The sequence below is a fragment of the Amphiura filiformis genome, chromosome 10, assembly GCF_039555335.1.
Source record: "Amphiura filiformis chromosome 10, Afil_fr2py, whole genome shotgun sequence".
Lineage (NCBI taxonomy): Eukaryota > Metazoa > Echinodermata > Ophiuroidea > Amphilepidida > Amphiuridae > Amphiura > Amphiura filiformis.
In genome coordinates, this window is record NC_092637.1 from 48,396,192 (window position 1) to 48,540,370 (window position 144,179).

At 36.7% G+C, this 144,179-nt stretch overlaps 1 protein-coding gene across 2 annotated transcripts; it reads right to left on the reverse strand.

Annotated features, from left to right (window-relative positions):
• Positions 1 to 27,950: 27,950 nt before the first annotated feature.
• Positions 27,951 to 99,689, reverse strand: LOC140162977 (RNA-binding protein 24-A-like). 2 transcript variants are annotated; one of them, XM_072186300.1, is made up of 5 exons: positions 99,006 to 99,689; positions 95,352 to 95,493; positions 92,269 to 92,353; positions 67,042 to 67,095; positions 27,951 to 30,805 (listed from the first exon to the last, which is right to left on the reverse strand). In XM_072186300.1, exons 1-5 carry the CDS (start codon positions 99,183 to 99,185, stop codon positions 30,463 to 30,465), a joined length of 804 nt encoding a protein of 267 aa, XP_072042401.1. In that variant the 5' UTR covers positions 99,186 to 99,689; the 3' UTR covers positions 27,951 to 30,462. The 2 variants fall into 2 exon arrangements, with proteins under 2 accessions (XP_072042401.1, XP_072042402.1); XM_072186301.1 differs by having other exon boundaries at positions 92,269 to 92,341; positions 95,355 to 95,493; positions 99,006 to 99,688.
• Between the last annotated feature and the right edge of the window lie 44,490 nt (positions 99,690 to 144,179).

The following is a 144,179-nucleotide window of genomic DNA, read 5'->3' on the forward strand; positions in this document are numbered from 1 at the left end:
ATTGCTGAAAACAATATAAAACAAAAGAATTTTAGCACTTTTTTTGCCAATATCTCAAAATCAATATTAGCGACATCCGACTCATTTCCCTTGATCGTGTCACATATATTTTCAAAGAGGACATTTAGAGCTGTCAGAAACTGAAAACCCCAAGTCGATACAACTTTTCTTTACGAAGTTACATCACTTTATCAATCGCTGAAAACAATAGAAAACAAAAGAATTTTAACACTTTCTTTGCCAATATCTCAAAATCAATGTTAGCGACATCTGACTCATTCCTCTTGATCGTGTCACATATACCTAATCAAAAGGAACAGTATATCTCATCAAAATGAATGGAGTAAATCTCATCAAAATGAATAGTTACAGGATCAAAAATAAATGAGTAGGGATTCTATTGAAAAAAAAATGAATAGTACGTAGAGAAAGAGACAATTTGGTGAGGGGCAACACCAGAGGATGGTTTAAGGAAGCCCCATCATGCACTGTAAAAGTGTTATCACTAGAGTTTCAACTGCCACTTTACTTATCAAATACCATTGAACTCTGTGCAAAAGATGTTGTTTTAGAATTGCCCGTGTGTCATTATTACTTGGTCGATTTCAGATCTTAAGTGATGTATGCATGAAGGATAATTCACACCTTCTGTAGATAACATAAAATGTGAAATCGACCAACTGTTTGAAGGTGTTTTTATTGTAAATATATCTGTCCAAATTCAAATTTAACCATGCATGTGTGTATGCAGTGGGCGGGCAGTAGTGTCATGTTCACTCACACAGCTGTGCTAACCGCAAGACTTGCTGGGAAGTGCTTAAATCATCCTCTGGGGCAACACTGGCAAGAATAGAGGTTATCCATTTTACTCATGCGTGACTCTAACAAAAGGCGCGGATTCCCGTAGTATTCCTCATTCAAACTAATTCAATGCACGACCTCGGAGTTACCTGCATGACTTTGGCGGGCTATTTTGAAGCAGTCATGGTTGCACATGCAGGTACTTCTTTTGAAAGTCCTAAACAAGGTATAACAGTCGCTGATAGGATATGCAACTTATAGAACACGGATAACCTCTATAGGCTATAATAACAAAAATCATGCTGCCCAAAATTGTATCTACAATGATCAAAAAATTGATGATGGCTGATAATTATTGGTGATATTGATTTGTTGGAGAACCATTAGCTGGTTTCGCTTCAACTGTTTTGAAGAGGTTTAACAAGCTGAAATAATAGAAAATAACATTGTAATTCCTTTGAAGGTGGAAGATAGAACTGAAGATGTCCTTCACAAGACATCAATTGATGGCTATTTTTGTATGCATGTGCCTCAATCCTGGGGGGATTGGGCGCTGCCCCTCCCCCAATCACTTTGTGGAAAAATTAACCATGTTGTGTTCTTTTCTGCCACATTTTGACAATTTATAGGCCAAATGCTCCTCCCCACACACACACACCCTACACATTTTCACCAACAATCGTGAACCCGTATTGTGTGTGTGGTTGTTAATGTTCAGTGAAACCGTGGACCCACAGACACATACATATATCATAATCCAAACATGGACTTCTATGATATTTTACCGCTAACCGTGGACCTGGCATTATGATATTATGCAAAGTTATGCTGTCTTACGACCATCGTCGCTGTCGTAGTCTTACAACTGTGGACATCCACATTTCGCAGTGTGTGGTTTTTCAAGTGTGGACTCAAAGTCCCCGTTTGTAAGTGAAAACAAACGCACACTTTTCAAGACGGATTGATGCCACTAGTTCTTTGTCATATTCCTACATGTACTTGCATCATCACTCAGGCCTAAATTAATGTTCAAGATTGCCAAATTTGAAATTTGCGAAGTTGTACTGCTATAACCACCCCAAAAATAAGTCAACAAGGCTTTTGCAATTTTTACGCTTTTTGGCCCAGAATAATTAATAAAGTTGAATGCTGGTCTTCAACTAGCTAAGATACACAGAACAAATTTAGTCCATTTTTTAGTTGCTTAACTCATTGACTGGTCATGCTTGTTTGACATGTTTGAGGGAAGCTTTAATATTGCTCATGCATGAATTACCATCTTTTAAGAAAGCCTTGTATCATATCCAGTTGAAATCATTACATGCCTAAAATCAATTAGTAATAACACCAATATTGACAATGCCTTACAGATCAATAATAATACAAATCCCATAAGAAACAAAATTCACTATTTTGTATAATTTGACAATTTGTGCTATAAAAATTCCCCGGATAAATTCTCAAGCTGAATCAACTTTTCATCGATTTTCAGATAATTTAAACAGTCTTCAAATAGACGAGTCAATTCAAGTAAAATAATGGGTGCAGCTAGACAAAATTGGAACATATGCCAATGTTTTTGCTTGCTAGTGCCTCTAAACAAACACTTGAACAACATATCCAAAAAGGACAAAAAAGGACATAGGGGGAAATGGCAATTTTATATCCAAAATGGTCACTAATGCAGCTAGGGCTCAAATTTCAAAATTGGGCGAATATGGATAAAAACCATCTAATTGTATTCCTCTCATCACTTCCATCAAAATCGGAGCATTTTTAATATTTTTTACCCCTGTGGAGAATGGTGGAGATCAAAACTGGACATTTGACCTTTATGTCCATAACTCAAGAACTGTACATCGGAGATAGATCAAACTATACTTTTTCTGAATCCTAAACCCAATTTAGAAATTTGAGCCCTGCATTAGAGGCCATTTTAAATATATGCAAATTACCATTTTTCTCCTTTGTCCTTTTTTTGTCCTTTTTGGATATGTTGTTCAGGAGGGTGTTAAGGGGGTACGTCTACACCCCTGGCCAAATTTGTGCCTAGTTTTGCATTTTTCTCAAAAATGATAGCGCATTGGTGACAAGTAAGATATGTATATTATAGGGGCAAGTCCTACAACTACTGCACTGAAAATTCAGCAACTCAAGGTAAATAGTTATTGATTTATTGATCAAATATTGGTTTTCCATCATTTTTGACTGTAACCCCACAACTGTTGTCTGTGCTGAAATAAAAAAAAAATACAGTGCAGTAGTTGTAGTCCTTGCCCCTATAATATACATATCTTACTTGTCACCAATGTACTATAATTTTTGAGAAAAATGCAAAAATAGGTACACATTGGCCAGGGGTGTAGTACCCCCTTAAATTAAGAGTCATTCTTAGTCAGTGGGAGTGGTCTAGTTCGTAGACACATTTCTGATTGGACAATCGCATGATTTCGGTGCCGTCTATCAGGCCGTAGACGCACCCCACGCCATCATGAGTCTTGATAATGCGTAACACGCTTGTAGAGGTGCTTGCGACGTATCGCGCTGTATGCGTGAGACTAGTGCGGAATACGCGAACGCCGCTTAGCAGTACGCGCAACAGAATACGTGAAGTTGTAAACAAGTTTCGTTCATTTTATAATGAGGGAGTTTTATGACGGTAACTTAGTTTTTGCTTTAAAAAATTGTTTACAGTTATTAAAATAATATTTAACTGATTAAGAATGAGAATAAGCGATAGGAATTTTTATTTTGCCTATCCTCTACCTATGATAGACGACAGGCAGGTCCAATATTTTTATCGTAGTGGATACCGCCGCGCCGGCATCCACTACTCAAAATATTGGACCTGCCTGTCAAATCTATCACACGGTAGAGGATAGGCAAAATAAAAATTCCTATCGCTTATTCTCTAACTAACAAGCAAAAAATGAAGAGATGATCCATGCCTCTCTAACTTATAATCAGATTAAGTTGAAATTATAGGCCTAGAAATCAATTTGTAATTACATCAATATTGACAACTTGTAAACCACCCAAATACAAAGCTTATTATTCCTTAACAAAATATTGTATTCAAAACTGCATGCAGTAGAAGTGCTATTTACAATTTCTCAAGTTGAAATAATTTATGGTTTATAGATTTTGGATAATCTACTTACAACTTGTTCTCATAGAAAAGAACAGTTTTGTGGATCATCCTATAACTATAAGTTGCTCCTTAACAAAACAATCCACAACCCTTGAAAATCGCAGGAGCTTTATGTAGTCTCATACCTTTAATAATGCCCTTACTCCCCCATCCATAAACCTGCTGTGTCATTGGTACATCTCAGTATGTTTATGACATTTCTGAAGTCCTAAACCCTTGCAAAACCCAAAACCATCAAGTAACTCAACATGTATGCCTAAATCCTATAATAAGGACTAACGATTATCATGATTATGCGTCATAAACGATGGTGAAATGCATCCTTGGCTTTTTAAACACAAAAATTCTAGCCCAATAAAACAGCACTTTACTATGGGCAGTAAAGAAGATAATCAAATACATGAGATTGTATTGCCCCTCATCTCTGTTCATGGTGGTGCCTTGCTGCTTGATTTTCAATGCTTCTTTGATCCAATGTTTAAATTTGTCTATTTCTTTGCCTAAAATCTTAGCCGCCTCAGTTTATGATGTGGTCTTTTTCAAGAACACGTCTGTGATCACCAATTTGTTAATTGCAGATTGAGAAGCTTTTCTGTTCGCTCTTGTACAATAGCTTACAATATAATCTCACTCACATATTTGACGATCTTATGAAGAAACCAACAGTCGTTCCTGAGTAATGAACAGAAGGTTGTCACAATCAGTGTTGAAAAATACTGGCTAGATTTCAGAATGTCCACAGTTAGAAGTGCTGTTTTATTTGACTTGAACTATGAATTTATAGTCCTGATGAACATGTTCAGTAATCATGGAATGCACCCCTTTCTATTTGAGATACTGGTGGAGGCTTCATCTGTTTATAGAGGTTCAACTTGAAATAACTGAAATGATTTTTAGTACCTGGTCATCTTTTTTACTATTTCATGCCTCAAGTTAGCCTACTTCATAGCCCCTTTTTCAGAACCAGAATTGCCGTCATCCGAAAAACGCCGCATGCCCCACTTTTCTCTGGGCAGAGCTGTCACCAGGGGCGAGGCGTCATAGGGGCACAGGGCACGTGCCCCCATTGATCTGAAATTTTTTAAATCCCATAGGAAAATGGCGAAAAACGGCTTGTGCCCCCCCAATCAGACCCGGTGCCCCCCAATCGGATGACCCACGCTACGCCACTGGCTGTCACTGGAGATGTGTTGTGTTTTATTGAATGGCATAGCTGGTGTGAATTGTTTATGAAAAAGGGAATGCAAAGCAATCTAGCCTCTTGTTTGAATCCATTGGAGATCTAAGGATGGCCTCCTCCTCCTCCTTCAAACAGTTTTTTTTATATAATTTAATTTCACTTCCAATCAATAGTTTGCATGCATACAAGCCTTTTTACGACATGCACTCCCGGCATGCACTCAACTCTCAACATAAATGTGCTTTATATTTTAACACACTTACACATTTATTACACACCTCTTCAGTTATGCTAATTTAATACAGAAAACTTCATCATACTCCTATCCTGTAGGGCCATAAATTTTATTGCAATTTTTCTATTCCCTCGTAGCTCCTCTGTGTGGGGAGAGATCAATTTCTTCTCAAGCCTCTTTTTGACCACTATTGATCTGTGTTTTAAGATTAAGAGTATTACGCTCTTGCTATAGAGTATTATCTTCTCTCCTTCCTGTATTATTGTCCCTGGCATCCCTTAAGTTCCCAAGGTTCTTAACTGGGGGGACCCACTCCTCTATATTAAATGGGCATCTAAAAACATAGTTCTTATTATTTTGATGTGTCACTAATTTTCAAATGTTGCATTAACTGTTTTCATAGGCGTAGATCCCGGGGGGATGGGGGGTTTTATCCCCCCCCAATATTTTGCCAGGGGGGGATGGTCCATACAATCATCCCCTAATGTTGACACCTGAATATGGGTTTCTGACCAAATTAACCTCATATTTGCCCACTTTAGCCCCAAAAGTGCCATTTTTTGTGAGCTTAGCGCATTTATTCCACTTTGGTACCATATTCATCAATTTAGCTACAAAATAGCAATTTTTTGTGCGCGCTTTGCGCGCATTTGTACCATAAACTACTGTCGCCAAAAGATGCTGGATTCACTATACTTTTCCAACCCCATCCCCCCCAATGTCAAAAAGAAATCTACGCCACTGACTGTTTTCATGCCCATCAGCATGATCAGGGCAGGGTACAAAGCCTGACAGTATCCTCTGCATCTGCCCAACATTGGCCAACAGATTAATGTGATTTTTGTGCTACATGTAGGCCTACCGCGCGCTTTCAACCTCTTGCAACAGAGTCAATGTTAACCACTATGCCACGCTACTCTATACCTGATCTGATCCACTCAGGCCACTCAAGTCGGAAATGTTGAAAATTGAGTAACTATTAAAACTAGCTTGCTCAGTACCTACACTTACTGATGTTGAATCCCCAGGTCTCTTGAATACTTGGTTGCAAACCATTTATGTCCCTTTTCTTATGTTTTTATTGTATTTTCGCCTCATTTTTTCCCTATATCTCAGTTTCATTATTGCCGACTTTAGCCTGATTGGATCAGATCTGGTCACAAATTGTGTATTATTGACTGTTACCAATGGGTAACAGTGTATTAGGTGTGCAAACCCCTGCCTTAAAGTTTTCACAGATGGAACTGCCCACTTGGTTCAATCCCACTTAGTCTAATACGCATTTACTCCAAAAACTTGTTCCAATCCTACTTTGTCCAACTCCTATTTAGTCAAATTCTCACATTAGTCCAGTTCCCACTTGGTCCAATAGGCACTTGGTCCAATTCCCATTTGGTCCATTTCCCTTTTTATCCAATGCCCATTTGGTCCCATTCCCACTTGGACAAAGAGGGATTTATAGGCCAACTGCCTACTGGACCAAGTGGGAATTGGGCCAATTGGGAATTAAATTATGTTTTAGAATTAATGAAGTACACATGTACCCAACATTTTGGAATGTAGCACCCCCTGATAAGTGTTCTTCTATTTACCTACCTTTTACTCACAGACTCAACTGAAGCACTAAGCTGACTTGATCAGGGGGGTGGATCATTACTATTTAATTGAGAGCATGTCATCTCAAGAACTCTTTGATCTCATATTGATCTGTGTCTTAAGATTATGTTCTTAGGGTTGCTTTCATCCTCTCCTCAAACATACCAAAGGTGATGGTCCAAAGAAGCAAACCACAAAATTTAGTAGAGCCTGGATTAAGGACAAAAGAAGATGAGTGTAAACAGAGCTTAGGAATAGCTGTGCTGTCATCAGCAGCTGGTGGGCTTAAAAAAGTAAAATTTGCCATTCTTCGTTTCAAGTTTTTATGCACACTCATTATCATGATCATGCTCATAGAGACTTTTTATAATGGAAGAATGAAATAACTGCATAATATTTGATCAAAACACAATTCAAAACTTTTTTGCTTTATAATATTATGAGAAGGCAATTTGCTCAAAGTACCACAGCAAGTTGGACAAAATTAACAAAAATTAACAAAAAATTTAATGTACATCTCTTTTTTTGCCTGTGTCAAACCAAAATTTACCTAATTGTGGTACATATGATATAGAATTAAAATTGCACATTTTTGTGAGCATTTGTCCTGGTAAAGTAATTCTGGGAACTGGTCAGGGGGACTTTGCAGGGACTTGTTGGAATTTTTTTTTGTTTTTTTGCTGGAGAGCATGAAATAGCTCTTCTGGAACCTTCAATGACAGCCGTTTAGAGCATTACAATAGAATATAAGGAGAGAATGGTCAAATAAGGAGAGCTAAAAATCACTCTTCTATTTTAAGGAGAGCAGTATAGAGTGATTGCTCTCGGTCTCGTCAAAAGGCAGTCCATGCTTTGCAAGTTGCAACCTTTGAAATTTTGGGTAGTATGCCACCACAGATGATGCCACCCGGGGGGGGGGGTTCTCAGTACAAATGACCATACGGGACGTGCCGCAAATATGGGTAGCATTTTCAGCCTTCTGGTATATCAATGACCCCTTTTTCAAAGCCTATTTTGGTATATAAATGGGTCCTTTTTTCAAAATTTTCTCAATTTTTTCGGAAAACAGCCCAATTTTGCCTTAATCTAGCCAAAATTTTCAAAATTTTCCCAAAATTTTGGGAAAATTTGTAAAAACTAAGACAATTTGGATTAAATTTGGCCGAAAATTCTGACTTTTGGTATATAAATGGGTCCAAATTTCTTGAAAAATTGGTATATTTATGGGTCCACTTTCAAATTCTCAGCAGCACGTCCCTACTAAAACCAAACTTGAGTACCCCCGGGATGCCACTGATCAAAATGATCAATATTAATATCATTTTGCTTTGATGGGGATGACTCCCAGGGTCCACTTTTTGTTGGCTATGCATCAGGCTCAGCAGCAGTCCCTCATAATGTGAAAATCTATAGGTTTACCTTGAAGGTGTTTTGATGACGAGTCTTCATTGTAATATATTGATCTGTTTCTTGAGATTATGTTCTTACATATCCATTGCACTTCTGAATGATGACAAGCCTGGAATGGAGAAAGAAGAAAACCATTTGTAAATAGATTTGAGGGTGAGAAAGAAAGATGGGGCAATATAGACTCTTCAATGACATATGACTTACAACATGTACATGTGCCACACCCAGGTGCCACACTATTCTTTCCTAAGGGTCCTTTGACCTTTGTAGGGAGGAGGGTAGCTTGGGTGAGTGTTTTTTAGGGTAGGGGAGGGTCTTATTCTTAGTGGCTAAGAACAGCATATAATCTTTCAGGGTAGGGGAGAGTCTTGTGTGTTTAATTGGCATGATTGGACTTGAGTAGGCTTTTTAGAGGTTAATAACTGCGCATCGGTTATTTGGAGGGCATTATGAAAAATCTAAACAAGGAATATTCCGAGGTCCAAAGCAAAATGTTTAGATTTTTCACAATGCCCGACATATTAGCGATGCAAAGTTATTAACCTCATTCATAACCGTCACTTTGATCTTTTAACTTTAAAAAAATAACACAAAAGTTTCCTCAAAAGTTTGTAAAAATAAACAATTTTTACATCTTCCCTTTCCCAAAATCAATCAGGCTAAAACAACACGACCAAAAACAAAAGTGTGTATCAGAATCTGTGCAAATATGGTAGCGCCATAATCCAAATCGGGCAGCCAGCGCCACAAGAGTTTGTTGGACGCTTAACACGGCGCGGAGGTCAATTGTGTGTACATTGGGACAATTATGCATTTTGTGGTCAATTGTGAGATATTAATGACCTGATTTGCGTTCGCGTTTTCGCAAATTATAAAATATGATTGGATCGCACGCATCGCATTTATTAATGAGGTTATGAATTGCCCTTAGTAAAAGAGGTTTTAAGTTGCTGATGATAGTGGTGAATTTGTCAACTTGTCTGGTTCTTTGCATTAATGCTGTTAAGTTTCAAAACAAAGAAAAGGAATTAGATGCTTCAGGTTTTATTTTAATTCCAATAAACTTATGTTGGCCCTTGTGAATATGCCGGGGAATATGCATGGCAAATAGCAAAAAAAAGGAAAAAAGGAAAAAAAAAAGGAAAAGGACAAAATACTAGTCATCGTGGTCGTAATGTAATTGTGACCCAGTCAAATGAAATAAGCTTTTCATATCTTTATATACAACTTCTGTGCACGATTTCACATGAAATTGATTAAAACCACAACTCTAGAAACATAGGATGCCTATATTTGTTCAAATGATGGAAAACAAACCACACACAATCCCGAACTAAAAGCAAACACGTCTTTGAATGATATTTACTCCATATTTACAAGACTGATGTAACATGTGAAAAGGAAGTAACCAAACACAATTTACTCTAAAATTGTTTTTTTGAACCTATATATTACACAGAAAGTTCATGATTTGGGTATAAATTTGTGACATTTTGGCCCAATTTTAAGACGAAACAGACCTTTTACCAATTTTTTGAAGGTGCTCCTGTCCGAAATTTTGGTAGGGGTGTGCAGCGGGGGGTGGGGGTGATTCAACTGAAATTTTAGTAGGGATGTTAGGCGTGAAGCACCAAACTTTGGGAACTACAAACTAAAGTACCAAACTTTGGGAACTAAGAACTACTTTTGGGCAAAATAGGGGCTAGATGAACTGAAATTTCAACATTTTTGATAGGTCTTGTTCCCGGTCTTGTTAACTAAAATTGAGCCAAATTATAGGCTATGGATCTAAAAAATCCCAAAATTTTCCAAATTTCAGCTATTCAAGTCAAGAGCTACAATTGTCAATTGAGTTTGAGGCTCAAAGAACTGGAGCATGATCCAAATGGGTCTTGAGGTACAGCAGGAGAGTCTTAAAAAGGGAACCTTGACTGCCGCACATACACATACCATATGCGAGTATCCCTTCCGGGGCCCCTGTACCACTAGCTACAGGCCTGAACAGGAACAAAATTATCAAGTTAGTAAAATTAACCTCTCAACCAGGGGTCGCATTTAAGGAGTTTGCGCGTCCAGGGACTCCTTATTTTTTATTTTGGCCATTTTGGACTCCTTAAATTGAAAGTGATCAAAGGGTCCCATAAAAACTGTATGGACTCCTTAGTTTTACGATGCACGGAAGCGTAAATCAGTATAAGAATCGTTGATCAAAAGTAAAAAAATAAAAAGATCAGTAAATCTTCCAAATCACCATAGGCCAACGACACTTCACTGGAATATTTAACAAGTTCCAAAGTTTAGAATTTCGGACAGGTCGACTCCTTAAATTCTCATTGGACCCCTTAAATGTTGGTTTTGCAGGTCCAAAGGGTCCAGAAAAATTAAATTGGACCAGCTGATTTTGTGTGCTCGTGCTACCCCTGCTCTCACCTCTATCATGGCTTACTTTCTTTTGCCTTGTTTGAGCACAAGTGGTCCAGCAACCTTGGTACAAAACCAACACTTCATTCAGGTTGGAATATGAACAGAGATGTTGAACAAACAACATTCTCTGTGAATTGATATAAGACTACTATTTTCTCACTGGGATCTCTCAGCATATGATAGGTGCTAAGGGTACCTAAATTGAAAGTAAACACTTGGAATTAGGTAACACTTAGGGTATAAATTAGCATATCAAATAATTGTTGTAGAATCAGTAGAAAAAGTGACTGCATTGTCTAAAATTAGTTTTGAAGAATATTTGAGCTCCAATGGGTAGGTCCTGTGCAGTGATGGCACTGCAGTTTGACTTCTATGTTCACCTTCAAACCAGAAATTTACATTTCAAAAGCTCTCATATCAAGAGGTTTGACACCAATCTAGTTTTATAGTTATAGGCCTACTAGAGTAACAATTTAGTCGGGGAAACCAAGACATTTCCATACTGCCATTAACACCTCCCCCTAGTATAAGAACCAATTCCCATTCTCTTTTTTCTTTAATACGGACATCAGTGGTGGAATGGGTATGGGGTAATCTGGCACTACAGCCTCCAGTTGAGCTGAGCATGTGCATGTATAATAGACTGCCAGTCGTAATTTACCATGATATTGCCAGCTCCATCGCAGTATATTGTACGTGTATACTGGATTAAACCATAACCGTTTTCCGAAGGATGTCCGTATTAAAAAGAAAGAGAACAGATATGGGTTCACATACTACTTCCTCCTCTCCCTCCCCTATCCAGCGGGCACAGGAATTTTTTGGGTTTTGGGGGATTGTTGGTACGGTGGTGGTGAATTTCGTGGAGGGTAAAATCAACCAATTTTGCGTAAAATTGCAGCAAGTTTAACTGGAGAGGCAAGAAAAAATATTTTTTTGGGAGGGAGCAAATCCCCCCCTTAATTAGTGCCGCCACTGCCTCGCTCTGCCACTACTTTTTACAGCGGGAGAGGGGCAATTTGTGTAAATCAGCTGTATACTATGTCACATGGCACTTTATTTCAATTACATTAGCAAACATTGATATTAAATGTGATGATGATGACAGTGTTATCACAATCAGACAATGGAGAGTTCTGGTCATGTTGGTAAGCTTAAATCCATTTCCACTACGGGTTCAATTTGAAAATAATGTACTGTACACAATGCACTAAAACTATGACAATGACCAGCATGACTAGTGGACAGGTCAGTACCTTTCTTTGGTTTCTTATTCTCTGCTCCTTCATAATTCATGAATAATGAATGGTATGCAGGATGATGCTGCCTGAAGCTCGCAACAATGACATCAATGCCACAACGTCACCCGAGAAAAAAAGATAACGTCACCGGCACCATGCACCAATCCCTGCTCAGCCAAATCCCTGCATCCTCCGATTCGGGGTCATGAACTGGCAACCTGCTGTCCAGCAGAGATGCAATTTAAGTGCTATCTACGGAAGATAGCAAGTTTTGGAATAAACAACAAATAGCTATTTACTAAGTTTTTGCAAGCTTATGTCATCAATTTGGGAATAAAAAACCTTTTTTTCATTAAAATTGAGATTACCAAACTATAATGTATATGAACAAATCGTGTACAAAAAAAATTGCCTTCATTTTTTACTTGAAAAGGACATTTTTTTCTCAAATCAAAAATCAAAATTGCTTCCAAAAATGGAAGGTTCGCGGCCTACCCTAACTGTTAAATATAAACAGTGATTTTCGAAATTTATTGAGCGTCAAAATTGTTATTAGGTCTGGTATTTGGTATTTAATGTCGTTTTTGGTATAACACTTAGCTCCACTCAACAAGCTAAGTATTACAAAGTTCCCAAGTTCAATATTTGAAGACAAGTTCATCAATTTCTAGTTCAAGATTTGTGACCAAAACTGTCAACACGACGCTGCCATAATTATGTCACCCCATGCATGGTGTTAGGAAAACAATTTGCCCAACATTTCATCAATTATTATTTGACTCAGTTTGATGATGATATTGCAAACGTACGTAAAACAGACACACTTTGCATGCCCCAGACACATAAACATATTGAAAACAATCCATAAAAGTTCATCTGTATTGTATCTGCATGTGGACTTTTACTTCTCGTTTCAAACAATACATTTCATTAACCACCAATTAAAAAGTTTTAAGCAGTGGCGGCACCAGAATATTTTTCTGGGAGGGGGAATGGGGGGAAAGGGAACTTCAGAGGACATGGAGGAGGCAACATTTTACTGGGAGTATCTGGGGAAAGAGTAGCCTACTGACTCCGAGGGCAAGTGTCCCACATGCCCCCCCCGCCGCCACTGGTGTTCAAAGTTTTTAAGCTCTAATTTTTACCTTCAAAAGATCATATATCATAAGGGTCCATTTTCAATACTTAAAATTTCGCAAACCAGTAAGATCAATAATTGTATAAGATCGCAGATGTGTGAAAGTACACGATTTTGTTCAGGTATAAAATTATCCATATTTTAATGAATTTAAAAATGTGTTAACAGAGAAAAGCGGGAATTCTTGGATCATCACCTTTCTTTGCTAAAGTCTCCGAAAAGGCTATCACCTTTAAAGAAGACATTTAATGCATAAGCCTATTTAGGATATCAAAATCATGGCAAAAGGCACGGAATTAAAACATGTAAGAGTAAAATGTATTTTTGAAAGTCCTGGAAAAATGGAGAAGGGTAGGCACATCAAATTGGGTTCTGTCCGTCATTATCAGGGAATTTAGTGTGGCCACTGTGGCGGTACATGTACCAGAATATTTTTTCTGGGGAGGGGGCATGGGGGAAAGTGAACTTCAGAGGACATGGAGGAGGCAACATTTTACTGGGGGTATCTGGGGAAAGAGTACTGACTCCGGGGGCAAGTGTCCCACATGCCCCCCCCCACCGCATGGTGTTAAAAAAATTTAAGCTCTAATTTTTACCTTCAAAAGATCATATATCATAAGGGTCCATTTTCAATACTTAATTTCACAAACCAGCAAGATCAATTGTAAGACCGCAGATGTTTTGAAAGTACACGATTTTGTTCAGGTATATGAAATATACATTTCTTCGCTAAAGTCTCCAAAAAGGCTATCAACTTTAAAGAAGACATGTTTAGCATATTTAGGGTATCAAAATCATGGCAAAAGGCTCGGAATTATAATGTATTTTTGAAAGTTCTGGAAAAATGGAGAAGGGTATCAAATTGGGTTCTGTCCGTCATATCAGGGAATCATCATAAGGTCCCGGATATAGTTTCACTGACAATTTTCACTATCCTGTTTACTCTCGGCACCCCTGGCACAAGCATGGGATTCGAACCTGCATCCGTCTCCCCTCCCTTGCCTTCTGCCCATATATATTATCAAATCATGGATTCGTTTGCGGGTAAAAGTTCGAATTTGAAAACACCATTGTTTATTGCTTTAATCATTACAACTATTGAGTATTTCTGGTTGTAAACATGTTTTTAAAACGTGAACATTTAAACTTTGAAAAGGTTGAGGAGGTTCTCATGGTCTCCCGGAGAGGCCTAAACGTGCCAGAAAGCCCGACAGTATAAGCCTATTCGTCTTTGCTTAAGTGAAGGTCTCTGGCCCTACATTGTCAAGTTCAGTATTTTCACAACGCGATTGGGACATAGATTGATATCATATAATTGCGTCTGTCAAAACAAAAGGTCCCGTCCATCATGTTAATCATGTTAATCAATATTTTTGAAAGACATTTATTATGTTTATCTAATTCTAAATCACTAAATCAAGAGAATCATATATAATATAGGACCACCCATGGACATGTTCAAAATGTAGTGCAAGTTCACGCGGTGCACGGTGAAGTTCGTAGCCGGTCTCGTACCCCAGAGCTCGTATAGATCCATGAAGCTTGCTCGAAAAGTCAGGTTTGGAAGCCAATAAAGTTTCCCATTACATGATCAATTTTGTTTTTCAGTGATGAGGGAAAAGGTGACTTCTTCGTCATTCGTGAATTTTTATAATCGCAGAAAAAAATATATGTCTTGAAAGCTGTGTAAATCTCAGGTGTAAATACTTTTAATGTTCACACCTTGGTCTGGGGCGGACATTTTAAAAATGAATTTAGGAGAGCAGCAACGGCATCACTTGCATTACATTCCAGATGTTAAATCTACATCATATGCAAAATTTGAGGAAATTCGCACGAGTCCGTTTTATTTTAGGGCCATTTGTCTATAACTGGTCTTTACATGTAGCCCTATGGAGAGAGTGCCCGTTGAGGGCGCTATAACCCCCATTTTAGGATTTCACCCTGTTTGGGTCTGCCCGAACCATGTCCTGCATGGATTTCTTGTACATATTCTTTATGCAAAAAACATTAATATCGAACTTTAACAAAAATGGTGTTCACTCCCATATTAACTAAATAGTACATAAAAAGGTAAGCAGGGTATAAATAAGCAGGTGTAAAAAAATTAAGATTGTTTATAAATTGGCTAAGAGTGAAGGATTCGTCAAAATTATAAATTACAGATTCATGTAAAAAGAAATGTTTCATTTTGCCTTTATACAAAATGGCTTTCGGCTTAGCCACCATTTGCAACAGGTTATGTTAGCACATCTATACGACACTAGACTATGCCATAGTCGAATTTTATTAAAAATATGTTATTATTAATTATGATGAACCCATTTCGTTGAACTCAAAATTATACTGATGTTTATTAAAATTAAAGTATTCAATAGTAAAATGGTCATAAAGAGTTAAAAATATCAGATGATTAGTGACAATAAAAGTAATTAATTGAATGCAACATTATCTTGCATAATTATAATGGCTCACTTTAATACTGAACAATTCTGATTTTGGAATCTATCAGTTTATTGATAGCGAACCCCGAAAACACTTGGGAAGCTAACAAACAGAGGGAGTGCGGTGACTGAAAAGATCAGATACAGATACAGATGAAAATCTATCAGTTGCACACAAAACAAATCAATATAAATCAGTTTTATGCTTAAATGTAATAGCTTATATGCAAAATGGGCAAGTGGACTACGGAGAAGTCTAATACGACACTAAACAAAAGTGCCAAAATCTGAATTTTTATGATTTTTACGATCCTCCGGATGAGCAAATAGTGTACTAGCTCTGTTTCGGTACCGGTAGAGAACTATACATGAGAAAAACCCTGCTTGTCCGGATATATCTTTAATGTTTTCAGTGGGGTCGTACTTTTCTCTCTCTCTCTCTCTTCGTTGAACAAAACTTTTAAATATGCTTAGATATCAAAATAGTTCATATTTGAGTGTATTTTGGTTAGATTTTAGATAGACGCCTGAAACAGCGAGTAATACTGCACAAACTCTCAGTTCAACAACATTGCAAAGACATGCTAAACTTTCGACCTTATGAGAAGAATACTAAGGCTTACACCTGCTACTAAATAAGAACATTCATCTGTTTGATTATTTGCTATTAATTCGACTGTAATTTGTAATTTAAATAGTTAATGGACGCTAGGGAACGTTAACCTTAGTGTCATGTCTGTAAATTCATGTTGCTCACAGCGTGTCATTTGTCTCACCCTGTACAAATTGGTGATGTAGTGGAGTCGTCAAGTTATAAGATTTGGCATAAAAAAAGGGTATGAAAGAAGCTTAAAAGGCCCTTTCAGTGATCCCAAAGAAAACAAAAAACAATAACAATAATTGCCTAAAAGTGAAGGATTGTCATTAGGTATTTTTGAAATGAAATTTGTTAAAAATGAGGAAAGCAGCAGTATTGACAAAGTTGAGGATCCATTCGACATGTTCGAATACATAGCTAATTTATATACTGTCAGTATACAGTATAGGCCTATATTATAAATTACAGTTTCACGTACACAGCTTTCGGTTGAACCACTATAGCAGGCTATGTTATCACATCTATAACAATTACAAAGGTACCAAAATCTGAATTTTGATGATTTTTTACGATCTACCGGATGAGCAAATCACTGAATGACCGCCGCTCCGTACCGTGCGGATACACGCTTGGGCCAGTCTGGTGGAACCAGGTCCAAAATGCCAGGCTACGTACGCTGGACTACATGAAAAGAAAGGCATTATTTGAAGATGAAGATCCAGGCAATAAAGGCCAATCCCAACAAATCAAATGAATAATAATTAGTAATTATTTTACAGCCAACCTTTAGGCTGAAAGAAATCCCGGAGTGAAATAAACTTGATCCAAACTCAAATACTTGCACGAGTTTTTTTTTTGCGACTGAGGTATATTATGCATCGGTATTCCAGCTGACCTAAATATTAATTAGATTGGCTGTGTTAATTAGAATGGTAATGCAATAAATGAGTTGATCTGTTTGTTTCATTTGATCGCTTGATATACTAACTATATCTTCAGACAAAACTGATGAGCATCGAGATTCAACTCGATGGGTGAGCACACGCAAATGAGGCAGCTCTGACGTCGGTAGAGCTAATTATATATTTAAAAGAAATTAAAAATAACTTCTAAGTTTCTTCGCCTATAGTCTGTATACCTTCCTCGAGTCAGTAATTTACAGATATTGTTTTTCATTGTATCTATAAATGTATAATGATGAGAAGTATAATAAAGGTATAGGCCTACATTTTCAGAAAGAAAATGATGCAAGGAATCCAACTGGCATAATCAGATTTCTGCAATTAATATTAACAGTTTTGATAAAATCTTAAAATTAAATTTTACTTTACTGACACGATGAAGGTATACGGACTATCGCTCTCGCATAAACAGTGCCTGTACAAAAGTACGACATAAATCAATTAAAAAATTGAGGATTACTTTTTAGATTTCTTCTGAAAAATCACAACATTTTTTTTTGTATGAAAAGCAGTATAAAAAGTAGCGTACACAACTGACTAGAAATACCCCGATATATTCAAAATATATTTATTGGGTCTAATAGTTCTTGAGTTGAATTTTGACTTGTCACTAAACTCAAGAAATTAGAGACCTGTCGAAAAACAATGCAAAACTTCTCGGATAATTTCCTTGAAGTTACATGATGTTTTACAAAGCCATGCAACGTCAAATGATGATGTTTCACAAAAGGCCATGCAACTATCGATGCTATCTTCAGTAGATAGCACGCACGAGTTATATAGTGCAATTAATCAATGTCATTAATCTCTGTAGTAACATGCATCTTATAATATCATCCGATTACATATACATGATCAGAACACAATGTTTTATTGACATATTCGACAAAACAATCAATGATTAAAACATATAATTCTGATCGCTTCGTTAATTATAAAAGAAAGATATTCGGACTGGAAGGATATCAGGATTATGTTTGATGCACTTATCGATTGCCGTAAACATTGGTATTTTGTTCTTCCAACAGTTCATTCACCTACTGGTTTTTAAACTTTTGAGACAAAATATTTTTTAAACTGCATAACCAAAACTGTGAAAATTTTGATTTTGTTTCTACTCCACGGATCCGAGGGGATACCTTCTCGGGCTTCTCGGGCTACGCCACTGCCTTGATCCACTTTTGAGCCAAAAATTTGAGCCACTTTTATGACGATATGATTTTGTATTGGTACGTGTACATGTTTCTCATTTTCAATTTTGATTTTCTGAGCAATAAACCCATAATTGATCAAACTGCCAGCCGAATTCTTCATTAACTTGTGGAATACATCTCTTTTGATGTTATACTTCATTGTATTAAGAAACACATCCAAGGTGAACAATTTATTGGTTTATTACTCAATAGGGTCAAAATTGCAAACAAGTAACATGGAAAAATGACTTAGGCAATTTTGTTATGAGGCTGACCATGCTGACGGTATAGTAATTCAATATTTTAAGCAATCCCACCATTTTTTTTCTACCAAAGCAATGCTCCCCTAAATCGTGCATGATGATAATATCAATACTTGTCTCGAAACTTTCGAATCTTATCGTACCACTAAATAAAAGCTCACAAATCGATCACGCAATACCGGTAATGCATTATTACTTCAGACGGGTAACCTTTGAATTAAATATTGCTCAAAGTTTGGTGCCCTTGTCATATCTTTCCAAGGTTTTCATAAACATTTTGTTAGAATTCGACCACACAGAACAACATAAAGTATAGGCTATGCGATATAGCCCAAGTTTGGGCCCGACTTCTCGACTTTCGCTCCTGGTCAGGTCCTACTATACTTTTCCTCGAAAAACGATCTTAAGGGACCTGTAGAGTCTAAATTTGAACACTCCTTAACCATGCATATCATTTGTTTGAAATTCAAAACAATAGGACTTCTTTTGTAGGTCATACATAGCATTAACATAACAAATTTACATGATTCAAACAATTAGGTCATTTCTGAGCAAGCATAATCCACAAATTAAGAGTGACGCGCCGAGCGAACGATGTATGGCAAACGCGTCGCGTGGGCCTTTCGTTGTCACGGTTGAGTAAAATCACTTTGAATCGGGTCCAAACGTGTCCCTTTGCTCGCTTTTACCGCAAAATGACTTTTAAAAGGTGAATTGGTATCAATGCCCCTAAGGAGCACGGATTGGGTGCATAATAAACCATTTTGGGTAAAATTTTAATGCTAAATTTACACCTTTAATTAAACTTAGGTGCACCTGTTCTAGTTCGTAACTTTTTGTAGATTTTAGCCATTTCGATTTCTTGCATGATACCGGTTTGTTTGTTTTTTATTGTGCTTTTTTTTTGTACAAAAAAGGTAAATGATACAAGTTGCGTTTGATTTTAATATAAAAGTAAGTATTAAATTTTGCTACTTGACAAATTATGACTATTTGACGTCCATATCGACGGCAAATATTTGCCGTAGTGCTGTAAACGCAACGGGAAAATACCGCTGCGCGCTGCGTTATCAACTGCAAAATGCACGCAAAACGTAAAACGACTCGCTGAGAATAATATCAATTCCCGCCCTCAAAATGTTGAGTGCATGCTTGATGCTCGGAAACATTTGGCATGTTTGGGCAACGTTGTGAAGATCAGCCGCTGTATAGACGAATCCAACGAGCCAAGTCATGGTCAGGATTGGTCGGCCATTATTGGGTCCCCGCATGCAGCACCTAACGGGTGTTGTGACTGCCCAATTGGGTGGATTAAAGCCGCTTAAAATTCAATTTTAGATTCTTTTGTATTGTAAACTATCATCATTCTTTTGTCTACGTGTAGCACGGGTGATAGAATGCAGTTTAAAATACCCTCCAAGACCGCATCATTTCACATTTTAGGTGAGATGGAGCCGACGGGGACCCAGCTAATGGCTGCCATTGAGGTGCAGGGGGTATATAGCCTCAATATAGAGTAATCACGCGGTAATACAGAGTAACACTTTCTTAACACATCAATTATATACTTAACTCGTAAAAGAACAGGCGTTGTACACGATTAAAACTATAACACGTTTTTTATAGATATGTTTTATAGTGTTGATAGTGCCTCATACAACAGTGTACAAGTACAAGTAGCTTTTACAAGTAAAGTATATAGAAAAAAACCGCTTTATAGGCCTACAAAGCGTTACTCTGCTGTGTTAAAATGGAGAAGTAACATAATACAGAAAGTCTATAACACATTTTATTAGATCTTAGAGGATAAATCTAATATTTGCTTTAAAATTGATGAACAATTCTTATGATGTTTATATCAAGTTACCTTCTGGTGATGATCTTCATTCATGAAAGTACTTCTACAGTTCAATGATGACGATGGCGATGGCCGGGTCCCGCGACGGAGCACGCGCCTCACCTGCTCTACCCTCCTCATGGGGCAATTAAATTTCACTCGATACCCTTGGTTGGAATCACACCAAGTCTATATCGTCAAGTCGACTAATTATCGTTTTACTCATTAAAACTGATTAAGATACACTTCTGACATTTTAACTTGGTTGATTTGATATCAACACATTTTTATATTAGATCTTGTTGGTATAATAGTGTACACTTGGCATGGAGTCGATTGGTGTTTTACGTCCATTCGTTTTGGGTCCATTTACATTATTTAGGTCCGTCCGAGATGGAATTTTGCATTTGGCTCCAAAATGACAAATATTTGTGGGAAAATTACAACAATTGGATTTACATTTAAGAGGTCTTTAAAATTAAAAATTGGCTATTGAGTTATTGATGAAAATGTAGAAACCTTATATGTCAGTCAGACACGATACGTGGACCAAAAACTATAACTAAATGTCAGATGTTAAGCCAAACCAAAAGTCAGACAGATCAGCACGGCACAGATCAGCGCGCATAAGCCAAAAATCGGCACGGATCAAAACGCAGATTTTAGCCAAAATTCGGCACAGATCAGCACGCAGAGGTTTAGCTAAAAATCGGCACAGATCAGCACACATAAGCTTAGCCAAAAATCGGCACGGATCAAACCGCAGATGTTTAGCCCAAAATCGGCACAGATCAGCACGCAGAGGTTCAGTTGCCAAAATTCGGCACAGATCAGCACACATAAGGTTAGCCAAAAATCGGCACGGATCAGCATGCAGAAATTTAGCCAAAAGTCGGCACAGATCAACACACTGATCGATTTAGGCAAACATCGGCACGGATCAAAACACAGATGTTTGGCCAAAAATCGGCACAGATCAGCACACAGAAATTTAGCCAAAAATCGGCATGCGGCAAGGATCAGTACGCAGATGTTAGCCAGAACTCAGCATGGATCAGCACACTGACCAACTTTCGGCATGCGGCACGGATCAGAACGCAGATGTTTAGCCCAAAATCGACACGGCACAGATCAGCACACATAAGGTTAGCCAAAATTCGGCATGGATCAAAACTCAGATGTTTAGCCAAAAATCGACACAGATCAGAACGCAGATGTTTAACCAAAAGATCGGCACAAATCAGCAAGCAGAAGTTTAGCCAAAAAAAGTTGGCACAGATTAACACACTGATCGATTTAGCCAAAAATCGGCACGGACCAGAACGCAGATGCGTAGCCAAAAATTGGCATGAGTCAGCACGCAGATATTTAGCCAAAAATCGGATAAGTACGCAGATGTTAGACAGAACTCAGCACGGATCAGCACACTGCACTGACCGATTTTAGCCCCAAATAGACACGGATCAGAACGCATATATGTTTAGCCCAAAATCGACACGGATCAGAACGCAGATCAATTTAGCCAAAAATCAGCACGGATCAGCACGCCGACGTTAAACATTGGCACGGAGCATGCAGCATGTTCTATGCATCATGATTCTTTAATAATAGTTCACAGACAAAGGCTATAAAACTTCAATTTATGAAGGGAAAATTGCCCAACGACCGACACGACTTGGTATAATCACTTGAGGGCACCAAAATGCTTCTAAACCTGACGGATATATAAACGGACATACTGTCTACTGAAGATAGCAACTAATATTATACTAAGCTATTTCTTGTATTTATTATTACACCTTTTTTAATCATTTCATGAATACGTACAAGTTTACAGATCAGACGCTGCTTCCATGATGCCCTGAGCAGGGCATGGCTTCCGAACTGTCACGTATAAGCCCAAAAGGGTGCACCTTTAATAGAGTTTTTGGAACTGGCTAGTAGCCAATACAACTTTAATACTAGCCGAAAGAAACTTATACTCCTACCCGAAATACGGGTCCAATCTTCTAGTACCAAACAAGTCAGGCATGTCGTTATGCAATTTTACCAGCCTGACACAAAGTTACCGGTTGGCTATCGGGCTGGTAAAAACCATCACTATAAAAACGTGATTGGAACTGACTGCAAGGTCTTTGTCATCCACTGAATCTGCCGAATACTGTAGGCTAATGGTGAGAGTGGAATAATGGGCGATTTTTTCCGTAACTTCTTCCAACATTGTGATACATAGGCCTAAATTGGCTTCCTGGGTCATTCAGAAATGGAAATGTTCATGGCATGATGGCATGATGGCCATGTATCTTCCCGCACAGATGTAACCTCTCCTCTCGCCCTCTTCTTTGGCGGCGTTGATGTCACCAAGCAGGGGTTGGTTTTACCTTTTTGGGGCCCTGGGCCAGACTCACCGTAAGGAAGGTATAATATGCACTCAAGTGGCCAAGTTTTACGTATACTACTATAAGATGGACAGTGGCGGCAGAAGCATAAAATTGATAGAGAGACGAGCATATTTTAGCTCAAAATGAAGGTGAAATCTGCAATTTTACCATATTTTAGCCCAATAAACATCATGTGTTTTTTCGGCCCCTAATAACCATATTTTATAGTCGTAATGTAGGGGGCAAAATGAGAAATACAGTAACCCTTGCTCAAAATAGTATAGCATTTTCAGGCAGTTTTGTTCTGGCTGGGGGACAACCAAAGTTTTAGGAGGGATGTAAATACCCCCCAATGCCTTCCCCTAGCCCCCCCCCATGCCTTCCCCTAGTGCTGCCCCTATGGTTCTCAATCATATTAGCTCGCTAGACTTGAGTCCAGTCCTCGTTTACGGAGTTTAGGGTTGGGGTAGGGCAGTCTTGTACTAAGACTAGTAGAGTTGCACCCTATTTGGTAATCGTTCCCTCTATGTACATTTCAGAACTGATCATGAGCCAACCACAATCAGTCGGCGGGCCAATCACAGGCATTTGAGAAGTCTTAATTGCCCCCCTCCCTTCATTTTGTCCTGGTATACCATATTGTTTTGTACATGTAACATCTTGAGCTTCCAAAAAGGGCTTTATTGTGGTCCATAATCGGAGTGAAAACGGGTTCCTTGCCCCTTTTCTTTTACTTTCCTCATTATCTTTCATTTCTTGTCAGCGGGAGGGGGGCACTTTTCTCTGTCATCTTTTGGCCAGGGGCACTCTGCCCCCTCTGCTTAAACTACCGTATTTCCCCTCATTTCCTTCATCTGAAAAAATCCTGGCTACACCACTGTATTGACACCAAAGAAAACACACAAACTCTTATTTCATGTTTCATTTTTATGTAGGTTCATTTTATTGGCACTGTATCGTTGTGGGCCATTATTATTATATATTATAACTACTTTTTTTAAATATCTACATTTGCTAGGTTACTTTGTATTTGTTGTAACAATCATCAATGGCAGTTAAATTTTGTATATAAGGGTACACTTAATTGGGTTTGTTCTGCCTAATTTCAACACTTGTTGCTCAAGGTTTTTGACAATTTTGTACAATTGTTTAAATTTAAATGTTATTTAAAAATATCATGCAACTACTCCAAAATAAGGATGTTGGCATGTTAACCCTTACTATACTTTGTATCACCCTGAATTTGGTAGTGACTGTGTACATATTTCAATTGGCTATTCCAGTTGAAGTCCATACGCCCTATGGGAGACTTAATCTCCCACACAGGGGGTGTGGATTTCTAATGGAATCACCCATTCAGTTAACCCCATTTGAAATTCACACTCCCTGTGTGAAAGATTAAGATCATGTCTTTCATAGGGGTGTACAGATCCATTGTGTGTGCTTACCTAATCCCTCTGTGTGTATCATCCACACACATACAAGGGCTGTGGGTTGGCATACATGCGGTTCTACCATGTAAAAGCATGGTTATGGACCACAATAGCCTCATCCCAATTGCATCGTTCAAAAACCTCAATTAAACAATCATAGCGCAAAATTTGACCTCAAGTTGCAGAGTATGAGTTTTTGTACCCAAATCTTCAAAGGTCATTCAATGAATGTACAAATTTATTGGGGTTAAAGAACTTTGTCCTGATAGATGAGCATGTTGTGGATCCTAAAGATTACTACCAAACTTAAGGTGAAACAAAATATATTGCCCTTGAAGATGGTCACAACAAATACAAAGAATATTTGACATCGCTAGTTTGCATTTACTCAAGTTCACATATGTAAATTATACACCAAGGGCACAGTTCACATGCATTTGGGATCAAATGTCATGAAGTGCATCCTGAGGACTATAACATACCCAAATACTTTTAAGTGTTAGGCTTTATATTAAATGGATTACCTATACTGAACTGTGCCTTGGAATATTGTGATAGTGAACTTGTATAGATAGTATACAACTGAACATGGTGACGTGAGCATATATAACATTAATGATAATATACAATAGATTATCTACATAGTTAAACAATAGGTTTACACAGAGCTGCCCGTTTCACCTTTTTTTTTTTCATCGTCCGTATCCAAAGTCCTAACACATGCAAATTAGCTTCCTAATGCAGCAACTATAGCAATTTAATGAAATTCCAACAATATTTTGGTATAAACTTGCAACAACACAGGGGCATTGTCCATCAGGGGCATTGTCCATCAGACATTGCATGAATCAAAACTGATTCTCACAAAATATATCTACATGGTGAGACTCATGTGAGATTCATGCAACTACAATTTTAGAAGAATCAATTTTGATTCTCACAAACCAAGATTATGAAAATCATTGAGAGAATATTCAAAATAGATTATCAGATTCTCTCTGAATTTGCAGCCCTGCAGCAGTTGTAAAAAAGCACACTTTTGCACTAACCTGACAACTTTAAAAGGTACCTCAGATTACTTCGAAAGAGCAATATAATTTTCTTTAACACTTTTGTGAGTGTAGCAAGTTTTTAGAGTAGGAATTTCTGCAAAGGGTCGTCTACACCTAAGCACCGAATAATTGAATTTATATCATAGCTACTCATATTTCTACTGAAACTATATAAACATTTATGAAGCGTTTAATGTCAACCTGATGCAATTATCACCCTTGTGCAATTGCAAATGGCTGACATTCTATTAATGCATTTCCTTGCATCATAAAATTGCCTGGAAGACTGTCCAATATTTCATTCCAATTTCATTCAGCCACATACAGAATGTCAGCCTTGAAGAGTACCATATACAGATACAAAATAATAAATGACATTCACTTTGTTTATCACCATGTAACTTGTGGCTTATCTTCGAATCATACTTTAATTGATAAAATATCAAAACAAGCTTCAAAGGTAGAGTTTCAATAGAAAAGTAATTTTGTGATAGGCACAATTCCCTTATCATCCTGAAGTCATAAATAAGTTTGTTTTGCATGTCCTGCCATAGTAATCATCAATTTATATAAATATGACTATTTTCATATCTTTAATTAACAAAAGCACATTAACATTAAGACTTTTTTTGATCACCCTGTAACTGATATTTATGGAATGGTGAATATTTTCTGGAATTCATATAAAATATCATCTCAAGAACTAGACTCCAACAGTCTTTATTTTTTAAACTGAAGACATCATCAAATAAAGCAACTTTTTAGACTTGTGCGAAGACTATACTGCGATTGCTAGACTCCGACACATACTTTTCTCCATCATTGTCACGAGGTATTAAAGGTACCATTATTAGACTTGTTTGGAGACTAGTTCTTGGTATGTTATTCCATACTTTAACCGAATAGATTTTTTACAAGAACTTTCTGATTGCATAGTACAATATTTGACTTGAAGACACTGAGCAGAGACATGAAGTAGCAAATCACCCCTTTATGAGAAAGTTGTGACCTTTGACCTTGTAGTATTGCTTTATTAAAATGCAGAGACTGTCTTTTGGAATTTGCAGGAGAGCATTAAATACCTCTTCTGGAGCCTTAGGAGAGCTGTTTAGAACATTTACAATAGAATGCAATGAGAGAATGCTCAACTAAGGAGAGCTAAAATCACTCTCCTATATCAGATTTAAGCAGAGCAGTAGAGAGCGATTGTTCTCACTCTCCTCAAAAGGCAGTCCCTGAAAATGTACAATTTTATAATAACTTGACTTGCATAGTAAGGATTATTATTATTATTATCATTATTAAGAATATATTTTCATGAATTAACTATTAATGCTTAAATTACTTAAGTGAGTGTTATATACACATGCATAGTATCTTTTGAATTTTTAAATATTGCAACTACATTCTGATTGGACAAGACACTATTGGTTTCCGTGGTTACATAATAAATTGTTTGAATACTTATTGCGGTAATATGAAGCAACTCTCAACAAAACAATATCATTTCAAAGTACAATTTTGAATTATATTGTAATTCCTGATAATACTGTAAAATTGATTTTTCAAAAATTCAGAAATAAATTTTTTTCAAAATTCAGAAACAAATTGTAAAATTTTGAAATTTTTTGTTACTTTATTGAGAATAAATTCATTGCATGATTGTTACAACAATTATCTACACACGCTATGGACGGACAGACCTCAAGGCTCAATATCTCACTACCCATATGACAAATTCTCATCCTCCCAGTCAAAGTTCACTAATTTACATAGGTTTACATGGATCAAAGAGTTTTGACTGAGGAGATGAGAATATGTCGGCTGGGCGAATGACAGTACCATTGTATATTCACAGACGACATAACATTAAACATGAATGAACATTAATAAGTTTTACTTCATGTACTGTACACATATTATTATTTATTATGTCTCAATAATTATTAAGTAACATGTACAAGTTTGTGTTACATGTTTTCAGCACCAGAGATAAACTAGAAATACTGATATAACTTAGAAACACTTTAAATAGCACAGAAATAGAATAGAAACACCAATATTATCAAATCTGGAAAATCAACATTTGTGATTTTTTTTTCCTGTTTAAAAAAGTTTTATGACACATGTAAAATGTATAAAAAAACACAAATGAGTGCATAATAGGACCATGTACATAGTTATCTCTGATAGCATAAAAACAAGCATACACATCTTATAAGTTAAGTACTATAATAACATAAATTTTCCTTCTTTTTTCTGACAAAAATTATTACATAATATGACATATAAATGATATACAGATGCATTTTATAGTGACTTTAATTATTATTGCTTATCTACATTACTATGTACGATATAACTACACCAAGAGTGGAAGATGGGTCATTTGAGGTTACTGCCCTTTGACCTTCTATTGGTGACCTTGTGACCTCAAATAATACTTATTTCCACCCTTGCATCTACACATATCTACACCAGACCTAGAAATTCATGATTCTTCTTGCAGGTGAATTTTTGCGAGAATCCTTGATTCGTGCAAATTTTGGATTGCTGCGATTTACGTATATCCACCTCCCGTGGATGTGGATTCACCGTTGATTTTTTAACGAGAATCTTTGCGCAAATGGAATTGCGTCAATTTCTAGGCCTGTACATTAGCAAGATTAGGTGGCTAATCGCTACACTAATATTAACTACTAAGTGATGTTTTTGCTATAGTTTCATCTAAATTGTATAGTATTATGTAATCATTATTATTTACAACCATTTTACTTTGGGCTTATCAACATTGTGTCTTTGGATGGAGATCGAGATCAACAATAAATGTAATAATAATGCTGAATTGCATTTTGCAAATCCCTGCATCGATTCATTTTATTGGCCGAGATGAAGGAGCAGCACCAGGGGTCATAGGATGATGTCCCCATCACAGGATTTGGCCCCCACTTCCAACTACATGAAATTAATGGAATATTCACTTTTTTTGGCCAAAAATTCAAAAATTTAGACAAAATTTCAATTCTTCCCCTTCTCCCATATTCTGGCACAAAATGGAACATGGATCAGAAACCAAAGTCCCAATGTAGATAGCCCTTACATTGTATAAATATGTTCACTTAATAATAGATATGTATCAACGAATTTTGTGCACTTGCACACAGAACAGGAACATAAATAATTTTCTTCAACAAATTTAAACATTTTTTAACTGTAGGGTTAGGACGACAATAACATGAAAATTGTGTGCTCCATAGGGTGTGGAAGTTTAGAGATTAAATAATTGGATTATTTATAATATTTTGGGTATAATCATTCATGCAATTGCAAAAAATATATAATATAATTAAGGCACTTTGTCTGCATAGTAAACTGTTGGCTCCATGAGGTTATCTTTTAAATATTCCTAAAAATAAAGCGACATATTTTAAAACATCCATGGGGCATATCAAGAGTTAGAAAGCAAGGCACATGTCAGTGTAATGATATATTGGGCATTCCATCAAAAGTTCACACCCCTTGTGGAACTTGAGATTTTGGAAATATCTACACAGGGGGAGTATGAGTTTCAAATGGAATTTGCACATTAACCAACTCTATTTGAAATGCATTCTCCCTCTGTGGAAGGTTCAGGTTGAATCTTTCTCAGAGGGTGAATGAATTCAAATGGATCAGCCTAATGTGTTCATTCCATTTGAAATTCATACTCCCCCTGTGGTAGATATTTTCAAAATCTTCCACAGGGGCAGTGTGGATTTTAAATCGATTAGTCCATTCAGTGTTTTGAAGTAACATCAACTTTAGTATAAAATTTAAATTAAGGTAGAAAATTTAAATATGTGTGTCCTTTATTAAAAGGCTATATATACAATTAACATGAATTCAGAGGTAAATTGGCAAACCTTAAAATATTATCGCTAGCACGCTTGTCACGGGACTGCCTACTTTTAGGCTTTTTAAGCCTGACATCAGTAGTTCCTTATACCATGTAGTCCCAGACTCATAGCCAGGAATTTGTTGCAAGGAGTGCAGAGAAATTTCAAAAAAGCGGACCTTTGTTGAAACAAATTGCATGTAAAAACATGGATTTTATGGTCTTTTTCTGAAAAGTTCCACAAAAGAATGTAAGCACTCATTTATATTTTCTTCAAATTATCATCAATATTGTCAGTCATATTTTCGATTGCACCCTTGTCTGTGAGGGTAGGCTAGCTGGTCCCATCAGTGTGTTTTAACACAAAAACCTTCACAAAGTCTAAGACACTATTTAAGATTTGCAAATTTGCTCTCTAGTCTGAATAATAAAAATCTGTGCAGCAATAATTATGACACTTTAACAATTTTTTACGTTGCAGTATACACATTACATTAACCCCATGAGAACTACCTGCCGATTGGCCGAAAAGGAAGTTTTCATTATCGATTGGACCAATCAGCAACATTGTTAGAATGATTTCACCACCCAAAAAAATTGGGGAGAATTATTTGCAAAGCTCCATTCTGATTGGTGATTAAAGTGAAGATATCACATTATTGACCAATCGGAGACAATGTTAGATCGGCAGGTAGTGCTCAGGGGGTTAACCAAGTTTGAAGAGAGTGAGACACACAAATTTTGATCAGGTAGTCTTTTATAGGTGGTCTTCTTCGAACTGAGAAATAATTGTGCGCGGCAACAGCCATGACCACCCCCGTCTGCATGGTGCCGAAAGTCATGACTGATATCCTCTGGCTTGTCATTGGTTAAAACTTGTTGAAGACATTAACCCCATGAGAACTACCTGCTGATTAGCCAAAAAGAAGTTTTCATTATCAATTGGACCAATCAGCAACATTGTTAGAATAATTTCACCACACAAAAAAATTGGGGTGAATTATTTGCAAAGCTGTATTCTGATTGGTGAATAAAATGAAGATATCACGTAATTGACCAATCAGAGGCAATGTTAGATCGGCAGGTAGTGCTCAGGGGGTTAAAAGGAGGCAAAATAATATATAAACGTCTTCTTTATATGTGGATATTTGGGTTGCCATGCCAACAACGCAAAACTATACCACTGATTGCAATTAGTCCATTATTATATAATGTCCATTGGTACATAATACAAAACACCAACATAATCTTATTGCATCCTTTCAGCCACCGGTTGTCCCGTTGGATAAGCTGCAGTCGTTGACTGTGTGTATGGCGGCGATGCCGGCGCAAGACCCGCTGCCGTTTGCTGAACCGGGTACCCGTAACCTGTAGCTGGTGCAAATCCGGCGGTAGGGTAGCCGGCGGCGTAATGCTCGTAACCCAGAGACGCTGCGTTGATTTGTTGTTGAGCGTATAAGGAGGAAAGGTCGTATCCGTATGGAGATTGTTGGTGTGATGCGGGGTGGAGTGCTGCAGCTAGGGTTGGTTGAGTGGCTGGAATTACGTAGGTGGCGTGGGGATACATACTGTATGGCGATGCAGCGGATACCCTGTAGCAAAAAAACAAGAAATAGGGGGAGTTTGGTTAGAAATCTGTGGATTTATATAACATCGGTAGATAGGAAATACCGCCTATGTACTTGTGGCCCTTGAACATGTTTAAAACAAAACTGCCAAGAGATTACATAGGAGGATTTGCTTTAAACTTCTTTAAACTACTGTTTGCTTTTTATTGTTTGTTATACATGTATTATAAACTATTGTTACAGTGAAGAGAGATTAAATTGACATTCGGGGACAAATGGTTTGTGTGAAATTTGTTTTTGCAGATTTGAAGATTATGCAGATGTGTTGAACTTTTAATATTTTCTACCCCTTCCTATAAGTTGATGAAACTTGCTTTTATGAATACAATGCTTGCCACCAATTTGTGTAGTTGCAGCCCTATGACATTTGTCATTGTAGTGCAGGATATCTACAAAACTATAAGTACCCTAGTACTTTATCCATGAACAAACACATAGTATTTAACCTGTTTAATAGAGGTACAATAGGTGATGTTGTAATAGTGTTTTTATAGTAAAATAGGCCCCACCCTCTGTCCTACTCTCTTTCCATTCCTATTGTCTTTATGTCAATATGAGGTAAAACCATGTGGTGAAAATCAAATTTGAAGTCTTGTTTACTCCTGCAGAAACTGGTAGCAACTTAAGATTGAGAGGTCTGTACACATTTGTATTTGGAAGTACCTCGTAAAAAGCTCAGAATTATTTCAATTTTCGCTTCAATAGATGACCTAACAATCTGTATGATATGACCTCAATGGCAAAACCAATGATCCCAGTGAATGCTCAAAAATATCTTTAAATCTTTAGGAACAGCTTCAAAGTGAAGGATAAGATCATGGCATCTTTATTCAGAGTGAAGGATCAATTGTGTAAATGTCCATGGACAAAAACTGCCAGCATTGACTAACAAGAAATGTCTTTAAAAAAGACAATGCCACAGCTCAAGATCAAGTTTCATAATTTAACATTGATAAGTGCCTGATATGCTGGTAATTTGTTGTGTGTAAATTAATTAAATAGATGGGACATATGGGTATTTATTGGTAAATACCACCAAGGATATACTAAGAAATACAAATACAAATTTACTCTTAAAATGTGTGCTAAATATATTTAAATCAGAATCTTACTATAAATAGCTATGAGTTAGATCTTTGGGCATTCAAGTTTATCACTAATTTTTGCAGTGTATGTTGACATTATTTGTTCATGTGCTCTGGCCTATAAAAGATATAGATTACATGCATGCACTATTCACCCCTCCCTTCATTATGCTCAGAGCTGTAGCTATTATGACCTTGCCCCCTCCCCATCTGGTAGCCCTTTACATTACAGATGTAATAGCCTCATTTGTTTGACAAAGTTCAGTGCCTCCCATGTACCAGTGAACTATCTTACATCATGACCACGCCTCATAGAGTATGAGTTTTGAAACAAACTTTTCCCAATGTTATCATCATCATTCTATGACTATGCAAGAAAAATGTGAACATTTAATGATAAAAATGTGAAAATTTAATGATAAAAATGGTCTTGAACATGTTGAAGTTATGAAGTTAATCTTGCATGGTCTGCAACAGGCTTAGGGAATGTCATATTGGAGCTCTTTGAGCTTCTTCATCATTTCATCCCAGTATATCAAGACAGAGACATTGCCCACATTCACATCCCACCACCATCCCACAAAGGTCGGTAGGCTCCCGACACCACTGCAGCCAGTCCGGGCTTCAGGAACCAGACTCTGTTACTGGAGATACAAGTAGGTAGTGTGGATGCTCCTGTCACATTTAAGTTTTGTTAATGATGCATATATCATCGCACCCATATAAGGTATCCAATAATGATTTCACATCTTACATATGACAGGTTCACATGTAAAATATGATACAGCTAAAGGCTGCCTTATGTATTTTTTACTTCACATTGTCAGTGTATGTAGAGAGATACCTATCCTATAGCCCTCTCCCACACGGATGTCAAATGCAGACGACAGGTTTCAAATTTTCTATAAAAATTCAAAAATTTCAGAATTGTACATTTTCATGACCATATTTGGAATCAGCATGAAAAATGCATTCAAATGAGTACAAACAAGCCTAGTATTGGTTCAGTGGTTCTTGAGATAGCTCTTGATATTTTGAGAAATTATCTCAAACTTTTTATATTGAAGCCTATAGCCGGCCCGCAGAGTATTAATACTGCCAATGTACATGTAGACAGATGTACATACATTTGTAATGGCTAATTATGAGAGCCACTAGTTACAGTTCAAGCTCATGTTCATACACACACAAAATATGTACACTAACCTAAAACACTAATACTATAAAGAACTTACACTGCTCAAATTTAACATACGGCAGTACATGGTGAACTTTACCCGATATCCAATATCCAAATTGTCCGCCATGATTTGACTAATTTAATATGATGAGAACATGAGCGTGTTTCCTGAATGTGAAGCCTCGATGGAAACAGACTACATCATCAACTCATCCAAGAAATAAAACCAAACTTACATCAAAGATGTTTACACAGAGTTAAGAAATTATGCGATAAACAAAATGTCACGTTTGCCGGCTTCTTAGCGACACCTCGTTGTTTATAAAGCCGGTCTTGCATCTGTACTAACGCTCAATCACGGACATTTCGTTTCTAAGTTCATTAAAACAAATGTTATGTTGGTCAAATTGAATCTGAGTGACAAATGATGATGGGTTTCATATCATGTATAATTCCAATGTAATTGAATTGACTGATACACATATGGCAAATAGGGTGCAAATAAATATCTATGGCATGTTTAGAAATTCTGTATTGGTTAATAAAATGCAAGGCTGCAGCAAGCAGGGCAGCCATGGCTGCCCCAGTTTTTGAGAAATTTTAATGTTTTTCTTTATATCTGTATTTCAATTTGGCAATGTTTGCATTTTGGTCGCCACATTTGTGATGTCCGCCCCACATTTTTCAACCTTGTTACGGCCCTGATAAAATGTACAATGTAAGATGGTAAACTGGATCAGAAGTACTTCTTCAAAAGTTTTGAAAGAAAATTGTCAGTGGCACAGCTGTAGGGATCAGGCTGAGAATATGGGTCAATTTTTATACTAGGATCCACAACATGCTCATCTATCAAGGCACAGTTCTTTAATCCCAATACAGTTGTACATTCATTGAATGACCTTTGAAAATTTGGGTACACAAATTCATACTCTGGAAAACTTGAGGTTAAATTTTGCACTTTGATTGTTGAATTGAGGTTATTGAACTATGCCATTGGGAGGAGGCCACTGTGGTCAATGTTTAGTGTGCCTTTTGCTACAGCAAAAAAAAGTGTCAAGATGCTGACCAAAGCTGCACTGCAGATCCAAAATTGCAGTGAAGGACGCTGCGGCATTCATCACAGAAATGACTATAAAGCCTGCAGAAATTTGTATTTTCTTAATATAAATCTGACTCTGCTCTAACGAAAATCAATATTATGCTTCTCATAAGAAATTATCAATGCTTTGGAAACTAAAATTACTGACACTATAAAATACAAACAGTCACTTTGTCTCTTTTTTGTTCTTTCAAAAAAAATCATCCCAACTTCACTCAAAAACGAAAAGGACCTGTTCCAAACTTCACAATAAACATGTATCCAGCTTGAAAAGGAAAAGTGATACAGTATGGATCACTATTATTTTAAGAGTACAAATGAGAACAAATAAATAGCTCCAAGGACCCGGGTTACGTTACCGAACCTGTTATTGTTGTCCGCTAGAATAGCGGTCGCCTGGCCTTCTACCATGACAAGTTGATTGCGAGTTCATGTTTAAAGCGCAGCTCAAATTTTCTACCGTTGGGAGCCTATGTGGGTAAATATTAACACGAAGATACTCAAAGATCTTATACAACACAATCTTTGTGACGCAGTTCTATGACCTCCACATACACACACAGTCATGGAATGACCTTATATTTTAGGTATGAATACTCATACTTTGCAACGGAAGGTAAATTCTGCAATGTCACTGGTCAGTACAAGTTTTTGGACTTTGTCATTGGGTATGAGGATGTATAAAGGTCTAACGATACCTGTATTTTGGTTTAGGGTAAATATAGGTACAAACTATAGAGATTAGGTTCACAATAGGGTGGACAATAGGGATGAAGAGTGTTTAGAGTGACATTTAATCAAACAACCATCCTACTTTTTACACAAAGTTGACCATATGGACCAAGTCCATCACCATTTTATCACAATTGACACTTTCATTTACGAAATCCAAGTTGTGCAGCCATTTAAAAGAACAAATTTACAGACACAAGAGGACATGTTGTTGTCTTTTTCAGTGGTGTGTCCAGGGCTAGGGGGGACTTTGGGTGCTGAAGCCCCCCGCACTTTGTTAAAAATCATGTAAAATCAGCCGTTTTTTGGCGATTTTAGCCATTAATCCCCCGCATAACTCTGAAAGCCCCCCGCTGGAAAGGATCCTGGACACGCCGGTGTTTTTGCCACATAACATTTGCAGAAAAATATTATAGTAAGCTGTCTTTGTACCCTACCTATATACATTATATGATCAAGAAATTAATACAAATTGGTTGCAAATGAACTGGAAAGTAATTTTTGAAAGAAAAAGTTTTCTTTTCTGTAGGAAAAGCCCTTTGATACAATATAAGTGAAACATGTTTGAAGGCATTCAATGTTTTTACGAGACTTTATTCATCATTTCATGCATCGTAAGCATGGTAAGAGATAAATTGTTTGTCAGATTCATATTCCAAAAAGTGACACGACTCTTGTAAATAAAAGATTTTTTCTATAATTTATTGAGATTTCAAAACAACAGGCTTAATTAATCAATAATGACAAAGTCACAATTAAATTTAGGCCATTGTTGTCTACCTAGGGGGCATGTGGAAGTTCCGTCCATGTAAGAAGCAACGTGCACAGAAGCTTGATTTGATGTTCTTCGTGTGTCATGGCGTGTTCACAAGATTTACCTTTGAGTAAACAGCATTGGGCTATTCCAGTTGGCATCCATACACCCCCTGTGGAAGACATGACCTTAATTTTCCACAAAGGGAGTGTGAATTTCAAATGTGATTACCTGCATGGGTGACTTCATTTGTAATCTACACTCCCTGTGTGGGAGATTAAGGTCATGTCTTCCAGGGGGTGGATGTATTTCAACTGGAATTGCCAAATTTGCTGTGGGAGGCTGGGAAAAGATTCATCAATTGTATTCATTCATAATGAAGTTAATTTATTATTTCCTTTGGATTTAAATTCCCATTGATCAATTACAACCACCACAGTTATTACTGGTATAGATATTTAAATTAACACTGATATCACTGACATGTACTACCATTAAATAGTTCGTAGTAAAATCATTGGTTCACCTGGTAATATTGCTTTCATTCATAAATTTTGTGTATGTTTTGTTTCATAGCTCCTGTTTGAGGTTTTTTTTGGACCATGGTTGTTTAAATTCTAGCATCTAGTGGTGTAAATAGGTACCATTATATGTATTATTGAAAACCCTTTAAACCCAGCCTTTAAACCCAGCCTATACCCCTAACTCTAAACCCTTAATTTCTCAATCATAATGTACAAAAGAAATTCTACCATTATGCCAAATTATCAATCAATGATTTGCCTGTAGAATTTATAAGCCCCAAACTCTTTGACATTCTCTTGTTTTTACTTTTTACTGATAAATCTTAGAATTATAATTTTCAGTAAATATTATCAAGCCACATTCTATCATGATCCAAGTGTGTTTCCACATGGAAAGAACAGTTAGACAGCATCATCTGAAGAAGCATACACTCTTAGAAAAGGAGTTCTAGGGGTTCTACATGTAGGACAGCTAAAGAAAAAAAAGAGCTCTAGTGCTATAAATAGCAAGAACCCCAAAATGGATCTTTCTGGCCTGAACCATGTCTAAAATGGTTCTTTCTGCCACTTATAGTTCTCCACAAATCTACTAAGGGTCAACATAAAAGACAGCTTTAAGAACTATTTTAAGACCTATATTTTGCTTGGAGTCCAGTACTTAAAATGTAGCCTATAGTAAATAGGAAATTTATTCGAAATGGAAAATATTCGACTATAAAGGTCATGTACCCCAGACACGCACCTGCGTCCTCAACCTAAACTCATTGATCTACAATCAATTAAAGCTATAAACATGAAATAATTAAAGTAATTGATTGGAACAACCAAATAGGCCTATTGTCACTTAGTAAATATTATGTCGTATTCATGATCATTTAGATATCATTGAAAGTTTATGATGCATGAAAAACTAGGCTATCACCGGTCGTCTATATAGTTTAACACAAGCTGGCCACAGGTTTCAACATAAAAAGTTTTCAGATAATCTAAAATATCAAGAGCTATCTTATCAGCCACTGCACTCTCAGAACATTGGTTAAAAATTTTAACCAACTTGGTTAAAATTTTAACCAACCATGTATTTACAGGTGAACAGCCCAACAGTTGGTTATATTGTTAACCAACCTGGGTTGGTTAACAATATAACCACAGGTTGGTTAAAAACATTGACCAACTACTGGTTAACATTACGGTAACCAACCAGTTGGGCAAAGCATGTTGGGCAAAATGGGCAAAATATAACCAATAGTTGGTTAAACACTATGAATGGGAAGTTCATTTCTTTGTTCATATTTTAACCAATTGGAGACATTTGAAGGCAGGAAATTATATTAGAAACATTTTATCGGGTATAACACTTAGTTTAAGTGTGTGCGAGGCCAGACTGTGAGCAAGACTTACGATGCTTTATCGACGACAACTAATTAACTGGTAAGCTTAAGCTTACCGGTTGTGGTGGTAGTTGTCGTCGATAAAGCATCGTAAGTCTTGCTCACAGTCTCGGGCCTCGCACACACTTAAACTAAGTTATATACCCTATAAAATGATATACTTTATAATATAATTTCCTACCTTCAAATGTCTCCAACAGATCTTGAAGACCCCAATCCACAGCTTTGCAGCAAGCCACTCATATCCGCCATCTTGTTTTCTGAAATGCATTTTTGCCCAACACAATGACCAATCACAGTTCACAAAGGAACACCATGTGACCATGGTTGGGCAAAACCATACTTTGCCCAACGTTATTGGCGGGAAAAGGATGTTTTTTACCAAGGTTGGTTAACTTTTAACAAACATTGTGTAAATACCATATTGACAGGTTTGACCAACCATGTATTAAACTGTATTTTGCCCAACTTCAAGAATCTTAACCATTGTTGGGCATTTTTTAACCAACTGTTTTCTGCCCATTCATTTTTTATCCAATGTTCTGAGAGTGTGGAACTGGGCTTGTTTGTACTCATTTTAATGCATTTTTCATGCTGATTCTAAATATGGTTACAGAAATGTTCAATTCTGAAATTTTTGAATTTTTAGAAGAAAATTTGAACTTGCCATCTGCAGCCAATCCCCTGTTTGGAGAGAGTCAACTTGGGAGCATATTGGTTAAAAAGCATTCAAAAATACTTGCATCTCATGTAAAAGGCAGTATTAAAAGTGCAGTGTTCTTTAGGTACAGATACTGCCTTTGTAGGGATGGCAGCAGGCTATTCCAGTTGAATCCATTCCCCCTATGGAAGACATGACCTTAATCTCCCACACAGAGAGTCTGAATTTCAAATAGGGTTCAACCTGAATGGGTGACTCCATTCGAAAGCTACACCCCCTGTTTGAGAGATTAAGGTCATGTCTTCCATAGGGGGTGTATGGATTTCAACTGGAATAACCAAATAGACAATCATCAAGTCACACTTCACTGGCAGTGATTAAACAAAACACATCCATAAAAATTAGATTAATTTTTCAATATTAACTGGGCACAATCTCAACTGCATGCCTATTGTTGCGGAGTGTGACTGAATGCTACTGAATGCTCATTTAAAAAGTTCTGAGCGTGGAAAAGTAGGCCACTAAATAACCTGGCGTGTTGTTGTTGTACTATTGGGTAATACTTTGAGGGGGTTGTATGATCATCAAGCAAGTTGTTGGTCTACCTTTGATGTTATTCAACTTTTTTGAATGGTTACGACTTCCAGTTGGTCACTGAAACACGCATAGATTTTGATAAGGCCGGGTAAAAACAAATTTTTTTCAAACTGACACGCGAATTGGTGTAACGGGTCGTGCAAGTTTCCCCAACCAACAGCCTTTTTTTGTATTAAAAAATATCCACAAATTTTACTGACACACGCCTGAACAACTGCTTATATTAAAGCAATGTACTTTTAAAAATTAGTTTAAATAAATATTTTAATATTTATTAAAAGTATCAATATTTTAAAAGTATCAATCTACATAAATCATGGCTATTTTTAGAGCCTGAAATTGGGGTTAATTTAACAACAACAAAATTATTTTTTAAAACCCATTAAATTATCAATTTGTCATCAGCTTTGTAACAAACTATTTTGTTTAGTCTAAAAAGAATTTTTCAATTACAGGTTAATAAATGGTATAATTTGTTGAGAGAGAAATTATGCTGAATGTTGATACATCCAATGCACATCCCCCCTGTGGGGCTCGTGCATTGGCCGCATCAACATCGCAATGTGCTTGCATTCTCATGTCCTATCTCTCAAGCAACAAGGGATCTGCATAATTTATCAACCTATTTTATGTACACGACAAAGTATTTCTGCAATTTCTGCTATTTTTTGTAACAAACAAAATACTAAAAATGTCAGAAACTTTTACCAATATTATGTATGCACCTACTGTGAAGAAAAATGAATCACTCTGCAAATGCACGTAGTACGTAAAACTGTGCGCAAGTGCAAAAAATATTATACAATATGCACTCCGCACATTTTTCTAACAGCTTTTCTGATTGGCTATGTGGCTCTAAGAGTGAAAAGAATCACAAGCTTTTTTACAGGACCAGTGAGATGCTGCGAACCAGTGTTGTTTACAGATTGTTTTGCTTCAAACACTTAATCACTATTTTTAATTACCAAAAGAAACAAATGCAACAATTTCCCTGGACCATTTCATTGTGAAAATTAAAATACATCCTTGCACTTCTAGTAATTCCAGGAATTCAACTAAAACCCAGACTAATGAATTCATAAAATCAAGTCACTTGAAAACAATATCATCGTAAATTCTAATGACCATCAATCAAAAATATGAAATACATCAATTTAAAAATCCAAAAATGGTTTCCTTATATATCTACAACATCAGAAAGTAACAACATAAATAATACCTGACGTTCATGATCACCTATTTACAAAATTCTAAGGCCCCTCTGGTTTACAACATTATGTCCAAAACATTTTACTAAATCAATTCATAACTCCCAATTGTGCCATATTTTTTTTATTAATAATCACATTTCATATGGCTTACAACATATTTCCCATGTACAATGTCCATGCATATTGACTCGTGGCATAAACCAATGTCAGGAGAGCTTTGGGTGGTCGGACAATGGTTGCACTTTTTTTATCGTAAATTTCAAAAATTAGCATTAATAATGTTATTTTCTTGTAATTTTTCATATCTGAAATTAATGTTTAGTGAATTATGTATGGCATGTTTGCATCTGAACTGCATGGATTGCAAAATATCACAAAAATTAATGCAATTATAGTTATGAAAATATTTCATGTTTTTGATCATATTCAATAGCTTGCTTAATTTATGGGTAATTTTTAATACCATAAGTTCAAACTCCCTTGGAAATATAAAATTATATAAAAAAAGAAAAAAAAAAAAAGAAAAGAGGTACTGGTATATCTCCTTTTTTGTGGGTTATAAGAGTCCAAAATAGTCATCTCCAGAAATGCAGTTTACTACTTTCTATTAAAAATATTTCTTCATTTGTCGATACTGTTGTATGCTCTGTGTGCTAGCCATAGGCTTCAACATAAAAAGTCCCAAGTTTTGAGATATTTTCTCAAAATATCAAGAGCTATCTCAAGAACCAATGAACCAATACTAGGCTTGTTTGTACTAATTTTAATGCATTTTTCACTCTGATTCCAAATATGGTCATGAAAATGTACAATTCTGAAATGTTTGTATTTTTAAAGAAAATTTGAAACTTGTCATCTACACCCGCATTGAGAGAGTTGATGCCAAAACCTCCTTTTCTCTATTTGACATTAATACTGCTGTATCTTAAGTTTTAAGAAAGAACTGAACAATTGATAATATTTGTTTATTTTGAAACCACTTTGATATTTTTGTACTACACAGGTCATACATTAATTCAAAAATATCTGGAAAGGAGAAATGATTGAACAAGGAAAAATAAATACAAATAAACATAGCTATTGAAAACTTATTAATGAATATTCATGAGCTATAATGTGAAACTCAGCAGGGGACAGTCACATGAAATAATCCCAGCGTCTTTTCACATCTTGCCCAGCCACTTTTAATGTAAAACAACATTAAAATCAATTGGTAATAACAATAATAACAATATAATGATTTCATTTAAAACTAGACTTGGCTTGGCTGGGGTTGGTTGGCTGAATTTTATGTTCCACCTCTCTGGGGTCATTTTACAACATTTAGAATTTTTACAATTAATGTAACCGATTGGTACTGCCACCTCAGTCATGTCTTGGGATTCATGTAACGATTTCCCTCAGACGGCAGGGTTGCCAAAAGATTTCAGCCCGAATCGCGGGTCAAATAATCGAAAAGTCGCCCAATTTTTCTCTTTACCATTGGTTTCTATGGGACAGGAAACTATCGGAAGTCGCGGGAGCCAATGTTGAAAAGTCACCCAATTTTTTTCTTAACCATTGGTTTCTATGGGACAGGAAATTGTCACAAGTCGCGGGGAAAATCTTCAAAAGTCGCCCAATTGGGCTACCAAATCGCGGGTTTGGCAACCCTGTAAGACGGCTGAAATCTCAAATTGGATTCCTAATACAGGGTGGAATATAAATGTCTACTACACATTGTTCCCAAAGTTAAAGCGAGTTTCAATGTTCTTATAAATCATTGCAGTTTCATTATTCCATTCGGCACACCTGGTTCATCACCTCAGAAGTCATTGCCACAATACTATGATGCATAAAATGCAAATTGCATTGTATAATATTATATGCACATGGTTTTGTTAAAAAGGAGTATTTTTAAAATATCGTTCGCAATCTAGCGATAAGAAAGGTGCGTTGTTGAGTGGCTAGGGCACTGAGTAGAAAACCAAACATAAAAAAAAATTAAAAATTAAAAAAAAAAAACATTTTGAAAGAGTCCTGCACTTCAATACTGTTATTCACAAAATTTATGTTTTTTTAAAAGACTTTGTGCCTAGATAAAATGATCCTTCCAAGAATATGGGAAACAAGTCCATGGCGAGGGGAATTTACAGCAATAGTAACTTTGTGAAATTGCTAAAAAAATGGGGCATTTTTACCTGAAAGGAGATGCAAAAGCATTCCCACATGAGTGGAGTGATATACGGAGTGATACAGATAGTTATAAATAGAGTGCGGGGCAGGGATCAGGTTTGAGGTTTGAAAACTTATTTATGCCTTTATGAACAATCTTCATAATATAATGAACCTCAAATAAAATCAATTTCAATGTCAGTCTGCTTCACAGACACCCTATAGACTCAAATTTATGTTATCCTAATGTCTCTCTTGTCTAACATTTCCTTCCAACAGAGTAACATCGGTTCTCCAAAGCCTACTATAAAGTTGGGAAGTCAAAACATTTATGATGATTTTCTACTCAAAGGAGACATGGACAATGTTTTATCACGGATCCTGCTGGACCAGAAACCTGTCATATTTACATATTTTATTGCAATTGTTAATATTTTGATAGATATAGTACCCAATGCTTGTGAAAAACATAAATTAATCTGTCAATATTTAATAGGAAATCGTGAAAATGTTTCTTTTCCTCAAATTTATCGCTGCATAAAATCAACGACCTTAAATTATCAATAAAAACATTTTATTGTGTACAAAAGTTAACTGAAAAATATAATTATTTTTAAAATTGATATAATCTATGTTAAGAACCACTGACCCAAGGGCTAGATATTTCATTCCAATCCAATGCACTCTTTATTTAGATTTACAATATTACATTAGCATTCTAAATTTCCGAAAATCTTTTCAAAAAAATTTAAATGGTCGTCTGCAGCTGAGACCCCTTAGAGAGATTTTTTTCTTTTCTTTTCATTTTCTTGTTCCCACTAAACAGAAATTTAGTCCATGCCCTTGAAAAACTAGTTTTCAAGTTGCTCCAAGTTTAATTAAATTCCAATTTTAAAACACAAATTGACAGATGTTTTCTGACAAAATTTACTCCCTCAGTTGCCCAATTTATACGACTTAAAAGAATATTTGGGTCTTTATGTTGTGTATGTACATGTACATGTATCAATCTCATACCTGATCAATAATTTTTTATGCTTTTTTTTTAAATGCACAAAATGAGACTTAGCAGTGGTGTAACTCGAGGAAAGGGGCAGCTCTGTGAGACATCTGGTCCCGCCTCCCCTGTGGCATGATCCGCTGTCCTGAGATTATAAATTTTTAGGCCTTTTTTGCCTATTTTTGACAATTTTCATCAAATCCCCCTCACCTTGCAAGTTGCCTCCCCCAAAACAAATACCCCTGGCTATGCCACTGGTTGGAAACAGGTCTAAGATATAAAATGCCATTTTTGGACAATTTGGTCCCGTAGTTCAAGTCAGGGTGAAACCTCTCCCCTGACCCCAGTCAGTATAGGGCCATAGACAGCATGGTGGCCAAGGAGGCCATCCCCCCCCCCCCATTTTGAGAAATTTGCTATTGTTTTCTTAATATCTTTATTTCAGCATATTTCAGCATATGTGACCCATCACATCGAAACACGGCAGTTGTCGCTAAAAATGAACTTGTAGCTTTACCAAATTAAAGGACTGGTTTTAAGCTTTAAAATGGCACCTCTTCCATTAATGTTGCATGTAGAATAGCGATTTTATGTGACAAATACAGTTCAAATTTCTTATTATTTTCTTTATTTTTCGGGGCACATTTTCTTTATTATCTTTAAATGTGGGTTTCCGACAACTGCCGTGTTTCGATGTGATGGGTCACATATATTTGTATTTTGGCCACCCCACATTTGTGATGGCGAGCCCCACATTTGTCAACCTTGCTACAGCCCTGGTATGCCACTCCCTAAAAATAGAACTGGGCTATTCAAATGTCATTTATCTGAGGCAACGTCCAGAAAGTAGAACTGTTACCCCCACCCAACAACATATACATGCCCAGGTACTTGGCATAATAATGTACGCAACATGATCTGGGTTCATTTATCCGCCAGGCCGATATCATGTCACAAAACTGGTTCTCCAACAAGCAACTGTCACATATCTGTGCTAATCTCTGAAAGATAACACATCATCATAAATCTCTGACGCGATGAACACATCACCAACGTACACAACATTATTTGTGTCATTAATGATGTGTTCGATAAATAGGGAGTTGAAGTCAATTTACAAGTGTTAACTTGTTTGTTGCAAACCACTGAAAGATAACACCGCTTCCCCCAGTTTTGTGACGTGACAGACGCATCAGGTGTACATACGCAACATGATTATACGTCTCATTTATTCGTATGACTGTAGAAACTGGATTAGGACATGATACAGTACAAATGTCACTTATCTGTGGCAACTGGGCTGTTCCATTTGATATCCATACACCCCCTATGGAAGACATGACTTTAATCTCCCACACAGGGGGCGTAGATTTCAAATCCCCATGGAAGACACGACTTTAATCTCCCACACAGGGGGTGTAGATTTCAAATCCCCTTTGGAAGACATGACTTTAATCTCTCCTACAAGGGGGTGTAGATTTCAAATGGATTCACCCATCACCCAACCCCATATGAACAACACACTCCCTAGATGTGGAAGATTCAGGTTACATTTTCCACAGAGGGGGTATGGATTGCAACTGGAATATCTCAATTTATCTGACTGAAAGATAACACCCTTCCCCCCAGTTCTTGTGCTGCAACAGCGCCAACATGAATGCACGGTAACATGATCATGCCTGTGTCCGATCACATTCATGCGCGCTAATGCATGATGGCATTGAACTTCAAGTATGTGAAGCATCAAAGTGATTGTAATTAAAACCTGATCTATGAGAAGCAACGATGAAAGGATCCTTGGCCATCCAGTCTACGCTTGTATGAACCATTCACAGAGTTCAAACCAAGTAAGCAGGCCCGTCACGCAGGGGGGGGTGCGAAGCGAGCAAAAAAATGTGTGTTTTTTACGCCTTATTACCCAAAAAAGGTCCAAATTTTGGGAAGAAAGTCCATTTTTTCTCAAAATTGCCCCCCACCCCTGGAAAAAAGGTCCACTTTTTCAAAATCAGCACCCCCCCAAAACAAATCCTGCGTACGGGCCTGCAAGTAAGCATACCCCCTCCCCATACAGAAACTAAAAAACACTGTCCAAAAATCAACCGAAATTCATAACTTCACCCAGTTTGGATAGTGGCACCACCATAATATGATTCAAACCAAGTAACCTTACAGAAACTAAAAACACCATGCAAAAATCAACCAAATTCATATTAAACTTCACCCAGTTTGGATAGTGACACCACCATAATATATTTCCTTGGGTGCAAAGGGGGGGTACAAAGGGGGGGGGGCAACTTGTACAGAAAACAAAGTTGAATTGTACATGAATATTATTTTGATGGGGTTGGTGTGTGGGGTGGTTGGGCAAACCCCAAGTTTGGGGGTGGACAACAGCACTGTATTTCATTATCCACAATTGAGTAATTAATAATTGCATGGTTTTAGCCCGTTGGTGACACCATAATTTGCGCTCAACCAAGAACAGCGAGTCTTTTAATCTTGGACTTTTAATCATTTAAATAAGATCCAACATACCAAGTCTTGGACTCTTCAATTTGGCCCTTGTCATCTTGGAGGAAGACATTTCACATCAGCTGGCTTTTGTACGGGTCGACAACCGGTGTCAACTATTAAAATGTTATTGCGAGTTCCCGGCGTTATTTCACATAACATTCTGCAATCATCATCTTTATGCAAGCTTACAAAACCCCCTGCAGTCATTGGCGTTTAAGTACGCCCAGCCGGTGTGTGTCGCAGAAATGGTTTTTACGTCAGACACCGGGGAAGTGACGCTGAACTTATAAGTTGGGAAAGAATATGATTTTATTGGGAAAAGGTTTCTTTGCTTTTCCTTAAAACAATTAGTAATCATTATCATATTAGACTCATCTTCCAGCACTTCTACCATAGATCTTGTGTTCCAAACCGGGGGTTTCAAAATGCTCATTTCGAAACAGATCTAATCATTATTCTGTAAAGATAATCCTTAACTGACTAAAAAATTAAAACTGCCAACTTTTGAACAGTTTTTCTTTTATCACATAGCCTACTCTTTACATTAGCAAATTTGGGGCAAATGTAAATACTTTGGCTGACCAAAATTGTACCATTTCCAGCACATTTTTAAAGTGGTGTAGCATAAGTCATCCTAGGGGGGGCACTGACCATGATTGGGGGGCACTGGGCCTAATGGGGGCACAAGCCATTTTTCAGCAATTTTCCTATGGGATTTCTAAATTTTCAAATCGATTGGGGGACACATGCTTCTCGTTCATGCCCCTCTGATGCTACGCCACTGACTTTATATGGTTTGCACTTCCCTGGTATGTTGAAGTAGTGCAACCCCCTGTATCATCTCTTCCTCTCTAATGAACATAGCATTAATTACCTTTCTCCAGCTGTCATATGTCTTGTATGGTATGCAACATATGTCAATACCCATCCCACACCAATGGTTGAAGTACAACTGATGATACTGAAATCCTTCCCAAACCCATCTTATTGAACCAATACTAGGCATGTTTGTACTCATTTCAATGCATTTGCCTATCTATATTTCAAAAATGATGCATTTGCCTATCTATATTTCAAAAATTTAAAATTTTGAAAACTTTGTAGATTTTGATCAGTTTTATAGACATTTTTTGAACTATAGTGAGGACGTTCCAATAAGTTGTGGTGGGGTTAATGCAAGACATCTCAACTAACTGGACATGACTCCTGGACATCACTCTTTCTCAAACCAGGGGAGGTTTGTTTTGAGATGGAAATATGAAGCCAATACCAGACATATGTTCTCGGTCAATGTATTTTCCTTGCCCTTGCACCTTTAAAAGTGACCATAAAAATGTAAAAATAGGATAATTTTTATCAGTTTGCAGAATTTTGCAACATGGGTCGATAGTGACGAAATGTACCTCAATGAACGGAGCACATCTAGATCTTGCAAAACATTGTTTATTTCTTGACTATACATGTATCGACCAAAGTTTAACCAGTCTATTCTCAAAATGAATACAAAGGGAACCTGTACAAAGTAATAGGAGTGTCATTTGATATGGAAAGAGGTGACATATCATGTTGCAAAGGATTCTGGGAAGGGTAAGACATCTTCTCTGAAGTATGGCCATCTCACTCTTGCTGGGAGGAGTTTGTACAAAGTCAGAGTTTGTTTTCACAAGATATGGAAACATCTTCATCAAACCTCTATTGCATCTTTAGAGTACCAGAAACTATGAGATAACATCTTTGCTTGTTCTGTTAATGCACATCAAAGTTTGTTTAAGCTGGGTCTCCTCAAAGAAGACAGATTCACTTTCTTTGCAATTTAATTAACAGCAGAGTTAATGCACATTTAATCAATTATTTGGTGGGTATGCTACAATGGAATTTGGAGATGGTGGGCCACTCTGAAAGTCCCCTGAATTTTACCAAAATAGGGAACTGAAAGACCCCTAATTTTTGGATAATTTCAAAAAAAGAAATTGCTCATTCCTCACATTTCTGTTTTTCCAGATAACATTCGATCAGAAAGCCAAGAGAGACCCTTGTCTTTGACCATTTGCAGCTCTGAAAGATCCCTTAAACATATATATTTTTATTTTTAGATTCAGGATGTATATTAACATATACCGTATTTCGTCAAATAAACGCCCCCAGGGCGTTACATTTTCAATTTTAGAACGATAATTCCCGTTAAAATCATTAGGTAAACTTAGAACTCACGTTAAAATGACGAACTATGAACTAGAAACACTGACTTCTGGTTCACTTCCGGGTTTCCAATCCAGATTTTCGCCAAAAAGTGACGCTATTATCGACCATTTGGGCAACTTGGTAAGCTTACTACACAAGATATATCGGCATTTTTGAAACATCTTGGTTGAAAAAAGTGGTGGTGGCGTTTATATTTGAGGGGGCGACTATTTGACGAAATACGGTATATTCATTGTCACATCAGTGCAGAGTAGGTTAGATGTGAAAAGTTTAGTTATCATGGTTATGGATATTTAGTTATTTCATGTTGCTTGTAAACAAAATGTATGAGAAAATGCTGTGATCATTTGTTGCTGGAAATTTTTTTTCTGGATTTCTCAAATCAATGTAGTGCAATAAAATTGCTCCCAAAAATGAAATTTACACAGCCTTGGTTTCTGTAAAGTTTGAACTGCTTGCTAACTGCTATTAACCTAATTGCATGTCAAACTGTGTAGACTCTCATTGATCTGGGTATGTTGAAATTAAGATTTAATTTAAAATCTGGTCAACCAGACATACCTATTTTGACGGACGAACCGACGTTGCGACTGAAACCTTCAGTCTTCTAATTGCATGTCCTTCGTAAAAAAAAGTTCTGAAAAGTTCACCAAGTGCATCCTCCAATAGCATCCTGCATCCTCCTCTTTTGCATTCTCTCCTTTCATCTCACACCCTTCACTCTAACAAACCCTTGGCCTACATACCTCAATCTAATATAGCACATATGTTACTCCCAAAATTAACTCGCCAAGAACAGATGTAACACCTAGAGCGCCGAAGGTCTGGTGTCAAGTACTTTTTTAATACCGATCATGAACAATCACCTCTGGAGATGAGAATATAAACATGAAAGTCATGACTAGTTTAATTATCACCCACAATACCCAGAGAGTAAAGTTCCCTCATGTGATACTGTTGTAAATGAACATTAGTCATTGAGTATGAGATTAAAATATGTATTAGGCTTATATAATAGAACATTCACTAGGATCCACAGCATGCTCATCTATTAGGGCACAGTTCTTTAACCCCAATACATTTGTACATTCATTGAATGACCTTAGAAAATTTGGGTACAAAAACTCATACTCTACAACTTGAGGTCAAATTTTGCACTATGATAGTGTAATTGAGGTTATTGGACTATGCCATTGGGATGAGGCTCTTCTGGTCCATTATGTGAGGTTATTACTTGCAACATGATACATAGAAATGTGAAATGTCATGAAGATCCAGATTGGGTTCGGTAAACATTACACACGCAAACATTCGGCAAACATCATTTAATGTTCGGCACCTCGTATCGGCTTATACTTAAATCACATGGACAGCTGTTAAGCTTTCATCACATGCTAGAACTCGCATTCAAACTTTTACGATTTTATAGAGTTGGAAATATCTCAAGAATTAGATGGACTATTAATTACGCAGCATGTTTGTAAGAATTTGCATGTGTTTTAGGTGTAGATGTCAAATGTGTTTAAAAAAATTAAACTTCATGAAATTTGTGACACAAGTGAAACAGATTTGAATGTGTTGCCTGCATTAGGGAGCTGTAACATCTAACTCGCCCATTTTAAACTCGCCATTTACCTGTCCCCCTGCATTGGATCAGTGTTTCAGTAACATGATCCAATCAGAATGAAGTCAGCAATAATGGAACTGAAAAAATACAATATAAAATGAATGAAAATGAACAAAAAATAAAACTAACTTTGCAAGCTAGTTCAGTATTCCAAAGATTTGAGTATTTTCAACATCAGTGTAATGGGCTATTGCACTTAAAATCCAGACTCCCCCTGTGGAAGATTTTGGAAATGCTTTCAACAGAGGGAGTATGAATTTCAAACGGAATTAACACATTAATTAGCAGCTCCATTTGAAACTCACTCTCCCTCTGTTGAAGAACCAGGTTTAATCTTTCTCAGAGGGTGTATGAAATTCATATGGAGCTGCCTGATGTGCTCATTCCATTTGAAATTCATACTTCCCCTGTGGAAGATATTTCCGAAATCTTCCACAAGGGTAGTGTGGATTTTAAATGGAATAGCCCTTAGGTTACTAAACAAGTAAGTAATGGTGTAATAACTCACTTTCAAAATTTCCAACTTTGGCATGTTGTCACATATATGTCTATTCTATCACTTAATAAGAAATACGTAAACTTGATTACGTAGTAAAGTGCATTTGCGGAAACATAAACACATAAAGTAATGTCAAGAATGGGTTGTTAATTTTACGTGCTGACATCTTGCACATGATCGGATCTGTACTTCAATTTGTCGATCCCCCATTTCTATTTATCATGATATATGTATGACAGGCTAGCATGTCCATATCTTAACCGGTCGTTTTGGCCCTTCCAACGGATGACATGTACACTGTCATAGAAGTGCCCCCTCTTTGACATATTTATAATGCTTTAAAAAAGTTTGTTAAGTTTATTATTCTCAAACTCATTTACAAAACTCCTGGGATTATTGAAAAGAGCCTACCCATAAGGGTACATACAATGCAGGGTTCACAGGTTTTTGCCGAAGGTGGAAAAAACAGTGGATTTAACAACCACTTGGCAAAATGGCAAAAACTAAAAAAGTGATAAATAGTTTTTTTCATCTCAAAACAAATTAAAGTTACAAAAATACTTTCCTGAGTGTGTAACAAGGCACGATTTTGTAATTATAAGTAACATATTAAGAAATAAAAGGCATGCGTTTCAATGCTCACTAGTGCATGAAATGCGACTTACCAAATTCAAAACTTTTTTATTTTAAGGACTTGATGAGACAAAAAATATGTTAAATGATTCATTGAAGGGATGAGTTACTGTTTATGAGCTTTCTGTATTACTTTGTAATATTTGAGTTTTTGCCAAGTGTCCTTACGCTCACGTATATGCTTTATTACACACTGCATACATACGTATCCGCCTAAGTTTTCCGAACATTTTCGATGATGATTTGAAAAGGTCTATAACCTTTGGTAAAACTGTAAACCCCTGCACTGCAACAGTGACAATACATTAAAATTCAGTCGCCTCACTTTATACCAGTGCAGCATGCTGCACCCTGCACATATGTCATCCAGTCATTACACAGCCAAATTGTTTCATTAGCGACGACAACGCCAACGCCAAATGTTGTGTGTCTCAAGATGTCGTCATCCAGTGGTGACCTTTATCTTTGCGTCTGTGTCGTCATCAGACGCTCTATCTATATAACAACATCCTCTAGAATGCAAAGCCCTGTATTAAACTTGACGCTAACATTTGACCTTTGTGTAACTGTTGTACATTCGTCCAATAACATAGAGTGCAAAGGTCCTGCATGGAAGTTGACCTAAATGCTTTTGAGTACAGTACAACATTGTACAATATCTTATCACATCATCAGAATGTCCACTCTATTCCAGATGAAAAAGGTTAAAAGGTCAGTGAACTATGCCCTCTGAAGATGAGTAATTTATAGAACCAGCATGACTTGTGCTGTAGCGTAACTAGCCAAGTTAATTTGATCTACGTAGACGTAATAATGGCTGTAACAAATACGCTTTGACGTGCAACATGCTTGTTGAAAGAAAATTTATCTTTCGTTTCAAGTTGGCACAAGTAAAAGCATTCTGTTTGTTAGGAAGATAGGCAAGTCCACAACAAAGAATTGGAGTCCTGTTATACTTTAGTTGAATAACTTTTAAAGCATGGAAATATGATTTTAATATTGACACAGATTATATGTTTGGCAATCAAGAGCCAGAGGGGGTGGGGATCGCTGAGTGTGTCTTGTATTAAATAATGTATTTGTCAAAACACTGCTCAAACTTATCAATGTAAGAATATTGATGTTGACTTGATGACTACATTTTACACAAAAAAAGGAGTGATGTCACTAACGTATTGAGCAGAATTCCAATATTGGAACAATTCAAGCTAATGATGTCACATGCAACCCTGGGGTGCCACTCAAACCCAATGTGCTGTCATGCATGAACAGAAATTCATGGGATAGGGATTACACCCAAAATCATGGAGCGCATCCCCAGGGGTCACTCCCATTGTGGCCTGTACACCATCCGCGATAATCAACTTTTGAAAAGCACCCTAAACAAGGATTTAACCCTTGGCAAAAGCGATACCCTTTTCACACCCTAAACAGGGATTTTATTCCTTGTATCAAATTTCATACCCTAAATTTCATTTCCGTGTATTAGCAATTGCAATTTTGCTACCCTTTTTCCAATTTTTCATGTTTTTGACACCGTAAACACGGTACGTGCGTATCGTGCCTACCCACGAAAAACTACCCTTTTTTTGCGTTTTCATTATCGCGGATGGTGTACAGGCCACAATGGGAGTGACCCCTCGGGAGCGCATCCCAATTCAGGCTTTTCTGATAGGCTAACCTGCAAGTAATACCGTTGATGGTAGGAATTACAATGATAGGACCATATCTATTTTCCCTGCCATTTCATTCCGAATTTCACACACACACCAAAGAAAAAGTGATCAGTAAGTCAGCATTTTAAGTTGGACATGCGAGGGCCTGCTCCAGGATGAAAACACCATGATCGCATGCACATACCCCCTCCCTCTTATAGGGAATACATTTCTACACCATAATACTCTTGTTCTTATTCTCATACACTATCTGTCAGTACACAGTTCTTTAACTTCAATGCTTCTACATGTATAGAATGACCTTTGAGTGGAGTTTATTGGACTTTGCCATTGTGGATGAGATTTTGGCTTACAGTCACACTGATAGCACATATCATCTATTTGAATGTACCTACTAAATAATGCTGATGAAGCACTTCCGTGATACGACTCCCAAGATACAAATCCCATGATTATGTTGCGTCAAAAGATCTATCGTATTCACATTACAAGTCAGATTTACATAAGGTGCATATATATTTCGACAATAAATAGCACTGCGGTAATCACTGACAAGCCCTCGTCAGATATCATAGATTTACATGTAGGCATTAAATATTAATACTCTCCGTGCACAGGGGTGTTAACGACAAGTTTCAAATTTTCTTTAAAAATTCAAAAATTTCAGAATTTTACATTTACATGACCATATTTAGATTCAGCGTGAAAAATGCATTAAAATGAGTACAAACAAGCCTAGTATTGGTTCAGTGGTTCTTAAGATAGCTCTTGATATTTTGAGAAAAAATCTCTAAACTTGGATTTTTATGTTGAAACCTAAATGGATGGCCAGCACGCAGAAGAATACTCATAGCACAGAAATAGAGAGGAACAGCTGACGTGACAAAACACACACCATCGTTTTACACTAAATATACATTCAAATTTTTAATCTGTAATAAATGGTCTAGACTGCGAGCCCACTTATATTTAGCGCTAAGACATTTATCATTAATCATTTTTTTTCTTGAAATGTTGACACTTGATAATTAATAATAAGAATAAGTGCTTCCGAGATATGGAGTAGATATGAGGAAGATGGTGGTACCGGGTGAAAGCCCTTTGTGTAGCATTGAAATTATTTTATATTTTCTTTAGACCAAAAGGCTGAGTGAGAACCTTTCTTTTTGCCATCTCAGATTTTCAAAATCAAACTTTTCCAGAAAGGGTATAATTGGCTGTGTAAAAATCCAGTTTGGGGTTTCAAAAAAGCACAAGTATGAAACAACTAAATTTCTATAGAATTGTAGATTCATAACTAAATTTCTGCCTAGAAAGGTTAGGAAATTGGGTTCTTTGAACCATTTTAGTCCAGTTTAGGGTACTTTCCTCACCTTTTTTTTTTTTGGGGGAGAAGATTTTTAGTTGGTGGAGTGCAAATATCCTAAAATTGGTTTTCCTCACTTTTTTTGGGGGGGGGGGGGAAGATTTTTAGTTGGTGGAGTGCAAATATCCTAAAATTTGGTATAGGCCTATATTGGACATTTTTTGTGGCCTAAAAAGTGGAAATTTCCTAATTTTTATTTTGGCTGAACTGTGATCCTCCAGATCCCCTCCCCAAAGCCACCCTGGAAGGAGCATGATAGGAACCACACCCGGGAACCACACCAAGCTGCAAGAAACACTAACAGGAAGATGTGATGACAAGTCGATGGCACTGCACAGATCTATGTAAGGAAGGACCTATCACCGAAGTCAAAGTCGATCCAACGCCTAAGCCATTATCCAATTCAAAACATGATCTATACATTTCCACTATAAAACCCATAAGACATGACATAGATAGCAAACCAGTAGGCAGTTATACATCCATCACACACATTTATGGAATACCATGAACTTTAATATAATAATCTAGGCCTATCGCATGCTGTTACTTAACTACACGCAAGTATAGTAATAATGCAGTAGCTCCCTTAAGTAAAACCCATTATTTCAAAGGGGCACACTTGTACAAACAGTACATGAATTTCACAAGGCAGCTATGAGATATACCATGTTTTTGCACAAGTCTTTATATATATTTTTCATTATATACAACATGATATATATTGAGTGTGATACTAGTGGATGCAGTGAGATGGCAGATGAAAAATGGTCATGTTATAATGCAATGTTTGTCAGCCATATATCATCGGTGAACTAATGTTCTCATTCTATTTTTGACATCCTGCTCTATATCTAACACTATGGACCACATAATAGCCTCATCCCAATGGCATAGTCCCATAACCTCAATTAAACAATCATAGTGCAAAAATTGACCTCAAGTTGCAGAGTATGAGTTTTTGTACCCAAATTTTCAAAGGTCATTCAAATGTATTGAGGTTAAAGAACTGTGCACTATTAGATGAGAATGTTTTGGATCCTAGTGTAAGAGGTCTGAGGAACAAAGATGGTATTAAAAGTTGAGATGCTCGAAGACCAAATGTTGTCAGCGAATTTGATTTCTAGCTTCAGCTCCCCAAGAATGTTATAAACACTCCTACATCGAATGTTAAACATCTCTAGGTAGGACTACTTTCGGGCTCTGTTGCTTTTAGCATGCTATCCAGAGAGGTTGCGTTCGCACTTGGTCCAGCCCGGTTTGGCTGTCCTCGCTTGCTAAGTCTGTGAACAGTTTCTCTCAGGAAGCATGAAAGTTAGTATACACATGTCTTCAACACAGAAACAAGTTTCACCCCAAAACCAAAAATACTCCCCCCAGAAAATTTCATACCAAATTGAACTCCCAATGGTCATAACTGTGTCTTTTTTGGCTGCGGATTTCCATACATATCTCACTTGAAATGACTAATGCAATACTTTCCATGCAAAAAGATGCTCAGAGCAAGCCTTTTTTCAAAACTTCATTTTCAAGTATTATTATGTAAATGCGAAATATGAATCATTCTATAGGCCTATATTTATTCCAAGGATATTTTTATCATTAAAAACATCAATTTTGGAAAAAACAACAACTTTGTTTCCTGTTTGAGTAAATTGTGGACTAGTTTTAAGTACAGACAGTCTGACATCATCAAAAGTAAAAGATACTCAAAGACCACATCACTATCATTGTCTGAGTCTGAATCCTGATTTCCAGTTCTATGAAGCTCCTTCAATGCTAAGTCAACCCTCAAGTTTTCAACATTGCTTGTAAAATCCACACACAGACCTTTTGCCATAATTACGATAATAGCTCTATTAGTTTGACCATGCATGGTGTACAATACCAATTATGCAACTCCTTCCCAATTTTCTGTAAAGTACATTGAGTTTTGATTACACTATAGCACTTGTACTGGAGTAGTAAAACAGAGAACACAAAACCTGGGTACACTTTGGTGATGTAATATGAAGGTCTACAAAAGCTTCTGGTAAAGGGCTAACAAAGTACCCTTCATAATAACATTGGCTTGATTGTGTGGTGGCCAGGTTCTAGATAAATATATGTTTTTTAACTATTTCATTCAAGCTTTATCAAATATCAGTTTGAAAAAGACTTTCTATGGTTGGCCACATGGGCCCGGTCTCTATACACAGGAGCTTTCTAGAGTCCATGGTCTATAGATGCCTGGTAACTTGGGTAATAGTTTATCGTATGAAACGATGAAATAAACGCTTTTTGCAAAAGACCCAAAATGGTATCTGATTTGCTGTAGGCCTATATTGTAAAGAAATCACATTACAGTATTAAAATCACTGTTCGAAGTCATGGAAAGGGTACTAAAAATTAAATTTCTGTAAAAGTCTGAATGGTCTGTTATGTCTCACATAGGGGCCAATTTGACAATTTTTTTCACTCCTGCTTCAGGTCACCCATGGCATGAGCATTTGAATCCTATACAAGATCCTAGAGCCCATAACTTACCCCACCCCTCCTCCCTCAACCATGTCAACCGCAAGTTAAGTTTGTTTTTGTTTTTAAAAAGTAATTAGTAGACTGAGACATGCCTGGATCAGGAAAACCCACATTGCGCTGACCATTGTTGACTGCTTCAAGTAGTGTAGTGCCACCCTCTACTGGCAACATTGGTGAGCCTTCATGCATCAGCCTCTTACATATTGGCATGGGGAATAAACCATAGATCCCAAAGAGAAGGGTACACATCCAATTGGCTATTATTTATGACACTCTGGGGTCCATTTAGTTATGTCTCATACAGAGGGCATGATGGTGTCACTGGTGGTATAGGCCAACCAGGCACTCAAATAGACCAGTACTGGCAGCAGACAAAATGAAAAATTTCTTGATTTTTGTATATAAATAATTTTCACAAACAGAATGGACGTACACAGAGGAAGAATGTAAAATTCTGCTGCAGTAAAGGTTTGTAAAGTTGTTTTTTTCAAAGTTCACCCACTTTTCGGTTGGGTTTGTATTAAATGGTTTAGACCCCAGGTTCAAATTTTGGACATTTGGTTCAAATTATACAGGGAGTATCATGCCCCTGTGCCTTTGATTAAGACCTATCTGGTAAGGCTTTCACAAAGAGTTCTTGGATCAAGTCCCAGAGGGGGTTCTCCCTGGTTGAAGGTATACGGGGATGTGCCACAGTTTTGGGGTACCTTTTCACCAATTTTGGTATATCAATGGGTGGGTTTTCAGTGGCGACCAATCTGCCCAATTGGGCGCATTTTGATAAAAGTGCCCTTAAAAGCGCCCAATTAGGGCAAATTTGGGTGATTTTTGAGTGCTTTTTGTTGAAAAAAAAAAAAAAAACCAGGATGAGTCTCACAAGAATATATGTTCGAAAAAAGTGAAATTAAAAATTAGGGACCGATCGTTATTTACGGCAGGGGGGAATGGGTGTTTTGGCAAAATATCGACAAAAATTTCAAGCGTTCCCCCTCGTGTCGGCTCAAAAATTTTCGCGTTCCCCTTGTTTTCCCAATTTTCTCCATTTAAAATTTAACAATCCCCCTCCTGGTTCAACTAAAATTTCAGGTTCCCCCTCAAGACCACAAAAAATTTTGTGTTCCCCTAAATTTACCCATTCCCCCCTGCCATAAATAACGATCGCTCCCTTAGCGACAGTGAGGGTACAAATGCACTTTTCACTTAGCAGTCCATGCCCCAGTCATTCCATCACTTCATGATAGGCATGCAGCTTGCATGTTGGTCTTACTATGATTTATGAGGTTATTATTTATGACTATTATAAGTTGTAACATAAAGTGTCTAGACCATGGCCAACATTCATGACCTGAATTCAGGTCACCGATAAGGGGCACTAGAAGGGCAAGGAAAGGGTAAAAAGTTTGTTTCCAAAATTCTGTGGTTTTGCTTTTTGTTGTTGTTGTTGCTGGGTTTTCCCCTTCCATTTTCACTATTTAGTAAGAAGCCCCATATTGACCTTGCATTTCTGTCCTAACATCTTGTTAAAATAAAGTCCTATATAAAGGCCTACATTTGAGATCTTCAGCTGAAAATGTCAGATGCTGAGAGTAGTCCCATCAAATTAGACTGATTTTGCATGTTTTAAGCATGACCCCATACCCAGGGTATGTTTGCACCCCTGAGCTAGCTGCAATTAATTATCATTTTGATATTGTAACCAACATGATGTTTTTGAATAAGAATTAGCAGAGACGTAAACTTGGGGGCATGCACAAGGTTCCGGTCTCCCGATTTACAAAAGATGGATGTAAAAAGGAGAAGAGTGGTAGTCATAAACCATCTCGGGCAATGCATGGTCACCTCATCTCCTCCAACTTTTGGTTGAACTGGATGTATGTGATCAAATTGTGCCATCTACATCAATTTGGCCCTCCTCTCCTCCCAAAATAGTCATAAATAAAACATATCTATATCATGTAATCCATAAAAAAAACACCTATAAAACATATCTATATCATGTAATCCATGAAAAAAACACCTATAATGTCCCAATCCATTGCCAACACCCTGATATACACCAGCAAGCTTTACACCAAATCACACTAACTTCAACCCCTACTATTAATACAGACACTTTACCCACACACTTGATTTGGTAGGCCTACTTGAGAGCGCAACCCCTGTGGGCATTGTAGCCCTCTAGAGCTATCCAAATTACACACCTTTGGTCCAGCAACAAAAAGAACCGGCTATCACTTCAGTAAATCGTACACCTGTTAGCATTTGTAAGAATATAACATTTATGAAAGTTTTTCTTTTTCAATTTCATGATACCAAAGTATTCTAAGTTTCATGAGACCGGGCATGCAAGGGGTTGAAAAGTTTCTTGGCCTTGGGAGTGCCCTTTTAAATGCCCTTTCAAATGTTGCATATTAAACATGGAAAGTCAATGATAAGCTAATTAATATGGTTAGGGAGTAACCTTTATGAAGGCTTCTTTTCATTTGCTATCTTCAGAAGATAACAAATTTTGCAAGTATTTAAAAGTATTGGATGTCAAGTTTTCTTATATGATAAAATTGAAAAGCAATGTGCAAATCTTATAAGATAATATCTTTCATTAGGGCTACTTTTCATTTGCTATCTTCAGAAGATAACAAATATTGCAAATACATTTAATCGAGGATATCAACTTTCCTCATGTGATAAAATTGACAAGCGATGTGTAAAATTAAGCTGATATAATACAAATGCCAAGATACCTGTCACCATGCTGTTCGCTCTCTCATATACTGTCCCGACTTGATTATGGCAATGCAATCCTCTATGGTATCACTCAAGGTGAAAGAAATAGACTGCAGAAGCTGCAAAATCGTGCTGTGCGTTTGATTTTCTCTGTCCCTCGCTCAACTGGTACCTCCGACCTTCTCATTCAATTGCATTGGCTTCCAATCCAGGACCGAATTCTTTTTAAACTTCTGCTTTATGTTTTCAAGTGCTCTCAGGGCCATGCCCCCAATTATCTTTAGGAGCTCCTCTTAGCCTATGCTCCCGGAAGAGAATTGAGATCTTCTTCCGATAAGACCCTGCTTAGTCAGCCTAGGGCACATAGAGGATCTGGTTTAAATACCTTCTCTGTCTCTGGCCCGAGGGAATGGAACAAACTCCCTAAAGCCATCAGGGAGTCTCCATCAATTCCAGTTTTCAGGAAGAAACTGAAAACTCACCTTTTCAGTTAGCTTCTTTCTTGTTCCACTGTTTTTCTTTTTCCCCATCCTTTCTCTCCTTGTTCAGCGCCTTGATAAATTTTAAAGGCGCTATAGAAATACCTGTATGTATGTATGTATGTATGTATAATATTTTTTTTACTTTTCATTATTCCTATCTTCAGAAGATAACTATAACTGAGAGTGTTATGATAATGGTTGTCAGCATTCTTAGATTAAAATGGTACTACACCCCCTGGTAATTTGTTCCATGCTCCATTTCTCTTTAAGGTGCGCGGTACTACACCCCTTGATAAAATTGACTAATTTGCATTTTTCTCAAAAAATAACTACACACTGATAACAAAAGTTATGTATAGTATAGGGGCAAGAAATTCAATTACTTCACTGAAATTTCAGTGATTTAAGACGAGTGGTTCATTATATATGTTAAGAAATGAGGTACAATTTAGCGGTACCTCTTTTCTTATCATAATTAATGTACCGTTTGTCTTGAGTCACTGAAATTCCAGTGTAGTACCTGGATTTCTTGCCCCTATAATATACATAACTTTTGTTACCAATGTGTTATTATTTTTTGAGGAAAATGCAAAAATAGTCAATTTTATCAAGGTGTAGTACGTTAATACACCTTAAGAGAAATGGAGCATGGACTATAAAATTTATTTTTATACTTTTCTCATTATCATGGATATCCTTAATTAAATCTTTAGTTTTATAAAGTTTCAAAGTTTCACTTATAGGTATAGTTTTTTAGTGCTTCACAAGATGATAATGGTAGTGGGTAACTACAAAAATTTGGTTATATTATTAAGTTAAAATGACCCTAAAATACAAAATAAATGCCAGGAAAAAAATCCCAATACTTCACTTTGGTTTACTTCACCTAACAGCAGGAAATGTTGTAAACAATTGTTGTTATTTTCTTGTAATTCATGACACTGTATGCAAGTATGCCACTTGGCTATGGAGTCAAAATCATTGCGTCTGAAGTTCAAAATTCCCGTAAATAATCAGATAATTTGTATTTGATCGCTTCAACAGCAGACATGGCCTTATCAATACAATTACACAGATAGCACACACAAAATAATGCAAATTTGCTCTAATGTGCTATGGTTTATTTACTTCACTGCGAAAATTATTGTACAAGGCAAGATATTTTCGCGGTATTAATTTTTCATGGTTTTAACTGATCTGGAAAATTTTTGTGATTACTTTGATTCACAGCTTTTAAAGCAGCCCATGGGTAAAATATTTTTGCTGGCTTTTAAATTTGTGTTTCTGAAATTAAATGCCAAAAGTGTAAATAAAAACTTGGTGAAAATTTCCCGCTATATAATTTCCCGCTTTAAGATGAGTTGAGCTTACTGTGTAGATTAACAGGCAATTATTGCAATAGAGGCCCTGCATGAAAGTATCGATTGGCTCCAAACAAAGGATTTGAGCCAGTGTCCTTCACCGTAGTTATGGCGGAGTGCAGTCCATTCAATCAAATGTTGTCATCAACCTATTTGATCGTAGTGCAGGGTTATGTGTGTGAGACGAACTGTCACGGTAGATTGCAATTATGCTTTTGTTGAATGCATTTGAGTAGTCCGCCATATTTACGGGATGATACGTCACGTGCAAGGCCTCTATACGTGAAATCAACATTATCTGTACTTTGGTCCTAATTAATATATGAGGCTTAGCAACACAAACAAAGAGAAATTTGTTTGGTTCCTACGTGCTATTCCTAAGGGTTCCAAAGAGACATTAATATTTCAAATTGAGTAAAACCCCAAGCAAAACCCAAACACTTTTTGACATCAATAACATTTCCTCTGACATACTTCACAAACCCCACCATTTACTTCCATCCTACAATATCTACAATCTCTGTATCAGTGATTCACATATGTGACACGATCAAGAGGAATGAGTCGGATGTCGCTAACACTGATTTTGAGATATTGCCAAAGAAAGTGTTAAAATTCTTTTGTTTTCTATTGTTTTCAGCGGTTGATATTAAAGTGACATAACTTTCCAAAGAAAAGTCGTATCAACTTGGGGTTTTCAGTTTCTGAAAGCTATAAATGTCTTCTTTAGAAATATAGGTAAAACTCATTTTTGACCAGGGCCGACATGTGACTCATTCCCCTTGATCATGTCACATATATGTCCTAACCCTAACTCCAACACATTCGGTTATAAATTAACAGTTTCTCTGACATATATCACAACTTGTAAAATATATATATGGCAAAGCCCACCATTTACCACAATCCTGAGGCCTGACACATGAATATACAAACTCTGTGTCCGTTATTCACAAAATGGCCAGCATGACATGAATTATGATTTCTTGTATGGTGCTACAATATAATTATTCATATATCATCGTATATCATTTGGATACAACTTTGAAAAACATGTAAATGTCAACATCACTAACTCTGGTATGCATCTTCCTAGTACTATCGTTAACATAATTTTCTGAGAACTTTCTAGTACTGCGCACTTTACAAGAACTAAAAAATTTAACTTTAATTAATTTTAAGTAACAAATTGACACAACTTGGGTGGCTAAATTATGTACCCAGTGAATCATGAAATTTATTTGGGCACCATTTATAGTATACTCAGAATTTATTTGGACAACATTTTAATAATATTATCAGCAATGCCCAGAGCAATAAGCTTAATTAAACCATGGCAACATGCTGCATCTGGTAGTGATGCGAAAGTGAAAGTGTTAATGAATTGGATCAATGCAGTTTTGGCACATGGCATTTGTAAACAAACAAGTGATTACATAATTAAGATGTTTTCAACTAAGCATGCTCTGAATTCTTATTACCATATAAAGAATTATTAGCAGCATGTTGATAAAATGAGGACTTTGTCCTTCTTTTTTTATCTATCCTTTTCCAGAGTAAAATATGTATCAATTTTTCAGTCATTCCATGTGGAGACATGCTTGGGTCCTGATGGGACCAAGAACTGCTCAAGCCAAGCTTTGTTTATGCTAAGCTAAATTCATAACAACATAAATCTCCGCATAAATCATGGGATGTGTTGGAGGTGTGTGTTCATGAACGTTGCCTATAGGCCTACATAATAGTCCGACGAGTAGGACCTGTTTTTTTTCTTAGTTACCAACCCGGTTACCAACTATACTCTAACTCTGATCACTCAAGAAAGATTAGGCCTACTTGTAACCACAAAACTTCACTAACCATGCTACTCGCCCCGCCCGACAGTTTTTTTTGGGGGGCGGCGAGGTCACTGGACTTGCGCAATTCCTCTTTTTGCACCATATCAGATAGTGATCATAGTGTGAAATGAGTATAGTCTGGTAACTTGGAAAAAAAAGGTCCTACACGTCGGACTAATAGGCCTACATAAGCATGCTGGCCTACATGGAAAGATAGTGAGAAACAGATTTGAAGATAAAGAATTAAGAAACAAAGGAAAGTGAGCAATTTTACTCTCAACAGTTAGATGAAGAGAAGAGGTGATGCAATGATTTCAAAATCCTAAAATGGGGATTTTGTCATTGTCAACCATGGTGCAACCAAACGGTATATTTTTCTGCTTACAAAGAAGTTGAAAGAACCCAATATGCAAAATGCTTTGTAAATATGCTATATTTAATTCATAAGAACATAAATCATGGGGTGTGATGGAGGTGTGTGTTTAGGTATGTTGCTATAAATATGTGGCAAGTTTGGGCAGGTGGGAATTGCATCAAGCCATATTTACCACATCAAATTTACTCGAAATCATGTAATCGTTTTTCTTCCAAATATGGGTAGGGCTAAAAACTGAACCAACACTAGGCATGTTTGCGCTTGGTATAATGTATTTTTGAATAAAAGTTTCAAATAATTATTACTATATTAGCCTAGCCTCACTATTGAAAATTACAAGTATTTTATTTAAAAAATATTTTTTACATTCAAAAAATTAGTAGGCATGTTTTGTCAGCACAGATAATGGAATGTTCCAATATCTGTGCTGTTGATGTCAGTATACTGAACTTTTCCCATAATCATAGGCTTTTACGAAACGTGCCTTTGGATGCAAATGATAGGCTTGCTTTCTCAAGACTGTGTAGAAGACCATCCAGTTTTGGTTGAGGTAAGATTTCCTAATGTTTCAGGTATGTTTGTTGCATTCTTGATCTTAATTTATTGCAATTGCAGGTCAGTGCCTTTCATACATGCTTCTTTTTCTTTTCTTTTTTCCTATTCCAAACGCTCAGCTGATTATCTTGCATTCTCTCAGCTGGGCAGAGAGCTTGCTCTCAGCTGGGTTGAAAAAAAGATTTATTACCCAGGAAGATATGAAATCCATAGATCTAGCTATTTCACAACAAGATAGGAAATTATTTCCCATAATGTCGGATGTGTGTCTTACATCGGGATGCAAGCTGCCTTTTTTGACAACATAATATCGTGAAAAAGGTCCCGATTTGGAAGGAAAGTTCACAGAGGGTGCAGATTCTTGTGTGAAATTATTCAAAAAGATTCCACTTGTTAATTATGCATGCCAATTTGTCCCCCAAAGATACACTTAAGAAGTCTTGCATCATATCTCTAACAACCCCCCCTGAAAAATAATGGCCATTGACCTGTATTTAATAAAAAATACTTTTTAAAAGGGATGTACCGGCAAAAGGATCAATGAGTAACATCAGATTTCTTTTAAAAAAAAGTAAATATATGGTAAAAATAATTTACAAAAAGAAGCATATAGGCCTATTTGGACAGTTTGCAGACACCGAGTGCAGCCACAGCTGCTTTGTTGCTACTGACGACACTTTGCACTGCAGCTATGTACCGCCAAACCAATATTGACTATTTTCATTAAAATCTGGACACTTGCACTCCCAATTTGCATACAACCACATCCACACAAAATGCACATGTCCGTCAATGTTATTGACAAGTGCATGCTTGTCACAGAATCTGTGACAAAATATTCTGTCATAATTCAGTTGTCCATTTTAGGGTTGTAGCAGTTTTTTTAGCCGTCAACACCAAAAAAGTCACTAAATGACTATTGATGACCATTTGGATGATCAAATTTGAGTAAGTAACTTTCATGCCCAAAATGCACACGTATATGGCTGTATATTATTAATTTTTTGTTCTCATCCACTGACGATTTTCATGAATTGATGAGGGAGGGAGGATGTAAAATTAGCAATTAGTAGTTTTCAGTCTTTTCCAACAGTGTTCAGGGAAAGGAGGAGGCACTTTTTCTTCAAATGTGAGATTCTGAGGGATAAACCCCCACAAAAAGACATGGAAGTGATCCTTGTTCTCTAAGTAAACTTACTTTAAAGTATAAAGTTTTCCTAAAGTATTCCAAAGTCTTATATTTTTGTGAAAACCTTAAAAAACATGTTGTTTATTTGTGGTACCCTACCTTACGCCACTATGAACTGAAGCCGACAAAATGTCCTTCCACTTTTCAAGATGGACTGACACCACTGCTTGCGGTTGTACCACCCAGCCAATCTGACTTGCTCATTCATAAACATTAATGTTCTTGTCCCATCTTGTTCTATGATGAAATACATGGGACTTGTAAAACCACCCAGTCAACCAGACTTGCTCATTCCTAAACATTAATGTGCTTTTCCCATCATATTCTATAATGAAATGTTATATAAGTATGTATTTTAAGTGTATTTATACATGTACTGCAATAATGTCAATACAAGGGGTGCATAAACAGAACACAAGGTTAGCAAACTTATGTACCCACAATAATACATGCACTCTTGAAATCAAACAATGATTTTTGTAATAAAAGATGTTAAGAAAATAATTTTGAGTTTGATATCAAATACCAGATATAGATTTTATTTGGATTTAAGCAAGCCAATTTGGATCTCACTTGGAACTAAAATGAAGCGTCATGCTCTCGTTTGCCCGCATTCTACCAGTGTTCATGTATGCAGATGAAATGTCCATTCATATTAAACATTGAAAAACTATTTTTCACTTTCAAAATTAATTTCCAAATCAAAATGGTGTAAAATTTATCTTTCATACAAATTAAAGATAAGTCTTTTTCATGTTACTCCATGTACTTACAGTTACAAGAAATCACAGCCCTTTTTATGTTTTTCAATATTTATGTGAAAATTCGTAACGTTTTCCATGTTTGAAGTTTGGTGGTGGAGTTGTGGGTATAACAAGGATCCAGCGGCATAGCCAGGTAGTATCTGGGGTGGGGGACGAAGCAACTTTCAAAATGGGTTAAAAAGTATAAAATGGCCTGAAAATCTTAAATGTCATGGCGCCAGCATCCTACAGGGGGGCAAATGGGGGGAAGACTTCTCACCGGGGGTTAAGCTGTCCCTTTACACCATTACCACTTTCCACAATTTCACAAAATGTCCAATTTACAGCTAAAATCAAATCTGATTCATTTTTCCCACAGCATAGTTCATCACCAAAAAGCTAGCCATACATCTATTTGGCTAGCATGATGGAGATGTCGTTATGACTTGCAGTTTGTAATAAGTGCTAAATGCGTACCATGTCATCCCCTTGTATCATAAAAGTTACAATTTATGCTCAGATAAATGTTCACAGTGGCGACCATCCGCCCATTTGATATTATAAAGTTATCCCACTGACCCGCTCCCAAGATGACTTTACTGGAACAACTGCATACACAATTGCTAAAATTGGGATAATTTTAATCTGAAAAAGGCCAAAGGAAGATATGAAATTAACCCGGCCGCATAAAAGTTAGACTTGTAAAATTATACCATCCCTCCTCTCTGCTAAGTTTGATGGCATGTACTTCGCTAGCATCAAATCATCTAAAAGGTCAAGGTGCCGTTGTCGGGCAGCCATTTTGTTTTTAATATATCTTTCCCATCATGTAATTCCAAGAAACGGAATCATGGCCTGCATGGTTAATAATAAATGGTTTGTCAGATATAGATTATGTTTCTATAAATGTATTAACTTTTATTCTTTTTTGTGCAACAGTTTTCTGAGATGAAATTGAATATTTTAAAATTTCAATTTCAATTATTACTACTTGTGTTGTATATATGCATCATATGAAGTCACACTATAAATATCAAAAAGTAAAATTAAATTTGCTTAACCCCTGGACACTACTGGCCATCTAACAGCATTTCTGATTGGTTGACAACTTAAAATGCTCATTTCAATTGCCAATTACGACTAGGCTTTAAACTATTTATGGTCAAACTATTTTGCAGATGATCTTATTAATACCCTCTTTGATTGGTTCAAAATTGGTCACACTATTCATTTTGGCCAATCGGCAGGTAGTTCTCATGGGGTTAAGAATTCAACTTGAGATGGTACCAAGAAAAAAATAAGTCATGTCTGGTACATGGTGAACTCTTTTTAATAAACTATCATGATGTTGTTGGCAACAACAATGACTTGATTATTCTATAACTTTAGCACAATGTTTTCAAAAATCAACAAAAATTTAATAGAATTTTCTTTCCAAGATCATGACTCATTTTGCTTGAAAACATCTCAATAATTTGCATTTTTTTAAATAAATTTTTCTTCAACTTACCATGAATTATGATTCTGATCTGTTCCAGCCAGACTACTCTCTACCAATTGACCTCTGTAGTGACAGAAATATATAAAAATTCAAGAGTTAATATTAAAATAAGTATATAATATTAATACGTTATTATTTATTTAGCACTTCAAATTAAAACACTAGGGGAAAATGGGGTGCAAGATCTCTAACTAAGGCCCCACCCCTTTCCCTGTGGCACCACCACTAGCTTTTGTATGGATCAAAACTCTTCAAATGTGGCTCTCCTTAGTAATTCCTTGTCTGTGTTGTATATTGTTACCCAAAATTTTAAGTAATTTATTGGTGCATTCAGAACTTTGATACAATATCATTCTTACCAAAGATACTATTTTTAGTATCTTTGTTCTTACTCAGGCAATTTTGTTTACGTGAAAGTATCTTTAGTGAAATTGATTTTGTGTAACCATCAATATCATATTCACAGGAAAAAGGCATCCTGGTGAGAAAGATATTATAGTCAGCGTTCGAAATTTTGGTTGTCCGGTTGCCCGGGACAACTAAAAAAGTCGCCGGACAACCAAAAATACTGATTCGGTTGTCCGCCGGACAACCATAAATCTAGCCAAAAGTCACATTTGTAGGCCTACGGGAGTGATCGTTATTTACGACAGGGGGGGTAATGGGCGTTTTGAGGGGGGGGAATCCGAAAAAAATTTGGGTCTTGAGGGGGAACGCGAATTTTTTGTTGAACCAAGAGGGGGAATGTTAAGTTTTAAATGGAGAAATTCGGGAAAACAAGGGGGAATCCGAACATTTTGAGCGGACGCGAGGGGGGAACGTGAAATTTTTTGTCGATATTTTTTCCAAAATGCCCATTACCCCCCCTGCCGTAAATAATGATCGGTCCCTACGGACAACGAAAAACTTAGACGGACAACCAGAAATTGTAATCTGGTTGTCCGTGGGACAACCATTTATTTTTCCTAAATTCGAACACTGATTATAATACTTCTGACTAGTTCTAGAAGATATCTTACACTTCCCACAATGCATTTCTTCCCTTTACTGAATAGCAAATCAGTACAGGGAAGAAATGCATTATGGGAAGTGTACAGTATCTTCTCTGACTACTCCCAACAAAGTAAGCTTCTGGCTATCCACAAATATAGCATACACTATGGACCACAATAGCCTCATCCCAATGGCATAGACCAATAACCTCAATTACATAATCATAGTGCAAACTTTGACCTCAAGTTGCAGAGTATGAGTTTTTGTACCCAAATTTTCAAAGGTCATTCAATAAAATGTACAAAATGTATTGGGGTTTAAGAACTGTGCCCTTGATAGATGAGCATGTTGTGGATCCTAGTGATAGAGCATTCACAACATCATTAATGTCACATTGCTAGACAAATTGAATCAATTTATGAAAACAACAGCAAGTATATATGGAATCATTAGTATTTCATTAGTACTGCATCTCATTCAAACCAAATCTGATATCATCACATAATATTGTTGTAGGGGCCTATTTGTATAAGCACATCCAAATAAATCTAATAAAAAAATATGCTACCAGTTTTTCAGTAGTCAGGCTCTTATCACGAACCTATATATCGACTGCTCAGTGCCAGAAGTGGTAAGTGCAATAGCTGCCCTGTGAACATTTGGCAATTTACACAGTATATTGTACTCATCTACACATGGCAGCTACATGTGGCAGCTATTGCATTTAAACCCACTTCTGGCACTGAGGATTCGATATATAATTTGATTACTTTCAAAAAGTTTATCATGGCATTCACATTGGTATACATTGGAATGTATGCGCTTCTTCAACACCACACACAACTCCATTGGATGCAAAAGATGTTGACATCATGTTACACTTAAAACATCTTTATACACCTACCCAGAGATGGGACCAGAATTTTTGAAATATGGGAATGAATTTCAGGAGCACTGTGAAAATTCAAAATATTTATGCCTGAAAAAGTAAAATTGGGCTTTTTTAGCAACAAAATAGGAATTTCCACAATTTCCTAATTTGACTGGGGACAAGTGGGCCCCATGCCCAGCTAGCACCTTCACTGACCCTACCATAGGCAAAGAATGGGCTAATATTCTGATATACCATATCCTGGGTTAGGGTTAGGGTTATAGTTTACAGTTAGGATTTAGGGTTAGGATTAGGGTTATAGCTAGGGCGAGTGTGATGCACAGGGTATTCCAGAATTTATTCCACCAGTTCTTGAAGTTCATAGATTGTAACGAACATCACCATGATCACAGCCTATTAATTATGAAGAGTATTTGTGTACATCCATATCAAAACGATGCACTCGTCGGCTGCTACATGTGTCTCATTTTACATAATAGCTAGGAATGAATACTAGACTCATCTCAAGTGGAGCTAGGTCACCTCAAATCATACCTAAGTCACTTGATTTAGGAATACAGAGAACTTATTCCTAAACCATTTGTGCACACATAATGCCACTGAAAGGAATATAGAAAAGAAAGGAACCTTCAGCTCTATAAAACTAAATTTCTCAGAAACAGCATTGAAGTAAGAAAAACAGTTACACCTAAACGTACTTCATTTTCTGTAACTGTAAAGTGGAGAACATGAGAAACATGAGAATATTTTGGTTGTAGAAGTTAGACTACATCATGACGGGATAAAAATACCCTTCCATCTTTGGCCGAGGTCCATAAATCTGTAAAACCATATATCCATCCATTTTGTTTTTCAAAAATTTTGAACATTTTGAACTCTGAACTTATGCTAACAGCTAGTAACAAATGTTGGCTATGTAATGTGTGGTGGAAATGTGTGAACTGTATTATAAGATGCTTTATACCGGGGCTTTTCTCCAAGACGTATACCTAGGCCTATATAGGATTCTACATACAACTTTAGAACATGACTTGTAACATTCACTTGTTTTCCTATTCGCCTCAATCAAAAAACCACGCCACACATTCACTACTGCTTGGAGCTCAAATCCAACCAACTACACGTATAGCGTTGCCGTACATCATGTTGAACCAGCTTGCAGTCAAATTTTGTGAATCTTTTCATAACAAACTGGTCACTCTACTTTTTAACATCCTCTTCTCTGCAGGTACAATACCTTTGGGCTGTTGTCACTCTATGATGTACTACATACACGCATCCGATACCAATGATGCAGGGTTGCCAGAAATTTTCAGCCCAAATCGCAAGTCAAATTATCGAAAAGTCACCCAATTTTACCCAACTATAGGTTCCTACGGGACACTTAACAACTGTAAACTGCGGGTGCGAATGTCAAAAAGTTGTCATAAATTTTACTTAACCATTGGTTTCTATGTGATTGTAAAAAGCTGTGGGGAAAATCTTCAAAAGTCACCAAATTTGGGCTACTAAATCACACGTTTGGCAACCCTGATATGAGGTTACTAAATTAGCTTCTTGTTATATTTAGCAGTAGTGATAACGATATCATGAGGTTCAATGGGTTTTAGCTCCAGTAAAACTCACATAACGTCGCATTACTTGTTACGCGTACATGTAAAGTTACATGCACTATTTTGTAAAAGGCTAATTAACTTTTTTTGTAGCCATCTTTCAAATATGTCTACATTGTAATTTGTAACATGATTCTAGCAGTGTTGTTGTGTAAAAGTTTGTTTGTTTGCTTTTGCTGATTAAATATAAGTAGAAATTATATAAGTTTTTAAACATTGGCATTGAAATATCTATTTGTTGTTGTTGTCATATTGTATGAAAACATAAATAAGTGATTTATTATACTAATAAAACAGCGAGTTACACAAAAATAACAATAACTTGTTATTTTCTTTGTCTCATACCCTTTAAAACTGTTGTTTTTAATATTTTGATGAATGCTGTTATTTTGAATGCAGGCCTAAAAAGGATCTGTGTTTTGAACTTACTGTAAAAACTCGATAGTTACCACATGTGCTTACTATCGAGCGCTTTTAAAACATGTTTGATACTAAATTTGCATAAAACCTATTGATAAGTTGACAATCTATATATAATTGCCTATTTCTTGTTAACTCTGTAAAGTTGTAAAACCTCATCTATCAACGATGATACAAATGACATTACATTGTCTCCTTTCCAGCCTTCCAATTGGCCATAAGAATTTGCCATTTGACTGATATACCATATGGGAAGCTCCTGGTGGCGAGGCACATATTTATCTTCTATATACTGGGTAACTGAATCTAAATTAACTGGGTCATAACACAAGTATGACACAGATGTGTGATAAGTGGTATGGTTTGTAAATCTGTATATAATTAAGTGAGATATAATGAGTAAGATATGCCCTGAATACAGATATTTTAATTAAATGAGATTTTTTGCTCTTATCAAAGATGTAAGACATGTGTGGGTCTTATTCTAGGTTCTTTAAATTTTCTTTAAAAGCTTGCTAATGATGAGATTTTGATATTGATATTGTGATCCACTTTTCAGGAATGAGGAGAAAATAAGTATTAATAGAGCACATGCTGATGTTTATTGATCTCCCTTTGTTTATATCTCAATTTTATACTTTAAAATAGAACCCAAATATTTTTGTATCTTTAAAATTTGCCTAGGGAGCAGCATATTCAAATTTTGTTTTTAAAATTACAGTTGAATCTATTGGCTCCAATATTGCTCAGAAAGACATTCTGAAGCTTTCACCAAAATGAAGTGACCAAGCAAGGTTATGAATAGCGAGGTGAACGAGTGTGATCACTCTCCTGAAATTTGTTCTAAACTTCTTCAGGAGGGTGATGAGTTGCTCACCTGGAAGGTTTGTGATTCAATGAAACCACTCCCCTAACAACTCTCCTATAAACAGAGTTTTTGGTATCTTGACTAGTTTTCAAAAGTCAAAAATTTATACACAGATTATTTTTGTCAAACTAAGAACTGCTGTCCTTCTTACAGAGTTTCTGATTGGTTAAAACATGATTAAAAAATGATTACGCAATATATTTGAAGCGACCAATTAAAACGCAGCATAATATTTAAGCTCAATCTTCTTCTGCCCTAACACCATTCTTACCATGTTGCTGATTGGTTCAATAAAGTTTAAAAGTTTTCTTGTAACCAATCAGAAGGTAGTACCCATAGGGTTAAAGCAACATACATATACCTTCCCTTACCCTCATAGAAACTTGCCACAAATAAGATTAGCCCATTGGCCCAGATCTAGACATGCACATATCCAATTTCTAAGAAAAGGCCCTGTAATGGCCCCTTACACCACATGGATGGCTGTGCCATCCAGTCAATACTAATAGCATCCAATAGATTTTAATATCTCCTATATTATTGTCTTTGAGTGATACTGGGATGGTCTTCCTGACTCTTCCATGTTTTGCAAGTTTTGCGTACGCTTACTATCTGTTGAATAAAATGTAAGCAAATTTTCAGAAAGATGCAGAATTAATGCACCTTGGGAAATATATCATTTAAATACAAAACTTTTTAACAATCCCTTACATGTCAAAATGTTTTAAATAAAAAAGCAAAATTTAAAAACTTCTATCTAAAAAAACACTTTCTTGTATTGAGCAGGAATTTCTTGCAATCCATCCATTTCTTGCAATCAGGATTTTTTTCCCAGGGGAGAAATAAGGGGCAAAGTGAAATGGGAGAAAAGAAAAATCTCTCTTCAAATAAAACCGATTTCGACAAACATTTTGACAAAACTAGTTGGTCCGTCATCACCTTAAAAGTTTCAAATTTCTAGTGACCGGCTGGATGTACTAAACAACACTAATACAACAAATTATGATGGACACAATGTGGCCGGTAGAAAGGTGACAAGCTTCTTCATCCGCACGCATTCCATGGGAATCATCTTAGTTACATAGATCACTTGAAATGGTGGTGCAGTCTTTAGGGTTTAGTAAGGACCAATGTTAGGGCACAGAGCATGGGACAAAGTAGTGGCACACCCATAGGGTGACTTCGAGAGCTCCATCCCTCTCAGTTTTCTGAGAAATCAGTATATTTGTGCCATATTTCAACCACTCAAGACCCCAGCCAGCACAAAGAGACAATTTTAAGAGACACAAAGAGCGGGGAAAACACAAAAAAAACAAAAGTGATGAAGGCTAATAAGTAGGCCCTATAAATAGCAGGGATCATTTCCCAATATACATCACTTTTGGGCCATTGGATCTACATTTGTACAACTTTTGGTCCTCGGTTAGTACCAAGACCATTTCTGAAGAAATAGCACATAAATAGCTTTATAAACCAAACAATGACGTTCAGACTTTTGTGCAACAACATTTAAATGCAAAATTATTTTGATTTAACATTTTGCTTTCTTCTGAAGATAGCTACCCTGAGCTGAAACAACCATAGGTATTTGAGGAGACCTATGATACAACAAAGAGTCACTGAAAAGCTTGTAGCTTATTACTGTGCATAGTTGCTTAATTCCACCACCCACAAAAGAACACATTCTTGCCGATCACAATTTTCCCATTTCGACTCGTACTTGATTCATTGAGACAAATTTCTATACCACAGGGAGTCATGTATCCCTCAGGGGTCATGTTGAGGTCATAACTTGAGGTCAGAGGTCATGCTGTCATTTTTGCGTGGAGCCTATCACTTTGCATGACATGGCACGTGGCAAGACAAAGAAACATCAACCATTTTTGTGGTTGTTTATTTTTTGCAATTCATCAATCAAAACGGAAGACAGTATCTAAAACTTTCACCTTCCAAGATATAAAGTTTCATAACTTGACACAAATTTGCTTCTTCTGAATCAAAAGCCTTAGCTAACTCGAAAATGTTTGTGAAGAACTGCATGAAAATACAAATCTACAAAATGTTTGCACTTGTTAACATATTTATAAGGAGCCCATATTTTGCCATGCTGGAGTGTGTCAAATAATAGATTGGTATCTCCTGCCCTGCACAGTTAACCATGGCTATGCTAAACGGCTACCAACAAAAACGGGGTCATACCTTATATTTTCGCTAAACTTTGCTGCACATCTTTATTGTCATGGCAACTCTAATCAGAATACAGAAAGGTACAAACATTCCCTACCACTGGTTCCACAATTCTTTAGGTTCCATTGCTTCATGTACATGATTTGTTTTTAAATCATTCATTTGTTTTCTGTTGAGTTTTCCTTGCTGATCACATTTGCTTTTGTACCACGCGCAGTCTATGTACATTGTTAGCCAGCATGATGGCCACACATCTACATCTACATGATGGACTGAACCCCGGAACTGAACCTTCTTTGTATAATTCTTGCTACCTACATGTATGTCCAGCAACCTCCATCCAATAATTATTGGAAAGTTACCCATTCCATGTGTTAAAACACCTCATTTATCAAAGCAAAACTGCCCTTTATAATTAAACAAGTTAATTGAAAGAGAGTACCAGCCAAGTATCTCCTGCAGCCATTTTGGAAACATGATAGACCTACCACAAAATATATCGCCATGCCATTATGTTATTTGTTACGATTTGGTTGATTTTAACCAAACATAATTTATAAACTATAAACTTGAGAAACTGGAAGAGGTTTTCTGATATGACATTACGTATTGCACCATTTCAGATATATTTGATATCAAGGCAACAGATGAGCTTTGATACTCGCCACGAGCTTCATTTGCAATTATACATGTAGGGCAGAGATCGCCATAGCGATGTAGTCTTGTGTACAGACTTGACAGTTCTGTGCCAAACGTCAAAGTTAATTAATCATTATGAAACGTGAAACACGACAGGAGTCAGTATCATAACATGTTTAATTTTCAGAACTTCATTCAAAATACAAACCTGAAATTTAATTACTGGTATATTTATCACCTCCATATTTAAATGGCCCATAATAATATCATGGAAATAAGAGAATATTATTATTCTCTTATTTCCATGATAATATTGACTAGATTTGCTAAAAAAGTACTGTAAAATTTGATAATTTTTCATATTAAATTTATTTTGTGCCGTTCACAAATATGTTTCTTTTGTGTAGGCCCTATAGGTCAACATAAAGAATAATCGCAAATTTAAAAACAAATGAAGTAAATCAAAGTGAACAATTTAATGGTAAATTTCTCATAGGCCTACTGGAATTCTGAGTGAAAATTTTACAAACAAAAATACTTGTGAAATTAAATACCACTATATTAAAATGAATACTAACATTACATAGGGACATGGGTGTCAATCGCAGGGGGACATGCCCACCCCTACCTTTCGGCAAAATGGCCCTTTTTTTTGTTCTTTTCAGCCACTTTTTAACAATTCAGGCCGATTGTCCCCCAACATTTCAAGCCGAATTGGTGCTAATGCATAGGGACACACTTAAAATTCTAAAGATGGTGGCGTATGCTCATTGTATCATGTAATTGATTGACATTAATCAGGTGTACCAGTTCAATGTACATTAATTAGGAGCGGATATCTGATATCCATTTCTTTTATTGCTCATTGACAAAGTACAATATGCACAATGTTTAATTGGTTATGTCTATATACATGTTCATCTTCACGAAATAAGCATACATTACCAGCCACATACATGTACCGGTATATTTTATTCTTGATATTCATCTTTCTGACAACACATCATCTCAGTGCCCCCCCCCCCACCCCCGGGCACGTACATCATAATCAGAATTTAGGGCCAATTTATCTATTTTCCTGAAACTCATTAGTCAAAGTTCACATACTATTTACTTTTAAATGTGCACGTGAATCTGCCTGCATATTACATATTTTTAATTTGACCAAATTTTAGTTTAAAATGTTTATGAAATTAACGGGCATTTTGAAATTAAAATGAGCATATGAATATCAGAAGTTTCACTCTCCCAAAATCAATAAAATGTCTATACTCAAAAAGTTATTAACTGAAGTAGGCCTACTTTATAAATAACAAAATATGTAACATTTAAAAAAGATTTAATATTTTAATTATTTAGAAAGGATTGTGTTCATAAAATTACCTTATAAATTGATGCAATTTTATAATTTCCATATTGACCTTTAGTAGTGCATGCTAGCCATGCTTCTACAGTTGAAAGAAAAATGTAGAAATAACTAGTGCTTGTTAAGTTCGCAAAATAATTTCGCTGCAAAAAATAACAGCATTTTAGAGTACAGTAGGCCTAAATATCTCAACGAATCTAATATGTAAATAAACTTGACTTTGGGTTAATCTTTGGTGCTTCAGGAGTTATCATTATGATAACAAAGGTGAGAAGGTTGCACTCAACAATGATAGCATGTATTACATCCAGATCTATTGCTCACATTTAACACTATAATTATGTTAAAGGTTGCGGTATATTCATGTACATTGTTTGAATATACCACCACTTGAATGTGGTTAACCAACTTGGGGGAGAGCCCCACATTAAGTATTATTGTGTCCATTTTAACATGTAGATCCTAAAGATTAAGCACATAGCCTTTTGCAAATATGCTCCAAAAAGTTCACATTTTAAAGATAAAAATCACAAAGGGTCCACTTTTTTTTAAAGTTTTGAATGAAAGTCTAAAAAAAAAAGAGTATCCAAAAGTACATGTAAAGTACATGGGTGAAAGTTCAATTCAGCCTGCAAACCATTTTTTTTTGTCCTCAATAAAGACACACTTTGAAGTCGCACAACCCTCTCCCTCAAAAAGACTGGCTAATTTTAATGCTAAAAATTCAAATTTAATTGTTTCATAATATTTGTCAAGAATGATTTGTCAGGTAAGAAAAGTAATTCCTATCAGATTTGAAAATAGATATCTATATTTTGAAAAAGCCATAAAAATATCTATTTCCAATTCATGAACAGAACATTTGATGCTCAGATTCAGTTTCTGAACTTTTGACCGAACAAATTTACTACATAGGCCTACTTGATATAAAATCATGATGCATGTGATTCGTAAACATTTTTGTGGTGACTTTTATTATTTGTGTCCATTATATTATTATCCTGAAATCTAATATGATGCAAATATTTGTCCAAAAGTCAAGTGCAAAAGTGAAAGCTGAATTATCTTGACCTGGCCCTGACTGATTACACAGCTATAATGGTAAAGCTATACCCACAGGGTTGTCTATTCAGGCACAAGTTGGGCACACTTATTGCCTTATATGGAAGTTACAGAATACACCCTCTTATCAGTCATGCTAGGATCCCAAACATTCTCATACATCAGTACATGGTTCCATGACCCCAATATGTGTGTACACTCATAGAATGACCTTTGCATGTGTTGGGTACAAAAACTCATACTCCACAACTTGAGGTCAATGTTTGAGTTATGGTAGTTAAGTATGGGTTATTGAACTGTGTAATTTGTGATGAGGCTTTTGCTCCAGTGGCTACAGAATCAGAATCCTCCTCAATTGCTACCAGAGTGTCCACAATTTTGCTTGAGGTATAATGGATAGCATCTTGTTCAATGTGGATTTTTAAATTGAAGTGACTGGGTTAAATTATTTACAAAGTTGTTTTTTGATGGTTGTATTGTTCAGGAGATGATTATGGGATGTTAGAGCTGCAGGGAGTTGGGAGGAGAGGAGAAGGTGAATATGGAGAAATGGAAATGGTATTAATGGAGATGGAGAAGATGAAGATTATGAGGATGTGGATGAGGATGGGGATGATGATGATGGTGGTGTTGAAGAGGATGAGAATGGGGATGATGAAAATGATGAGGATGGGGATGATAATTAATGACCAAGATGAAGATTAAGGTGATGATGAAGTAATGATGAAGATGAAGATGAGAATGGGGATGATGATAATGATGAGGATAAGGATGATGGTAATGATGAAGATCAAGATCAACTTGGCAACAGGGGTGATGATGATGATGATGATAATGATGATGATGATGATGATGATGATGATGATAATGATGAGGACGATGATGAAGATGAAGCAATGAATGAAGATAAGGGTGATGATAATGATGAGGACAATGAACACAAAGATGAAGCAATGAGAAAACAAAGGTGATGATGATGATGATGAAGATGAGGAGGAGGAGGAGGAGGAGGAGGACAATATGATGATGAAAAGGGTGATGAAGAAGAAGATGAGAATATTATAATGATGATGATGATATGATGAAGACAAAGATGATGAAGATGAAGATGTAAATGGGGCTGATTATAATGGTGAGGATGATGATGAATGCACAGATGAAGATGAAGCAATAATGAAGAAAAGGGTGATATACATGTATGATGAAGATAAAGATGAGAATGGGGATGATGATATGGTGAAGATGATGATGAACATGAAGATGAAATGAAGCTAAGAGTGATGATGAAGATGGTAATGACGGATTATTGATGGGGATGACGATGATAACTATTGCAGTACGTGATAACGCTCCCTACATTATCAATTTCAAATTGCTATCAATCGAATGGTGGAAAACAAGATGCCCTATTTATATAACCCCATACATCAAACACTTGGATGACATAGACAACTAGACACAACATGCTCATATTTCAAGGCACAGTTCTTTAACCCCAATACATTTGCACATTCATTGAATAACCTTTGAAAATTTGGGGACAAAAACTCATACTCTGCACCTTGAGGTCAAATTTTGCACTATGTTTGTTTAATTGAGGTTATTGAACTATGCCATTGGGATGAGAACATTGTGGTCCATAGTGAATCCAACACAGGAATCCACTACACCACTTCACCTATCAAAATCATTTAACGCAAAAAAAAACCCATCACTTTTTGCTCCTCTTAAAACGTCACTGCACATTTTGCTCTTCTCACAGCTGTCATAGACCAACATACTCCTCACTCTAACATTCAATACATTGTACATGACTATGTTATTCTTACCAGTCACATACATAGAGCTTCTGCATTTGTTTTGCTTGCCTCCATCCACCCAGCCCAAGATTCTTTTAAGTCCATTTTTTTTCTGCGACTCAATTTTTGAAAGTTGAAAGTCCTCTTAAATAACAGCACTTAACTGAAATTTCTTTAGTAATAATTGTAATAGTCAAGCTAAATTGGATCGATAATGTTGCATTCTACTTTTTAGGTGACATTTTTAAAGCGTGAGAATACTATGAAAATTGATGAAGTGTTAAAAATTTGTCGTTCCCGACTAGGCAACGATAATGTAACATTACATGTGGAATGCATGCCTAGTCCAACTATACACAAACTTTACACAGATGGGAACCATGTCTTGAGGCGTACGCACACAACTCAATGGTATGGTACAAGAACGTAGCATGCACATTTACATGGTATTTATTTCCTATTTGAACTCCCATTTAGATATATTGATGTACAGAGAAAGATCATGCTGGACAAACCAAAATTCAAAAAATATTTAATAGTTAAAGGAGGATTTCGTGATCCTAGCATCCTCTTTTTATGACATGTTTCAGTACATATCCACGAAAAAAGCATATTCCCAAAATTTCAGTTGATTCCGATTTTGCGTTTTGCGAGTTATGCATGAATATGTATTACACTGCTCCATAGACAATACATTTGTACGTTGTAATTTCGTTCTGGTGCACCAGAACGAAATTCAGATTTCACGATATCTTAGCTAAACGATTTAATCTGCAAGAGATATTTTGTACATAAACATTATGTAGCCAGAGGTTTCCAGCGATATAAAAATCTCAACTTTTTTTTGAGAAAAGTGGGGGATGAGGCTGTGGATCACGAAATGCCCTTTAACTTTTCATTAGAGTAATTATTATTTTGCTGTGTAAAATTAAATATTTAAGCTTTTCTTCTTATCCTAAGATTCTTTTATTACTTATATATTTTGTTTTTGTTTTGTTTTTAGAGGAGAGCGTAATAAATAAATAAATTGGCTCTTATTTTGCAGAAAGTTCGCTGCACAGCTGCGGATCATCATCATCATCATCACTATCATCTCCCGGTATCATCCTCATTCCTCCTCCTCACCATCACTTGGTGGATGAGATAAATCAATTACACAAGCTGTAATATTACATATTTAATTAAATTAAAATTACATCTTCTTTAAAGATGTCATTATAAATCAAACTTGAATAATCACAATTTTATTGCCAAAAGGTCATTGGTATGAGTTTTTGTATTTTGAAGATGACAAGTTTATACAAAACATCAACTGGAATTAAACTACCCTCATGCAACCCCTAACCCTAACTCTACCCATGACCCTAAATTTCTATACTTTAATCCTAGCACTATCCTAATTATTATGCCCTTAATCCTATCGATAGTTCGATACCTCTAACCTTAATTTTGCTCCTAGAACTAAAGGTAATCTTAATTCTGCTCCAGATCTAACCCTAATCCAAAGTCTGGTGTGAGCCCTGAATTGAGAAATTAGCCCATATTTCTGTAATCTTTTGAACAACACACATTTCATCCACAATCAAAATCAACTGAAACCATGATGTCGGGTCAAGAAAAGGAAAAGCAAAATATAATTCAATTTTTGTACAATTTTCATCATCCATGCCTTATATGGTCACACCACTGGCCTTAGGGTGACAGGCTGTCAGTTATCAGTCTTAAGGTATTGTTGAGTTCTTAAATTTGTAAATGAACTGTTGTATAGTGATATCTGTATACTAAAGTGGCCCTAAATGAGTTGGTATCACCATACGAATCTCAACATGCCAATCTTCAAGTACACAGTTCCTTAACCCCCAATATGCTTGTACACGCATAGAATGACCTTTAAATGTGTTGGGTACAAAAACGCATACCCCAGAACTTAAGGTCAAATTTTAAGATATACTTGTTATATAGGGGTTAACACCAGTGGTGCTGACTATGAGACCATTTTGGGCTCATAGTGTATATTTCAGAGTATAAATACGAAGCTCGTGGAAGATGCAAACCCCAGCAGGGGATTTAATTGAAACGAACGTGTCTGGTATATCCACGTGGTTGGAATCATGCTAGTTTAGGTTCACTTGAAAGGACGTTGAGTCAGGCTTGTGTTATTATGGGAGTATGTGGGATACATGTGCAATGACCTGGGCATACATGTACCGTACATGAAATGTTGTTTTGGCATATTGACTGATGAGATTCTATGATGAAATTTAAAATAATAAACAACAAGTACAGAAAATTATCTGAGTGTAGCCATTAGCATTTTCCAGTACAGTTTCTCAAAAATATGTACATTATGTGAAGAATTCAGATGTAAGAACTGATATATATCTTTCTCAATTTGAGATATTCAAAGCAAATATAATTGCTCAAATATAAGAAGATAATAAGAAGACATGTGTTACTTTTGATAAAATTTTCAAAACTTCTGTGAGATTTTCAAAGTTGGGTGACATTTAAAAGTTTTAGGGCAGATGTTGGTAGCCTTGAAGGAGAATTTTGTGATTCTAGCATCCCGCTCTTTTTATGGTATGTTTGAGAATATCCATGGAAAAGTTTATTCCCAAAATACAAATTTGACAATATTTTTTCAAAGTGAGGGGTAAGCCTGTGGATCACAAAATGCCCCTTTAACTAAAAAAAAGTTTGAAAATGGCATGTATCGGTTATCTGCTTAATCATTGGCCCCTGAACATGTTTAAAGCAAACTGCATATGTAACATCTTGGTCGTTTTATTTTAATCATGTTCATGGGCCCAACGATGACAGATTCCTTTGTTTCTGGCATAAAGATGTTCCCGACTCACAACATCTGCATTCTGCAATCATGTCTTCTGCTATATACTCACTAAACATCTCATACATGCTCATCTGTAATGTTTTTCATTTACATTCATTGAATGACCTTTCAATATTGGATACATGAACTCATACTCCACAGTATGAGGTCAAATGTTAGGATAACATTGTTGCATTGAGATTTATGAACTTTGCCACTGAGAAGAGGTCATTTCTCCATTGAAGGTCAATATCAAGATGTCTTCATAGTATCATCATCATCAATGTGTTCCTCATTGCTGGAGATCAAACATAAACATCAGTTTGACTGGTCTGTACAAGAAGTGGGTAAGTGCAATAGCTGCCATGTATAGCTGCCATGTGATTACTTTCTGTAAATATGCCAAATGTTCACATGGCAGCTATTGCACTTACCCACTTCTGGCACTGAGTAGTCGAGTTGTTCATCATTTCTTTGAATCAAATCCTTTAAATGTCCAATGTCTAACTCATAATCACCATTGTCAATCAATGTCCACTCTACCATATGGTACAAGATGGGATATGCTACACCAATCGGAATTGGACAGAATGAATTTACATGAACACCATGTTTACATGCATGGAAAGTTGAATTGCTCACATTGACATTTTGAATGAATAATCAGGGGCGCCAGAAGATTTTTAACATGGGGAGGGGGCTGACAAACTGAAATTTTGTTGATGAGCTGTTGTGGGGAAGTCTAAAAGGGGATTCCACCTCCAATACATGAAATTGAGCAAAAGTAGGTCAATTATGGCACTTTTTCTGGTATCTAATCACAATTTTTACTTCAGTTCATCTGGAATTATTTGGTTGATGGTATTCAAGCCCCTGCACCCAAATTATTGGGGAGCTGACAGCTGAGCCCCCACTAGCCTACTGGTTCCGGAGCATATCAAGCGAAATAATGTTTTCAAAATTCACATTTTGCATGTCTATCCACAACAAGCATAGATTACTAAAATAGCTTAAAAATGTTCGGATTAACCTGTGAAACATTGCGTCTTATAAAAGCATCCGACAACATAAGACGGCCATCTGCAGTCATCATGAGCATGCTGATTTGTACATATCATTCCAACTATAATCCATAGGAAATAATACATCTATGAATCATGGGCAACAACATCTATCCACTTGGTCTACACGTTATAGAGTCCAGTTGATATATGGAAGGGTTGAACTTCTGAGAGTTCCAAATCTTGGTGATTTCATTCCCGGGATTTCATTGAGGTTCAGGCTTTGAAAATGCACTAGTTTTGAGTTGCAAGTCAACTCAGAGTGGATTCATACTCGGTGGTTGCAACTTTCAATGAGTATCCCTCAAATGCAATTACACTCAGTACCACCACTGTGCACAATGGCGTCAGAATATTTCCAACAGGGGGGGGCTGACAAAATCATATTTTGTTTATGACCTGTTCTGAGGGTGCCCAAGGGGGTTCCACCTCCGAGGTAGAAAAAATTGGTAAAAACAGAGGTCAAAATGGCTTTTTTTCCAGTATCTAATCACAATTTTTTACTTCACCTAGAAGTATTGGTGGGGTGCTGAAAGGTATTCAATTCACCCAAATTATTGGGGTAGGGGCCTATCCCCATGCAGTTCCGAAGCCTATGCCATGTGAAGATGAATTTTAAAAGATGTTTTTATCAACTTGCAAACACTGATCATCAGCGAATGCAACCTTCGCTAGCTACATATTGCAATTGGTTACAGAATATCACTCAGAGTTTCAAACCCTCAAAGGTTCTTCATCGTCTGAACATGACTTTAATACGATTCTGATTTTACAGACAACATGAAAAGTCATCAAGGTAGGATCAAAGATAGAGACTGGGATGAGACTCCATGTATAGGGTGTAGATTGAGTATTCAAAGATACATGCATGGCCAGACTTATTTGGCACTTGATGGTTGCATCCAGGGTATGTAGGTTTTTGGTAAGATCCTTTCTTGGCTGCGAATCCATCAGCCAAAAGGCCTATTTACCAAAATAGGATTCAAATACCATTAAAAGTATTATTTTAATCAATTTTTGGCTAGTATCAATTAATAGTGCACCGTACATGGCTAAAGGTGTGATGTGAGCACCATAATACATTACATTGATAGTGTGTGCAGCAATAAGAGTCCACAATGCTCATTCTCCACCTGAAGGCATATAAACCTACACTTGCATTTGCCCCCCCCCCCCCAAATATTTTCTTGCCCCCACTTTTGAGGCAAAACCCCAAAAATCACGTAAATTTCCACTTTTTGCGGCAATTTTTGCATAAAATTGGCCAATTTTGCCCCCTGAAATTCACTTTGCCCCCCAAAAAAAAAAAAATTCCTGCCGCCGCCACTGGTGGGGTGGGGTAGGGGACTCATTTGCTGGACCTAGTGACCCTCACCCCAATTTTGGCACATATCAATATCATGGGTCATCCTCCAGAAGACGGCTCAAGTAGCTTTCAGTTTGATATCGTCTGCTCATTTTCTCACTAAACAATTTTCATGGCTCCATAAACAAGAAATTCTTTTAAAAAGGCATTGGGAATAATGGCATAGCTTAATAGCCTTTGTGACAACTTTCTGTCACACCTACATGTAGTACATACATGTTGACACACATGATGTACTAACCATTTAATTGATGTCAATATTTGAAGTTGAGTCGTCTTCTTGTTTTATATTGTCCTAACAAGAATGTTAACTGCTTATTAATGCTCTGCGTGCTAGCCATGCGCTGCAACGGAAAAGTTCAAGTTTTTTGAAATATTTTCTCAAAATATCAAGAGCTATCATAAGAACTACTGAACCAATACTAGGCTTGTTTGGACTCATTTTGATGCAATTTTCATGCTGGTTCCAAATATGGTCATGAAAATTTACATTTTTGAAATATTTGAATTTTAAAAAAAATTTGAAACTTGTCGTCTGCAGTCGACACCCGCGTGAAGAGAGTTAAGCAACTCATTAAAAGGTCATCAATGGAAACAAGAGACTGTTAATGACATTCAAATGCTCATGAATGGTTCCAGACAACAAAAGGACACCCAGTACAGTACACCCATCTCACCATAACCATCTTGTGATTTTGTATTGTTACATATTACCAGCAAAGAACCCCTCACATAGGCATCACGGGCATAACCAGCAGGTGGGCATATACTGCACCCTCGGAAATGGGGGTGGCAGAGGGGCATCCTTGGAAAATTCGGATGGAAGCTGGATTGAAATCAGCCATTTTTGGATCACGATTCTCTTTCAAAGAGGGTCGGTTGTCACAGGAGCTGTGGGCCAAGATGTGAAGTTTCCGGGACAACTGTTTGCACATAATTGTCCATTTTACACTATTTTAGCCCGAAATCAAGGTGAAAATGTTTACTGGACCAGGTAAAAAAGAATCCCAGGGCAATTGAATTCTGGTTGTTTCTGCCAGTAGATGGAGCTGGCCAGCCTGATTAGAAGTGGACACACTGTAAACTTGGCAATGACTAGGATTTTGCCTCCTCTGAATGACCAGTTGTTTTCTGAAGTTGAAACAGAATACCGGTATTCTTGAACGTATGCATCTTTGAGGAAAATGAGCAAATTCCTGTGTCATATTGTCATTCAAAGCATTTAAGCTTAAAAAATTCTGATCGTGCATATGCGACTCTACAGAGTCTGCGCATTGTGTCATTATGCATGCATCTTTTTGCATCAATTATGTCGGGCTGGGAAATAAATGCAAGTTCATGTCCTTGACATTTAAATTCAAAAAGGCCAAGATCAATATCCTTTTTCAAGGTCATTGCACATATACCTTCGGGGTAAGGATACTGTGAGGAACAATTACCCTAAGGGTAAGGATACCTGTCTGGTCAGAAACATCAAAGCTAAATTATATGCATCCTAATTAATAAATGTATGAACATTTAACAACCTGGTCCCTGGTATCACTGGGTATAGTCTCCACATTCTTGACCCAGACTGCTAAGAGACTTTCAATCTGTTCAATTTGAAAAGACTCACTGATGAGCAAAGTCATGAAACATTGAGGTTTGATGCTGCTGTTGTCGTCTGCTATAAATCGTCTGCTATCATGCACATTAGCGTAAACAGGAATGGGTGACCCTTGGAGGGAGGGGAGGGACTCATAATAGTCCAAAATAGGATGATGTTGCATGTCTTTGCAAAAGACCTGGGGGTGGGGCAGTAGCATAGCCAGGATTTTTGTGTGAGGGGGGCAAAGCCAAATTTTCATCCCCAATTGACAATTTAATTTATGTTTGTCTCATTTTTAAAAGTCATTTTAAGGACACTTCACTCTTTGCCATCTCCATTTTATCCTTGAAAAATTTCTGTGGGGAAATTTGCCCTCCCCAGTTTCCCCTGGCTATGCCCCTGATATGTGCATTCTCTGTACCCATATGCTCCTGATGCCCCCTCGGTTCCAAAATCCTGGCTACGCCACTGCACATATCCAATTAAATTTTGTTACATCACTAAGCCTTGCCATGTTGTCAATAAATATTTGTTAATAAGCATTATAGAATGTAAAGTATTATGATTGCAACAATTTGCACCATCTAAAATCTTTCTAATTAACCAAGATCAAGTCCATAGGCTACATGGATCTCCACAAGATATTTATGAAGTGTACAGTCATTAATAATAAATGAAGTTTATTCTGATTAGTGCAGGGCTGCATCTAATTAGCAAATTCATTCCAATCTCTAGCTACAAGTAGGGATGACCATCATAATTTCATGTTGCCCCTATTGCTACAAAAGATTGTTTTCTGGAAAGAACTTATCAACAGAAGTATTTTGGTGGTTAAATGGTCAAAATCGGTCAAAAACTTTTGAATTATGAATTTTCAAAGTTTCCCATTCTGACCGGTCATTGGAAGCGAAATATAGCAATGTGAGCAAAATTGGTATAAGCATATATTTACCTTTTATATTTCTTTATTTTAATATATATGCAAACATGAAACAAGCATATTGTGAAAGTATCAAAGGGTTTCTTATGAAATGGCACTTTACTAGTCAATAGCATTGAGTATTTCTTCAAACCGAGGCACTAAAATCATGCTTTTAGAAAACATTTGCCAAAAACCATCCATAATGGCCAAAGTGGCACAAAATCAAAAGTCCAGGTGAACTTTTTTTCCACAACAATATACACTACACATAAGAAAAATACTAATGTACTACAAGGGATTTTCAACATAGGAATCCAAACAATCAAGTACCAACATGCACAGCTTTGTCCTGATATCACTTCTGGGGTTTTAACAAAATGTTTAACCTCTATTGTGATTGGCAGCAGCATAAGGTATCTCTTTGATAGCTGATAATGTCCAGCCATTCAGCAAGTGGCTAATAACTGACCTTGATAGGCTTGAATGAACACTGTCATCTGCTTCAAAACCATCACAACTAGGACCTGGTCACTCCATAATGCTACAGGGAGCACAATACTTTAACAATGGAGTGAAAGACTCATTATTGATTAGGCGCGTATTTTAAAAGTACAGCTCCTGTGCGTGTATAGCAGCAAGTCAGTGCAGATGGTAAAAATATAAGAAAATGTTTAGGGTTGAAATCAGGTGAAAAATACATCAAATGAGCACGAAACTTCACATTTATGTTCAGAAAGGTGTCTTCTTAGCATGATTCGAAAGGAATATGGAAATTCCAAAGGGAAGCTGGTGATTTAATTTTTAACTCAAGATCTACTTGTTCAATTTTTTAACCTTTGTACAAAGGGTATGATAGAGGTATTACTGGCAACTCTACCAAATTTCAGCTCAGTAGGCCACGTTTTTCACCTGAAATTATTGACATGAATATTTTGTGCCATTCTTGAGCAGTGCTGAACTCAGCCACTGGCAATTAAGCGCACTGTGGTGATGGACCAATTTTGATTCGCACTTACAGGAAAATTAAATAAGTTATATTGCTGTAATTTGCAAGATAGTTACAAAATATAATTGGCATTAACTTCCCTAATTTTTACAGAAAGATATTGAAAAATAAAAGAATGAGATCAATTTAGAAATGTCTGTGCAAGCAGTGCACAGTTGAGCTCCCTGCATGTCTATGGGAGTGTTCTAATCAAGTTGATGGTTCATTGGTCATCCCTACTACAAGCCCTCAGTGGGGTAGCAAAAGGGGAAGAAGGGGGGGGGGGGCATGGGCAAAGCTTGGCAGGGGGCAGTCCCCCCACCTTGGAAAAAGTCCCCGCTACGCCACTGCAAGCCCTCATCAATTTTCCCGAACTCATTATTCAAATGAAGACACTTTCTCGAGCCACAATGTTTACGTCTCGTATAAAGCTTACCCCAACATTCGGCCATTGTGATTGTCACTGAGGAATCATCCGGGGAAATCATCATCAAAATCAACTATTTGAGTATACTTTACGATGCTACAATGGGTACGACGAATACATGCAGTGGAAGTGGAGTCCATCACAATCTCCTACTTTGACTTTCCAATGATCTTTCTTTCTGGAAGCAAATTTGGTCACCAACATCAACAAGTTTTTGGCCAACATGCATCCTAGATACGGCACGACCGATTCAGAATACGCAACATTGCGCACCTGTTCGGTCGTAAAATGGCATGTCATGTAAGGCGTAAGTTCCAATTTCATCCGCAAACTCTTCGGTCAGGTCTCGTGATGAATCAATGAATGAATTTTCGGCGTTGCGCCACATCTAACGCTCTGATAATTATTATACCTTGCTGGTGATGATTTTCCTTCCTTGCATAGGCCTACTAATAATTTTAATACTTGCTGGTGATACGTTTTCCGAGCTTCGTTTATCTTAAGTTATTGTTGAAATAAATACGTGAATAAAAACAAAATTGTAAGATATTGGAAGTTATCGTGAAGAAATTTCTAACGACTACTCCCCCATTTTTCTTTGATATGATGAATGCTATACAATGTAGGCCTATGTAGGCCCTACTATTTTTTTTTGACTAAGTAGACTCTGTACTTGCCTCACAGGCTCACAGTGACACATATAGCATATGCCCTATAGGCCTATACCTCAACGAATGGAATTGATAATTTACATTAGGCCTTATCCATGCACGCGATTCTTTTAGCAAATGACATTTTATCATGTCACATTATATACTTATGATAAAGCACATTGAATGACTGACCAACCTTCATTCGCAAAAGCTAGACGTTAAATGTTTCAGTTACACATATCACACTTCTGTTACCTTTCGACTTGCCTTTTTACTTATATATTAACTAGTTATTAATGCTAAGTCCTATTCATTGCACGCAATCTTTAATGGTGATCTTCAACGCCGACAGATTTTTGCCGGATACAAATTTGTCCATGTTATAGCTATAAAAAAAAGTTAGACAGCCTGACATACTGGTATTGGTCATGACGGTGTTAGGTGCTGCGTAATGGTGTAGTTTAACATGGTGTAAAGTCGGCGTGATCTTTAGCAAATTTTGTGTTGGTATGTGTTGAAGCGTCATTGCTGATTTGATTTAAGATGCTAATAGCGTCATGCATGCAAAGTTTACAGAGTGACCTGTTTTGTAAGGACTCTAACAACATTTGAAAAGTCCTATACGAAGTTTGGGTTGTGTTTTATGGTGATGATGATGATTTCAACGATGATGATATTAATGATGATGATTATGATGATGGTGATATTAATGATGATGATATTGATGATGATGATGATGATGATACTGATGATGATGATAATATTAATGATGATGATGATGAGGAGGAGGAGGAGGAGGAGGAGGAAGAGGAGAAGGAGGATGATGATGATAGATGGTGATTTTGGGCCTACACGCATGCATGCACGAGTATTTTATAACTTAAATGCAAACACTAATCATCAGAAAATGGCGCACTTTTATACAATTGCAAATACAGAAGAGACCCCATCTCGTCGATACTTGCAGATTATGTCAGATAACAAAATTCAATACACAAAAATGGTATCTCACAGAATAATAAGAGCACTAAATTATTCATAAATTCATAACCCATTCAATGTACCTCAAAATATCGTATGTCTACAAACTTTGCATAGACTTTCAATCCTCTGGATGTCCAATAATTTTCTATTGTACGGACCTCAAATGATATTGATCAAAATACATCTGTAGAAAATAAGAACTTTGGAATTCGATATGCAGTTGGCCAATAATCGATTATTATACTGTCTTATTATCATCAACATGTCGTTCGTGAAATTATTGTTCTCCAACTATAATGATTTGTTCTTATAGTCAACTGTGCATATAGTTTTCATCATTTCTATACTATTATTATGTATACTAGTACCATTGAAAGCTTCATATTTTTCATGATTTACAGGCGTCTCCAAATGGAGTCTCACATTTAAGATGTTTTTAAAGTATAATGAACTGCAACTTGTGACAAATTCGTTAATACTTTTTTTACACAGGGCAAATTATCCCCAACACACATTTGCGGCCTAACAATTCATATTGGTTTATAATCAAAACACACGTCAGAAGAACTCACTGAAAATCAAGAATCATGACAGTAAACACCGCAATTCCTGGTTTAAAAACACCACAAGCAAGAGAAAATATATAGAAACACAAGAGATAGAGAAGAAATGAACCAGAGCTAAATTCAGTTTTACACAATTATGTTTTAGAAATACTGCACACGCATGCTCAATGGAACTAAATGGGAAACTAAAATGGCGATCATTATTATTATGACACGTCATATCAGCATGTTATTCAGGCCGATTTGTAGTGTAATGAAGAAAAAAAACAGAAAAAAAAATAATAATAATAAAAGCAAACTGCATGATTTTGTGATCGCTAGAAAAAAGTACCACTAAAATGGGGAAAAGGATCTTATGAACTCCTACAAGTTAAAGAAGAAAAAAATCTGGAATTAGCACTAAATGATGGGATACAAAAAAACAACCAAAAAATAATAAAAACGCCAAAAAAATCACGCCAAAGAAGTGTGCACACGGTGAAGGAAAATGCTGTTTTAATTCCATTCGTTTCCATGACAACGCAAACAATGATTTGAAAAAAGATAAAAAACATGTTTAAAAGTCAATAAAACAATAAAACACCATTCAATTCACGGCAGACTTTCAAAAGGGCCAACCTTTTTTTGTCTTTTTAGACTGTGAATGTAATCTCCCCAACAGAGTTAAATGGTTGGCGTGCATGTCTTCACCACCATCAGATAGTAGCCAGCCGGCCTCTTTTTTGATGGCTATCTTTATCCTGCAAATCCCGGGTGCAAATCCCAGTACTCCGTGTAAGCACACCTCTTCGGGCGGGGTGTCATGGCGGGCGAGCAGGCACAGTGAGTGGGCCAATCGATGTTGATGCGGCATGTTTGAAAGCAATTTTGCCAGCTAGCTTTTAACTGCAAAGCCTATTATGATAGGCCTACCAAAATCCTATATAGCCAAAGCAAAGTTAAAGAAAAATAAACAAGACTGAAAAAAGGGCATAGAATTTACTATATGCGTGTTTTTTACATCCAGATATTTACAACCCCTCTCTTTTGTTCAGTTTTTCAAATAATATAATGTAGAAATAAACTTCTGCAAGAAGAAAAGTATTTCTTACGAAAGGTCAAAGCGAGTATCCATTTATACGTGAGCCAAAGTTTGGTCATTATATTAAACGAGACGAGGCGTGAAAAGGGAGCACAGAGTTTGCACGTGTACTAAGTACTCATTTGAATTCAAACTGACAGTCCAGACCCGTGGACCATCTATGGGTATAGTGATAAATGTGTCGGGATATAATATCATAGTATGAACAAATCAACGGCGTGTGGACCCATCACAGCGGGTTAAAGTCAGATATAGAACGGTACCTAAATTATTTATCGGATCAAATTTTTTTTGACCAAGCAAAGTTTAGTTGCATTTAGTATTCGTTTCACATTGATTGGAATAACTTTTTTTTTATTATACGAGTATAACTTGGTATTAACTGTCAGGAGAACTGCAACGTATTCTTACATGAGATTTAAAAAAATGTAAATATTAACAATTGATAAGCAAGCGTGGCAGAAAATAAATTCATTCTGATGTGGTATTTGTTTATTACTTATTACTTGGCAAATAAATTACCATAATCAGTGAAAAATAACATTGCTCTATAGACTTCTATTGAATTTTTTGGACGAGCAATTAATGGGCACGTTTTATGAATAAGTAACTCAAGTAATACAGTTTTTTTTTACTATCTTACAGTTTTACATCAACGTTACGTTAAAAAATGATGATGAATATAATTATAACGTTCAATCGATACGTCTTGATACATCCCGATTAAATCTGATCCTAATACTAGAAAATTTTAACAATCTGTACCAAAAACGTTCCTTTTGCGTCGTTTCAACATGCTAAAAGTTGTTCCCGGACCTTCAATTCCGTTACCGGTACATCCGACGTACTTCGGCGTAGTTCAAATCTTGTTGCGACATGATATCAATTTTAATCAATTAAATGGTAAAACTGACAAATACTCATGATGACTTACCCGTAACTCTGTTGGATTAGCATAGGTTGTTGTACGGCTGCTTGTCTCGCCATGGCCAGTCGCATCGCATCCACTGGATAAGTAACACCAATAAAAAGTAAGACATAGAAAAGTATAAAATGAATTGTTTTGTTTCAAATTTTGTTTTAAAAAATTCCAAAATTTCAGAAATGTAAATTTTCAAGAAAATATTTGGAATCAGCATGAAAAATGCATTACAATGAGTACAAACAAGCCTTGTATCGGTTATGCAAAACTATTTTCAAGTCATCCCGTCCTTCTGACCAATGTTTCACGAACAAAGTTTTCGCAATTGAATAAAGAGTTAGGGAATAGTATTCGCTATAAAATGTTATTGAGATACCAGAGAAGATGTGAAACAAACTACCGATTGAATAACGGATACTTGATGAAAGCATTAGACATCGATAAAAAGGGTGAACCAGGCTTCATACTGCCGTTATTGTTTTAATTTGTCCAAGCCGGCTGAAAAATGATCATGACTAATGATAACGGGTTTTTTTTGTCAAAGAATAATTATTTTACTATCAATTTTGTAAGCTGCAACTAACGTAGCAATGTCATACTAATTACTATGATGAAACATCGGTATATTTTTTGTTCAATTTGTCCTACCAATAGGCCTATTTGTTGGACCATGAATGTGATCCGAGACTAGAATAATTGTTTAGAAAAATCCCGTTTAAACGTAGCAGGGAAGGTGATGTGAGCAACATCATTATCAACGATGGAATAGAACACTGATATGTTATACTTTTTTTTTTAAGTAATGGCCATTTACTTCCTGGGACCAGTCGAAAAGTAATGTTGCGTAGGAAAAACCCGCCAATGTTTGCTGAATACTTCTGGCGCAATTACCGCTCTTTTTTCAAGCTCTAAAATCCCATAAAACTCACGTTAAACATGTTAAAACCTGACATGGGAAAGTGGTGAAAACATCAGTCATAAAAATTTGCTCAAATTGTATTTATTATAAAGAAATAGTTACTTCCACACCACTGCATTTTGTAAAAAGATGCTCCATTATGTTTCGGTACTTAAATACTCATAAAATACATCAAGTATGATATGACGAATAGGACCGGGGATTAGTAGAATGTTGACAACAATTTAAGGCTTTTCTATAACAGATTACAACTTCTAGTGGCTTTGAAACAACCCGATTACGGGATAATCTGTATGTCGAGTTAGCATTAAGACCAGTCTAAAATGGCGGGCTTTCCGTAGATTATTCTTCTCATCTGTTGCTACATTACGCTAAGTTGTAAAATATTGTTCCACAGGTATAACATGATTAGGTTACCCACAATGGCCCACACGATAAATAGAGAATAACTTAACTTTTCTAAGTGGGTAATCAATGAAATTGGGATGATTCAAAAATGTAAGACACAATACTTTCTATTCTTACAAAGTCTAACCACAAAAACAAAATTATTAAACATTCCTTTCCCATTGGATTTGCATTTCCTGAATACTCCTGTCTTATATTTGAACATAATTCACGTTTTTTGTCTTTTTCTTAAAACCGTGAGCTCAATGTTATCGGTCGCATAAGAAAGCAATCCGTTACTTTTGTCTTTTTTTAAGGTAAATATTCCCAGCCTTCATCTTTTGTGGATCACACTGAAAACGATATCGGACCACCCGAATTTGTGAAAAAAACACCCAAAATTGCATATTTTGGTGAAGAACTTCACCTCAGGCTTAGTATCGCAGCAAACATATTGAAAGAGGCGCAATTTCGCGCAAAAGTAAATAAATACCACGTAGTAGGGCGTCAGATGCTGGGTGGGAACAATAGGAAAACTTTTGATCACAAAATTGACACATATTACTCATTGTTATGCAAATTCAATGCTACTTCTGGGCATCAAAATAGAGTAGTCGCTCTTCAGGTAATACATGATACATGATTGAGTGCCATCGAGAGCTTGTTCAATGACAAAAACCTACATACAGGATATATTCTTTTGTTATTTGGCCGTCAATAAAAGACACCACATACTATTTTGGTCATGTTGGTCCTACAAACCTAAACATTTTCACTATTCTACTATAGACATGATAGAGAAAACCAAAAAACGTTAAGTAAAGTAAGCACTCGGATCGAGCTCCACTGGTGTATACCAAATGTATTGCCATGATCATTATTCATCGGTTTAAACAATAGGCAAACTCCAAACTGTCTTGATTGTCTTTGCGGATATGTTTTTACAAAGCAATGGGTATTAAAAAAATCAGAGGCGGACAAGGGAGTTCCTTACTAAAATATTAGTTTAGAGATCCGTGAAAGGGCACGAGGAGCATGGGAAGACAGATGGTGGAAGACGTGATGAGTAAATGGACAAAGACACTAGGTGATGAGGATGACGATGATGAAAAACATAGATTGAAAGACATGTTAATGCTGTTATAAGAAATCTTTTTTACATGGTATAGAGATATTGACGATATACATTGTACTCATTATGTAATGCATAATGTCAACTGTAAATTTATATTAACTGATAGTATGATAGTAGGGACTCCAGGGAGTAAAAGGATGGATCCAAAATTATACAACCCCGGATACAACAGTGCCACAGTAACATTCAAATGAAAGAAGAAGAAGGAAAAAAAAACCCGTGGCGTAGAGTTCTTATTCAGTGATGACATAGGGCGACATCTTAAATGAATCCGGCACCTTTTGCCGACAGAATATTAGTAGACGATGGTACAAATGCGCGCGAAGCACGCGAAAACTTACGAGTTTGAATGGTAAACTAATTATGCAAAAGTAAAACAAGTGCAACAGTTGGCACCTTTTAAGGCTAAAATGGCCAAATATGAGGATAATGAAGTCAGAAACCTCATATACAGCTGTCAACATAGGGGGATGATTGTATATATCGTATATATGGACCATCCTCCACCTTATTGGATGCGGATATGGTTAGGTTTTGTGAATACGGGTATAGGGTTAATTATGTTTAGGGTTAGGATTAGGGCTTGAATTATATAGGTTAGGGTGAAATTTAGGGTTATTAATTATTTATAATAAGACAACGGAGGACAAAACTCACCTCCCCGTGGTGATTCTGCTATATTCTGTCTTGGTTTTGCGCCCAAAAATGCCAAATTGACATTTGCCTTTCTGCCATCTATAATGGGGTTTGCTTGTTCACATGCTCTGGCGGCAGCGTCTTTTGTCTCCATTATAACCTGTAAAAATATCAACGACAAAAAAATAGCAAAAATATGTCAAAAAACCAACATTATTCATGTTATTGCTTCAGTTGGTTTATATTCTATAGAACTTAGTAGTCAGTAAACATACGGGAGTAGAGAAGTTAAAAACAGTGGCATACGCAGTCTGTTCAGTACCAAAAGTCAAATGTTTACAAATTTACTTAACGAAATTGTAATGCAAAGTTTGATAATCTTTTCGTCGTTTTATGAAATGCTGTAGGTTTAAACCACTTTCTTAAACATAGACCAATGCCCTATATAACAAACAAAACCTCCTATTTTCGTTCATATGGCATATGACTGTATACTTTATTCAAAGACGGAACAAACGGTTTTGTAGATTTAATAAAATCATGGAGCAGGTTTGACGGAGTATGAGAAAACAGACTAAAGTCAACAGGCAAATGAAAAGCAAACACAGGTTATGTGGCTTGCTTTAAGTTTTATTTGTTATTTACTCGGAGGAAGGAAAAGGAGAAGTGGTTACGTGGTGAAAGTTTACATGTTTTCTTGTTTTGGACAGAAAGTTAACGTACAGTACACATATTTTAGATGAAAAACAGACGGTTTTCATTGTTCCTTAAGACAGTTGTGTGTTTTTTGTTTTTGAGTAATATTCTAAAAGAATGCGCTCAGAATGTTTTGTAGTAGGCCTTAAGTTAGCTTTGTATTACGTGGTGAAAGTTGACGTGTTTTCTTGTTTTGAAAGTTAACGTACAGTACACACTTTTTAGATGAAAAACAGACGGTTTTCATTGTTCCTTATGACAGTTGTGTGTTTTTTGTTTTTGAGTAATAAAAGAATTCGCTCAGAATGTTTTGTAGTAAAGTTAGCTTTGTATGATCAAGCAGTGGCGTCTAATTGTATACTTTGGTTTTACTTTTTAATATTTCTTCAAAATGCATACACTGAATTTGCAAATTTACTGAATAAGTATGTTATTGTAAATTATTGGTATTTCCTGTGGTGCATATTTGCATAATTTTTTAACAACTACAAAATGATAGACCTGGAAATGTATCTGACGTCTGCATCATAATTCATATGTGTAGTATAATTTATATACACCATTTAGGTATTATGGTCTCAGACCAAAACAACAATAGTTTCTGTAATTTTTATAAAGCACTTCCATTTCCAAAACGACAAAAGGAAAAAAACCTTGGTCTTTTCAACTGAAATAAATACATGTGTTTAACAACGCTTGCGTTATTTCTGAAAAATGTTCTCCTTGATCTAACAATGCAAGATACAAGGAGTACTCCTGTTGAATTGCATAGTTGTACATGAGCAAACAATATTGGAAGAGAGTGACGACGTAATCAGAAGGAAATGTCAAATTATGCGTTTTAAGATGTTAATTATTGTGACGCAATGAATCATTTTAGTCACCATGCTTACATGTGTAAGGAGCACGTGTGGCCGAGTGGATAAGGCGCCCGACTCATAATACATAAGTTGTGAGTTCGAGCCCCGCTCGTGCCAACGTGTTGTGTCCTTGGGCAAGGCACTTTATCCTCATTGCCTACTTGGGGGGATGTGGTTGGGATGGATTGGATGTTTGTATAGTTGTTTGTTTCAATGTTGCAATATTGGCGCTGATTAAGCTGCTACCTGCAAATTGCATTGTGTCTGTTTAGGTGTGTTTAATGTACAATTCTAGCAATTTGACCTGCGGGTCACGATTAGAGTTTGAAATAAAAACCTTCCTTTTTTTTTTTATCATGCTTAAATCATCCTCAGCTAGTATAAATGCATAAATGCTTAAGTAATGCTTAGATCATGCTTAAGTAATGCTTAAATCTTGCTTAAATTATATAAATATACAGACAAGATAAATATCTCTGCCATTCACATCATGTAATCCACATCCACATCATTTGCACGATTTAAGCAAAATTTAAGCATTATTTAAGCACGATTCATTAAGCATGAGAAGACTAAAAGGAGTAAAAGAGCACACAGTAAAACAGTAAAAGTCAATGTACTGTTTAACATTCAACCTAGTTTGTTACAAGTGCATTGCTGAACGCTTTACTCTGATGTAAACACAGAATTTTAAAGTTTAAACGACGAACAAGCCGAAGTTAAGTTTAGATATTCAACGCACAAACGGTTTGCCTTTGCGTTCGTCGTTAGCATTGAAACCGGTGTAATTTTCAAGTAATTGGTGCACACCATGTAATCTCACACCATCAACATAAGTTAACGCTAATTCCAGTCGTGCATACACAAGTAGATTAACACCATCACTGCAAAATAATTTTTAAAGTTTAGTTTTTCTAAATTTAAATAAATCAATCGTAAACGTTTGCATATTTTATTTTTTTTACCACTTGAGGTAAAGGCGGGTAGGATACGGTACTAATGCATAGTATTTTCAAGGTCACAGTCACAAAGTTTTTTCAGGAGATGGAGGATGGAGGTCCCGGGATGGAGGTGATGTTGTTGCTTGTCATGCTAAAGGCTGGAGTTCCTAAAAGATAATGTAATTTAGAAGTGGCATACTAAGCGAAGAGGTCATACTACACAAATGGTCAAGGGCTTGTACTATATACCTTAAGATGTAACACCAAAGTTTTTTAGCGACGACATGAAAAGTTTGTATTCCTAAAAAAAGTTCTCAGGTTTTATCTTCCTACAATTGTAAACAATTAGCTAGATGGTGGTTTTAAGAATCATCTGAACTGGTATAAAAGGATACCAAACCCACATATATCTGTAAAATGGGCAGTAGACTTGAAGTAATTAGGTATACACAATTCCAAGATCATTGCACTACATGCGTGTGACTTGAATTTGAAGCATGAATCGGATGATTGGGAACAATTGTAGACAACGGTCACATTGTTGTATTTGAACTTATTATGGTAAATAAGAGTACACCATATACTATCAAATGTATTTTGGGACATGTTTTGTTTGTTCTGTGTATTAATGCAAATAATACCTTTGATATTATTGCTCAACATTACATAGTCTATGTTAATCATCTATCTGAACTTCACTTAAACTTTTTAGAAAAAACCAAATACGCTTAAACTAGTATTATAGTGTTATCCAGTTTAACAGTTAATGTCATTACCCATTTTTACTTTGTTAAAGTTAATTTGAAAAAGAAAAATAACATTCTCTATACTAATAATATCAAAACAAAGATATTGTGCTGTGAAGTAAAGGCTTAAGTTGATAAATAAGCAATGAAAATAAAGTATTATTTCTGCATGACATGTAACTATTAAAGACTTGCAATATACATGTAGTTAAACTTGAGTATTGTTACTTACGAATCCAAGCTGATTATGTGTAAGTAAGGAAAATAAAGTATTATTTCTGCATGACATGAAACTATAAAAGACTTGCAATACATGTAGTTAAACTTAAGTATTGTTACTTACGAATCCAAGCTGTTTATGTGTACGTGTAAGTAAGGAAAATAAACTATTATTTCTACATGACATGAAAGACAATAATTGTTACTTACGAATCCATATCCTTTGCTTTTGCCTGTATTCCTATCCGTGATAACCACTGCTTCTTCTATTGAACCAAAAGGCTCAAAGAATTTTCTTAGTGTTTCATCTGATGTTGTGAAGGGTAAACCCCCTACAAATATCTTTGTCCATGTAGTGTCTTTTTGGCGTAATGCGACTGGTGAACTCATGATGCTGCGATAATTATAACCTGCCGATGATAACTATGAACTTTGATGTTGTTTAAAACAGTCTACCGAATGTGAAATGATAGGTATAACAAGATGTTAACACGACGAGATGAAGATGATGAAAATACCGTTAATCCTTAGGGAGTTCAGATAAGATGGTAGCAATGCTTGTTGATTGCCGTTGGTTAAAAAACTGTACTACACTGGCACGCGTATAAACAGGAGGAACACGGATGATGTTGCAACAGTACTGGTATGTCCCGAAGTGATGATGAAGATGATGATGTTGAAGTAGATGTATACCAGTATAATCACAATCTGGTTACTCAGCTTTTGATGGAGTTTTCAGACTTGTGGTGTCGATCGTATACACGGGTTGCTGAGGGGATGACACGAAACGACCTCCTATAGTTGAGTACACACCACACAATAGAAGACTAATGCACAAATCTACTTTGTGTGCTTATTAGTAGTCTTACATTCAGTGACTAACTACTCTACCAGTTTAGTTTTCACGCTACCAGTAGTGTGGCAAGTCACATAATACGCCCCGCCTATCGGTGTTGCCAATATTGCGGTTTTATCGCCAAGTTGGGTTGCTTTTGAGACAGAGTTTTACGCATTGTTACGGAATATTGTGGATTTAATTTAAGAATTAATGTACAAATTCAACTATTACAACATAATTCAAATATTGTTTTGAAATATTGGTACTTCTGCAGACCTTTCTCGATTTGACTGAGATTGATGTAAAAATGGGAGTATTTTAAAGCCATGTTGAACTTTGTCTTTTTAGCAACACTGGTATAAGTAGCTGCAAGTCACCGTACCGAACATAATCGATGCGCTACAAGTGACCTTTCTTTTGCAACATGAATACATCCAACAGGGCTGATCCTCGAGCAGATTATCTTATATCGTGCATTATCTCTCTTTTCTACCAAATTACTGAATAAGGAACTTGTCGCAAATGAGAACAAGAGTTATTGACTTTCCCAAGTTATTTTATTTTTTATTTAGGCTAGCTATTCATTCATTTATTTATTTTTTTGGTGGTAAATATCTTTTTTCACTATCAGATACCAGGCTTAGGCCTGTCTAATTATTGCTGGGAATAAAAGGCCGCGTTTCATATAAATAAATGGACGAATCACGATGATAAGTTGGCGTATGTATACAGTATAATGAAGCTCTTCTCTGGTTGGCGAAAGTTCAGATGTGATGCACAAAAGTCCAAAACAGAATGTTATGAGCAAAGGTTACACCAATATCAATAACAAGGCTCTCGAATGGCAGTCCAAGCCTGAGTCCAACCCTGAGTCCAACGGTGTACTTATTTCCGCCCTCTATAGTTCATATGTAGAAATGTTAGTTTAGGTCCAGTACAGTGGTTAGTTAGATCATGGAGGTAGTGCAAACTCTCATTTAATGTAAGATATTTTATTATATAAAGTTGAACTGAATTGATTTCCATAAATTGGTGAATCGTATATGCATTTCCTACACTGCAAAAATAGCAGAGCAACACTTAATTAACACTTGAACACTTTAATGGCTTAATGGCATTGTTTCTACAGTGAAGGTACAGGGGTGTTAATTTATAAACACTAAAACACGAAAAAAATATGAAGATGTTAATGTTTTTAACACAAGATAGTGTTAAAAGTGTGATTTTTAACACTATCTTGTGTTATTAATCTTTATAAACATCTCCATATTTTCACGCATTTAGTGTTAATAAATTAACACCCGGCTTACCTTCACTGTACAAACTTTAGCCATTAAAGTGTTCAAGCGTTTATTAAGTGTTGCTCTGCTGTTTTTGCAGTGTAGTAGTGATTGACTCTCTGCCTGCATGCCTGTCTGAATGATTGAATGAATGAATGAATGAATGAATGAATTAATGAATGAATGAATGAATGAATGAATGAATGAATGAATGAATGAACGAACGAATGAATGAATGAGTGAATTAATAAATGAATTTTCTCGCGGTCACTCACTGACAAGAAACTGCAATGGTCATGATAGTTGGAGAGGGGGAAAAGCAGCGGAGAGATCTCGGGGAGGGGGAGAGACAGAGAGAGAGGGGGTGCTCGAGGGAGGGAGAAGAGAGGGAGGGAGAGAGAGATAGAAGGAGAGAGAGAGAGGGGGGGAGAGAGAGGGAGCGAGAGAGAGAGAGAAAGAAAGAAAAGAAACGATATATTGTCGAAAGTTAAAAGGGAAACACCTTTGCTTTTAAATGTTGCATTATTCATTGGTATTTCTGTCGTCAGCAGCAGCGACAGTCAAGTTACCTGCTACGTCGCTCACAGCGGGGCGTCGCTCAGCAAGACGATTCATACTCGTGTCAGTAATTTAGTCAGCTGTCTATCTTCGTCGCCTTCGCCAGGCTACTACATTTTATTATTATGTATTAAGGTGAAACTTCTGGAAAATGTTCATGTTTCTGGGAATTCAGAAATCAACACCAACGGCATTATGAATAATACATCCGCATCATCATCATTTTCAACAACAGCAGCAGCAGCAGAGCATCAATAATAACGACGACATATTCAACAACAGCAGCAACAACAACGATGACAACATCCGCAACAACATTTTATTTATTTATTTTATTTACATCAACAACAACGATCGGACATCTGCAACAACAGTTGCAACAACATCTTACATATGCAACAGCAGATGAGCAGCATCAACAACGACAAAATCCACAACAACTGTATCAGCTAGCCATCAACAACAACAACGACATCCGCAACAACAGCAGCAACAACAACGACAACAACAACAGCAGCATCAATTAACAACGACGACAGCCGCAACAACAGTAGCAACAATAACTTACATAATGCAACAGCAGCAGCATCAACAACAACGACAAAATCCGCAACAACTGTATCAGCCAACAACAACAACAACAACGACATCCACAACAACAACAGCAAACAGCAACAACGACAACAACAGCAGCATCAATTAACAACAACGACAACATCCGCAGCAACTGTATCAGCCAACAACAACAACAACAACGACATCCGCAGCAACAACAACAACGACAACAACAGCAGCATCAATTAACAACAACGACAAAATCCGCAACAACTGTATCAGCCAACAACAACAACAACAACGACATCCGCAACAACAACAGCAACAACAACAACAACGACAACAACAGCAGCATCAATTCACAACGACAACATCCGCAACAGCAGCAGCCATCAACAACAACGATAACAGCAGCAGCATCAACAACAACGACGACATGAACAACAGCAGCAACAACAACAACTAACATCCGCAACAACAGCAGTATCAACAACGACAACATCCGCAATAACAGCAGCAACAACAACTTACATCCGCGACAACAGCAGCAGCTATCAACAACAACGATGACATCCGCAACAACAGCAGCAGCATCAACAACAATGACGACATGAACAACAGCAGCATCAACAACGACAACATAGTAACAACAACTTTATACCTCCGCGACAACAGCAGCAGCTATCAACAACAACGATGACATCCGCAACATCAGCACATCAACAACAAAACAACAACAACAACATCCACACAAACAGCGGAAGCATCAATTAACAACAACGACGACATCCGCAATATAGGCACAACAACGACAACTCAAGCAACAACAACAATTAAAAGGTCCAATAAGGGTTCTTAATTTGCTGTCTCAAAATAAATTACTCAACCAAGAATATCAAGATCAAAAATGGGCTTAGTTTATAAAACTGGTCAACAAGCTTCTGTAGGCCTACTCGTCACTTTTTGAACCGAATATTTCAGAGAAACCGTTCTCTGACTCTGCTGGCCATCAGCGGTGTTGGTAGACTGACTGGATGGTGGTGCTCAATGTCCTTTTTGTCCTTTGTGATGGCGTTTCTAGTAGAGAATTTAAGGTACTATGTGAAATGATTCTCTACTCACATGCCTGTGTGTAGCGCAATGATAGTAAATATCATTGCGCCTTTTTCCTAGATTCCAGTTTCACTAAACATATCGTAACTTACAGTGTGAAGCCATGGTGTGAGTGACCCTCTAAATAAGGTTCATATTCTTAAAAAAACAAAACAAAAGGCTTTTGAGCCCACGAAAACAGTTTAAACTTATTTTCAGAACGTAGAAGGGACAAAAATTTAAATAAAAATTATTTTAAAAACCAAAAAAAAAAACCCACGAAGTTTCTTATACGTGTGTTATTTTGGGAAATATCTAACCAATAACAACAACAACATTCAACATCTAAGACAACAGCAACAACAAAAGCAAACAAAACAACAGTCAACAAAAAAAAAAAAAAAAAAAAAGCGAAAATCTTTTCGTATCATCGTCACCTTAATCGAAGATGGGCCTCTTGCTATTTGAACTGATCTTTGTTTTGTTATGTTAGTGCACAACTCTCAGCTGATACAGTAAGATAATGCAAATAAACAATTTGATAGCAAAACATTCACTTTGTTGCATCTATGGCTTTGTTCTGGTCTTTGTTACTTAGGGAGATCGAGAATTGCAGATTTTTTGACATACTGTTCGTATGACGATTTTTGGGCACAATGAGTTATTTAAACTTTCCAAATCTGTGAATGAAACTCTATATTCACAAAGTTTTGAGACCTAAATGTAATAAGTGAATGAGATATGGCACTAATTAGTGTGATACGACATGGTTTTTATGTAACCCCCTCCCCCCGAAAACGTCATTCTGTGTTTGACATACAGTCGTATCATGATACGTCGCCATATAACTGCAGTTGCCTATTGTTTTGACATACTGTTGTATCACAAGACGTATCATTATTAATACATAGGTTGTCAAATTGTGCATGTTTTGTCGTATGAGTTTGCAGATTAATATAGTTAGGGCCTACTTCTAATTAATGAATGAATAAAAACTTTGTATTATGTTGAGAACAAAGACAGATATATTATTGATTATATTCTTTGATATTAAAATGATAAACATATTTTACTTTGGTGCTCTCCAGTGGGTCTTCAAAAATTGGAAAAACTTTAAATGCGATTTTCTCAAAACGGCATTTTTTGTCATACGAGGTTTGTCAAAACAGCGACGCTTTGCATGCGCTATGTAAGACTTTCCCGGTCCAGGGGCCCTCAACTTTTTTTAAGTGATGTTATGTGCATGTCAATAGACCCCCTTTTCTGAAGTTGAATATATATCAAATGACCCCCTTTTTGCTGTTTGGGTTCCTAATTACTTTTATCGTCAAAATGCCATAAAATAATGCAGTACTTTTTGGCATATGATAAATTCTCTTCAGCAAATTGTAGCCTATTATAAATTCGGCCCATTTTAGAAAAAAATGGAATCCCCTGCCCCCAACTCAACACAAAAGTTGACAACCATGAGAGTTACCAAATTGCGCAGAAAAGGGGTTATTTTTTTACCAAGGACCGCGAAATTGGCAAAATATAGGGGGTATTAAATTTGCACTGTTCGTGAAATTTGACAGTGAAATCAGCAAAATAGGAGTATTGATAATTTACACTGTCGGCGAAATTTGGATAAAAGGGGTACTTGAGAAAATCCAGAAATTTTATGTCAATATTTAGTGTCATTGATAAGGGGTGTTTGAAATTCTAATCATTGAAAAGGGTGTTAAAATTCTGGTCATTAAAAACTATATATATATACCAAAAAGGGGTTGTTTTTGGCCAAATGTTGCCCTCGATTTTGCATGAAAAAGGGGGGTAAATTTGATGAAAAATCATTGCAAAGGGGGCCTTTGAAATATTTGGTAACTCTCATGGTTGTTAACTTTTGTGTTGACATGGTTGAGTTGGGGGGCGGGATGGAATCTTGCTAATTGTTTTTCGAAATTTTCTACCCAATGACCTTTTTTTGTTGCTAAATTGTACTCCAAATGACCCCCCCTTAAATTTATATAGACCTATGATCCCTGGCCCAACGACTTTGAGATAGGTCAGGTTTTGAGGCGATGGTTATAGGCCTACTTGCTTAGGGACTGTTTGATTTTTAAGGGTTAGGATTGGCGTTTATATCATGGTTATAGGGTATGGCAACCAAGCAGGTGGACATTGTAGACATGGTTAGCGAAGTCCAGGGGCCCCAAGGGTTCAGAGGCCCCCGAGCAAAAGTGAGAATAAAAGAATATATTTCAAGGGCCACGCACTGCTCCTTGCCCATGCCCCACTCTTGCTACACCCCCGGTATTAATTGGTTAAGGGGGTTGGGGTTAGGATTATGGGTTGTGGTTGGAATGTGACCCCTCATCCTTTTAAGGGGTACTACACCCTCGATAAATTTGTGTCTATTTTGCATTTTTCTCAAAACTAATAACACAGTGGTAACAAAAGTTATGTATATTATAGGGGCAAGGAATCCAATTACTACACTGGAATTTCAGTGACCCAAGTCAAGCGGTTCGTTATGATAAGAAAAGAGGTACCACAAGAATGTACCTCATTCCCGATCATATATACTGAAGCGCTTGTCTTGAATCACTGAAATTCCAGTGTAGTAATTGATTCCTTGCCCCAATAATATACATAACTTTTGTTACCAGTGTGTTATTATTTTTGAGAAAAATGCAAAAATAGTCACAAATTTGATGTAGTACCTCCTTAAAGAACAAAAATAAAGCTTTCAAACTATAGGCAAAATGTGCGTATCGCTTCTTTGCCAAATATGTCACATAACACTATAGACAACAAAGATTTTGCTACTGGGGTAAAAGTAGGCCTATTATGTGTGTTCTCTGGTACGTGTGCATGCTGATTCCGAATCTGAAGTTCGAATAATTATGTCCATCACCAGATCACGTCAGGATTTTAAGATATAATGTAAGGCCTATCAGCAAATTGGCTCAAGTTAAAAATTAGTCTAAAATGCGCTTCTTGTATTCTCACCCTAAAGGTGGAGTATATGAAAGGTTCCATCAAGACATTTCAGTGATGGAAAATATTCAAGAAACGTTTAACCCAAACATGATGGCGGATATATTTTAAAATGTCTTTAATATTATAGCATTCTCAGTAAATACAAACTTGAAAGTGTGCCGTGCTGGGTAAATTCTCACTTCATATTTAATAAGCGGCCCTGATTTAACCAAGAATACATGTATTTTCCTCCGTAACAGATAAAAAGGTTTCATTTGTTGTCCAGTGAAGCTACCTACCAACTGTTCCCTCAAACCACGGATACCTGCTTAGCTGGGTAAAATTAAAATACGTGCTTCATCTAATGAGTTGAAAATTATATCGTAAAGTATCATCCTAAGTGCATCATTATCCAATTTGCATGTGATATGTAACATCATTTCAAAATTCCTTTTAAGGCAGGGCGATGTCATAGACCTTTATCTCGAAGAATTCCCGAGTCCCTTTGTTTCGCAAACTCCAGTCTAGCAGAAATCATTTATCTGAATGAATGACAAACAATGACACTATGGACCACAATCACCTCATCTTAAATGGCACAGTTCAATAACCTCAATAAACAATCATAGTGCAAAATTTGACCTCCAGTTGCAGAGTATGAGTTTTTGTACCCAAATTTTCAAAGTTCATTCAATGAATGTGCAAATGTATTGGGGTTAAAGAACTGTGCCTGATAGATGAGCACAGATAGATGATGTGATAGACATCTGAAACTTTTCACCAATAAACGAGCCAGGGCACTCGATAACCCATTCTCTGCGGCTATACAGAACGGACCAGCGGAGATTAACCGTTTAAAAAATTCTAAATTGTAAATAATTTGTTTGGTATAATGCCCATAATTTATAGAATATAAAAAGCAAAATGGATATCAAATGACAAACATGCCCAGTAGTGGTGCAGTGGTTCTTATGGCATCTCTTGGATCCCCAATGCAACATAAATACGGCATTAATATTCCACGTTTTCAAAAAAATCTTCTCTTATAAAATGCTGAAACCATTCAATGATCGCATGTGAGGGTATTATCAGCGTGTACCTGGCCTTGGGCAATTACAGAAGTCAAGTTTACCGAGGTGATGGGTGAAAATGAGTGTGGTGTAATTTGAGAGGGGCACGAGCGATTTCGAGTTGCAGACGGTGGGTCGCGTGCCGTGCGTCCTCTCATGACCTGGAAACTCCGCTTCTCGTGCGTAGAAACATACCCATCTTCATAGCGTCCTGCTGTTTCTGCACACCAGCAACTTGGGCAGTAAAGCCACAACAAAGTAGCTCTTAAACAAAATATTTTTCCAATAAATTAATAGTCATAAAAAAAAAAAAGTGGGGAGGGGCTTAAAAGTTTTGACCCTCCTAAGGGGGGTTGAAAAATGACCACAAATTTTCCTAGGAAAATGCTTTTCTATGGGGTTGACCCATAATTTTCATGTCAAAAAGGGGGTGCCCTGATTTTTTTTTAGATATGCAAAGGGGGCGGGCGAAAAATTTTCGCGATGAAATGTTTTTGCATCAGTCTCCCCTAACAAGTGTTTGTGAATGGTCCTTATAGATGCAAAGCTTTTTAATTGCAATGACAAGTAAAAACAGCCTGAAATTGAATGAGACTGATAGCCGAGTACTGGAAGCGAACAACTCAATTTGAATTTGTTACCGTACTTTTCGTCAAACATAGCTCAACATGACAGCCATGTTAGTTGGACATCATTCACGGCGGACCCGATTATAAACACGGCGGGCCTATACACTTAACAGGAAACTAAAATGTAAAATTAATCAAGTTATAGTTCGTAGGCGTATAATTATGATATATGGAGAAAACGAGACCAAAAAATTACATATATAATTGTAGCCTAATTGTGTAGCAGATGTTAAATTAGATAATTGGTTATGACTAATGAGTTTTTGATCACATTCGCTCTCATGACTTGAATTCATTTTTACTCTTATACCGTTTCTTGCATAGCAAATGTGAAGTCGCATTTGCATTAAACACGTTATGGTTATGAACATAATAATATAAACTGGGCTCAACAAGAAACTTATAATTTTTCACAACTTGTGAATCACAAGGTCATATCTTAAAATCCTGTCCATCAAAATGAACTAAAATTAAACACGTGATTACTTCGATACCCTACTCAAAACACATGTCAGTAACCAAGCAGTTGTCCAGAAAAATATACTGACACGGAACAGCTTCTTGGACCACTTTCACAGCCCAATATTCCGGGCCAATATTTGGTACCCAGCACAACAAATCTGTGAGAATGCATACAAGAACCTTGCACAGATGTTAAAACGGTGCTGCTCTCTGCTTTTCACGCACTAAGTTCTTCAAGATACAGGTCTTGTTCCACACTATTCCACTTACCCTTTGGGAATGATCATGTGTGCAGTGATCTTGTACTCATTCTCACAGAATTTTTGTGCTGGGCCAGTGCCAATTATTGGGATGTGAATGTGGTCCAGAAAGCTGTTCCATGTCAGTGCATTTTGCTGTTGTGTCAGTTGGACAACTGCTTGTGTTTAGAGTATAGAGTATTGAAGTAATCTTGTGTATAATTTTGGTTCATTTTGATGGACATCATGATTTTAAGATATGACTTTGTGCAAAATTATAAGTTTCTTTTTTTGGCTTAGTGTATACACATTTAACCATGCCTTCAACAAGCCTGGTTTGACCCACTGATTTCCTTGCGTCATGCCTTATACATAATATAGCACAATTCACCAGAGCTGTGCTGTGAATCCTGCAACGATTCAAACTGTTTCTAGGTCGATCAACGAATTCCTACGGTTTCATCTGTCTTATTTTAATTAAGATTTGAAATGTGGAATTCTGCTACATCCGTGACTCCTTGGGGATGGCTTATGTGTTGATGAGGCCTAGGTTTTATTTTAGAGTATTCACGGGAGTATTTAATGTTTGTCATCCACGACGAGGTTGGAAATCCAATTTTGTCCTCGCTGATTAGGGACCGTTCAATATTTACGCCAGGGGGAGTGCAAGTTTTGAAAAAAAATCGCCTTCCTCTCGTGTCCGCTCAAAATTTTGGGACTCCCACTTGTTCCCCCCCTTTTCTCCATTTAAAACTTAACATCTCCTTATGGTTCAAGAAAACTTCAGATTCCCCTCAAGACCTCCCAACAAAGTTCGGATTCCTCCTTAAAACTCATCCCCCGCAGGGGGGGCCCCAGTGTAAACTCATGGTACTTTAGTCATTAGCCTACTCCACACGCGCCTCGCGCCATCATGCTATTGGAGATGTCTACTTTATCAGTAGAAAGCAAATTAGTTTCAGTTAATAGCAGTATAACTGCTGTTTTCAGCAAATAAACAAATATTATAGTTACTGCACAGTGCTGTCTTCAGAAGATAGCATGTAATTAATGTTACATTCAATAGAAAATCGTTATTGGAACTGTCTTCAGCAAACCAGCAAACAGCAGTATAAAATGCTGTCTTCAGTACTCGGTAGCGGTGTTAATGTTACTTTAAAGGCCCTTTCAGTGATTTCACAGGAACATTAAAAAAAATGGAAATTTGTCAGAGTTGCTTAGAAATAAAGAATAAGTCTACAGAATTTCATTAAACCACTTTTCCCTGAATACATCGACAAATTAGTCAAAAACAGAAGTTTTAGAAAGGTTTTCTACTTCAACTCAGATCGACTCGAGAAAATCGAGATTTTCGTACAGTGCGCCACCAATCGACTGGAAAAACTTCCTAGTCCAGTGTTTCTAACACGGGGAAGTAGAGTCTAAATTGATTTAAAACAGACGCTTAATTTTTGTAGTAGAAAACAAAATAAGCAATTAAACGTCACCGAGGCAAACTAACGGTCAATTCAAATATGAAAAACAGTTAAAATTGTGTATTTTGTTTAAAATAGTAGCTACTGATGTAATAAGTAGTAGAAACAATACAACGCGTGTTGGTATGGTGGAGAGTGAGCTTCTTTCGATCTCGAGTCGGACTTTTTGTACTGTCAGTATCAAAAGTCCAGATTCATGTAAATGCTTTATTTTGTTTAAAATACACGGCTTTCGACCGAACCACTAGCAGGCTATGTTAGCACATCTATGCCAATTACAAAGGTACCAAAATCTGAATTTTGATGATTTTTACGATCGTCCGGATGAGCAAATCACTGAATGGGCCTTTAAATAGAAAACCGCCATTGGTGCTGTCTTCAGAGGAAAGCAAACAACAATATGCTGGTTACCAGATAAAATATCTGTTACTACAGTGCACTTTAATAGATCAGTATATGTTATAACCTGCTGTCTTCAGTAGATAGCGGAGATTAATGTTACTTCAAATAGCAAACCGTTATTGGAACTGCCCTCTGAAGAAAGCAAACAGCAGTATTAAATGATATTTTCAGTAGCAGAAAAAGTAGCTGTTACTATAGTGTTGTCTTTAGTAAACTAGTACAAGTTATAACCTGCTGTCTTCAGTAGATAAAGGTATATTAAACATTTTCATAATAAAAAAGATGACTGATTTTACGAGGTTTTTTTAAATACCAAAAACAAAAACAAAACAAAAAACAAAACAAAAAACCTTGTCCTCCACAACTTTTTCAGAATTGGGTCGGTCGGTCGAGATTAAAGTCATAACCAATATGGTTTGCTTAATAAATAGCCCAAATAGTTGTGAATTGGGATATTTCTCTACTGTACATCACTTCATTCATGTTTTTAAAACAGGTTAGAAATGTGTAGAAACTGTAAAAAAACTTTTCAGGATGTCAAAAAAAAAAAAAAAAAAAGAAGCTTTTTCTGGAATTTCCAAAATTAGTGTCGGTATTCATTTATACAGATAAAACAAAAAAAAACAATAAACTTTTATTTAGATTTTTACAAATTAGTGTCGGTCGGTGGAGGACAAGCAAACAATCTTTTTTTTTTTTGCCTAACCTGCTGTCTTCAGTAGATAGCAGTGATTATTGTTATTTTAAATAGCAAACCATTGGTGTTGTCTTCAGAAGAAAGCAAACAGCAGTAAAAATGCTGTCTTCAGTACCAGATAAAGTATCTGTATCAGTATAATAACCTGCTGTCTTCAGTAGATAGCAGTGATTAATGTTACTTTACATAGCAAACCGCTATTGGATCTGTCTTCAGAAGGAAACTATGCTATCATCAGTGTGTAGCAGACACCTTTTAGCAGTTAGATACCTAAATTATGGAGTGTTGTCTTTAAAGTGGAAGCCCCGCCAGAGCAGTTCTTCTGGGGTGAACCAAATTTGCGTGGTTATCAAGTACGTTAATCAGTGACAAGGTTATATCAAATTTTTCATGTGCTAATTCATGCAATAATATTAAAACATCAATTAGAACCTGTCAAATTCAGCTAACCTTGTTACTGATTAATTTGATAACCAGGAAGGTTTGGTTCACCCTAGAAGAACTGCTCAATCGGGGCTTCCTCTTTAATAATCAGTATAGAGATAGGTTATACATCTGCTGTCTTCAGTAGATAGCGGTAATTTATACCTTCATTACAAACCGTTATTTGTGCTGTCTTCAATAGAAAATATTGTTATGATTTTAGTTAGTAATATTTTGCTGCCTTCAGTAGATGACCATAAAATACAAAACGTTTGACCGAACTTTAAATGGCGGTTATAAAAAGGGTATATTCCAACATGACCAAGGGGATAACTCTTTAATTAATAACGTTCAAAAACATTTTTGAAACTTGCTGCAAATATTCTAACATAATGTTGTTTAAAGGGGCATTTCGTGATCCACAGCCTCATCCCCCCACTTTGCTCAAAAAAGTTGAGATTTTTATATCGCTGGAAACCTCTGGCTACATACATAATGTTTATGTACAAAATATCTCTTGCAGATTAATTCGTTTAGCTAAGATATTGTGAAATTTGAATTTTTTTCTGGTGCACCAGAACGAAATTACAACGCATTGTCTATGGAGCAGTATAATACACATAATCATGCATAACACGCAAACGCAAAATCGGAATCAACTGCAATTTTGGGAATAGGCTTTTTTCGTGGATATGTACTGAAACATGTCATAAAAAGATAATGCTAGGATCACGAAACACTCCATTAAGTGAGGACAAAACATTTTGGAAAATGGTAGCCTATAGTGCTATTTCATACAAAAAGTTTAAAAAGGAATTCATGACCTCTTTATTGCCCGACATTGAAATGTTAAAAAATATGCTGACCAAAACCAGAATACGTCTATTTTCACAGTACTGTATTTGGACCTGGGAGCACATTAGACACACCAAATTGCATAACTGAATAGGCCTACTAATGCGGGTTCGAACCCTGGCGGTGCCTAGTACGCTCTCGTGGAAAAATTGAGTTAGCTTGAAATTGTCCTGGTCAAGGAACGCACTGCTAATTTGTCTCGTTGTGACCCGTACGAAACTCGGTGAAGCTGATCCTGGTTGCGAAGGTTATGAAATGTCTAGGGTGTGCGCTCTTGAAGCAGTAAAGTCCCTGATTTGTTGTTTAATGTTTTGGGGCCATAGTGGTCTGCAACAACCTGTAAAGTGTGCTGAGGCTTGTGGATCAACGTCTAGGCATTGTGCCTGTGCGTAGCGCACTATAAATCACTGCGCTTTCTTCTTTTTTTACGTGCGAGGAATGTCCTTCTGATCAAATAATTTTGAATTTTGAAATTTACGATATAATACAAATTTTATGGCAAATTATTTTCAAAATCTAATGATATGTACTTAAAGTGTATGTAGTTGGGATGAAAATCAGACCATCATATGAAAATTTTAACCTTTCGTATTGAAGATATCCCAAAAGTTTCCCAAAAGACCTAACATTTGTATGTCTGTTATAAAACTTCATGTACAATCTTCAATACTTTAAAGTTTACTTCGAGGAAAGTGAAATGTCAAAAATATCAATTATTTATAATTTGTCATAAAATTTGTATTATATCGCGAATTTCAAAACATCAAAAATTATTTGATACCAGAAGGAAATTCCTCGTATTTAGAATGCAATTTGGTGTGTCTGATATGCTCTCATGTCCTATAAAAATACTGTGCACATGTGGGTAACCGACCCCTTAAAAGTTAAAGCAGTCATCTCTTTGGTCCGTTCTTAAAATATTTAGGCCAAAAAAAAAAAAGGTTCGTCTCAAAGTTTGTAAAATCGCACGATTTGACAAAAAAGAAATGCGGAATTTTTTTTTATTTCAATTTTTTTTTTCCAGAAAAAATCGGCGAAAATCAGACTTTTTTGTCAAAATACCATGAAAAAAGTCAGAAATAAACAAAAAAACAAAAACAAAATCTTAATCGTTATGTGAGATGGCAGTTTTTTTTATAGGGACATTATGTATTAGGCCTAGGACGTAAGTACCCGATCCTAAGGGATATTAATTAAAATACATCACGATGCGGCAAAATTTAACAAAAAGAAATTTGGACCTGGTTCAAAGTAATTTTTATCAACCATAAACACCAGACGACCCACGCGATGCGATGGCCACACGACGCTCGCTCGCTCGCTCGCCGCGTTTGTCAACTAAGTATGACCTAATTATCAAAGTAGTTCCGTGTAAAATTTGCTCAAATAAAAGAAATCTGTTTTTTTTGCATAGAAAGTTTGAATGTATCATGTATGAACGTGTCCGGGTATATTTATGTCAAACGATAAAATGTGTAAATTTAAATTTTTATTCCCCTGTTACTCTAATTCAGGGAAGCAGCGAGTGAACACGCGTCCTCCGTGTGACATGCAACGCTGGAGTTTGATTTAAGGTGGTACTACACCCCTGGCAAATTTTGTGCTTATTTTTGCATTTTTCTAAAAAAAGTACAACACATTGGTGACAAGTTAGATATGTATATTATAGGGGCAAGGACTACAACTACTGTACTGAAAATTCAGCAACTCAAAGCAAGTAGTTATTGATTTATTGATCAAATATTGGTTTTCCCTCATTTCAACTGTAACTCCACAACTGTTGTCTGTGCTGAAATAAAATTTCCAGTGCAGTAAAATAAAAATTTCCAGTGCACTAGTTGTAGTCCTTGCCCTATAATATACATATCTTACTTATCCCCAATGCGCTATAATTTTGGAGAAAACTTCAAAAATAGGCACAAAATTGGGTAGGGGTGTAGTACCCCCTTAAAGAGTTTAATAAATTGTGAAATTTATAGTAACGTGATTGCATTTTCTATTTATATAGGCCCCAATATGTCGATTGTATATCAACAACACAAGCAATTAAAGTTTTACGAAGAGATAGGAAGCAATCCAGGGTAGCAATCACTATATGGACCACAATGGCCTCATCCCAATGGCATCGTTCAATAACCTCAATTAAACAATCATAGTGCAAACTTTGACCTTAAGTTGCAGAGTATGAGTTTTTGTACCCAAATTTTCAAAGGTCATTCAATGAATGTGCAAATGTATTGGGGTTAAAGAACTGTGCCTTGATAGATGAGCTTGTTGTGGCTTCTAGTGAATGTAATCGACTGAACTTCGAAATTCTTGGCTATACACCCTCATTGCGAATAAAGGCTCACTTTTTTTATAAGGCAAAATGAACCCTGACCTATCCAGCGCCGGGCCCGTCCAGTTTTTGCTGCATGCCATGTAAAATTAACCAACGCCTTAAGGGATCTAAAATGAGCGTTTATTGCGTTTCGACAGTATTTTTTGTGGGGCATGAGAGCACCTCAGACCTATCGAATTGCATTCTGAATACGAAGCATGTCTTTCTGATATCAAATAATTTTCATTTTTTGAAAATCACAATATAGGCCTAATACAAATTTTATGACAAATTATAAAAATTTGATATTTTTCAAATTTTGATATAGGCCTATAACAGTCCTCGAAGTAAATTATATAAATCTAATGACATATTCTTAAAGTGTATGTAGCAGGGAGGAAAAGCCGACAGTCAATTGAAAATTTTGACCTTTCATATTGAAGATATGGATTTTTACCACAAAAAGACCTAATTTTTTTTTGGTGTTTTGGGGAAAAAATCCATATCTTCAATACGAAAGGTCAAAATTTTCAATTGATCGTCGGCTTTTCATCCCAACTACATACACTTTAAGTATAAATCATCAGATTTATAAAGTTTACTTCAAGTACTGTTAAATATCAAAATATCAATTTTAATGATTTGCCATAAAATGTGTATTAAATTGCGAATTTCAAAAAATCAAAATTATTTGATATCAGAATGACATTCTTCGTATTCAGAATGCAATTCGATATGTCTGATGTGCTCTAATGTCCCACAATAAATACTGTCCAAACGTTCATACCCCAGCCCTTAACCATAAGGTTTTTCACCAGAAAAAATACGCATCATACGCCCAAACGACTTAAGTGGCATATTTTCTAATTTCCTGCAGACGTGAAAGATGAAGGTCGGCCGCCATCAATAATATTTTGGGACATTGATAGGTTTTGATAACACTTTTCAATCACGACACTAAAAAATTCTCTGGAGCCCCCCGTTAAAAAAATATGACCACCCCCTAAAAATCGCTCCAAAATCACCTAAAATATGTTTTAAAAAGCAGTTTTTCATCGCATTTCCAGGAAATATTGTAGGAAACTCCATAATTCAACAGGTCCCAAACAAATTGGCATTAAAAATACATATATTTGTGAATCTCCTCACAAATTTGCAGAAGCCAGCAATTTCATTAAGGTGGATTTTTCATAAACTCAATATAGCCATATTTTCAAAATGTCGAAAATGAGAAAAAATGCAAATTTTACCTAATTTCTAACTTAATTATTGCCTTTATTCAGGCTGAGTTTGATATGACCCTTTTAGATAAACATTTCCCATCCTCTGCCTATACAAAAATGCTTTCTCTATTGTGGTATCTTTTTCCAATTTTTTTTGAGGGGTCTTTAAAATATTGCATTTTGCATTAGTTCGTAAATAAACAAAATCAAAATGAGCATATTAATATTGTCTAATACTATTTACAATCTGTATTATTCAGAAAGAAAATATTATATAACATCAGTATGTAGATTATTAATAACAACTGAGTACAAGTTTTTACCTAGAAGTGACTTTTTAATGTCCAAATATCCCATTTTTGGCTGTATTTGGTCAATAATTTACATTCATATGCCCACATACGCGCTACCTAACGGCGCGCTTGATTGTTTGAGACTAAACAACGGCGATATGGCCCAGCGTTTAGGACCGGCTGATTTGCGTGAGGATTTCAGTTGGAGAAATAATGGTATCTGATGAAGAAATAGTATAGTATCACAAAATGTTCTGGTATAAGCGTGGTTTTCATAAATGAATCCCTAATAAATTAAATTTGATGTGTGAGAATTTGTTAGATTTTACTACATCCACTTGGTCCCATTATCATTTGTACAATAACCATTTGGTCCTATTTACCATTTCGACCAAAACCCAATAGTCTAAGGGACCGTTCACAAACACTTATTAGGGGGGCCTGATGCCAAACAATTTCATCGCGAAAATTTTTCGGGGCCCGCCTTTACAGACCTCATAGAAAAGCATATAAATTCAATTTTCCCGGGAAAATTTGTGGTCATTTTTTTCAAGGCCCCCCCAAGGAGGATCAACATTGTTCAGGCCCCACCCTTTTTGCAGCAGCCCACCCTCCCAACAAGTGTTTGTGAACGGTCCCTAATAACCAAAAAGTCTAAAACCATTTATTCCAATGAACCATTTGGTATAATACCCATCTGGTCTATAACCATTAAGTCTAATAGCCATTTGGTCTAATATTACCCTTTTGGTATACAAACCATTTGGTCTAACAAGCATTTAGTCTACTAATTAATTGGTCTACTAGCCGATTGGTCTAATAGCACGTGGGAGGCTATGTAGGCGCAATGATGCTACTACACATGATGAGGTCATAGGCCGGGGTTACCGTTGTCGTATAAAAAAGCAGGATGCCTTTGCTTGTTTCATAAACAGAGATTATATAAACAGGCCTATAATACATGTAGTATTCCAACTCTATGCAAATGACGTAAACAGGCAAACCTATTTCGTTTTAATGTTTGGAGTTGCAGGTAACTCTGTACTGGCCCATGTCCCATGCCTGTGGCACCCCCGGTGATGCATGATGCATGAGCCTAGTGTCGGTTATATTATATATTTATATACCTTGTAAAGACCGGAAAAGAAGAACAAATAGCCCGGCAAAATGTTACTTTCAATACATGCAAGCCTCATGTCTTCTTCTTAATTTTTTTGGTACATTAAAATATAAACAATAATAAACAATATTAAATCTGAGAATTCCGAGGAATAATGCATAAGTTTTGATGAATGTAGTATGTTTATACACATGCTCGTCTCATTTACATATATTTACAGTTGTAGACGAATTTGTTGGCAAATATACGACATAGTATTAGACTAACTGGTTATTAGACCATACGATTAATAGACCAAACAGTTATTAGATCAGAAGGTAATTAGGCCAAATTGTTCATAATAAAATATTAGACCAAATGGTTATTAGTCTATATGGTCAGTAGACATACTGGTTATTGGACCAAACAATAATACTAAATGACTATATGATTATTAGACGTGGTAATTAGCCTTTCTGGTACTAGACCTTTTGTATATACAGAATTGATATTTAGTATGGAATAAGACTGGTCTGGAAGGGGTCTGCATAAACCGCACAGACTAAATATTACTCTCTTAATGTAAAGAGTGAAAAACCACTCTGAATTTCAGAGTGAATTTAAGTTAGCTCTAAAAGAGTGGGTTTTAGCTCTAAAAGAGTGAAAACAGTACACATAATTTCACTCGCGATTTCGAGTGAGCCTCACTCGCTCAAAAGTGGCGCAAAATCTCACTCTTTCTTGGAGTGAACTGTCAGCCAATCAGAAGCGCCGAAAATCGGCCGATGTTTGTTGAACTTGTGTAACAAAATGGCGAACAGTGTGTGAATGAATGGCGAAAAGAAAGCGGATTTGATGAAGAAATAGACAGCATACTCAATAGTGATTACATTTTATGTGTAGGTCATAACTCGTAGCAAGTATACACTTGGTCTGGAGACAACGGCGGCAGTAAGCTGAAGTCATTTAGTGAGCAGTTTGTTACCGGCCCAGTGCCGGTTTACATGTACGCATATGTAAGCTTATGTAGGTTACGCCGCATCACGCTTCTCCAGACTGTGACCGTAAACATGGTATTTGCCAAGTGTTATGTCCTACACCTAAGTGTACTCACCATTGAACAGTTTGACTATTAGCTTCACTAAATCCATAGTTTTCATCATTCATCCCACACTGAAGTTCGACACATTGTGTATATGTGCTTAAGCTTTAGACCAGTTCAATATTCCTAGACCGGGCCCTACCCTAACCTGGGGCCTAGCCTCACAACAATTTAAAGCACATAGTAGCTGTTATGAACTGCTGTGATATTCTTGTATATAAAATAGGCCTAAATGAATAAATACATAAATAAATGCTCTTTTCTGATTCACTCTTTTCCGGAGTGAATTTTTTCACTCTTTCTTGAGAGTGAGCTTCACTCTAAAAGAGTTGTCACTCAGATGGCTCTTTGAAAGAGTGAGATTTCACTCTTTTTGAGTGATTTTTCACTCTTTCACATTTAGAGAGTAATCATGGTGTGTCATAATTTTTTGACAGAAAATGTGCTTTCCAAATTCCATTAGTTTATATTATGGCGCTCATAATGTAGTGAATTAGTCTAAAATGCCTGCTAAAAATGGCGGTTTTAAGGAGACTGAATTGGATTTTTGTGGGGGTAAAATTTCTGAATTTGAGCAACATTATTGTCAAATTTATTGAGGTTTAAGGTGATGTTTACCGAACCTTAATACCAATAAGTGTTCATCAGAACTGAAATGCACTTGTAATTTACCCGTTTTGAAAGTGGGAGGAGCTTTAAAAATATGGCTCTTAAAAGTGGTACGCACTTAGAAAGTTTGAATGGCCCCCTGGGGCCAGATGAAATGTTATAATCTTACTGTACACAAAGAAGCAGCGTGAGTTCATTGGACAATAACAAGAACAATTTTGCATAAAGTCCGAAATTCCAGCCCAGTCCTTGAATTTTGTGAGAAAATATTCCATACTAAATGTCAAGTCTGTAGATAAAATAGGTATTAGACCAAATGGCAATAGACCTGACACCTGATAAAGTCCCTGAATGCGTGAGTTTCACGCTCAATGAGATATTGTAAACGTACATCATTACATGTACATATTCACATTCAATTTTAGACCATGCTTAAAGTACCTGTACATGTTATTTGGTAAATTCGCCTTTGAAAAGAAATGAAAATTCCATTGCATTGGTAGTAGATAATATGAAGTATGGTGTGGTGTTTGTTTTGTTTTGTTATAAATGTTTTTTAATTAAAGATTAGTCTATTTTATTTAAAATATGATTTATTACCTAAACAGTGTAACGTTGGTTGCAAATTCCACTTTCGAAAATATGTTTTAAAAAAAATTCCTTGGAAAAAACAAATTCCATTAACACAAAACAAACACATTCTGTTATTGGAAACATATTTCTAAAATCAGCAATCAAAATGATTATCATATCAATCTAGGAAACCCAAGTTTCATATCATTAGTTTGCAGGGAGATTCATATGCAAATTCCATGAAAATTAACCAATTCCACTATAATAAAAGAGCAAAATCCACATGAAAATAGTTATCAAACTCAAATCAATAATAACCTTGGTTGAGAATTGAAGCCGTATTGTGAATGTAAGATAATTAGTATGGTTATACATTGGAAAACGTTAATTAAGTCTACAAAAAAGCAAGCAAAAAACGGAAAATCCACCAAAATCAACAAACTCCCCTGCAGTATAGGAAAAAAGTACCACGCTAATTTAAACATATTTCAGAAGTACAACATGTTGGTTATATTATCCAAAAGGTTTGATCCAATGTTAGCCTGAATATAGCAGAAAATGTGATTTGAAAATGTTCTTTTTTCGCTACTTTCAAAATTATGAAAAATCCTGTTTTTGCCCAAATTCCACCTTAATTTTACGTAATTATATCAAAAGAATTAATTTTTTCTGAATAGGTCATCTTATAAAGCATGGTTCAATTCCAATATGTTCAACTTTCTGTCAGACCCAGGTTATTTCAAAGTACATTTTCATGATGTCAAATGTTGGGCATTTTAAGCTATATCAATTCTGAGGCAGGTCAAAAGAGGGCCAATTTTAGGGGGGTCGTGGAATTTCCCACAGGGGGGTCACCCGATTTTTTTACTATCATAGTTGTGGACCATCTGACCTAACTAGACTAAGTACCAAATACCATTGGATTTGGCTGACCTTCATCTTTCAGCTTTGTGTACAGGCCACATGGTGCTTAGAAAAGCTAACTTAGATATTGCATCCTTTGGCCTCATTTCAGTGATAAAATATTTACCCCAGCACATTACCCACGGTAGGTCCGACCATCAAAAATAACACGGGGGGGGGGGGGGGTTCTACATTAAAATCCGTGATTTTCATTTCGCTCTTGTAAGAGTGAAAAGCCCCTTTATTTAATTTTTACTTCTAAGTTTAATAGTTTGAAATTGCCATTTTCTAGCAGAAAATTCGGTAAAAGTAGCATGTTCGTAGAATTTTTAGCAGAAAATCAATTTTGCCTATACTTTAGCCAGAATTTCCCAACTTTGCAAGGGTGAGCTCACATCATTATTGGCGACATTTAGAGGAATGTTTGTAGGGCCTACTAATTTCGGCATCACTGGATTGAGGAGAGTAGTACCAAATATATATCGGTATGACGTTTATTTGGGGGAGTTAAGTTGATATCTTACGGTATAGCATAACAAGTAAGTGCTAACAAAACTCATTTACATGTACTTCAAACAAGTCGTAAAATTAAACAAACTAGAAAACCTGTATCATATTTGTCCGTTATAAGAAAAACATCAGGGCAGGGGGGGCAGAGTGCCCCTGACAAAAAAATGAAAGAAAAAGTGCCCTCTGACAAAAAATGAAGGAGAAAATCAGGAGGGCAAAGGAAAAGAAAAGGGCAAGGAGCCCTTTTCGAGCAAAATTCAGGGCCAAAATAGTGCAAAATACAAAATTTTTCCGCGCTACGCGCGCACATTGTAACAATAAAGCCCTTTTTTAGCCGGATAATGGGCGAAAATAGTGTAAAATACCATTTTTTTCGCGCTACGCGCGCACATCGTCCCCATAAGGCCCTTTTCGGGAAGCTCGAAGACATACAGTCTCTACCTATTGTATGATGCAACTGCAATTTTTTTCGTCCGTGTGCCCCCAAAATTTTATTTTGCCCCCCCTGACCAAGAAAGCTGGCTACGCCCCTGCTTGCAGTGGGGTACTTTGTAGAACCCCGATGGTTTTAGAGGAAAATAATTTTGCTTTGATACCACATAACACATTTAGAATTGTTTGTGAAGATTTCATGATTATGTGTTAATCCAATGGCGACCTCAAAATTGGCGATATCGCTTCCATCACCGCCTGTTTACAGCCAAGCTACATACAAGTAGCACTTTTGAGAAAATGAAGAGGGCGCACAATCTTTTAGGAAACAGTCCAAACGACAAGAACTATTATAGGGTCATGGATCCCTTGATTGAGTCGGCAATTTTCCTCATGATGGTTATAAATAAATAAATAAATAAACGAATAAATAAATAAATAAATAAACGAATAAATAAATAAATAAATGAGTAAATAAATAAATAAATAAATAAATAAATAAATAAATAAATAAATAAATAAATAAATAAATAAATAAATAAATAAATAAATAAATAAATAAATAAATAAATAAATGATAGTTTATTGACATCACAATGACCACGATAACATTTTCTAGACTCGATTTTCGATATCTGACTGAATCATTGGCAGCTATTATAATATCATCATAGATCCTGGGATATATCATGCCTTTATATATATAGCAAATCATGATTATGTATAGTGCCTAGTTATCGTAATTATTATGCAATAGGCTACTAATTAGTCGGTATATGTGACCGTACACCACGAATGAGCCGTAAATGTCCTCAATTGTATTCTGAGTTACAGTGTAAAATGGGCATGAAGGTCATATTCATAGGTATTTCAATTTGGTGCTACGTGTATCTCATTAAATGAGGTACACGTAGCACCAAATTGAGGTAGGGCCTACCTATGAATACGACCTTCATGCCCATTTTACACTGTAACTCAGAATACAATTGAGGACATTTACGGCTCATTCGTGGTGTACGGTCACATATATAAATCGTGTAATTGGTGTCGTAAATAACATGGCATATGGCATAGACTCGTTATTATTATTATGTCATGCTGTGGTGTGATGTTCATGTATTCATATAGAGCCAAGAAGCCCAGGAAAGAAGATTGTCTATGATACGCAGGAAACCAGCACTTGTTAGTTGGTTATTTTGGAGTCAAAAGTAGACGATCTTTGACTTTTTGTATATAAAGTACATGCAGGTAAGTCATTTTTTATTCAAAATAACGTATTTGATATACGGTATACTTTCATCACAGACCATATAAAAGGGTCTTTCTTGATTGAAATCGCCTGAAAACCCCAGAAGTGTTTAGGAATGAGCACTGGGTCTTTTGAGAGCTGAAGAATGAATGAAGTCAGAGCCGTTGGTAAAGGGTTTCTCGGAGCTGTGTGGTCCACAAATACTGGGATGGTCATTTGTATTGTGCCCCCACGACCAGGGGCGTAACCAGACCTCACCTTCCGGGGGGGGCAAGATTGAAAAATTTCCCAATTCTTGACCAAAAGTCGCGAGCGGCTTGCCGCGGAGCGTTAAACGGGTGGGTCCAGGGGCCCGCCTTAGGGGCCCTGGTGGGGTCCCTGGGCAAAGCCCCGGCGGGGGTCAAGGGGGCGGAGCCCCCTGAAGCTTCTGGTTTTTGGCATATTAGAAGCTAAAAATCAGTGTTTCAGAGTACAAATTTCAAATTCCCTCTTTCTTTCCCTTTCTCTTCTCCCTTCCCTTTTCTCTTCTCCTTCCCCTTTTTCCCTCTTTTTTCTTTTCTTCTTTCCCTTTCTCTTTTCCCTCTTTTCCTTTTTCTCTTCTCCTTCCCTTTTTCTTCCTCTTTTCTCTCCTTCCCCCTTTTCCCTTCCCAATTGTTTGCTCTTCTTCCCAGTTTTTTGTGTCCGGGGGGCAGCTTGCCCCCCCAACCACCCCACTGGTTACGCCACTGCCCACGACCCCATCCCCCGAGGGAGCTCATTGTCCACACTCTCCATCTTATATGCATGCTCTTCAGGCCTTGCCGTTTAGATTTTAAAGGCGAGTGGTTAATCACTCGCCCGCATGAAGCTAGGCGAGTGGTCGAATTTTCTCAAATACGACGTATAATAACAAAGTAGAGCTTAATACGGTATTTACGTCGGCGCGCTAAAATTTGTGACTTTCTCCGGTTGGAGAGGGCACAGACTCGATTTAATGCTGAATTAGCTGATTCAATGGCTGATTTTGGGAGATTCGCAGCGAGTGATATTTATTGTCTATGGCGAGTGGAAAATCGCTCGCTAGAAATCGAGTTTGGGCGAGCTGTGGCGAGCGAGAGCGATCGCTCGCCTCAAACGGAAAGGCCTGCTCTTGATTGAATAACTCTGTCTGCAATTTCGAAACCACACGTTTATGACATTTACTTTAATACGGTATGTAGTCAAACCTTTTCATATGTTTGGGAAACCCCTTTGTGATATAAACACTGTAAACATTTACTTTAATACGGTATGCTAGTAATAGGCCTACAGGCTGTATCAAAATGATTGATATATTCATTACTGGGCGAAGTTGGCGCCCGGTGAACGGTTTTGTATAGGCAGACATCTGAGATCATCTGATATCGTTGTGACAACATTAAATGCTATTAATGCCTATTTATTTATATATACCGCTATCAATATGATTAAATCACACATTAACAAAAAACAAAACATAAGTTGTTGTGGCAAAAAAATACCATAGGCAATTATATCGTTGGCCCTCCAAAGTATTTTAAATACCGTATGGTGCTTATTAACGAATATTTACGTTATACTACGAAACCTTTGTCCAACAGAAAACTGATTTATCGTCTTGTCTCTAAGAGTGACGCCTTTTGCATGTCCTGCCAATTTCCGTGATCGCCATGCCAACCGATAATAGTGTACCAACCACACCCATCACGTTTGTGCAGGGAAGTAGCATCTCCTCATCTCAGAAAGCGGATGGTAAGTTACAGGGGCGTGTTCAAACCTAGTCTCGGTCCCAGCCGATTTTCGTCACTAAAAAAGCCCGATTTTTTTTAGGGCAAGAGGGACACAGACAGGCTGGGACTGAGACGAGGTCCAATCTTTTCATGTGCTGCTTTCTATCGTCATTAGGCGACGAAAAAAGAAAACCCTGTTCTACGGGCCCGACCGACCCGGATTTTGAAGAAATGGGGAAACAATTTTTCCTGTACAAATGAATGCCGACCCAAATATCGGAAATTTCAGGAACAATTTTTTTTTTGTATTTTCTCAAATTGCAAATTATTTACAGATTTTAATGATTTTTTGGGGTCATTTAAAAAAACAACAAAAAAATAAAAAACCGACCGACCGACCCTACTTGAAAGGTCCGTCCGCTCGTAGAGCAGTGTTTCTTTTTTTCTTCGCCTTAGCGATATATTTTTCTTGCCCCCCAGTTTTCCTCCCCCAAATTGCGTAAATTTCCACTTTTTGCGGCAATTTTGCGCAAAATTTGTCGATTTTGCCCTCCCTGAAATCCACTTTTCCCCCAATGCCCCCCCGAAAAAATTCCTGGTACCACCACTGTCTTTCGTACATTTAGGCCCGAGGCCCTACCATTAAGGAATCGGATATTGACGTTTGCACAGTATTTTTTGGGAGCTGAGAGTACACCAGGCATATTGTGATGTACCCTGAGTAATTTAATTTGATGATTTAACTTAGTTTACAATTTAAACCCAGCAAACACAAAAACGTTTTTAAAATTTGGCTTTTGGTTTTGTTAAAAACGTTTTAATAACATTAAAATGTCGGGTTATATAAAGGTCATGATAGCGTTTTAAAACGTTTTGTATGAAAACACACCACACCAATATCTTTTAATGTTAAAAAAATGTTATTGTAAACTATTTTTGCAAACATTTTTGCCAAATATTGTGTCAATACTTGAATAGCATTATGTTCAAATATTTGAACCCAGTAAACACAGAAATGTTCTTAAAATGTTTTTTTTTTCAAAACATTTTAATAACAAAAAAAAAATTAATAACATTTAAATGTCGGGTTATATAAAGGTCATGAAAACGTTTTTAAAACGTTATTGAAAATATTTTGGGCAAACATTTTTCGCAAAATATTTTTTCAACCCAAAATAACATTCTGTTTTAAATGTTTTGTATCAAGTTTTCAAGAAAGTTTTTGGAATGTTATTAAAACGTTTTTATACCCTTGCTGGGAAACTATTTCATGAGAGAAGGGGAAACCCGACATTTAAACGTTTTCTGTAAAACATTTTTGTTTGCTGAGCAGTAGATTAAAAAAAAATGTTTTGTAAGGTTATGAAAACGTTTTATACTCTTAATATACCCTTTACGTTTTCTGACAACCTTTTATAACCTTTTGCGAATGATGTCGAAAACGTTTTGTTTTTGCTGGGAAACTATTTCATGAGAGAAGGGGAAAACTATTGGATGTAATAATATTTGGGGAAGCCCCAAATGTGATATAAACACTGTATGTTGACAAAGTCAGTACTATTGATTATGGATAGCTATGGATGGGGAATCTCCAAGCGCTTGTGTGTCATGACATGTTTTAGGGAAAACCCCTTTGGGTGCAGTAAACAAACTCAATCAGAGTTATTCATAATATAGAGGAATTTCCATATTGCTCAATCATAGTGCATTGCCTAATGCTAATTGGAAATTCTCATTTTTAGAATAAGCTGAATGTGACAGAATGGTCTATACTATAGATGTGGGATTTTGTTGTTATAAAAACAAATGTAAACACAATTCGACACAGTTTAGTGTTGTTGTGGACAAGCTAGTGTTCGTACAGTCGATTTCCTTCGAGGAAAGGAAATTGCGAACCAGAAATATTTCATGTAGTCAGGGCAATACTATCCAGTAATATCGGAGAAGATCTGCTAGAATAGGGCCTACGTCAAAGTGCGTACCTCTTCCAAGAAAGGAGTATATTCTTTGTCGACTTGCTGAAGTCTGGTTTATGAAACAACACATCTGTCAATGTAAGTGGAAACAGGAGGACAACTGCAATGCAGACCTGTTTTCCATTAGAAATTGTGTGGAAGGTGAAAATAGCACCATTTTGGAGAGTCAACTGTGCGAGGATTTTATACAAAGGATATATAAGTCTTCAGGGACTTCGCGGAACAGTGATCTTTGCAGGACAAGTGAATACATCCAGGAGTTACAATCAACAACAAGAAGAAGGCTACTGGATAAGTAATTCTGGTAAAGAGTGTATAATTGATTGTATTGAGTGTGCGATTGTTGTATGTGTTTATGTTGACTCGCGAAATTATTGTTAAATTATCGTCAGCTGAGCTTTAATCTTTCATTTCATTATGTTTAGATAAATCGGGAGAAGAAAGCGCAGGCCTGTGCAAAGTATGTGGAGATAAATCCAAAGCTTTTCACTATGGAGTACTCGCATGTGAAGGTTGTAAGGTATGTACCCATCTGAGTTACACAAATAATTTTCTTATAATTTACCCGCATCAAAATTAAATCGTGAAAATCACCAAAATATCAGTTTTTTTATCAGTAGCATGTGCTAATATCGCCTATTAGTGGTTAAACTGAAAGCCGGTATGTAAGACATGTTGTAATAAACACAGCCAAAAAAGAAAGTCTCCAGTAGTTCCATCCCCATTTAATCAGATTCTGATGAGTTTATGGCAAAATAATTTATATAATAATTTTCTATACACTCTCCTTCGAAGATTGATACCAAATTTGATATCAAAAGTTTAATCATCGTGAGCATAGAAACATTTGTTTGGAAATTCGTGCAATTTTAAAAATGACATAGGAATTGTATCACGTAGCAGAGCTAGCGTGAGTGCTAAGAATTACGTCGCCTGAATAGGCCGGCAGGTTAAAGGTTTGCCCATGCATGTCAAAATGCAAATCAAATACCCCGCTCTTTCAATTGTGCGCAGGCAAGGGTACAATGATTCCTGTACGGGCATGCTTCAGGCCACATAATAAGCTGATACCATGCATTGATTTTTGCGTGGTCAATTCGTAATTTGTCATTTTTAAAATTGCACGAATTTCCAAACAACGGCTTCTTTGCTCATGATGATTAAACTTTTGATATCAAATTTGTTATCAATTTTCGCAGGAAAGTGTATAGAAAATTATTATATAAATTATTTTGCCATAAACTCATCCGAATCTGATTAAATAGTGATGGAACTACTGGAGACTTTCTTTTTTGGCTGTGTTTACATATAGGCCTATCTACCTACATGTAAGTATTGAAATTATATTAGTGAGGTCAAAACAAGCTTTCAATTATTTATTTCCACTATTTTGAAGAGACCCATCGTGCGTATTAATATTTTGACCTAGCCTGAATGCTTCTGGCCTCTATTTTACCCACAATCCTTCAAGTTGCCTTACAGCACTGTGGAGCGGCCGTGCGTGAGTATTCGAGGACTGGAGGATCGAGTCTAATTTTGACCTGAAACATATACAATGACCCCTGGTCACGTAAAAAAGTTTTCATTGACGATTGGTGGCGCACTGTAAAGAAATCTCAATTTTCAGAAATCGAACCAGAAAACCTATTTTTTTTACTCTATATTTTGTCAATTTATCCTGTGAAAAAGTACTTTAATAATGTAATTTTATAGTCTAAAGCAAATTATGCTGTGGGGTGGGCCTCCCTCGAGCTCGGATGTGCACAAGAAGAGTTCTCGGAGTCGAATCTAATTGTTTCAGTAAGATCCTCATAGCCAATCAGAAACGGCGTTAAATACGTTATAATTGGCAGACGGTTTGTGTGGAAAGTGAGCGGAATCAAACATGGCGACTACACCATGAAAACAAAAAAGAGTAAAGATAAGATAAATCAATAATGTTTTAAAATTAAATTAACAGTTCTGTCGCTTTTGCCTTCCTTTTTTGCAGAGTTTCTTCTCTCGAGCCTTGTTAAACCATTCTACGTATACCTGCCCATCTAAAAATTGCACGGTTATAAAGGATACGCGAAATAGATGTATGTATTGCAGATGGACGAAATGCTTGGCGGTTGGAATGTCTAAAGACAGTAAGTAACAGACAGTCAGATACAAACCTTAAACAAATTGTGCCCATCCGTATCTGATACATCTTATAATAATAATAATAATAATAATAATAATAATAATAATAATAATAATAATAATAATAATAATAATAATAATAATAATAATAATAATAATAATAATAATAATAATAATAATAATAATAATAATAATAATAATAATAATAATAATAATAATAATAATAATAATAATAATAATAATAATAATAATAATAATACGGCATTTATCTACGGGTCGATATGCTGCCAAGCCCCAAAAAGGGCAGCGCAAGTCGACCTCAATGCTGAGTGTGACAGACAACAGGCCTGGGCTGATCCCCTGCTCTTTACGAAAAGGCCTACAACTTTTACATGTCCAGATATTGCTCTTATATCGAAGCACGGCATGCTATGCACCCACTGTGGTGGCGGTGTCTGCACGTTTAGGGCCACAATGAGTGGGATAGAGGATAAATGAGAAAGCTCATGATCTTACAACCTTCCGACCGATAGCCTAGCACACCAAACTACATGGCCACCCTCTATCTCTAGGCTAATTCTGTAGCCTTCTACATGGTGGACTAACGGATGACCACCATTTCCCTTCTCCTCTGTTCATCCGCCAGTGGACTGCCGTTGACTTTGGAGGTCGTAAGTTACTCATCCGCCTTCACTACCGATGCTAACTGCTCTCTAGATCTGCCGTTGGTCATCGCCATAACCCTGGCCATGGGAGGCTAAGGGGGTACCCAGTGCTTGCCCAGGGCACTGCCCCCAAGTCTATGGAAAGGGGAGGGGTGACTTACTGTCCCTCCATGGGCTGCCTTAAAAAGGCTCCCATGCCGTACCCTTATATACTATGAGCCGCACGTAACTTGATGAAAGAGGAAATAAAAAATACCTTCAACATTTAACCAAAAACAAAACAACACAAAATAAAACAAAACAGTTAAATTGATTTTGAAATAAATCTAATTAATTTCGAAATAATAGGCACGTAGTTTGTTTTAAATTTCTAACGCATCACGTGAGAGAGCCACGGTATTTCTGGAAGATCTTCACTGGTCTTGTTACATCACAGCGAACAATCGAGCAGCTAACCTACCCAAAAATGCTATTTGTAGAATGGGAAATGTTTGATAAATTGTGATTTAATGATTCTGTATTTTAAACATTATAAACGATCAGGAAGCTACCTTTATGATAATTCGTCGCTCGAAAGACATAGTGGCGTATCAGCCATTTTTGACAAAATGAGATAAGATCAGTTTCATAATCTATGTATAAAGCTCTACATTCTAACAAACTTTCAAGACATACATGTCATTAATTAATTAAGTATTATTACTAATTAGGTTTGGCGTATCTCACTCAATGGAATTATTGTGTACAACATTTCCCTTGTTTTGGACGACATAGTGGCGTATTAGTGACATACGCCACTATGTCGCAAATATGTGACATACGCCACATAAGCCGGATTCGCGGCTGTGTGGCCAATATGGATATGAATTCAACCATTATTAGACATACTGGCGTATATCGTATGTCAATTTTGAATGGAGAATAATTTTCCAAAAAATTTGACATACTAGCGTATAAGTTTAATGACTAATTACAATTAATTGGTGAATGACAGCAATGTATTTTATACATTAAATGTAACTTAAATATTTATATTTTTATATCCATTCAAGAAAAGGGGACATTTTAATCGAGGCAATGTATGACAAACGGTTAAAAGTTGCAAAAACTTCAGATGCAATTGTCTCAAATGACCATTCTCGCCACTATGTCTTGCGAGCGACGATATGAACCCAACGCAAGTATGCGTACTGTAAGTAGGAATCTTCAACACAAGAAGTTCGAAGTATCTATAATAAATTACTGAGTTTTTCGAATTTGTAAGGCTAAAAACTTCTACGTTTTACATTATTTCGGAAAACGGATTTTTACGTTTCGTAGAGTAAAGTTGTCCGCACCCCAATAAAACGTCCAATTTTGTTTTTTTGTTTATGTTAATTAGTTTCAAAGGCAGGGCAAAGGCAGTGGCAGCGCACCTGCATGCTAACGCCAACACAATACACTAATGTTGACATAGCCTGAATTAGGCCTTCTATCCTGTCATCGGTGTGAGGATAGTATGCCTGTAGTCTCAACTATTACATGACACAGTAGAAGCAACTATTACATGACACAGTAGAAACTCAATTAACATCTATTGTTTATTCAACTAATTGATCAACATTAGCATGTATTCTGTGTTTTTATGGAGAACCTATAGTTAAAGTGAAACTTTTGAAGGACAAATTAATCAGGGTTGCCAAACCACACCATGTATAGGCCTACTCTGCTTTGTGGTAGTGCTATGTTTAATGTTATCAGCATAATGTATGATCAGGTAAGGAAATGTGAATAAAATTGTTTCAGCTGCACAGTGGTGTAGCCAGGACTTTTTCAGAGAGAGAGAGGGGGGGAGGCAAATTTCATGGGGGGAGGATTGTCACAAATGGGCTAAAGAGTACGACAAATTTATCCAAAATGGGCTAACAAATAAAAAGTACAACAAACGCATAGAAATCTAAAATATCAGATCAGCCAGCAGGCCACAGCGGGCCAAGAGGGATGTGAATAAAATTGTGTTCATCTGCTCAGTGATGTAGCCAGGACTTTTGCAGGAGGCAGGGGCAGCAAGGTACATTTCAAGGTGGGGGACAAACTTGGATGAAAATGATAGGTACAACAAATTTGTCCAAAATGGGCTAAAAAGTACTGTAGAAACAAATGCATAAAAATCTTAAATATCAGAGCGACCAGCATCCCACAGGGGCAAGACATGATCTAATTGCAATTTCAAGCCATTGATTTATATGGAAAAGATACTAAATATTATACTTCTAAGTTCTAAATGATCATCTCCTCTCATACCATTAATCACATTAAATAAAACATTTACATATACGCAAAATGTACAAAATTTACCAACCGCGAAAAACCCTGACCGCGAAAGACGGGTGACCGCTAGTATTATTAATTGATAAATTGTATATAGATAGATCTAACCATATATTTTCTGATGAATAGATGGAACATGTTTGAACAACATTTGAACAATTTTTTTTGTACTTTGTTATGAGATTGTCTAATGGGCCACTTGAACACTCATAATTCTCTTTCGAAATTCCTATATCATTAAACCAACCAAACCTTAGAATCGCGATTCCCATACTTGAATTTACGAAGGGGGGGGGGGGGTCTGGGAGGGGGCTATATCTAGTTCATGCGCATGTAAAGAGTAGACATATCTTTCATCCGAGCCTTTTCGTTTCTGTTAACATGGTTAATGCCTCTATCATGTTTATACACCCTTTATGCAGGCTCAAGACTTGGTCGTCGCTCCCGGGACTTCAAAGCAACCATAACTACATCAACGGGCAACACTGGCGCCGGATTCGAAGCTATGCGTGCTCCAAAAGTTCCAGTCCTTGATACCCAATGTCGGGGCGCAATGGACGAGAAGAGGTCGTCAGATGTTAGCCAAATGCCCACATTCTCCTCCTCCTCCTCCTTCTCCTCCTCAATGTCTCTTCCTCCTGATCTGAACAACCTCAAAATAACACCCCCTAGTGGGAGTTTAGATTTTGGAATTTCAAACCCTGGGAATTTGGAGCCAATGGATACGTTACGTCGTGATGTTTTTGGTGAAAAGGCCGAGGAACCACTGATATCGATAGCCAGTAACTATGGTAACGCCGCCATGTTGCCAACTTTAAAGAAGGAGATATCTGTAAGAGAAGCTATTGATGATTTGACGTTGGTTGCGACGGCCAAGGAATGTTTTCGTAGTTACCAGCAGGCATTTATTTATCCATGTTGTCATGGATATCCATCAGAGCCGATTCTGACCCATGATAACATTCTCACAGGTAGGTCCCGTACTAATATGGTGATTAACCCCCTGAGCACTACCTGCCGATCATCTAACATTGCATTGCCTCTGATTGGTCAGTTACATGGTATCTTCACTTTAATCACCAATCAGAATGGGGCTTTGCAAATAGTTCACCCCAATTTTTTTACGCGGTGAAATATTTATTTCAACAATGTTGCTGATTGGTGCAATTGATAATGAAAACTTGTTTTTGACCAATAGGCAGGTAGTTCTCATGGGGTTAAACACTGAAAGTAGATTATTCGGACTGGTTTTGAGTTGAAGCAATGTGATTGTCGACACTCAAATGTCCGGTCCGAGACGAAATACCTTCAAAATGCATCTTCTGCCACAAACAACATAACTGGGTGACACCAATTATACACATGCATTTACATTAGCCAGTCTCCATATGGTGCTCACATATTTGGGGTCAACGGTCATTAAGGGGTCACTACTGGTCGACAACAACGAACAACTGTCTTCGTGAGGATGACGTGACGAAGACGAAGACGGCAACAATGAATGAGGAAGCTTCGATTTTCATTAACTTTGCTGTTGCTAATACTGGCACTATTAAATTAAATTAGCCTTTTAAATTTAGTGGCATGGTGGACAGAATAGGGTGGTAATGCTTGAAGTGGGCAAATCTTTATGATTTTCCAGGTTTTACCCTCTTGAAATACTGTCTTCTTTTAAAGTTACACCATACATCAAAAATACTAATGAGAACCTCACCTCAACACACCATTTTTTACTCTTATCCAGGTCATCACATGCGCTTCAACCCAATGGCCGCCATGGCGCACACGGCCGCCGACACCATCAAATCATCGATGTTTCAACGCATCTCAGGCCTAATCAAAAAGGTTGTCAAATTTTGCAAGAATGTTCCAGGCTTCAAGAACCTAAGTTTGAACGATCAGATGTTGATTCTGAAATCGGCTGCCTTTGAGATAATTGCATTGCAGTCGGCAAGCGTGGTTGACTTGGCAAATGATATGATGACTTTCCTTGGAGATCCTCACTGCTTGGTGCCATTTGAAATGTTGAAATTGACTCCCTTTGGAAGCATGTTGGAAGAGTTCAAGCATGTTGGAGGAAAACTGAAAGGGTTACAGATTAAACCTATGGAGTTGAGTTTACTATGTGGAATAGTGCTGCTGTCTCCAGGTATGTCTACAATAAGGATAATGAACAGTGCGTGAAGAAGTTGTATGAAAGTGACTATTGATTTTTATTCGAGTGCGACGTCGGATATCACATTACCGGTGCAGCCGGTCAATGTGTGAAAACTGCAGTACTGGTGCAGCCAGTCACTGTGTGAAATTGGTCAAGCTTTCGTCAGATGTAGCTCTGACTTCATCATGACTAAAGACAGAATTGAAAAAGCAAGTTTTATAAACAGGTAAAAATAAGATACTGTCATATGATTGGCTGAGAGAGAAGTCTATTGTTGTGAACAAACAAAGCACTTCCTGTGACTTCCTGTTATGTCATAATATATTATGATTCAAAGAACAAATGATGGAAAGGAACCTACTTCCTGTTATGTCAGAAGAGAAAACTATTGACTACTCCTGGTCTAAGAAACTAAGACACATTCTGAGCCGCCCAAAAGACCCTCAGCCTAAAGATCATGGACATGTGTTTACTCCATCCCATGAAGTTGTGGTGATCAATACATTAGGCAAACCAAAAGACCCTTACAAGTGAGACTCAACGAACACAAGGCCACTGAGAATAAGAAGATAGAGAAATCGGCTTTAGCTGAACATGCTTGCAAAGAAGGCCATGAACCTATCTGGGATGACTCTAAATCCCTTGTACAAGTTCCACACAAAGCCATGAGGCTCATTCGAGAAGCCTTAGAAATTAGAAAGAATGAAAATACCACCATTAACAGGATGGATGGCAAAATGATCAGCCGTATATGGAACAGCCTCAGCTACTATGATAATCATCACTCTATTGGCATATCTGTTGATATTGACAGATAGGAGTGACATGTCAACATTGATTGACAGACAGGAAGTTCCTTTTTTAAGTTAAGACAATCGCTTTCTCTTATGACATAACAGGAAGTCACAGGAAGTGCTTTGTTTGTTCACAACAATAGACTTCTCTCTCAGCCAATCATATGACAGTATCTTATTTTTACCTGTATATAAGACTTCATCTTTAGTCCTAATGAGGTCAGAGCCACATCTGACGAAAGGTTGACCAATTTCACACAGTGACTGGCTGCACCAGTACTATAGTTTTCACACATTGACCGGCTGCACCGGTAATGTGATATCCGACGGCGCACCCGAATAAAAATCAATTGTTATGGAATCCCGTCGTGAAAGCCTATCGACTTACCTGTATGACAGTAGTATTGAGCGTAGATTTACTGCTCCCCGTCCCTCCGAGGCTCCAGAACAATAGTATCTAAAGTTCTATTGTTTAGAGTGCATACTTAGATTCCATTGTTCACCGTGCCGGCTTTATCGCTTTGAAATATATTGCACGGGAGTGCAAAACATAACGGTGAATGCACAAGAAGTATATTTTGTTGATAGGAGGTTAAGGAAGGGGGGGGGGCGTTATTAAGGCCATAATGTACGATCTTTTAAAATGAGTTTGGTAATTTTTTTTCAAACTTGATTTTGTCAAAAATTACACCTGACTGGATTCAGCCAAATTCATCGAGTTTTTAGGACAACTGAGCAAGTTTGAATTAACGTCATATGATGTTAACCCCCCCTTAGAACACTACAGTTAAGCCACTAAAAAGATAGTAGATTTATGTATTATTTCCTCATTACTTTGGCCTGAAATTACTAGGGTGTTATAAATATTTGGCAACAACTAACTAAATGTTACAAGAAGTATTTACAAGCAACATATCAATTTCTAAACGCTCTTTAAGCAAAGTCATTATTCATTGAATTTACAACCGTATGACAAAAGCGGGCGAAAATAGTAACTTTTGGCACACGATTTGCAATTTAAAGAGATTTGGCCATTGCTTACTGAAATGGACAATATAAGTGTGCGCTTTCATTTAATGACATAAAAATTAAAAATCATTGTAAGGATCAGTCGGGTTTTGACTTTTGAAACCTACAGTTCTGTCAAAAATTGTGCGTGGATAGGTCGTTTTCAACACATTCGCCTTGCTATATAAACATTGAATTGCGTCATCTGCTGACGTAATGAAAAAAAAAGAGTTTTTATCGGGAAGTATTAGCTTTCGTTCGATATAAAAATTGTTCTGATTGGACAAAGGGAACATTCGGGTTTTTGACAAAAAACAATCACAGATGCCGTATATTCCACTAGTCACCAGCTAGAAGCTCACACAGCTCTTATGATGCTATGCACTTAACCGTGTACTGTAAACACAGACTGTGTAGAGACAAGGCCTGCTTGCTTGGACGAAATTGTGTGCTCAGGTGTATCGTTTTGTAGCCAAACCTTTCCATATGATAACAAAGAATATGTATTGAGATGAGTTATGCGTAGTTTAGTGATGCTCTTACATTATGCACATGTCAGTCGTTGCTGAAAGTTGGCGGGAGGTTGCAGGTCGGTGGGAGCTTGGGTGACAGGCCAGTTTCATCTCATCATGTAAGTGCCACCTTCTCGACGACTTTATTGTGCACTTCTCAAACTGTCAAACTATTTTGTTTTTATTTTCAGGTCGTCCGAAATTAGAAAAACGCGATGTCGTCGAAAAACAACAATATCTTCTCTCCAGAGCATTACGTCATCAGCTACGTCAGACACACCCTACCAATTACGATGACGTGCACACGGGTCTTATGCTCCTCATGCCGTACATTCGAGAGATTAACTGCAAACACAGTAGCATGGTTTTGAATTTCAACAAGGTTGAGCCAAACGCTTTTCCCCCTCTGCATCAAGAGGTATTTGGTGACCCTTGACCCTGGATAACAGATATTTTACCACGGCCATTTACTATTGATGGAAATTGAAACTTTCAACGATAGCCAGTGACTTTGGATTACGATTAGAATGTTTAACCACGGCCCATTACTATGAATTTAATTGTAAGATTGGAATGTTCAACAATGGCGCTTGACTAGACTAGATCCTTCGTCGTCTACTACTGCGCATTTTGTGTTATTGCCTGTAATGACCGACTGAGGGCAGCAGTCTAGCATGTGACTATGGGAGATAACCATGGCTCGTGACTACATGCCAAATCCTTCGTCTACACCGGGCTTCTACAAATTAATACGCATTGCTTGTTTTGACTGACTGAGGGCAGCAGTCTAGTCCGTGGCTATAAATTATGATTATAGACTGTCGACTATGGATAAAATTGATATGGCCCATGACTATTCCCCGGGGACTATTCTCTTCGTGTCATTACATAACATGCTCAACAATATCTTCTCTCCAAAGCTTTACGTCATCAACTACGTCAGCCCATGGTCAGACACACCCTTCCAATTACGACGACGTGAACACAAGTCTTATGCTCCTCATGCCGTACATTCGAGAGATTCACTGCAAACACAGTAGCATAGCATGGTTTCAACAAGTTTGAGCCAGACGCTCCCCCCTCTGCATCAAGATCTAATTGGCAACACTGTCAACACAAGACGCAAGGTTTTCGAAATCAACCATGGCCCGTGACTATGGAAGATTGGAAATCAACCATGGCCCGTGACTATGGATGAAGATTAGAAAGTACACGCGCTACACAAAAGTATTGCAAATTTGCATTATTGCTGAACAAGAAGAGTCTTTCAGAAAGACACAGTTCACGGATCAGGTGTATAGAAATTTGTTCTTCCATTTTCATATCTAACCTACTCTGCACTGATCTTACAATAAATTAGTGATTTGAGGCATAATGACTCCTACATCCTCTCTCCATCCAGCCAGCAAGAAACTCATTATCACTATCATAGGCTTATTGAAATTCAATTAATATACCATGCAGGTAATAACCTTGGCCCAATAATTATTTGGGATTCAATTAAGATATGCAAACATTACTGGGTAGATAATAGGAATTAAGTTTTGTCAGTTGGAAGGAATTGAGTAAATCGCCTGTATCAAAATAGCAGTGTATTTTTCATATATATGCAGTAATATGCTCAGCCTTATCACAAAATAAACAATAGCATTGACCTTACCCACCAATCAGTAAAGCCTATTATAATCATGTGATGGCTCAATCCAATAGTAAACATGCTTAGAAAAAAAGGCAAAAAAATAGTCCTGGCTGACATTGTCTCAATGCAAGATAAGATGTGCTAAAAAGTCCTTGTCATGTGGGGCTGGATTTATAAAGGGATACAAATCTGGGTATGAGGCATTAGGAATTATTTCCTAGCCTCATAATCACAAGGTTGATGGGCTACAATAGTTATTCAAGACACAGTGTATGTAAGGGATAAACTGTGCATATGAGATATGGGTTCACATGATGCAGTCATGTCTACAGTAGAATTCATCTCGACCTTTGCAGGACTTAACCCCATTAAAAGCTATTAAACCAAGATAACACTCATTGAAACAGCTCAACTGATTAAATCGGATCTTCTCTGGTTGTGCACAAGTGACTGTTTTCATGTGCGATATCGCAATAAAGCTGGTATTCATAGCTTCAGTTGGGTAACCGATTATAAAGGAAACGAAAGGAAACAATGTTATGTGTGGCTTTGTTCACGAAATCAGACAATGGCGTGCTTTTTGTAAACCAGCATTCTTGAAAATGAGCAACATAATGATTTTTGACTTAACACGGTTTGGAAATAATTTCTTCATATTTTTGGTGTTATCTGTCGTTTACATGTCCTTCCTAAAACACAAAAGTACGACCCTCTCCAAACACCTAAATTAGCTAAAAATTTAGGACATGTTACAAAACTATATTGTCTAGAATTTTAGAAGAGTACTTTTAATATTGGCCGGTTATTTTTCACACAGCGACGTTAACTAGGCAATGTACTATTACCTATAACATTAACTAAAACACCAAAGTACGAATATTTCCAAACATCTAAATTAGCTAAAATTTAGGACATGTTAAAAACTATATTTTCTAGAACTTTAGAAGAGTACTGTTAATATTGGCCGGTTATTTTTCACACAGCGACGTTAACTAGTCATATCCCCATACTGTTAACGTAGGGCTATTTGTAAAGGTCACGCGTCAATGGGAAAGAGCACTGTGTATTGTGTATAGGAAAACGGACAGTAACTGCAGTATGAAGTGGGGAAATGTTCACTGCCGTGAACAGAAAGACGAATTCCGTAATCTGTAGTTGAACATCGATCCAATATTCTGACAGGATACCGTACAGAAGTCAGGTCATAGTCATACCTTACTTTTATAGCACAAAGGTGGTCCCACAAGTAGTGCAAGTCATTCGGTATAATATCTCCACCATGTCTACGTGTAGCGTGTTGTGGGGTAAATAAGTGGATATATAAGCACCACTCGAAGTGATTTGTGTGGGGTCTTGCGTAGTACGGTACTTGGTTATGAAGTTTACCAAGCTTGAATAAAATATAATAACTTCAGAGATTTTCAAACTTTGAAATTTGCGAAAGTGCAGTTAGTTTTCTTGACCTTGCACGAAGGAATTGCTTCAACAACAGCTCTGCAGATGGACAGGCAAATATATTGCTAACGCATTTAAATTGATTTATTGATTTCAAATAAAAGTATTTGATATGAATTCGCCAATGCAGCTGGACTGATAACAATATTGCGTCCATAAAGTTTTAATTGCTTTAATTAATTTTGTTATGTTAATGCCCTTGGCAGCAGTCTAGCATGTGACTATGGGAGATAACCATGGCTCGTGACTACATGCCAAATCCTTCGTCTACACCGGGCTTCTACAAATTAATACGCATTGCTTGTTTTGACTGACTGAGGGCAGCAGTCTAGTCCGTGGCTATAAATTATGATTATAGACTGTCGACTATGGATAAAATTGATATGGCCCATGACTATTCCCCGGGGACTATTCTCTTCGTGTCATTACATAACATGCTCAACAATATCTTCTCTCCAAAGCTTTACGTCATCAACTACGTCAGCCCATGGTCAGACACACCCTTCCAATTACGACGACGTGAACACAAGTCTTATGCTCCACATGCCGTACATTCGAGAGATTCACTGCAAACACAGTAGCATAGCATGGTTTCAACAAGTTTGAGCCAGACGCTCCCCCCTCTGCATCAAGATCTAATTGGCAACACTGTCAACACAAGACGCAAGGTTTTCGAAATCAACCATGGCCCGTGACTATGGATGAAGATTGGAAATCAACCATGGCCCGTGACTATGGATGAAGATTAGAAAGTACACGCGCTACACAAAAGTATTGCAAATTTGCATTATTGCTGAACAAGAAGAGTCTTTCAAAAAGACACAGTTCACGGATCAGGTGTATAGAAATTTGTTCTTCCATTTTCATATCTAACCTACTCTGCACTGATCTTACAATAAATTAGTGATTTGAGGCATAATGACTCCTACATCCTCTCTCCATCCAGCCAGCAAGAAACTCATTATCACTATCATAGGCTTATTGAAATTCAATTAATATACCATGCAGGTAATAACCTTGGCCCAATAATTATTTGGGATTCAATTAAGATATGCAAACATTACTGGGTAGATAATAGGAATTAAGTTTTGTCATTTGGAAGGAATTGAGTAAATCGCCTGTATCAAAATAGCAGTGTATTTTTCATATATATGCAGTAATATGCTCAGCCTTATCACAAAATAAACAATAGCATTGACCTTACCCACCAATCAGTAAAGCCTATTATAATCATGTGATGGCTCAATCCAATAGTAAACATGCTTAGAAAAAAAAAAAAAAGGCAAAAAAATAGTCCTGGCTGACATTGTCTCAATGCAAGATAAGATGTGCTAAAAAGTCCTTGTCATGTGGGGCTGGATTTATAAAGGATACAAATCTGGGTATGAGGCATTAGGAATTATTTCTAGCCTCATAATCACAAGGTTGATGGGCTACAATAGTTATTCAAGACACAGTGTATGTAAGGGATAAACTGTGCATATGAGATATGGGTTCACATGATGCAGTCATGTCTACAGTAGAATTCATCTCGACCTTTGCAGGACTTAACCCCATTAAAAGCTATTAAACCAAGATAACACTCATTGAAACAGCTCAACTGATTAAATCGGATCTTCTCTGGTTGTGCACAAGTGACTGTTTTCATGTGCGATATCGCAATAAAGCTGGTATTCATAGCTTCAGTTGGGTAACCGATTATAAAGGAAACGAAAGGAAACAATGTTATGTGTGGCTTTGTTCACGAAATCAGACAATGGCGTGCTTTTGTAAACCAGCATTCTTGAAAATGAGCAACATAATGATTTTTGACTTAACACGGTTTGGAAATAATTTCTTCATATTTTTGGTGTTATCTGTCGTTTACATGTCCTTCCTAAAACACAAAAGTACGACCCTCTCCAAACACCTAAATTAGCTAAAAATTTAGGACATGTTACAAAACTATATTGTCTAGAATTTTAGAAGAGTACTTTTAATATTGGCCGGTTATTTTTCACACAGCGACGTTAACTAGGCAATGTACTATTACCTATAACATTAACTAAAACACCAAAGTACGAATATTTCCAAACATCTAAATTAGCTAAAAATTTAGGACATGTTAAAAACTATATTTTCTAGAACTTTAGAAGAGTACTGTTAATATTGGCCGGTTATTTTTCACACAGCGACGTTAACTAGTCATATCCCCATACTGTTAACGTAGGGCTATTTGTAAAGGTCACGCGTCAATGGGAAAGAGCACTGTGTATTGTGTATAGGAAAACGGACAGTAACTGCAGTATGAAGTGGGGGAAATGTTCACTGCCGTGAACAGAAAGACGAATTCCGTAATCTGTAGTTGAACATCGATCCAATATTCTGACAGGATACCGTACAGAAGTCAGGTCATAGTCATACCTTACTTTTATAGCACAAAGGTGGTCCCACAAGTAGTGCAAGTCATTCGGTATAATATCTCCACCATGTCTACGTGTAGCGTGTTGTGGGGTAAATAAGTGGATATATAAGCACCACTCGAAGTGATTTGTGTGGGGTCTTGCGTAGTACGGTACTTGGTTATGAAGTTTACCAAGCTTGAATAAAATATAATAACTTCAGAGATTTTCAAACTTTGAAATTTGCGAAAGTGCAGTTAGTTTTCTTGACCTTGCACGAAGGAATTGCTTCAACAACAGCTCTGCAGATGGACAGGCAAATATATTGCTAACGCATTTAAATTGATTTATTGATTTCAAATAAAAGTATTTGATATGAATTCGCCAATGCAGCTGGACTGATAACAATATTGCGTCCATAAAGTTTTAATTGCTTTAATTAATTTTGTTATGTTAATGCCCGAAACAAACAAATATAAATAATAATTAATTATACGTATTAGAAGGCTAAGAAAATGCCTTAATTTCAATCCGGTTTACGGATTCTTACAATACCCCTTTAAGTATTATTTTGGAGGGGGATGAGTGCGGGGAGCTAAAAAGTGCTCCTTTTATGATTTTTCCTTCAAAAAAGGACTGATTTTTAACGTTTTTTTTACAAAGCCGGCTACGACTTTGCCTGGAAGTAATTTGTGTGCAGAGACGTAGCCGGAGGAAAGGGGAGCACTGGCCCCAGAAAATGGTCAGGGATATAATGGGGACGGAAAAGAGAATAAAAGTGTCCTTAAAACGGACAAGTGGGGACTAATTTAAAATAAAATTACTTAACGTGAAAGTTATTTCAAATGGAGTTTTAATTGCTTTGTCAATATCAGTATTATTTTTTTTAATTAATAACGACTACCGGTATAAGAAAAACAACGAAAAAAAAAGGTCGTTCATCTGTTCAATGACCACTAGAAAAGTTGTATTATTAGTTTGTAAAAGCACGTGTGAGAAGTATAATTTATGAGAGCCAAAATCAATAAATAATGGCATAGAAGTATATACACGAATTTGATTAGTCTCATCAGCAGCAGTTTTTAAATTCCGCTCGCTCTCTACCGCTCGCCAATTATTTATATCGTATAACGGCGTTTCTTTAGCTTTCCATAATGGCACTGAACGTTTGATCCGGGAACTTTGAGTTCGATAGTAAAGGGGTGGGATGTTGCATACAATCACTCCATCTGATGACTCTGGTCACTGATGGTCTCAACTCATGAATATTAAGTAACCGATTAACCTTTTCAAAGCCTTGTTGAAAAGCAGCTTGTTCGTGTGGTGGAGTGATGAGCAGAATTAAACTGGCGGTGGTGGAGACTAATACTTGATTAAGGATTTGAATATAATTAATTCCGAGTTGTTAACATAAGCTATGTTTCGTAATTACGAGCACAGCACCTATCAGTTTGACTAAAGGAGTTTGTGAAGTCGAATCGTTTTGTGAATTTGAGATAATATTGCACGGTAAGTACTCTATACATTAAATACCTCTTTTAAACGTGTGTCTTATACTAGCGTTTAAAGCACACAAAACCAAACAAACGATGCAACTTTGTTTAATTTCAAGAAAGAAGCGATGTATATAAAAATATTGTGAATTCATAGTCTTTTTTCAGGTCTTGTCTTGTTAGAGCATTAATAATGTAAAATGAGATTTTTTGACAGGACATTCTTTCAAAGATAACCTGCACAAGGCAAAATTAGTTATGAAGACATCGTGGAATTTAAACTATATGCCACACACGATAATATTTCTTACATTGTCCTTCCTTATTTTGATAGGTAACGCAGATGGATCACCAACTAATTGTCCTCCTCGTAGGCATTGCTTTGCTTGCTGCGACGGCCGTTAATGGTGACCAAAGTCAGGGCGTTGTAAATACCGGTATAGTGATTTTATTAATATTTTATTTTGTATGACTATATATATAATTAATCATGTTAATCGATTCAGTACCCTCTCCAAACGACGCAATTCAAAATCATCGCGCGCATTTCAACAACAACAAAAAAGACATTATGAGAGTCCATTTCAGGTTCAAATTCGCTTCGATTATGATCAAATTGTATTATTTTGTAATTTTCTCTTCGAGAGAGAACCCACTCGACTTTAGGTTTCTTTAATAGTACCGAACCCTTTGTGGGCATTTTTCTGAACCATGAAATAATATCAGCCTATAATAGCGAATGTTACTTGCTTACTAACTTACTAACTTACATACTGACTAACCATTTGGTCTGAAATGAACATATCTTGAAATGCCACCGTTGCCACGAAGGTATGACCCCAAGTGGTGTCAAATGAAAGAGAAAAAAGTAAAGAATATAATATAGATATTTCCCCACCCGGGGTTGATAGGCATCATAAGTCCCGGTTCAATATTCATATGGGTTATTTTCTTAAATTTTTTTCTTATTATCTTAAAATGCCAAGAAGGTATGACCCCCCGAGTGGTGTCAAATGAAAAACATAATGTAAAGAATATAATAAAACAATAATGTAAGAGAAAGAACGCAAGAAGTAATGGATGTATTATATAAAAACATTTTCATACGGGAGGTGCGAGGTGACGCTCTTCAGAAGACCGAGGTCAATTTCCTTTTTTTGGTCCTTTTCATATCTCGAAATCCCAAGACGATATGATACCAGCTAGCGGTGTCAAATAAAAGAGAAAAATGTAAAGAATATAATAAAAATAAATTCCCAACCGAGGATAACATACCTTGTAAGACCTGGGTGA

Bases quoted from the DNA above. Each gene is read 5' to 3' on its own strand.
- LOC140162977 (XM_072186300.1), bottom strand. From the start codon at position 99,185: ATGAGTTCACCAGTCGCATTACGCCAAAAAGACACTACATGGACAAAG. The intron at 67,096-92,268 runs GTAAGTCATCAT...CTGTCACTACAG, and splicing joins CTAATCCAACAGAGTTACGG to AGGTCAATTGGTAGAGAGTA. The intron at 30,806-67,041 runs GTAAGTTGAAGA...TTTTTGCTACAG, and splicing joins GATCAGAATCATAATTCATG to GGTATCCGCTGCATCGCCAT.